This window comes from Acipenser ruthenus, chromosome 2 (genome assembly GCF_902713425.1).
Source record: "Acipenser ruthenus chromosome 2, fAciRut3.2 maternal haplotype, whole genome shotgun sequence".
NCBI lineage: Eukaryota > Metazoa > Chordata > Actinopteri > Acipenseriformes > Acipenseridae > Acipenser > Acipenser ruthenus.
In genome coordinates, this window is record NC_081190.1 from 37,603,188 (window position 1) to 37,727,602 (window position 124,415).

At 36.8% G+C, this 124,415-nt stretch overlaps 5 protein-coding genes across 10 annotated transcripts; 2 read left to right on the forward strand and 3 right to left on the reverse strand.

Moving 5' to 3' along the window:
• Window positions 1–11,900: 11,900 nt before the first annotated feature.
• Window positions 11,901–23,957, reverse strand: LOC117408373 (O-acyltransferase like protein-like). The gene is made up of 15 exons (XM_058995556.1): window positions 23,472–23,957; window positions 22,615–22,748; window positions 22,180–22,258; window positions 21,578–21,719; window positions 21,003–21,247; window positions 20,403–20,579; window positions 19,793–19,895; window positions 19,216–19,317; window positions 17,929–18,094; window positions 17,415–17,494; window positions 16,559–16,669; window positions 16,006–16,129; window positions 15,549–15,735; window positions 14,395–14,537; window positions 11,901–14,103 (listed from the first exon to the last, which is right to left on the reverse strand). The coding sequence occupies exons 1-15, from the start codon at window positions 23,617–23,619 to the stop codon at window positions 13,999–14,001; spliced, it is 2,046 nt and encodes a 681-aa protein (XP_058851539.1). The 5' UTR covers window positions 23,620–23,957; the 3' UTR covers window positions 11,901–13,998.
• A 1,362-nt stretch (window positions 23,958–25,319) lies between these two features.
• On the reverse strand, window positions 25,320–66,883 carry LOC117409528 (zinc finger protein 532-like). 6 transcript variants are annotated; one of them, XM_058995568.1, is made up of 13 exons: window positions 66,494–66,883; window positions 65,529–65,682; window positions 64,475–64,573; window positions 59,601–59,780; window positions 58,852–59,049; window positions 43,622–45,942; window positions 40,288–40,469; window positions 36,127–36,303; window positions 34,161–34,323; window positions 32,828–33,121; window positions 32,447–32,559; window positions 28,440–28,587; window positions 25,320–27,831 (listed from the first exon to the last, which is right to left on the reverse strand). In XM_058995568.1, the coding sequence occupies exons 5-13, from the start codon at window positions 58,976–58,978 to the stop codon at window positions 27,343–27,345; spliced, it is 4,014 nt and encodes a 1,337-aa protein (XP_058851551.1). In that variant the 5' UTR covers window positions 58,979–59,049; window positions 59,601–59,780; window positions 64,475–64,573; window positions 65,529–65,682; window positions 66,494–66,883; the 3' UTR covers window positions 25,320–27,342. The 6 variants fall into 6 exon arrangements, with proteins under 6 accessions (XP_058851551.1, XP_058851567.1, XP_058851561.1 ...); XM_058995584.1 differs by lacking the exon at window positions 66,494–66,883 and adding an exon at window positions 66,244–66,425; XM_058995578.1 differs by lacking the exon at window positions 66,494–66,883 and adding an exon at window positions 65,819–66,121.
• Window positions 63,468–87,844, forward strand: LOC131696925 (signal peptidase complex catalytic subunit SEC11C-like). The gene is given in 8 exon segments (XM_058985410.1): window positions 63,468–63,490; window positions 74,382–74,418; window positions 79,325–79,434; window positions 80,289–80,414; window positions 80,416–80,436; window positions 80,941–81,060; window positions 81,924–81,981; window positions 87,704–87,844. Coding segments are annotated over 8 exon segments (636 nt in total).
• A 2,913-nt stretch (window positions 87,845–90,757) lies between these two features.
• On the forward strand, window positions 90,758–99,497 carry LOC117408374 (gastrin-releasing peptide-like). The gene is made up of 3 exons (XM_034013316.3): window positions 90,758–90,967; window positions 95,340–95,599; window positions 98,875–99,497. Exons 1-3 carry the CDS (start codon window positions 90,811–90,813, stop codon window positions 98,926–98,928), a joined length of 471 nt encoding a protein of 156 aa, XP_033869207.2. The 5' UTR covers window positions 90,758–90,810; the 3' UTR covers window positions 98,929–99,497.
• A 16,468-nt stretch (window positions 99,498–115,965) lies between these two features.
• On the reverse strand, window positions 115,966–119,079 carry LOC117408448 (retinal homeobox protein Rx-B-like). Its single transcript, XM_058995620.1, has 3 exons — window positions 118,400–119,079; window positions 117,582–117,823; window positions 115,966–116,775 (listed from the first exon to the last, which is right to left on the reverse strand). Exons 1-3 carry the CDS (start codon window positions 118,665–118,667, stop codon window positions 116,329–116,331), a joined length of 957 nt encoding a protein of 318 aa, XP_058851603.1. The 5' UTR covers window positions 118,668–119,079; the 3' UTR covers window positions 115,966–116,328.
• Window positions 119,080–124,415: the final 5,336 nt, after the last annotated feature.

A 124,415-nucleotide genomic window follows, 5' to 3' on the forward strand; every position in this document is an offset into this window, starting at 1 on the left:
TGTAGAATACGAGGATCTGGTAGATGGGGCAAGTGCTGATGCCATGTAATCTTGAGCTGAAATAAGAAGTTTATTAATAGTTGGATTTAGTTGAAAATCAGCTGATTGAACTGTGGCGTTGCTGCTGGATATTGCAGAGCTGTAGGCAGCAAACTGTGGAATTTGGAAATCTGTAAACGAGAAAGAGCATCAGCTGCATTATTAAAAATGACCGGTAGGTGGCGAGCTTGTATTAGGAAATTATTAGAGACTGAAATTCATACTAGCCGCCGCAGCAGTTGCATGGAAGGAGGAGAAATTACTAAAAATCGTCCAGCAAGTGGAGCAAAAATGGGACATGATAGACATTAAGAAGAATCCAGCATAATGCTTCCGACAGGGTATGAAATGTCTTCGGGCTGCTGCGGCAGCCGAAAGTCAATTGGGTGGCAAAATAAAACTTCGCTTCCCAGCATATACCAAACAGGTGACGGAGAGAAGGATGGATTGGCATTACTTTAAATGCGTCTGATAGATCTGCTTTTGCTAACCAGGAACCACAACCTGCTAATTTAATTGAATGTATTGCATCTGCAATAGTGATGTAATACAGGGAAAATTGATCTTGGGGAATTGATTAATTAATGCTGCTGGTGCTTGACCCCCGTGGTGCTGATAAATCAATAATGAGACGCTTTTTTCCTGACATTTTCCTTGTGGCAATGCCGATAGAATTAATTCTATATACTGGAAAAGGAGGAGCTAAAAATGGACCGACTATAAATCCTTTTTTAATTTCTTTTTCGATGAGAGACTGTACTGATTGTGGATCTTGAGTCGCTGAATAAAGATTTTTGCTTTTGAACGAGGAAGAAGGAATTTGAGTAAGACCGGTTGAAAAAACTTTTTTTTTTTTTTTTTAATCCGTCGATCAGGTAATTAATTAAATTACTGTCGGGATGATTCTGTAATTTACTTGATAACGCCGGGATGTTTATAGGAGTAATGACTGTGAGCATCAGGGAAAGTCACTTGCGTTTTAAAGGGCAGATTGTATTAGCGTGAGCGTCACCGCAATTGCTGCACGTGTGGATAAAATTGCATTGCCTATTCGAACAGAAGCCAGTATTGAAATTGTTGCAGATTTGTCTTCCTCCTGAAAATCTAATACTGCGCCCGTATTTGTCTTTCCTTGTGGATTGATTAAGGGGAGCTGAAGAATGTATAGGATTAGGTACTGAAGATCTGTATGAATTAGCGGCGAAACCGGGTGCTTTAGAAGTTGATGCAATTGCAGCTTTAGGGCAGAGGGATGTTGAGTGAGCTGTTGAAGCGCAGACCCCACATGCGTTAGCCCTTAGACCACCAAAAATTCTGTTAAATAGATCTGGATCAGGTTTTGCCCAATTGATGATGTGATTATCTTTATGATACTCATAAAACATAGTCCCTCCGTATCTGACAGACAGCTCCACGATGTAGTATTCGTAAGATTCCAATTCAGTTCTGCGGTTAGGATATACCGAGCATAACACATCTCTGAATATGGAGAAAGCAAGGACAAATTCCCCTAATGTAAGATTTTTAAGCAGTCTGGGATCTCTGGATTTTAGAGTTACTGCCAATTCTCCACAATCGACTACTCTATGGTCCAAGAATTCCGAAGTCGTCATTAATAGTGAAACAAGATTAATGTCATTACCTTCAAGAATGATACGTCAGATTTGTGGAGATATAGTGTGACGTCTAGCTGCAGTTGGAGAGGAGGATCCGTATGTAGATGAGGTAGCGAGGTTGTATATTGGAGGATCTGCTTCGCTGGCTGAAATTAGGGCTGGACCGGAAGAAGCTGTAGGCGGCGCTGCAGTATTTGATGCTGGAATTAATGACAGCGCTGTGGATTGTTTTCCTTGTTCCATAATAGACACCCTTTTATCTAGATCCAACAGTTGAGAACTAACCGAAGATAGAGTATCGGAAAAAGGCTGCATAAATGATTTTATCTCGTTAAATATTTGTGAATGTTGGATTTCAATGGCTGGCTGCTGGTTAGCGGTGCTAGTTGTGGGGGTGATTTGATCCGGAATAGACTGCCTGCTGTCTGTTTGATTATGTTTTTTCGGAGGAAAGACTGGTTCTGCTGAGACTGAATTGCAATAGAGAATGAAAAGAGACTCTCTATCACTTCCTGCTGGAATCGCATTGCCGTTTTTAAGGAGGGTTTTTATCAATTTATTCGTGGGCCAGTCCTTCCAAAACAATCGATCCGGAGGGGCATCCTGAGGCCGAAGTCGCTTGGATCGGCGCAGATTCGATGTTTGGGTGGCAGGAACGGAAGGCAACGTTTGAACTGGAACCTGGTCGAGAGCCTGATCGGGAGCCTGATCAGATGTAACTGAAATGCCAGAAGGGGAGAAAAAATGGAGACTGGATGGACCCTGGATTGAAGCTGGAGGAGAATGATCTGGTAATGACAGAAAATCCTGGGAATCCTCTGAATCCGATGACAACTGCTGTAAGTACTCCATTATTGAGGTATACAAAAGTTGATGGGTCTTGAAATCGCTTAGGTTTAAGCCAAAACGAAAAACACAAGACAGCTAGGTAGAGGTGACTAAATGTTTAAATAAGGTAGATTTAATTGATGACGGCAGATGATAGGTTGTTGGTGCCTAGCTCCGTCCCCTGAACCCCACCTATAGGTTAACATCTGTATAAAAGCACACACCTGCAGAGACCTGCAATTGGCTTCAGGGTGGCTGCTGTGGTACACTTCCTGATGCGGCGACACTTGGCTCTTGTTGAGGAGAGTCAGGAGCACGTTTGAAGGAGAAAGGCAAGACGAAGAAGACCCTGCATATTCAATCCCAGGGTCACTTTGTTTGGGATTCGGTGCTAAAGCGTTATTGTCTCACTCCGCAGGTCATCCTAGAGCTAATAGCTGAATTAAGGGATAAGCTATACCCCAGCGTCAATCTGCTGTGTTCTCTGCACTACTTAGCCTCTGGATCATTTCAGATCACAGTTGGAATGTCTGGAGGGATAGCCCAATCCACCTTTTCCAAAGAGCTAGGCAAAAAATCTGGATGTCATGCTCAAAAGGGCAGGCCAATACATATAATTTCCTAAGGATACTAGCATAACTGATGTTGGCTGAGGCTTTTTCAAACAACTCATGCTGAGTGACCTCAGCCGTAAGGACTCTCAGCTCCTTCTCAGAAAATGTTTATTTTCTGTACCATGCGCTAATAGGACTTTGCTGCCCTTACTGTGACACTTTTTTTTGGCTTGTATTTTTGTGCTCCACAAAATGTCTTACAGCCACTACTGCTCTCTGTACTCCTAGCTCTGCTAAATAGACCGATGCGCTCATCGAGACCCTCATTATCATGATTGCAGTTCATTATTTGTGTGTGTTGAGTAATTTGCATTGCTCTTAAGCTTACATAGGCCACAGTGCAAAATAATTGCCTGGCCGCAATGCAATTTGAATTTTGCATCCGCAATTATTTACATCACCCTCATAGTGTTTCTAATAACAAAATATTTCTGACTTAGATCGAAATAAACAAATATGATGGGAGTGGAAGCTGAAATGTTTCAAATAACAGAAATAAAACCTTTTATAATGAAAACTATTAAATTATACTCTTATACAATTATAAGTGATTCTGTCAGTTGTTTTCTTCAGAGCATAATTATATCCCACACTGGGGACATTGCCTCCTATTGAGGGTGAAATACTTCATGGACTCATTATCATGCACCAACTAATAGATTCTTCAGTTTCTGTTTTTTTTAAAAATATATATAAAGGGGCTGTTGGACACCAATTTACTTTATGTAAAATTCATGCTGAAAACTATATTGAAAAAGTAGTACATTTCTTTTTGGATACATTTTAAAACACAGGTCCATTAACTACAGGTTGTTACACTGTAGGTACTATTATTAAACTAATATTAATATTAAACTTATATTTATCAACATGCATTATTCTGTGATTGAGGATGGAATACACTGACAACATGTTTTACAACTGTTTGTTACAGTGTACAGTGTACCTATATTTTGAATTCTATACAAATTTTTTTATTTATTGGGACTTTGCTTAGCAGGTATTTGTTGTGTAATCCTGAATGGTTTTAAATCTAAACTTGTGTTTCGCTTTTCGTTGCTGCTTAATATCCCCTGAGATATCCCTGATATTAAGCAGCAAAAAAAAAAAAAAAGAGAAATGGTTGCTCTTACTCTGAGAATTACAGTACATCTCAAACAGACATATCCTTTAGCTCAACATTTGTGTCACCTCAACTACTAAATACAATCTGGCAACCATATTAGAATCATCTTGCAGTATTTACGGCAACCCAGCATCTGTGAGTGTGAGTTGCCATTATTGTCTAGTTAACCTGATCCAACTTGGCACTGAGGAGGTCAACAGTGGTGCAGGATCAGTATGGGGCTAATATTTAGTTTCAGATCAGTTTAAATGTGGAAACACATTCCACGGAAGATGGCAGATTGGAGCAAAACCGATCACAGAGATTACATTTAGTGCAAAGGAAGGATTCATTTCTCGATTCATAATTGAATGTGAATCTATCAAATAAAATATTAAATCGGTTGATTTTATTTGTTGGAGAAATGTAATTCTCAAATACTGAAACAGCTCAATGATATATAGGTAATTTGCCCATAAGCCTAGAGACACACTGTGGTAAAGTGGTAAGTGGTACGTGCAGGTGCAGGGGTGATGCAGTGCAGTAATGAAACACAGAGAGTTATAATCCAGTTTTTAATTGTATCCAGGTCTGGTGACCAAATAATAATAATAATCCCCAGCAATATATCACAATGTGTAGTGCACGGAGTAAATAACAACAGGGTTTCAGTCCCAAATAATAAACACGAATATCCATCCCACAATATACTAACATGTGCACCAGTCCTGGGTGCGTGCAGTAGTGCTTGTGGTGAGTGATAACAATTAAACAGTGACTGTGGTGTAGTGTTGCTCTGGGTAGTGCTGGCCCAAGGCGACAGCTCCGGAGACGTGTTAGCCGTCTAGTGAATTCACAAAAACAAAAGACAATTACTAACAACAACAAAACAAACAAAACACTCACAAACTCTTTTCAGTTTTTAAAGGGGTTTCTCCCAGTCCTTCCAGTTCCTTGTTTCCTGAACCAAGTGAAGGACAAGATTTGTGATTCTCCATCCCCTTTATGCTATCATGCATGACCCCTTGGTAAACGAGTGCAGCTGTCTCTACTGTCTGCAGCTGCTATGTCGTTTACCTTCTGGGTCAATACGTTCCTGCAACAGAGTCTCGCCTTCTTCCAGACTGACCGACTTCCTGGCCCGGGGAAAGAACTGTCAGGCCAGCCCGTCAAAAGACGTCTCCTTTCGCTGCTTAGCGCCCTCACAGGTCGGGAGGGAGATTTACAATCAAAACTCATTGTATTTCTGTCACACACACTTTTATTCTTTAGAATTCCAAGTTCTTTTGCTAGGAGACAGAAAGTATGAACACCAATACACCAACAATCATCCTTAAACAACTAAGCCAGGTTTCCACCAGCAAGCAAGTGAAAAAAAATGTTGGTTTAAGGACAAGGAATATATTTGTCTCCACTGGACACAAATGAGCTAAGCAATGTACAAACAATGCTGCCACCTATAGAAATTTAAAATGGCTGCACTGGGTCAAAGTATTTTAGAAATAATAATTTTGCACTAGCACCAGCATTCTCTCTAAATTCGGTATGACTTGGTTCTGGATTTGTGCACACCTCTATGTATTCTCCTTGCACTATAGAGCAAAAGAAATGTAACTTATCAAATCCTGCAATAACTTAAGTCAAACTAAATGACTGATTAAAACAAACAAACAAAAGAAAATGAACACACTCACTTGTATATGCCGCCTCCCATACAGTACAATTACTCTATGAAAGATGGTTGTGAATACCACTATCTATTATTACAATATCTTAAAGTTTACTCTTTATTCATGACTTTTACTGTAGATAATATGAAACTTACAGAATTACAGAAAAAACCTTCCTTCAATAACATGCTGCTATTGATAAATGGCAAGTATATGAATCATTACAGCTAACAGTATTACAGATATTTCTAACAGCAGTGACCTTGGCAAGAAGCCCTGTTTATGACGCACTTGTATTGAAGCTACAGCAAATTGATTTTGTGTTTGTTCCTTTAACAAATGTTGATTGGTTTCCCATCCGCCATGCCCAATCACTAACACCTGTTACTTAATATTGTCTGTATGTCAAAAAATAATCCAACCTTTGAAGTTAATCTTCATTAATTAAACCGTGAAAAATAAATGCTGTGTTTCACAGGCACTTTCTTTTGAGGCACTTTCTTTTCAGAAATTTTGCCAAGGGTGTTTTTTTTCCATATTGTAAACCTTCACATCTCTCATTTGTATGTTACCTTTGTAGGTTTTTAGGTTTTCTCTTAAAATGTAAATGCATCACATTTTTGTTTGAGAAAAACATATGGAGAATTGGAGTGGCCCTGTGTGTATCAAGTCATTCCTTTTGTATTTAATGAACATGTATTTGAGGTGCAGTGATCTTGTTTTATTTAAAAGCTGGTTAATTGTAATAACATTATTACAAATGCATCCATAACTATCCACCCTCCTACCAGAGAAAGTGTTTTGGTAAATGCAAATAAGAAATCTAAAGTGACTGAATGCTCAAAGACAAACATATCATACAAGTTAAGAATATTGCAACCCATGTAACATATCTTCCTTTACCCTGTATTCTCTTCAGGATCATTTTCACTGCTTTTTTATCACTGTAGAGTTGAACCTCTGTATCTGAAAGTAACTTGCCACATTTAAGCTTTCTGAACTAAGTCTTTTTTCCGTTAAAATCCACTACATTGTGTTCCATCCTGGATTATCAAAATGTCTAAACACAGAGTTAAATAATTCCCCTGAAAGGGCGATTTCGTGTGTTTTCTCTCCAATGGAGCAGAGTCGCTGATGAACAAATAGCTGCTTTGCCATATTGGTTGGAACCAAAAAATAAATAAATGAGTACATTTCAGTAACAAACACTACAGTGATTTGTTACTTTACTATTTTATATTCTCATGATGGCTGGTGATTTCCATTACATGAGAGAAGATGTTAAAACGTCATGCTGATTTGAATTCGGCTCTCGCCAAGATAAGCACTGACTAAGACATAGCTTTACAGTAAACTAATGTGATCCACCTGGGTCTCCATCCATTTGCGTTTCCATCTGATGATGTAGATATCCTTCTGCCTGGTGTTGATGGCTGAAGTGTAATGCTGGCTCCAGGGATCAGCTTATTTTGCCTCCCCAGCGCATCAGCACACACAACGGCTGCAATGCTGGCTCCGAGGATCAACCACAGTGCAGTCTCCCCAGCACATCAGCATCACAACCGTCTGGATTGAGCTAAGTAGGGTACATCTCTGGGGTCTTCATGTGGGCACCTTCCATCCTCTGTGTTTCGTCGACTAGCCCACAACACCTCAAGAGGGCTCGACAGTGATTCTGGCATCCCAGCATCACCCCCCTCCGTCCCCCACTCAACTCAGCCCAGCTTAGTTACCTGTACATCAGTGTTGCTTTCTTTCTATTGTGCTTGAGATCCCCAGCCAGAATCTTTCCGTCTCAACCACATCCAGTTGCTGCTCCTTTCTACTGCTTCAGATAAGTTCTTCACTGTGCGACGCAACTCTTGACCACTGAACCCAACACCTCTGAGAAACCGGGTACCACTGGGTAAACCCAGACTCTCCATCCTCGCTGTTCCGCTTCAGCAGCTAGTTGAGCATACCGAAGTTTCTTCCTCTCATACGCCTCATCCACAGCATCCTCCCATGGCACTGTTAACTCTACCAGATGAACAAGGCGTGATGATCCAGACCACAAGACAATGTCTGGTCGAAGGTTAGTGGTGGCAATCTATAACATTTGATATATTAATTTATAACTTTTGATATACTTATAAAAATAAGGATACAATAAAAGTTAGTTTTCTAAAACAGAGACAATACAACCCAGACATAGCAAAAATGCAATAACAATATTCCCTCACCAAGAACATACAAACACCAATCACTTTTCTCTTTTCATAGACTTTGCCATGTCTGTTACCTTGGAAGAGGTCATGTGATATTGGAATGGCATTGCTAAGGACCCGGGGCCTTCTCACAAATGCTATCATGAGCATATACCACTGTTTTCTTTTTTCAAATGATTCTAATGATTTAAATGTAACAAAGTATGAACCACAACATATTTAACTCAAACATCATTAGCCTTACAATTTCTATAAAGTCTGCCAATGTTAGGAGGAACTGGCAGTCTTGATTTATTTAAGAAAATAAATATATATATATATATATATATATATATATATATATATATATATATATATATATATATATATATATATGTGTGTGTACTAGAAATATACACATCAAATTAGTAGGTTATATATATATATATATATATATATATATATATATATATATATATATATATATATATATATATATATATATATATATATAGACGTGCTCAGACTTGCTGGTACCCTTAACAGCTCATTGAAATAATGCTTCATTCCTCCTGAAAAGTGATGAAATTAAAAGCTATTTTATCATGTATACTTGCATGCCTGTGAAAAGAGATGAATTATTGCTTATTCTACAAAGATATTCTAAAATGGCCTGGACACATTTGTTGGTACCCCTTAGAAAAGGTAATAAATAATTGGATTATAGTGATATTTCAAACTAATTAGTTTCTTTAATTAGTATCACACATGTCTCCAATCTTGTAATCAGTCATTCAGCCTATTTAAATGGAGAAAAAGTAGTCACTGTGCTGTTTGGTATCATTGTGTGCACCACACTGAACATGGACCAGAGAAAGCAAAGGAGAGAGTTGTCTGAGGAGATCAGAAAGAAAATAATAGACAAGCATGGTAAAGGCTACAAGACCATCTCCAAGCAGCTTGATGCTCCTGTGACAACAGTTGCAAATATTATTAAGAAGTTTAAGGTCCATGGAACTGTAGCCAACCTCCCTGGGCGCGGCCGCAAGAGGAAAATCGACCCCAGAGTGAACAGAAGGATAGTGCGAATGGTAGAAAAAGAACCAAGGATAACTGGCAAAGAGATACAAGCTGAACTCCAAGGTGAAGGTACGTCAGTTTCTGATTGGGGCTGCTTTGCTGCACCTGGCACAGGGTGCCTTGAATCTGTGCAGGGCACAATGAAATCTCAAGACTATCAAGCAGCGAAATGTACTGCCCAGTGTCCGAAAGCTATGTATCAGTCGCAGGTCATGGGTCCTCCAACAGGATAATGACCCAAAACATACAGCTAAAAGCACCCAAGAATGGAAAAGAACAAAACATTGGACTATTCTGAAGTGGCCTTCTATGAGTCCTGATCTGAATCCTATCAAATATCTATGGAAAGAGCTGAAACTTGCAGTCTGGAGAAGGCACCCATCAAACCTGAGACAGCTGGAGCAGTTTGCTCAGGAAGAGTGGGCCAAACTACCTGTTAACAGGTGCAGAAGTCTCATTGAGAGCGACAGAAAACGTTTGATTGCAGTGATTGCCTCTAAAGGTTGTGCAACAAAATATTAGGTTAGCAGTCCCATCATTTTTGTCCATGCCATTTTCATTTGTTTTATTATTTACAATATTATGTTGAATAAAAAATGAAAAGTAAAGTCTGATTTCTATTAAATATGGAATAAACAATGGTGGATGCCAATTACTTTTGTCAGTTTCAAGTTATTTCAGAGAAAATTGTGCATTCTTTGTTTTTTGTGGAGGGGTACCAACAAATTTGAGCACGTCTGTATATATTATCCCAGATAATTTAATTTTTAATATATGCTTTTGCGCAAAATAACATTACAAGAATGTATACTTTTATGGAGCATATTTTTTAAACAAGTGTGTGTTTTTTTAAAGTGCTTTTTTGGGCTTGCTTTGCTTGCATTGAAATGTACAATTGCATTCAATACCTCATGAAAATGATAATTATTCGGCTTTAGATATATTATTATTATTATTATTATTATTATTATTATTATTATTACTTTTTTCAGCTGTCAAACATTGAATGTGTTTAGTTAGCTATCTCCTGGATAATATGACTGGCATTTAATCTAACCAATGAAAACGTGTAAAAGTTGGAAACGGTTCTTTATTGGCTGATCTCTTCAGGCCAGCAAAAAATTATGTGGGTGGTAGGAGGGAGCATGGAGCATGACGGAGGGAGGGGGGAGTTTCAGAGAAGGGAGGAGGGAGTTTCAGAGGAGGGAGGAGGGAGTTACAGAGGAGGGAGGAGGGAGTTTCGGAGGAGGGAGTTTCAGAGGAGGGAGGAGGGAGTTACAGAGGAGGGAGGAGGGAGTTTCAGAGGAGGGAGGAGGGAGTTTCAGAGGAGGGAGGAGGAAGTTACAGAGGAGGGAGGAGGGAGTTTCAGAGGATGGATGGGGGAGTTTCAGAGGAGGGAGGAGGGAGTTTCAGAGGAGGGAGGAGGAAGTTACAGAGGAGGGAGGAGGGAATTTCAGAGGAGGGAGTTTCAGAGGAGGGAGCACATAATGACTCCTTTTTGCCTGATGTACAAAGATATCCTAATATGGACACCGTATACTGCATGTAAAACACATAAACGCTGTTTAGTGAATGAGGTCCATAGTATCTAAAGCCATACTAAAGTAAGCTTCAATCAAGGTAAAGGCAGATTTTGAGAAATATATAATGCATCAATATTAAAGTAAACTAAAATAGTAGGGAAATGTACAAAATATATATAAAAAAGATATTTGAAGCTACTTGGTTTTTAGATCCTGGTATTGTGGTATCATGGTCTAAAGTTTATTAATAATAATAATAATAATAATAATAATAATAATAATAATAATAATAATGCATTTACATTATCCTTTGTCATTGGTCAGAGATACAGGCTCCAGAGCTTATGAACAAGAGGATTAAGCAGATCTATGTGCACCAATTTAGCATCCATCTATTTGGCAGATGATCCTATAACAGTGTCACAGACGTCACTTGCTTGTCTTTTTCAGGTTATTTCAGTTACAGGAGATGTAGCATGTAGTCTAATAAAAACAACAAAGAAGACACCTGCCTGCCTTTCTAATTTGCTGTCAGCATATGAACGGTTTCATGCAAAAGAGGATAAGAGTGAATTATTCTAGGTGGTGATTTTTACCATGGAATCGCCCTATAATTATAAAACAATCAGCTATTTAAACATCTCTTAACTTGTATTGTCTTCATTTACCCTTCAATGACGGTCAGATTTAGAGAGGCTAAACAAGTTGTATTTACTTCTCCCACACACTCTCTGAGTTCAGTTAGCCTGACATTAATAGGTGATCAGTGACATAAACAATGTTTTTCACCACTCAATAGGTGGTGATCCGAGAGGGTTCTTATTGGTGACAGAAGCTGGTGTTTTAATATCAAACAGTAATTACTTACATAAAACACTGAACGCATCCCCTATTCTGCAGGTTATCATCTGTTTGGAGCACATTGCATGTCATTATCTTGGAGATAAAAAGAGGTGTGAATGACAAGACATTCATCATCAGGTGCAGATTCATGGCAGCAGTCCCTCCACCAGTTGTTTGAAAATGTTCACACTACAAATATTACCTGACTGTTTTGTATAAGGTCAGTTTTGATTTAGTATTTTATTATTCATGCAACCAGACTGACGTTGGTTTCAACAGGAAAAAAAAAATCAGTAACATATAATTAGATTGGTAAATAGGATATAGCAAAGAAAACATTTTTACTTCCCATAATCAGACATTCACAACATGTTTGTAAGCAAATATGCATTTGTAAGATGTATTGTATAAAAGGGAAATTTATTTCGATACAGTAAAATGTAATACAGTACATAAAAATACAAAAAGTGCCATCAATATCATTTACAATATGCTACTGATGTGGCCAATTGGTGGCTGCTCTATTGACCTTGATCACAGCCTGGCACACAATAAGTTATTCAATGTGGCATGGGCCAAATTCATACACATACAGTAACAGAGTGCTTCTGTGGATTATTTGTATAATATTTCAATGTGTGTGTGTGTGTATTTAAAGTTTATACAGTGCTTTCATTAAAATGGGGCTAGTAGTGTGCATCAAATTTGTTTAAATTATTTAAAAATGTTACGATAAGAGCACATTTATAGAGGAATTATTGTAAATATGTCATCAAGTATCTGTTGATTTGTAGGTCTGAAATGAACCTTTTTGAAATACATTTGTTAACTCTAGACCATATCCACCCACCAACAAATATAAACAAAAAGTAGCACTAAAGGAACATTAATTAAAATGCAATTTTTAAAGCGTGGTTTATTTTTATTACATGAAGCAATGAACTCTCAAGTTGCTTGTCATGGATGGTGTTTTTTAGCTGTGTGTGTCTCTTTTCAACCATACATTTACCTACATTTAGTATACACTTTTACAATACAACTAACTCATAGTTTTATTAGGTATATTCTATATTAAACTGTTTGCATTTGAAAAGTGGCGCTAGAGAAATACTGCAAACATATTATTCAAGGTTCAAAAGCTTCAAGTATCATATAATTTCCTTTCTTTCCATTAACCCTTTACGATGTTTACAACCATTCTGAGTGGTTCTGACAACTGTTGCTCCAGTACTGAATTCTACACATTTTTCCCTGTATCAGAATCCATCTGTGGAAAGGTCCCTAGAAGATATTTCATTGGAATCAACTAGGATTGTACAGGCATGGAATCACTCAGAATGATTGTCAACATCCAAAATGTGAAAAATACATAAATAATATCCTCAATATACAGGTAGTGGACAAAAACATGGAAACACCAATGTAAAGTCACTTAATAAGGCGCTGTGGAGTTCTCGGTGGACCGTTTTTGATGAAACTGGCTACTCATGCCCCAGGGTGAAATTTGCAGTCAATTGATCTGCAGTTGCTCACCTGTTTTGCCTTGCACTTAGAATTAATGCACGGATATCACAATCCTGGAGTATGCGCTTCCGTCCACTGTTGCCCTTTGCTGATGATGTCTTTCCCTCGGAGTTCCATGCCGACATCACCTTAGACACCGTTGCTCGTGTTGAGCTGTCTTGGTCATTAAAGCTCCTGCCAAACGCGCCCCAACAATCACCCCTCTTTCAAAGTCACTGAGGTCTCCTCTTGCAGCCATGCTAGCCATAATTATAGGCAACCAGGCCTGTCCAGCATTTTTATACATGATCCTAAGCATGCTGGGATGTTATTTGCTTAATTAACGCATGAGCCACACCTGTGTGGAAGCCCTTGCTTTGAATATACTTGGTGTCCCTCATTTACCCAGGTATTTCCATTTTTTTGTCCACTACCTGCATAATAGGGTCTGATCTTCACATCTTGGCACTGTCGTCCTTCAAAATGAACCCTCCCCCCATATATTTTCTATTTGTCTAGTCCTCTGCCAACAGTGCTCATTATTGTGAATGGAATGAAGAACACATGAGAATGGAGGCTGCAGTTCAGTCTATGTATTAACAGGTAAAAAGTGTGAGAATACTAGGACAGCTGGATTCAGGGAAGTGAACCAGGCTTTTTGTAAAAATGTATCTTAGATGTTTACTAGCCAACTGAACAACCCAGTATTCATTTAACTGAGAGGTTTGTGTAAAACAAGCAAATATAAAACCAGAGACTTCAAGATGCTGACAAATTAACAGTTTTTATAAATAAATTGTGGAACATATCATAAAATATACAATTTTGATTTATCACTTTGATGTATTTTTATAGTAAAAAATCAATTCATGGCATCAATTTGCAACTGGTTCTTAAAATCCACAAAATATTCTCTTTTGTTTAAAATTCACATGCTTTTTTATTGCAAGTATAAATCTTGAGTGCCTTCCACAGCTTGCATATTCCATAATTATTTCATGTGGCGCTTTAGAAATAAGTATGGTTTTTCAACCAGCACAGTTAATACATATCCCAGAGCGACTGTCAGAATGATGTGTCCCATGTAAAGGTAGAACTGTAAAAAAAAAAAATATATATATATATATATATAAACATTTGGCACTTGGTTTCTTCTGTGCTATTGCTTATATAGATTTTGTTTTAGTAATCAATTTTAGTCTACATATATTTGAAGATTTGCTTAGTTCCACTTTTGTAAACTAAACTTATATAAAACACTAAAACCACAGTTTATTTATTTATTTATTTATTTATTTATTTAAATCTTAGCAATGACACCTTAATTGGGAACACAATATGTATACTTAAATGGAATTAAATATATTGTAACGATTTTGATACTCACAAAGTTAATGTCTGTATAATGGAACAAAGTTTCCTGAATTCCATTGAATATAATAATAAGAAGAGGGTGTATCATGAAGCATGCAAAACTGATGCTTGAAAATGGGATCCACACATTTAGGGAAAGAAATGTATTTATATATCCTTAAAAAAAGAAATAAAAGTGTTACAAATGCAGAAGAATTCAAATACAGTAATAATAGTATCACAATTGTAATTTAAGTTCAAACTGATGTTTAACTATCAGTATGTATTAAAGGTGACATATATTTAAAAAAATCATATAAAAACGATGGTTAACTGAGTCCCTTCTAACTATCCTCCCATCCTCCCACACACATAAGACTGAGTAATTAGGATATGTGCTTTTAATTATAATTTCTACTTTCTCTTCGCCTTTTTACAATGTTTGAATCAAATCATTTGATTCTTTTTTTGATATACTGTAGTTTGTGCTAAGGTGCTTTGGCTTGAGTTCAAAAGCTGCTGTTAAATTCCAGTTTCCAGATAGACATTTATGTCAGCCAAAGTGTCTATTTTGTGTTAATAAGTGTCAATGCCATCTAATGAACACCTGCTCTGGATTTAGTTTACTTTTGTATTGCTGGCAATACAGAGTATGTGTTTAGTAAATTGATCTGCTTTTACTACTATAAAAAAAAAACCGCACAAGACAATAAGAAATGTAATTTAAAGCTATTTACTCTTTAATATGTGTAAAGCTACTGTAAAGCTAAAAAAAGCTAAAAAAAGGCTTGAGAATTTAACAGCTCTGAAAGTCTGTTAAAGGGCGAAGTATTAATATGTAACATTTTCCTTCAGCTGAAGTAGTATTTTCTGTTAGAAATTCAAGCAATGACCAGAACTGGTCTGTCCTGATCAGAGCTGGTCTTGCTGGTTCAAGCGATTTAATGGTTGTTAAATAAGATAATTTAAAAAAGAAAAACAGTCAATTTTCTGCACTGCAAGTTAAATTAATGGTCTATACTATTAAATTAATCTAGTAAGGTGTCTAGAAAAGTTCAAATGTTCTTATCACTACAACACTACAAACTGGGTCACAATGCAGTTCTGTTGAACTGCAGTAACAGTAAAGATACAGCTTATTGACATTCAGCACAGACAATAAAGTAACACTGTAAATTAACAAAGTACCTCCGAAACCTTCATCACAAGCAAATATTATCCAGGCAACAGCAACAGCCCAGAGAGTCCTGTGCAGCCCCTGGTATATAGCGTGAGGTGCAGACGGATAATTGGGAACCTCATGTAAAACATACGCTAGGGCTACCAACAAAGCCATGGAGGTCAAAGAGGAAATCCAGCCAACTGCAGCCTGCCACTGAACGAGAACCAAGGCTTTTTTTAAGTATTTCATAGGTTATTATGTAGTACAATCTTTGCTCCAATTAATATGTTACCCACTATTACCTGTATTCGGTATTTTCTTGTCATGTGACTTAATCTTTACCCTGTATAATGGTTAGATTTATATAAATAATTAGCATTTACTAAACTAATTTTAGATAACGACCACTGGAAACAAGTGTACCACAGGCATAAAAAGCAATACCAGTGAAAAGTGGAAATAAGAACTATTACATTAAATTACCTGTTTCTTTAAAAGACGCTCTTTCTTGGCGTTCATGAACATGCCCAGAAGGATTCCAATTAAATATGGACCATATCTGGAATACGGCTTATTATAATAATATTCAAAGTATGCCTTGTGAATCCTGAAATAAATGTTTATTGTTAGATACATGATTCCTGATACTGTATACAGTGATATACAATGGGAATATTGTGTTAATGTTTTAAATGCTTAGGTTAGGTGTCATAACTGTTATATTGTGTTATTAAGAAGGTGAAACCTTGGCAGATACTGGGTACGATCATTGAAAATATGTACTGAATAACCTAAATTACAATTAGAAATGCAAACATGTACATATTGCGCCTTGAGGGGCTAATGCACCTTTTTCATAACAAGTTATACTGCAGTTCTGCATAAGCACTTTATAAATCTATGCATTTAAAAAGATATGGGCTTAAATTCATTAATTCATTTATTATACCATTCATTTATTTGCCTTTTTCTTTGCTTTATAATAGGGTTCATCATGATGTTTTATGAAATACAAAAATACAAAACAAATACCTACCATTCACTTGGTAGATACAGTGGTAATTGGAAATAAGCTGTTAGCAAGGCACTGATAAAGCAGGGAATTAAAAGGAAGATGGTTGCTACAGCAATCAGTGTGCATGTATTTCTGTAAAGATAGAAAACAATGTTGTTGTTTTTTTGTTAAATTATAGTGCAATGTACAGTGTGAAGTTGAGAGGCACTTACTGTGAAGGAGTAGTACTACCAATATATTTGATAATTTCCCCCCCAGAATTTCTATGTAGAGTAATAGGCATATTATTTGGTCTATTTATTGGTATTGGAAGGTTCCAGAAAACTGGTAAGCTAATATCTTGTCACATTGTGATGTAGTGCAATGTTAGGAGTAGAGCTTCAGATTTTGAGTAAATTGTACTAGAGTAAGGGATCTAGCAGTGTGGAGTAGTGGTTAGGGCTCTGGACTCTTGACAGGAGGGTTGTGGGTTCAATCCCAGATGGGGGATACTGCTGCTGTACCCTTGAGCAAGGTACCTTACCCAGATTGCTCCAGTAAAAACCCAACTGTATAAATGGGTAATTGTATGTAAAAAAAATAATGTGTAAAAAATAATGTAATTTTATGTAAAAATAATGTGATATCTTGTAACAAGTGTAAGTCACCCTGGATAAGGGCATCTGCAAAGAAATAAATAATAATAATAATAATAATAATGAACAAATTCCCCACCCTACATGGGGTTTTAATACTGAATTTTCTTGAAAAGGTTTACTAAAGTATGTTAAAAGGGAAAAGTTGCAAACACAGATGTTTCTTAAAGCATGGAAAACACAACAACACAATTTAAAGCTTAACTTTATTTATCTTCCAGTACAAGTACTCCTGCACTTACCTTCGGAGCAGAAAAACCAGCAAAGGTGTTGTAAAATAGAACTGGACATCAATAGCCAGATACCATGACCATGGAATGCACTAAAAATAAGAAAACACACATTTATATTGGAAAACAACAGGTAACCAAATATAGCATACAATATGAACTGTTAATATTTAAAAGTCTAGTTTTGAGTTCTAAGTCTAATAAAATGGCAATGAACTGGAGTGGTAGGCCCCAACAAAACAGACATCTTGTAATGATGAATCAGTTCCATTTAAATGCACCACATACACCATATGTATAATGTGCATGACTGAGCTGTTTTGGGTTGAATTGTTTGTATATTTGCATATATGCAGCTAAAAAATGCTCCTCTTTTATGTTACTAAAACATCTTAGGATATTTTATGGAATATTATTACTCAAATGATCATCACCCCTTCTTCAGAAATGTATTGTACATTTAAACCCCTCTCAGTACTACAACGACTACTACTAATAAAAGGAAAAAGAGTGAAATTAAACATACCGAGTTAGGGTAAAAAAACAAATTATTTATAAGCAGCATGTTTGTCCACCAATATTTTTTACAAATATCTATCTGCATTTCTGCAAAACTCCAGAAGGAACCCTTAGGGACAACAGAAAGTAATCCAATAGATAGGCAAACCATGAAAATGTGGAGAGGCTGGATCCTGCAACACACAATAACACAAATCTATTTAGTGCAACACAACTGGGCATGCAGAAAATAATTTATATATATATATTATTATTATTATTATTATTATTATTATTATTATTATTATTATTAATTTCTTAGCAGACGCCCTTATCCAGGGCGACTTACAATTGTTACAAGATATCACATTATACATTATTTCACATTATACAGATATCACATTATTTTACATACAATTACCCATTTATACAGTTGGGTTTTTACTGGAGCAATCTAGGTAAAGTACCTTTCTCAAGGGTACAACAGCAGTGTCCCCCACCTGGGATTGAACCCACAACCCTCCGGTCAAGAGTCCAGAGCCCTAACCACTACTCCACACTGCTGCACTGATATATATATATATATATATATATATATATACTGTGACAACTCTGGATATGTTTGCCATTTGCAGGGCCGTCTTCACTCTTGTGTAAAAAATAGAACCACAGAAATCAAACAAAACAAAAGCGGGTATTCCCCCTCTGGCGGTGGAGGCGGGAGCAGCAGGTAGTCTTCTTCTGTCTCTGGAGACTCTGGCTCCCCCCTCTTGGGCGGTGGATGCTCGGGCTTCCCCCTCTTGGGCGGCAGACGCTCGGGGTCCTGTGCTCGCATCCGGGCAGGCAGCTCCTCCCTCTCTGGCTCTCGGTTTGGAACTTCGGCTCTGGTAGAAACAACTCTGCCTTGGTTTCTGGGAGAAGTTCCCAGTGCTGGTAGACCCAGTCCCCACCAGTTCACCAAAACTGCCATCAGGCCACGAAGGCGCGGTTGCCTCAGCTCAGCTTGCTCATTGTGGGGCAAGCTAAAAAAGTTCAAGAACATCAGCATCTCCGGGAACCTGCTGTGGCTTGAGTCGCTCTTCATTGTTCATTTTTTTCTCTTTTTCTTCTTTTACACAAAGACAATTAAAAAATAAATGTGAAGACTTTATGCCCGCATTCTCCACCATATGTGACGAACCCGGGTAAGTTTGCCACTTGCAGGACCGTCTTCAATGTCTTTTTTGTGTAAAAATAGAACCACAGAAATGAAATCCCTCCCCCCCATTTCTATTTTATTAAATTATTTCAATAAAATAAGGCAATCATATTGTACCTCTTTAATCTGTTAAGCAAAAATGTTCCCACAAGCTGTATGGTCATCTTGTCATCTGCTCTGTGAATCAAGCTGAAAAGTGATTTTACACTTAGGAGACCACTGCAAAACAAAAAGCCACACATAAACAGCAGATCAAATCCCTGCTCTATATTTGTATCTATGAGTTCAAGCTAGAATATCAACAGGACTGGCATAGAGTCGCTTTGGTGTTTGCTAAAACATAATGTGCTCAAATGTGAAACCAGCAAAAAATGATTTCCCCATGGAGGGATAGAGGGAGCTGTTAAAGCCCATATTACACATTTAATTAACCATGAAATACAAAACAGACAGTAAAATTAAAATGTTCCATTTCAGCAGCAGGTTTGTTATATACCAATACCCAATTTCAGGTACTCTTTGTCGGCTAGATAAGGCACAGCAGGTGTGTATATTCCACAGATGACTTCATTATATGTGTGCAAAAGAAAAATAAATCTTCTGATATTCTGAACATCAAAAAAGGTGGGCTTCAGTGGCAGACATATTATCTGTCTATTGTTATAATGGATAAACTGAATTCTATGATGCTTACCCAATAAGCAAGAAGGTATCCACAGCTAAATAGGAGGGTCCACTTAATGCAACAATGTAAACTGGATTGTTTTCTACACTGTCTTTCCATCTTTTAGCATTGTCTGTAAAAACAAAATACAACTGTGAACAAGCATGCTTTATACACATCTGATCACTCGGACAACAATCTTTAAAGCACTTATTCTGCACTTTTTTGGCATGCCAAGGGTGTTAAATACAAGGTCAAAACAGTGAAGAATTAATATAAATATAATTTGCTTGGACAGTCAATTAAATACTTTATTAGACCACTTTTAATTACACCTTAGTGTAGTCTCCTGTAAAAATAGGTAATTGATTATAAACAGAAACTAAGGAAGTGATCATGAAGCAGCATACTATAGCTGATGGCCTACTACGACTGCATTTAATATAAAATGGGAATGAATTTCAATCTATTTAACCATTTAAAAAAAAGTTTTTATCCTTTTTGTACATTCAATAAAAACTGACCTTGTAGATGAAATGAAGAGAGTATTATATTTATGACAAGAATATACAAATACACAACCTTTAGAAACACATTTCCTTCTGGTCTGCTGTAATTTCAGACATTTCCTAGGTAGTACCTAAGTTTTCCCAAGAGCTTAACTGGATATTGTGTCCACAAATGATCCACAGGAGACTCAAAATTCGAATTCCATTCAGTGCAGAATAATGTCCTTTGTCCTTTGTAACCCACAGAGATGAAAAATTATTTTGCAACGAGAATGTTTTCATAAAATTATCCAAAAAGTAAACCAAACCTGAAAAGAAACAGTCATCTGATAAGACAAAAATAAATTGTGTAGCTATTAGATGCCTTTTTGTTGTTGTTTTAAATGAATTTTTGAAAACTGGTTTGTGAACTGCAAACGTGATTTTAATTAATTTTAAATGGGCTTAGAAAACAGTCATTAACAAAAAATAAATCCTTAAAGCAATCTCGTTCCCTTTCTCCTTCTTCCCCGCCAAGACATAATTAAAGGCCTAATTTTGAAGAAATGCAATGGCAGTGCACACATTCCTTGTTTGTGTGGTATTGCGTCTGGTTAAACAAATCAGAGATTCACACACTGTCCAATGACAACACAGGTTGACACGTTCTACTGGCTGCAGCAAACAGAGCTTTATTATAACTGAGCATTGTGGAAGCCCTTGTGTTATGATTGGATTAATTGGATACTTACGATTTTTGTTGTTTTCTTCCACTTCTCTTCCCGATTTGTGTTCTGTTGGTGATTCTACATCTGCACTGAAGCTATTGGCATGTTTCTGGTGCACATCATGTTGAAGAAAGGTACCGTAAAGATTTGGATCTGACTTAAAGTTGGAACCAACAGTGGATAGATTCCATTTTTGTTTTTTCCATTTTATTAAGGCTACATAAATAGTTCCACCTAGGGGAAGTGCCACAATGAAGCTGCAAACAAACCTGCAAGGGGTTATAAAAAAGGAAAACTGTATTATACCATGTAAATAGCCGCGCTGGTCCACATACCAGATGTATAAACACAATTTATTTTATGATTTTCAGTAGAATCAGATAAAATATATATTTAAAAGCAATGTGGATATTAATCTGCTACCCACGGACTGTACCATCCACTTTCGTTAGGGATTAGAACATCAATTTTCTGAGTGAGATTTGTTATATGAACACCAGGTCCTTTCAGCACTGCTTAATGATCCACATTAAACCGTATGACGCTTATTAATTTCTCAAAATGCATACTGGTATTTCAAGGCATACGTAAACACTTACAGGCAAACTATAGCAGATGCATCTGGAGTACCATTTTTTTTCAGACATTTTGTTGTGGATACTGGTATCTGTTGTGTAGAGTTGTGAAGAAGCACAGATGGAATGGGAGGCACTAATGATGTATCCTTATACTTATATACATCTGCCAAAAAAAAGGATGCAATGTAAAACAAAAGAAAAACTCAAAGTTTAGGAAATGAAAACGTATGGTACAGAATGATAATGTATGGCACAGCATGTAAATGGAATAAATGGGTATTATCTTGTTTTATACTTTTCAGATTCCTTTAAATATTTAAAGATTGTGTAATATTGTGTTTCAAAGCAATTGAATCAGTATTGTTCAAGTATTTATGTAGCCCGCTCTTAATTGTTTTTAAATATGGTGCGTGCATAGTTTATTTGAATCTTCTTTTACAGAATAGCTTTAATAGGGATACAAATTACACTAAAGAATGGCTTCCTTTTTTCCCATTTTGGAATCTAGCATTTATCAAATAAAACAACTGAATGACAAGTGCTGACAGATAATGCTGCGTTGGGATTATTCTGCAAGGAGTAGAGGATTTCTTAACATAATATAGTAACAATACAGTACTTACCATTTGCAACTAATATTTCAATTTCAGCCTCGTCACAAGAATCTGGAACACACAAGCCCACCAAGTACCCAGTTTGTTCCTATTGGCAAAACAAATGATTAGAAATTGCATACATATTTTTGTATGCACGTTGGATTTAATATATGGTTAGATACACACCTGGAGAGGGTACGTCAGGGCAATTTGTACTCGAATAAACACCAAAAATGTGTCAACCACACCAGAAATGGTGTACATTGAATATGTAAAAAATGTTCATTTACGTTTATGACACAATATGAAGTGAGAGATGGATGCAGTTGAAAAAAAATGCATTGTGTGCACCCCTTACTGCATTATTTGTACCTTTGCTTCTCAAAATGTTTAATTATATCATGTAATAAATTATGCATGGCTAGCATTTTTTATTATTATTATTATTTTAATAATATTTACCTGTATTAACATGACCTGGCAGTACTGCCCACTGAAATCACCTGCATTGGCTAAAATGCATTCACTGAATGATCCTGGTCTGTTCATGTTTCCACCCACAAAATCGCTGCCCATTTTTCCAAAAGCATCATACACTGTAAACAACAACAAAATAATTACACCCCTCAGTCCTTAACTGGAAGACAATGGCACACAGGGGTGGTTGGCACTCAACAACCCACAGATAGTTATTATGGATTTTATACAGTAAACCGTATTGTATCGGTATTTTGTCAAAAACATAGTTTTTGTTTTCTTTTTTTACATTTTAAAATAGGTTATACAAGTTTTCAGTGACTTTTACTTGAACTGTGTTTATTTCAATATGACTTGTTAAACACACCTACATTTTGCTTTCACGATGGGCAATAGGTGTTATACAGCACAGCTGTTATAACCACTGTTGTCACTTTAAACTCCTTTACTGTTGCCTCATACCTATACCTGCAATAATGCCTGCTACAAAAACACCCTAATAATATTCAAATAAATATATCTAGCTTTTATTCTCATACTTTCATATTATCTCAGGGGATATCTCAGTCTGCAGCCCAAGAGCGAGTCCAGTGAAACAATATGCCTTCTCCTCATCTTTGTTATTATAATTTCAGATAAACCCATTTTGTTGCACAAAAGAATAGACACAACTATTGTAATGATTTCAAATCACCACAAACATTTTAAACCAGGCATCTTGTGGGGATTCTCTGTCTTTAAAAATATCGAAACTTTTGTGTTTTCAATTATTTTATATACCAAAGTTTCACATGAACCAACGACACTCATCCACAAAACATATCAATTATTGTAGTACATACTCAAAGCAGCATACTCTCTTGGGATGTCCTCGTTAAGGTCCTCAATAAATCTCTTGGTGTCTTGCATACATTTTCTTGATACTTTTTCTTTAAATGCCATACAACTTAAAACTGAGAGAAGAACGCTAAAGCATGTAAACCGAGTCATTTTGGGTACCTGGTCTCAATCTTATCCTTGTGGTTTAAATACTGATTGAGGGGCACACGTGGTTTGAAGTATGCAAAATTAATTTCACCCCTGCTCTGTAGCCTAATACCAATGGAAATTGGAGAAATTATAATTTATTGTGTGTGAAAGGTTGTGACTAGATTTTGACCTTAATGCTATGTTGTGTTAGATTTTGACCTTAATACTTTCCATTAGCCCAACTATCCAGATTAGCATGCATGAGTCAGCTGGAACATCATTATTTATTGGGCGTAGGACTGCCTCCTATCCATTTTTTTGAGCAAGATTTATTGCTGGGATGAACATCCAAATATTCTTTCAACATTTAAATAATTATTTTAATAATCCTTCATTTTGAATCAGCTGGAAATCAAAAGCATAATATCTAAAATATCTTGGAAGTAAAATAAACCCAGTATTTAATCAAATTACCAATTAAAGAAAGGAGATTGAGTGTTTTTTTTATTATTTCAGATGTTTTTTATGCACTGGTTTCCTTTCAATGTTTTTTTTTTTTTCTTTAAATTTAGTTGTCGCCAATGGTTTTTACCCTGGTTTTCTCCCCAGTTTGGAATGCCTAATTATTATTTTTATCCTGGTTCACCGCTGCAAACCCCTGGCGACTCGAGAAAAGGAGGCTGAAACACGCGTCCTCCGAAACATGTTCCTGCCAATCCGTCATTTTTCGCACTGCGGATCCACAGCGAAGCCACCAGACCTATAGTGCCGGAGGACAACACAGATCTGAATGGCTCCACTGCAGACCCACAGGCGCACTATAAGCCACAGGGGTCGTTGGTGTGCAGTGAACCGCGGATTGCCTTGCCGACTTAAGCTCTCCCTACCCAGGTGGCGTTCGGCCAATTGTGCGCCGCCCTCCGGGAACCCCCAGTCACGGTCGGCAATGACATAGACTGAATTTTAACCTGCGATCTCCAGGCTATAGAACAAATCTTGCACTCCACGCGGAGCCCCTTTACTGGATGCACCACTCGGGAGCCCTTTCATGATGTTTTTGATACAATTATTCGTTTTATTGAAGTCTAAGTTAGTTTTCTTTCATACTTTAAGTATAACAGATGAATGGACACATCATTACCTCCCCCTGCAGTCCTCGCTATTTCCAAAACCTATTTTCTGATTTTGATGGAACTTAACATGTACCTGTTCTTACACGTTTATGAGTTTCACTACAGATGAGAAAGACAATGCAATTGTTAAACAACTCACTGTGTTGTGTTACTTAATTTAAAATGGTATATTGGGGGTTATGAGCACTTCAGCTAAAATAAGAGAGAATATGTCTGCCTGCAAAAAAAGCCTATGGGGCTGATTTACCAACTGGTGCAAACCGGGGCTATTTAATGAAATTACGCTAATACCCATGTTTGAGATTTACTATTGTAGCATGCGTGTTCTTTAACAGAGGTGCACATTTAGATTCTAGTGCCAGGGTACCGCATATAGCACCAGCAACATTAAATTCTGGCACCGTATACATGTTTAAAAATGGTTCCTTTGCAACCATATATGATGATAGTTTCTCATTGGGTCTGGACCACTCACATGACCCACCCACATTCATCCACAAAACACTAAAAACTCTTGAAGACTGTTGAAACACATCATGCATAACCTAAACACTCAATCATTAAAAAGTATACCTTTTAGAGAGATAATAGATTCTACTGTGGGCAACCTCCACATTTTATTGACATAAACATTTCATACATTGACATCTGACACCTATCTAACAGCAGCAAGACACATTCTAAGACCCAGGTAACAACTGTTACAGCTTCTCATGCAGTTTGTTGTCTATACTAAAATTACTTATTTTAAAAAACAAATATACAAAACATCATATAAAGAAATACATTAATGTATAAAAGCAAAAACTAAACAAAAATACAAAAAAAAATTAAAAAAAACTCTCACAGAGAATTATTTTTGATAGCAAATTTAACCAGACACATTTTCCACGCACAGATTGTTTTGAAGACAATTGTAAACTGCATGTCAGAAAAGCATATGTAAATGTATTCAACCCAATGTTTTGTTATGCATTAACGGTAATGCATTATTCTGAAGTACAAGGGATTGTCAAAATATTCGTGCCACTGGATATACAGGTAGTGAACAAAAAAATGGAAACACCAATGTAAAGTCACTTAATAAAGTCACTTAATAAGGTATTCCGCTCTATGGAGTTCTTGGCGGACTGTTTTTGATGAAACTGGCTGCTCGCACCCCAGGTTGAAATTTGCAGTCAATTGATCTGCAGTTGCTCGCCTGTTTTGCCTTGCACTTCGAATTAATGCATGGATATCACGATCCTGGAGTATGCGCTTCTGCCCACTGTTGCCCTTTGCTAATGATGTCTTTCCCTCGGAGTTCCATGCTGACATCACCTTAGACACAGTTGCTCATGAAACATCAGCAAGTTGAGCTGTCTTGGTCACTGAAGCTCCTGCCAAACGCGCCCCAACAATCACCCCTCTTTCAAAGTCACTGAGGCTTTCAAAGTCACTTGCAGCCATGCTAGCCATAATTATAGGCAACCAGGCCTGTCCAGCATTTTTATACATGATCCTAAGCATGCTGGGATGTTATTTGCTTAATTAACGCATGAGCCACACCTGTGTGGAAGCCCTTGCTTTCAATATACTTGGTGTCCCTCATTTACCCATGTGTTTCCATTTTTTTGTTCACTACCTGTATTTTCATAAAGTATGCTTTTTATCAGTTCACTTTTGCCAGCTCTCCTGTTCCCAATGGAATTGGTAAGGCCCTCATTACCTATTTGATTTACTAATGTGTAGCTTACCCTGAGACAGATACATTTCTGTAGCTCTTTCCTTGTAAGAAATATTTCAAAGTGAACAATATCGGGTAAGGAAGTTGTTCCAGCAGAGGTTTTCAAAACTTTGATACACAACTACCCAAACTGCATTGTGTAAATGGAGGTTCAATAGTGGTTTAGATCATTAAAATAGGGTCTGGCATATTTCTATTCGATGTCACAAACATTTTGACCTCCCATGTATAACACCTATTGTCCATCTTGAACTAGATGGATTAAATAATGTCTAGACTTGTAGTTTTTTGTTCTAAGTATTTGTCTTTGGACATTAGGCAACACTAGAAATATGGAATACTGCAGTTTGTGAGGTTATATAGTAAATCTCAAGCTATAACTTATTTCACAGTATCAAACAATTCCAAATAGTTACAAGAAATTGAAGATTTCTGACACAGAAAACACTGTAAAAGAAAATATCCTATAAAAACATTCAACACCTATATACACACTAAAGTGTACAAAATGTTTTTTGAGATTTTATTTAAATATTCACAAATTGTATTTTAAATACAGAAAAAGGTTTTAAGGGTAATTATGTAGGGGTGTATCGGAGAAAAGAGGTCTAAAGTGAAGTGTATAGCAGCTGAAAATGTACTACAGTGCTGCCCTTTATAAAGCTGTCTTCAGAAGCCCTAGTAAAGAGTAAGTTGTGTTCTGCATTGTGAAATGACATTATAGGGCAAATGGGAGCCATGACCATACCGCCATATAACTGGTTTCAAAGATATAAAGGGCACCCTTATAACGAGGTAACACTGCAAGTGTGAACATTTCACTCTTTGCTGTGAGTGCTTACAAACAGTATTTGGATATTATTCTTTTTTTTCATGAAACATTTCTTACTTCTCTGCTGAGTTCAGTCTTTTTGACTTAATGAAAGCCATGCCATGTGTTCTCATGTGGGTGCTCAAGGCAGCTTCTGTTTCAAAAGTCTTGGCACAAACCTTGCACTTTTTATCCGAGGTACTGTCAGAGACCATGCTCCCTTGGTTTAGTTTGTTCTCCTGCTGGCTGTCCTCCCCAGACCCATTTTGTTTGGATACTGGCTGCGGTTCTTTTAATTTATGAACTATGAAGAGGTGCCTGGAGAGGGAGTTGTGAGAGGTATAGCAAAGGCCACACTCTCTGCACTGGAAGGAGGAGCCATCAGATTTGTGTTGGGGGATGTGCTCATGGAACTTGACAATGTCCTCTGTTGTAAAACTGCATACAGCACACTTGTGGACCTTAAAAACGTTTATTTTAAGCTTTTTCAGGGGCTGCGTTATTGCTCCTTGTGGACGGAATTCCAAAACGGTGTCTTCCAGTTTGCGCTTGGAGCTAGGGGCCTGAAAAAAATTTAAGAGAATAATTTGTATGCAAAAGTATAAAAAATAACTACCTGTTTAGATGATTTGTAATTTTCAAAAAAGTGGCAGCACATCTTTATACCAGTTGCCCTAAACATCTTCCCACCATATTTGTATTAAATTGAGTGATACTAATAAGGGGTCAATAAATAAACTCTTGAGGTGAGGGGGGAGTCAAGCATGGTTAAAATAGAGTAAATAGATCCCCCACGGGATGAAAGGAAAAATGATATTGAGATCTGTGCATGCAGTCTATTTATGCCCTCAGGGGCAAGCATGACTGCGTCACAGGCTCTGACAAGCAGTCTTTGTTATATCTATTCAGGTTACATGGTCTTTAAGGATAAATACCCATGAGGTAATGGTTACTACATTTCATACTTGATAGGGAACACTTTTTTTTGGTAATTATGAATCAACAACTTATAAAGTGAATCAGCCTATTTAAAAGTTCACAGGGTCTATTTAATTTATCTGAACAGTGAAAATCAAAGATCCAACAGTGCATTTCAGTCACTTTAGTTTATGTATGCCTGTCAAAATCTGAAAAACCCTAGTAGGAAGATTCATTACAAATTATATTTTACCTTGTGATCTTCTTTTTCTGGAACCTCCTCAGTGCTGGTGGATCCTGTAATTTTCTTCACATCCGCATCCTTAATGCCATGCATTAGCTGAATGTGCTTCTCCAACATTAACCGTTTGCTAAAAGTGTGATTTGGATCTGGACAGTGTCTAAAAAAATGAATTAAGACAGCTATTATTATATTGTAACGACCCAGGACTCTTTGTCTGTGGTTACATGCATTGTGAGTGAATGGGTCACGTCGTTAGAGTAGGGAAGGAGAACTGTGTGTGTGTGGGGGGGGCTGGGGAGCTCTCGTCTGCTGCTGTCATTCTTCGCCGCTCTCCAGAATTGGCGGGAGCCGGAGGGTTGCGGGGAATGGATCTGACCGGTCGATCCCGGTGGTGGGTGGGGCCCCTCCGAGGCTATATACAGGGGGAACAAGCCTCTGCAGCAGGAGACTGCGCCAAGACTTGAACCTGAAGGAATGCTGAGAGACCGTGAGAGACAGAGAGACAGGCTGAGAACAAGGGGCCTGTACTGTAAAGTGATTGGGAGGATCCTGAGGCGAGTCTGGAGAGTAGGAATGTTGGAGTTGGGGGTAGAGTAAAGCCTGGGGAACACATGAGCTGCGCGGCACCACTTGGTGGACACACAACAGCGTATGCGGTGGCGGTTTCCAAAGTAAATCATGCCCCTACCAATACAGCCAAACTGGCCACAAAATTATAGACTGGAGAGTTCCAGTGATGATGGGATGGAAGAGGGAGAATTTCAAACTAAATTATATGCCATTTAGCAGTATAAGATCAGTATATGCAATTAATTTATTAAAGAAAATATTGTTATTTACGGAGCATGAAAGAAACGGCAGGAAGTTTCCCATCATCTCAACACAACCTTGTCATTCATGAATAGTGAGCTTATTTAAAGGTTACATAATTGAAATGTACATGTATTGCTTCAATCTGTGTTTGAGATTTCTTGTTACATTTTAAATAAACGTGGTGTTAATTTAGTAGGGCAAAACTTCATTATGCTTTTAAAAAAATTGCCTTATGTTTCTGAAAGCTTAATTTTTCCCCTTAACTTTCTGTTGTTACAGAATTAAATATCAATAACTTCATTACCCCTAACAGGCACCAATAAAACCAGGCCAACTTTTTGTTAATTATGTGTGTGATGAAGTAGTATAAAATAAATCACACAAATCATGTTGATGGATATTCTGAAGTTTTTATCCAGATATGACATATTATGCAATCCCACACCACCCATCGGATTGGTTAGAGGTAGAGTTGACACAAGGGAAAATGTCTCAGCTGCAAAATATCGCTCACCTAGCGATATTTTGCCATTTTAAAATTCTGCCGCAGCGATACTTTTCTGCCAAGTTATTTTTTGGTCAATGTGAGTTCAGTCTCATAGAAATAAACGGTGAGCGACATGCCTGGCGAAATGCTGCTTTTTCCGCCCATGTTTGTCCCAGGCTCAAGGGAGGGTGTCTGAGAGAGTGAAACTGATAGACGTTACTTTGAGTTTTATTTTGTCGTGAACCCGGGCCTAAACAGGGATTCGTTGTTTATATCGGTTCAAACAAATAATAAACTGGTATTATTTGCAATCCCACTATGTCTCCCGAGTCCTGCTTCACTCAAACCTGACGAACGCTACAATATCTTCACTCTAGTGGTACACAATATTTTCAGAATCCACCTTGCAGACTGGTCTGATTTATTGTACACCGCTCAAAAAATGAATGGCGCAAACACTATATATGACAAAAATAAAACCATTAACATCCAGTCACCGGCTGCCCGCTTAAGAGCATGTATCCCCATTCAGGCTTCAGATTTGATCATTGGTCAAGTAGCTGCCCAGGTGATAATACTGTTTGTTGTGGCATTAATAACAACATTGTTTTGTTCCTTTTTTGGGGCCAAATTGTGAAATGATATGTATCTAAAAGGAATACAACAGTTAAATGTTAATAAACTAGCAATAAAGACTAAGTTGTTATTTCATTTTCAAAATCAGGTACCATATTCTTTGATATATGGAAAGAAAGAATGCCGTTTACCAGAAATATGACTATACTGAGGATTTAACGTCAGTTTTCATAAAACATTAGTGTTGTGGAAATATTACACAATGATGGATGGATTTGATATCTTAAGCCAGTCTGTACCAGTGAGTGAAATTAAGTGCTCTCTTAAGTCCTTTAATATAATTCTGACAAAACATCATTACCAAAGGCACATTAAAGTTCAGAGACTTTGTAGTGTTATTCTGTCTAGGTATTAGACCAGAGAGAACAAAGTATAATCAAAACCTACATTTACAGGCTCTTGACATTTGCATTAAGCAGATAGCTCAATGAAATTGAATGCACTCAGTCTTTAGAGTTCATATTTCCTCGAAACAAGTTTTCTTTTTACCAATTTATTTTGTAAAGCAGAACATAAATAAATAATTATTAAATGTAACATGTAACAAAGTTTAATTTATATAAACAGAACATTACTTGGTTACATCAGGCAAGCTGTACAATAACCCACACAATTATAATAGTATAAGTCATTTGGTGGCTTGGAAATTGGAATTGGATATAGTATTTGAACTGAGTGCAATTACAGTACACCCTCGTTATAACGAACCTGTTGGGGTCCAAGCCTTTTGTTCTGTATATCGAGGGGTTCATTATAGCAAAAGGACAATCAAAATGAACAATAAACTGTTGGAGTAAGTTAATGAGATGAGATTGTGAATAATTACATGTACCTGTTTGTCTCATGTATGCAGTATTCTGCCTTTGCTTTATCCTTATAAAACACAGTACAAAAAGCAAAAATCGAATTGAAGCTGACCTTTCATTCAAAATCAATCTGACATGAATCGTTTCAAAGTGTACCAAATCTCAATCCAACATGCAAGAATCCCAAACTGACCTTTTATTCCAAATCAACCGACATGAAAAGTTTGACATGAAAAGTTCATCAGATCCTCAAGTTTTCTTTGTTTTTTGTTGTTTTTTCTTCAATCAATTTTGCTTTGCGACATGGTTGCTGAACAAGCTAAAAAAAACTGTCCTTTTGACAACCTATTTTCATGACAGAGATATGCCTGCGTTACTCTTTTTTCAAATGTTTTTATAGTTTCCAGCTTTGTTGCAACATAAAAAGATTTTCATTTCAGAGGCACAGTTACACAGTGCGCGCTTTTTATTAATACAAAAGAGTTGACTTCACTGCAGAGGTGGCACAGACCGGGACATTGACAGTGTGTGTTTATATGAGCTTTTTTTGTTTTTTTTATTTGGGGTCCAGGGGCCAGGTTCATCATAGCCGAAGGTGTACTGTACTTGCATTATTTGAAGCACTGATCACATCTTAAGCAGGATCACATTCATCCTGAATGGTCAAATTATTTATGATACACAAATAGGATGCGCAGAGTATCTAAAATATAAAATAATATCATCTATATGGCAGGAGGTGATAATGCCAAATGGCTGGTTTCACAGATCACCTTACCTAAGGTAACATTAGGTAGTATGATTCGTGCTAAAATCGGGGTCTGTGAAATCAGCTGTTAATGTCCTAAATGTAGACTTCCTATTTATTTGCATGTGTTGCAATACTTCTTTATATTCCACCAGTACACCTCTAAAGCTACAGCTCCTAACATCAGCTATCTAAATCAACCCTACCCTATGAGGGGATTTAGACATCTAAGTACTGCATAAATAGCAAACCAACAGGATTGAAAACTAAAGGATTTACTTATATGGACATCAAATGCCATATTTGTCATCTTTGATTAATGATTTGTGGTGCACATTTTGCTGGGGAGCTCAAATATGTAATCGATAACTTGTGTTAAATGTTTTTGCTTTATATGAATTTAATTAATTCTGTTTAATTAACACTTGAAAATGAATATAACTTGAATTAATAAAACGCATATAAAATAAGGGTGTATGTAAAGCTAAAGCCTGTATATAAAAGCAAAACAAAAACGTGTACTTACGGACATGTGTAGACCTTGCGGATGCCTTTGTGTTTAATGCGGTTATGTCGACAGAGGCTGTGTGAGGAACTGAAGGACTTGTCACACTGACGGCAGGGGTGCTTCTTCATTTGCTGAGTTTTAAGAGAAAGCACAAAACTGAGTACTGTAAACATGCATTACTGCAAGACCAATCATGAATAACTGCTTCTAGAACAGTTGAAAGTACTTTGAAATGTTTAAACCATTTGATCCATCAATTCATTCTGCATTGGCAGTAACTTAATATAATTGTATATATTCCATGTCAAGCGGACTAAAATTAATGAAGTTGGTGGCTATAAAAGGTTAATGCATATAATAAAATACAAAATGAGTGTTGTGCTGTAAAAATGTCCCCACCTTTCCATGCTCTCGCCTCATGTGAGATACGTAGACTTCTCGCTGCGTGAATAACCTGTCGCATTCCCGGCACATCCACCCAGGGTTATTTGCTTTCTTGGGAGAAGTAGGTATAGTTGCAGTTTTCTTTAGAGATGCTGGAGGTTTCTTGTCAGCCTTTTCAGTCCCATTGACAGGACTCACATCCTTGTTGATCTGGCTGGTGGTAACTGGGTTTGTTGGCTTGATGGTTAGGGGCAAGTTTATACCCAAGTTTGGAGGACCCTCAATTGATTTTAGCGTGCCGTGCATAGTCTGTGTTTAAAAGATAAAGACATGAATTGAAAATATTGTATTTATTATAGGTATTAAAGCATTTTTACATTAAGGTACAATGCTTAATATTTTAATAATACTAATAGAAGTTGCAAAAGAACATTACAACAGGCAGTCATTTTGCCTAGACATGTACACTTAGAAATGTGATTCTGGTTAATGCTCAGTAGTTGTGCACTTAGTAATTAAAGGTCATTAAATCACTTGACTGCTACTAAGTCGCATACAATTTTTCAATTTCAATGTCAGTAACTCGTTTGGAATGAAGCTTGTATATAACCCTGCAAATATGAAGTCACTACCTCAAATGGTTCTGAGATACAAGGCTTTGACTCTTTGGTGGCAGCAGCTTTGCAGAAAACATTTTTAAAAAACCCTGTCAGAAAAAACGGTAATTCATGTTTGTTGTACAACACCCACGACTGAACCTGACCTAGAGAATCGCAGAATACACCTGTCTACCTGTATAAAGCTAATATCTCAAAGCATTATGGCTATTCTCCAGAAACCAAAAAGTCACATGGCAGCCATCTTAGATCACAGGTCAAAGTGAAGCAACTACATCTAGATTTTTCAGTTTCCAAAACACTGACAATTTAAAGTTGCCAGTTTAAATGGTTTGTGTGATTTTAGCAGTAGTAGGTGTGTCAGCGGCAGTGGGTTGATGAACTCATACAAGATTCTTAATTATAGTCATCACCATGACATTCATCCACTGTAGGTAAAAATGTAAGTTTAACATATAGACAGATAGGCGGGTGGACACTTGCCCTAAGGAATGTCCAAACCAGGTTTCTTCAAAATTGAACAAGCACTAATATATGTAAATTATAACAATTTAGTGAATACTATCCCAGCATTTTCATGACTATATGCCCTCAACCCACCTTTGTTAATTTTATTCTGTATTAAAGTGTGCAGATTCTCATTATTCTTGTTTCCTCCTTAATTAGGCCCGGAAGGGGGTTGTTGATTCTTTTAAGATGTTTAACTAACATTACAAAATAAAGTATAATACCTTTATATGATCCAGCATAAGCTGCTTCTGTGCATATCGCATTGAACAGTCAGGGCACTTGAAGACAGACACCTTCTGATTAGTTATGTGTTGATCAAAGTGGGAATACAACAAAGCCTGCTGAGTAAACACGGTGTCACACATTGAGCACTTGTATATTAACCTGTAGGCAGAAAAGACAAACACACAGGGGTTATTAATGATGGAAAATAAGGAACACATGAATAAAAAGACTGCTCTACCAAAATACAGATATGTAGAAAACAAGAGCTTTAAGAATTAAATCAGAAACAAAAGGCAAATGCTTCATAGCATGTTCTGCATCAATTAATTACAGAAGAAGTCTTTACTATGAATTGTGGAGCTCCTATGTGCAACATAGTGGTTTCTTGCTAGTTTTTTTTAACAGATGCTAAAATGTTAATGATGTAAAATGTTTCTTAGTCACAAGATAATAGATGACAAAACAAAGAGGATAAAAGGTTCACTCACAGAAAGGAAATTACATTCAATTTAAAGCCTACCAGATAACACAATTAAGACCCTAACAGCCAAAATGTCAATGGAAACTGCACTGTAGAATTAGTTTTCAATGGTTATCCAATTACTTTCATTTAAAACAGATCAAATAGTAAAATCTGCACTGTATTTGAAAAAATACAAGTCACTCACTTTGTTTCTCATTTTACAGTAGTTTAATTTCAGTTTACCAAATTAAAATACAATCAATTCTCATTAAAATGAACTCGGATTAAACAAATGTTCTGATACTACGAATTTTCTGCATGGTCCCGGCCAAATTTAGCAGTCGCTTATTGTAAAATGACTTCTTATAATCCACTTAACACAAATTTCCTGTTTGTGCAAATTATTTTGGAGCCCCACCAGGGAAGAAAAAATCTGAATAAACCTAAATGCCTTAGTTCGAACGGCAGAGTGTAAAGGATATTGGGAAATGTATTAACTAGCATCCAGATTATTGCCTCTGTACTGTATTTTAGGGCTGTTTAGGGGCTACTGATCCTGTGATACATTTTGTGTTGCCATTGTGCATCCATGTCATTTCCAGGAAATAGTGAAAAAAAACTTGCATGATCCTTTAACACCATTGGAGGTGTTAAAAGTGGTGGATAATGCACCAAGAATTCACAAGGAAAAGACAGATGTTGCTACATATTTCAACATTCAAGCTCAACCACTCTGAAAAACCGGTATATAATAATACAGGCCTATGAAACAAGTAATCAGCGTCCGATTTGCTCAATACCCTGATGTTGAGGACTCCTTGCATTGTGGTTTAACAATCCCCTGATCAGAATGGGACATGCAGGTTTCAAGTGCAGTTCATTTGCAATGTACCGGTATACTTTTAAAAATTCACTGATAACCACATTTTCAATAAAATGCATAGTACTTTTAAAAGTATAATACCTTTCAATGTACTGTAATTTAAATCTGATTACAGCATTACTAAAAAAAACTAACAGTATGCATTTGGTTACACTCCTGATAATTACTGATAAGACTAATGTTGTTGCTGGTCCCTTGAAATTCATATTAATGAAAGTTGACTGCATCTACAAAATTAGGTAATATTCAAGACATTGCCAGTTTTAAAACCTATTGCATGTTTGTAATTCCATAGTTTGAGACCTGTTATATGATATTAGTTAAATTTAAAAATTGTACATGTTCCAGTTCTGTAGAAACAGCCAGGGAAGAAATGTATTTTACAAATAACTTCTCCAGGCTGTGCGGTCACTATCAAAACAAATTTTTCTTGACGTTGATTGATTTTTCTACAGTCTGTACACGTACATCTATAGTGGTAAGAATTTTTTCCTGATCCAAAGTTATTCCTTGGCTTGAATTGCATTCATGGCATAAAGTTGTCTGTGCAACTTCAGGATGAACTGGGAGGAAGTTTACATTTTGTTTCCCCAAATTATACAGTTGTATTACTTACTTGGGTTCTCCTATTTTGATTCCAGGGTGTTGTGTGTAGGCATGTGAGTGGGTGCCTGGTGCTGATTTAAATGCCATTGGACAGATAGGACATTTATAGAATATTTCACAGTGAGAGCCCTGGATGTGAGACTTGAGGGCAGACACGTCAGAATAGATGACACTGCAATGTACACAGCTGCAGGAGAAAAACAATAGAAAACGTTTAAGCACTTCTTTCATTATCAGTCAAGGAACACAATCTGCAGTACCATCCCTTAAGTAAAGGAATACAAAAACCAGTAAAATATATACTGTAAAAGTGAAGCTATGTGATTTATTAAATGGTTAAACACATAATATACAGGCTGATGAGTCATATTTAACTTTTGTTAAAATAAATAAATAAATATCACTAGCTTTCAGGATGACATTTTTTTTTAGCCATGCAGTGTTTATTTATTGAGCAATTTATAAAAATTAAGTTTGCTTATTTGTCAAAACCTGGGTGACAGACAGAGGCTGCAAAGGGTCGTGCTATATTGCTAGTTTTCAGTTATGATGGGGCGGATGGTTGTCAATGCAGGGAGAAATATTGAATATGAAAGAGGAGACTCCATATTTGTATTGTATTCCTTTTTTTCTTACTAAAAAGAGTTTAATATTAGTTTGCCAGTGTTCCTTTTGGTGGAGTTAATGAATGTTGGCTATTCCTGAAAGAAAAGAAGGGAAGACATTGGGACCATATGCATAAAAGATGGTGGTTAAAAAAATAAATAAATACTGGGCAGTATTTAACACCGATTTATAAAACTACTGCCGGGTTATTTTACCGGCCAGTAATGGATTTAGATGTGATTTACCGTCACGGATTGTTAGCAAGAGGTGTTATGTAACCATTCAGAGGTATACAAATGAGCTGTGTCCCCTACTTAAGACGTCAAAGACATACACCGTCTGTTTACACCGTCACGTTATGGCTATGGAACATGTCTGGAGACGGGCGGGTTGTGCGAAATATGTCGAAGTCAGGTTTAAAAATAATAATAATTGCACGCACAGCTGCTGGATGCGAGTGCGAGGTTAAGTTAGGGGCAGTGTAAGCTTTTTGATTTAAAAAAATAATAATAATTATATAGCTTATATGCATGCCTTCCTGAAAAAGAACTGTAACCACAAGAAATGTAATTTGTTTTCACAGTTATAAACTTGCATGATCCTTATAGACATTATATTTTACGTTTGTAAAATATAATAAATCTAAGTATATAATATAAAGTAAAGTATATAAATCTAAGTACTAGATTTCTGCTCACGGCAGTGATGAATATACTGTAATATTGAGCGAAACTATCGAAAGAGCGAAAGATCTTGTTCGCAAAACAGCAAACTTTATTGTCATGGGGTCATGACTCGATCACACACCCCCGACCAAACAGGTGCACCTGCTCACATGCACTTAGGACATAGAAAAAACAGCTCTGTCTTCGTGGCGACGTCAGGCCAGGAAGAGAATAGCACACACAGAGACAATACTGCAGGGTATGAAAGCACTATGGCGCATTTTAATTATAAATAAAAAGATTGAACAAAACAGAAACATTTTATAAAACAAAATGGCTCGCTGGTCAAAACAAACAGACAAAATACAAAACAAAGGGAACACTAACTCAAACAAGTATCATGCTGGTTTACAGCCAGCACGAGTAGCAATTATTTACTTTCAGTATCTGTTCTTACTTGTCTCTTTCCTCCTCTGGACAACCCACCCCATTCAGCCAAAGCTGCAGGTTTTTATATTGTGGCAGAAGGATTAACTGGCTATTAATTACCTAGTTTATCCCTCTGCCACATTCGGCACAGGGTTTCTCACATGCATGGTCAACAGCCAGTTTGTCAATAATCACTTGCTGTTAACCACGCATTCTCACGATTTTATCTGGATGGGGCATTTTAACCCCATCTAGGCTGTAAATAATAACAAAATGGTGTGTTTTTCAACACAAACAATACATTTAAATAATAATACAACAAATAATATAATACACACAGGGGCGGCATGTACCCCATCACACTTCTCCCCCCCTGTGCACAGCACACGTGGCCTCAAAGACCACCTCCCCCATTAAAAACCCAAAAGTCTTGGTCAAGGTCCCAGGCCAGGAGTGGAGGCATCACTGGACCCACGGGCGGCAATGTTGTCAGTGTCAATGCTGTCAGTGGAAATGCTGACAGTAGGGCAAGGTCTTCCTCCAGTGGCCCCGCTTGCAGTGGAAAGGCTAACAGCAGGGATGCACACTCCGGCAGCGGAAATGCTGCTAAGGGCAATGACCACAGTAGCAATGCAGACAGCAGAAATGCTGTCATTAGATGTGCTGTCAGTAAGGCTGGCTCCCCCAGCATAGGCGGTCCTGGCAGAGGAAATGCTGAAAATGACAATGCTATCAGCGGCAAGGCTAACAGCGTCCATGCTGACAGCGGCAAGGCTGGCTCCTCCAACACAGGCAGTTGTGGCAGCAGACATGCTGCCAATGGCAACGCTGGTAGCAGCAAACGACCCCCAGGCGGTGACGAACGGGTCTCCCCGGGCGATGGCGGTGGCGGTGGCGCTGACAGCGGTAAGGATGCCCTCAGTGCGGGACACTCCGGCATGCACTCAGAAGCCTGTAGCCTGGTGAGCAAGTCTGAGGGCGAACCTGAGGTTGGCAGGGGAGAGTGTAACATGCATGGGGCTAGGGGGTCAGGGCTGGTAGGTGACGCAATTAAATATGAAGACATAAGCCCAATACCAGCTCTTGCAAGGGAGCCGGCTCTTTTGTACAGCAGTATAGGTGCTATGCTTCAGAGTGGGAGGTCCCAAGTTCGCGTCCCACCTCCTCCTGCTAGAAGCCCCTTCCTGCAGGAACTGCGGTTCGCCACAAACACATTAGTACAGATTGCTACAATACTGTAGGAGCGAAAAATAATTAGTATTTTTTTTTCCTGCAAAACTCGCCAACATCAGAATCCTAAGCATGCACTGAGTTTGTAACTTTCATTAATAGCAGTTTGACGCTGTTAAATTAATACCTGCTACGAATCACATCATCAGAGTAATCCAGAGGGTCTCAGCTGAAATCTTCTCACTCTTCTAGGAGGATAATTTTCCAATATACACTGCTGTGCAAAAGTCTTAGACATGTTGCATTTTTCTACTCTGATGCATTATGAGCATCAACAATTTACTCAAAGCCTCCACTAGTGTTTCTACTATTATAACAGCCTTGACTTGCATAAAGAAGGAAAAAAAAATTAAGTGAAATAGCTTGCTCGATTCTAAAGGTATGGTATCCGAAGCATAATCAACAAGTACAGAGAAACATCTGTAATTGACAAACCCAGGACTGGAAGACCCAAAAAGCTGTCTAACAAGGATAAGCAATACTTGAAGATAATATCCTTAATCATAAGGAGGGTTTACTGTCATTTTATGTTCAGCATCATGACAGTGGCAGTACAGTTAGGCTGTAATGACCACACCCTCTATAGCTGCTGCTCAAGCTGACAGAGCTGATGGTACATAAGCTCTGTATGGGTAACAGAATGTTACTAGCAAAAATACATTGTTAACACTGATATATAATGCCCATATAATTTTGCAACTGGGAAAGGAGCCAGACACTGAACAAATGTCCATAAATAACCAATTTAAAGGGTTTGGTCTATAAGAACTTGAGTGCAACCCTGACGCTTCAAGTTCATGCCTTATCTTGTGTAACCGACCACTGTCACCCCTCCGTGGAAAACAATAAAATAGTCAACCATGTTTGTGGTGTAAGAAAATCTCCCTTCATCAGCAGAACCCACAACTAATTTAATGTTTTATTAATGCATTCCTACTCTCCCTTTTGCAAATCTTAGATCACACCAAGGGAACAACCTCTACTTACAACCATTGCACACTGTATGGGCCAACTCCAACCTCCCACCACAACTGCACCATTGTCATCCCTTCATATCAGTCTAGTCAGATAGCAGTGTTTACTGTGTTAGTTGCAGAACAATAATCATAAGTAACTTGTTAATTTCTCATCATGCACGGCATAAAGATGGTAGAACACAGGATTCCAGGCAGTGACCTCTATTTGTGACCTTCCTCAAGTGTTACACATGGTTATGGTTGTAAAAGGACTACCACACTCACCGGTACCCCACTCTGCGGGTGTAGTGCAGACAGCTCTTGGTTACATGAGTCTGGAAGTGGACAGACCTGCAGATTGCTCCACATTCAGGACAAGTATAGGGAGATTTGTGCTGATGAATTCTCTGGTGTGAAACGAAGCTGCATTGATTTGGAAGCAGCATCTGACAGACATTACAAGTTTTCTGTGGAGAAAATACATTATAAAATCAGTTAAACAACACAAATCAGGGAGACATATAATCACCCAATGTCTGAAGCCTGCTTTCCACCTTGCCATTCTATGTACTATACAGGAAAGCTCCTGTTACCACTTAAAGCAAAATGATGCAACATGATGAAAGTCATCTGCAAGTTTGGACTTACAATAAGGTGGGTTTTACATCTTTGACCTGTGCACTCTTTTGGTTTTGGATAAAAGTGTTTACACTGCCAAAATGAACCCAGTAACTGAACAAAACTAGTATTTCCATTCCCTGACTTCAATTACTCAAGTGAGCTCTTTTGAGCAACATGTCACATTAGATGATGACAGAGCTATCAGTTACTTAAACATGTGTAAGTCAGAAATAGAAAACAGTTGCTGTTTTCCAAACAGGAAAGCTGCTTTCAAAAACAGTTGCGTTAAAGGTTGGCATAAAGTGAATACCAGTAATTTTGTTTGTAAAGTATATACAGAGGTGGCAATTTGCAATTACTAACATCGCTGTGTGTCTGAGGCTGAGTTTACTCACAAACATACACCATTCTCAAAATGAATGAGCCGCCACTGTTCTATTGAGCCTCACCATGCTTAAAGAGTAAGTAGCAAGGCTCTGAAAAATATATCGGTTATACATCCCGTAAGTTGTCAGGATATTAACAATGAAAAGAAAAATGACAGGTATGTTATTTAGACAGTCGTAGTAACACATGGGGATGTATAATGCTGTATTTTTCAGACCCACACTACTTACTCCAAGTTCATTTTTTAAAATGATGCAGTTTTATGGTAATAGAAAATAAAACACAGGAACAAACTATACACTAGAAACAGAAAATGAAATTGTCAACAGTTACCGTGTGAGTCTTTCTTGTCTATTTTATTCTGTGTTATTATTGGGTATTTTAAAACACATTAAGCTGCCATGTGGTATAGGCCTATTTAAGTAAGTGCATGTTCTGCTTGAAGACTCAATTCAGAGTTACAATACTCTGGTTTGTACTAACCCATCACTAAAGCTCTAAACAGGAACTCATTGGTTTCCATTTTCAAAATGTTTATGTAGGTTAATTTTACTTGAACAGTCATACACCCCCACATGACATTTTGCGTAATCCATGCACCTGTAGAGAAAATTAATAATAACCTTAACTTAGATCAAAGGTGCGCCGCTCTTGATTAAGGAAGCAGCAAATGGTAAACAGAGACTCAAAGAGCAATACAAATCTTTGAACTACAGCAGAATTGAAAACACCCTGAAAATACACAGGGGGCTGTAAAAAACATGTTTGTATAATCTGAAGCAACTGAGAGCCAAGGGGATGGCAGTGAAAAGGGTGTAGGTGAAATCTGGTGTATAAATATGGGACATCCCAAACTGCAGTTACAGTCATTCATAACCTCCAGTGCTAACCTAACCTCCAATGGAGAGGTGAATATACTTATCTAACCATTGTTTAAAAGCTAGTTAACTATTTCCATTCACCTAGAATTAGTCTGCAAAGTGTATGTTAATCTGTATTATTTGGAACCAATGAATTCTGTCAGAATATTCTGTCTAAATTCTGTTTAATAAAGTGTATGTCAATCGTAAGTCATTTTAATCATGATTATACTTTATTAATAATTGCTATGTTTAGGAGAATACATATTGCAGGCATAAGATAAAATTAATAAACACAGTCAATTAAACCTTACACAAGCAATATATTTAGAGTCAAATATTGAAGCTTCCTATAATTAATAATAAAAAAAAAACCCTGACAAGGCAAGATTTGGAGGTGTGCATGTCTCAAACACGGGTGATTCTCCAAAGATATTTACTCTCCTACTTGACATGCTTTTTGTATCATGCTATTGTTAAGGAACACATTTGTAAACTGTACTGTATGTAATGCCTGCTAGAAAATGTATTTGCAATATGTTCTTCAGCCACAAAGTGTATTTTAGCAGTCAGATGTAATCAGTCCATCTACCACCTTTTACAGACTCTGAATCCTTACAAATGTTATCTTTATTTGGCCACCTGTGGGTATCTCTTATTTTAATAATGTAGCTATTTCCCCCCAATTTGGACTTGTTTTGTATGATTGTTAGATTCATACGAGTCATGTTAGCATATATCTGGCTTACTAAAAAAAAAAAAAAATAAACAATTCTAACACATAAAGTTACTTGTTTAAAAAAGTGTGCAATATACAAATTTAATAAGGTGGGATGCTTTGGGGACACAAGTTCTTAAAACAATAACAGAGTCAATTACTACTGTGCTCAATCTCTACTCCTGACTTACACATAAAGTAAAATACTGAAAACAGTGCGGTAATGAACAGCTCTTATACAGTAAAGTATATTGCATGTACAATTTACTGTTATAAAACTGTGATTTAGCTACATTCATAAATAACTGTGAAACAACTAGAGAGAATTGCATTACTAAGAAACAACAGTGTATATAAGAGCTTAAGAATAGTAAACAAAGCCCTAGCTTTAAATAAAAAAGCAAACTGAACAGGAAATTCTGCTTGTTTTATGTTTAACCAAACTATAAAGCGTAAGTAGCTGTGCTTCAAATGTCTCTTGTTTTTCTATCTCCTTACATTTTTATGATGCTGCATCATTCTGAGTAGTTCTTATTGCCTTACTCAAATACAATGCTAAGGTGCTTTCACTATGAGATCAGGAGCTGCTCTTCAGTTATATTGCCTGCAATAGACATAGGTAATGTGAAATCAGCCAAAAGTCTTAAGCATCAGCACCAGCACTGTAGCAAAAAAAAAAAAAAAAAAACTGGCAGAAAAAACATCAGGGAGATTTGAGCCAAAGTAGCAGATGACTACAGTATATGATGCTGGCTCTTGCTTCAATAAAGACACTGTGGGTGATCTAGCCTAAGTTACACTGCATGCAACAAGAGAAGACAAGAAAAAGCACCTTAACAATGACAAGGACAAAAAATAAACACACAGTATTTGAGTAATTGTAATAATAATAATAAAAAAACACTCAGAATGGATTGCAAACATCAAAAAGTTAAGGAAACAAAAAAAATTAAACTGCTCTTTAACTTTGTTAAGATTTGCAAACAGTTACCATCAGAATAAACACTGGACAATCTATGCAAGCTGCACATACCTGTCCACTTGATTCTACAGCTTGCTGGTAATGCATTGCGAGCGAGGCTTCGTCTTGGAACACCTCGCTGCATTCTAAACACTTAAGGCTATGTCTGCACAGTTTGGATGGATCCTCATCGAGCGGCATGGCTGGGACCACTGGGGCACTGGAGGGAGCTGATATAACAGTGCTAAGGGCAGCGGCTACAGTTTTTGCCACTGCGTTTACAGTTGTTGTGGGATTATGTATAGCTGTTGTGGCAACGACAGAAGTGGGGAAGGGGGAGGCGATCATCTGGTCAGCTGGTATGGGCTTCAAGATCAAGTGGGAGCACTGCATAACCACACCTTTGTCTTTGTGTCCACGGGCATGAGAAAGAAGGCTGCACTTGTTGTAGAAAACGAGGTTCTTAGCACAGTGGTTGCATGTCACCTCTATGCGGACGCTCCTCCTGTCATAGTGCTGCGTCAGGCTTTTCTCCAAGGCAAAAGAGTCACCACATTCTAAACATTTATAACCACGGAAGGGTATGGCAATACCAGCAGCAGAGGGAGGGCTGAGGTTTGGAACGTAAACGGGGACTGGGTTAATGCTGCTTAGAACCTTGTTGAATGCCTCAACCACTGAGCTCTGGGAGCTTGCCAGCACCTGGACTCTGGACACTTTCTTAGCTGTCGGTGTAGAAATCATGGCTTGCTTTATTGGCTGCTGTGGTTTGGAGAGCACTTGACGGAGTTCTGAGGTGGTTGTAGACGTCTGAGGCAGGAGGTTGAGATTCGCAAGATGGACAGTCTTTGGCACAAGTTTGGCATTGGCGAGGCTGGAGGCAGGTACAACCACCGTTTGCTGCTGGATCGCATTGGCAGCTTTCAAGATGGCGCTGCTGGCACTCTGAACAGAAGTGGCTGGAATCACTGTGGCTTTCACCATAGTATTGTTGGCCAGTTTCAGATTAATCACCTGGGAGCCTGCAGTTTTAACTGCCGAGACAGGAAGAAACGCGGTGGCTACTGGTTTAATGGTCACCTGCTTGGAAGTCATTTCGGTGGTTGAACTGGCAGTGGTGGCCACCACTGTGGTCTGCACAGTTCTAGATGGAGATGAAAAGACAGTTGTGGATGTTGCCGATGACAAAATGGAAGAGACTACAATGGAGGATGCCTGATTAAGGCCCTTTTTACAGACTTCACGGTTCAAGTCTGGCAATACACTTGTGACTGTCCTCTTGATTTGTCCCGAGGATGTTTTTATTGTTTTAATGCGGACTTTAGGGATAGCGGGTGTGGAGCCAGCAAGGGAGGATGGAGAACCTTTACTACTGCCTTCGCTTGAAACACTGCTGGGGCTGTCAGGCTGCTTGGTAAATAGTTTTTTTGATGTCTCAATGGGGCTTTGAGGGTTCATGGGCATGTTGATGACCCTCAGGCTCTCTTTTATTTCCTTTGGTGAGTCACTAGGGCTAGACTGAGGCCGAGGGACAGTATCCAGGGTGGCTTTCTTTGCACTAAGAGCAGCAATAGCAGCGATGCAGGAGGAAAGCTTTGCTGATGATTTGGCTTTAGCCTGTGACGTGCAAGCCACATTTACTCCAGTTTTTTCTACACTTCCCTTCACATCCTGTGGCTTTTGAGCACTCTCTTTGAGCTTCTCTTCAGTCTTGCTTGCCTTCGGTTGTTCATACATGCTTAAATTGACCAAGTTTTTGTTGTTTTCCCTTTTCATCGTTTTTACCTTGTTGTGTTCATTGTTCTGCATTGGTTTGGCCAAGCTGTCCCCTCCTAACCCTTTTGGTCTGTCTTGCTCTTGCTTACTCACAGATCCTGTGAGCGGGTTGGCTCGGTAACAAGGCCTGCTTACCTGCTTGTCTGGTGGATCATCGACTTCGATCTTATCATCATCATCATCATCAAATTCCTCTGCGCTTGAGATGGGGCTGAACTGGTTGAAAGAAGACTCTTTGGTTACCACGCCATGACCCTCCCCCTTTAGGGATTTCCCTGGATCTTTAGTGTAGCGATCAATGGAAGACATGGCCACGAAACCATTATGAAGTCCATTCCCTGTGGAGTGATTTTCCTTTTCCGCACTCACTGGTTCAGTCGCATCGACATTTCTGATGTTTTTGACAATGACACTGACCCCAACGTCAGGCACAGGTGGGACATGGGAATCCTCCTCCAGATGAACACTGTGTTTGATTTGCCCTTCATGGTCATCATGCCCAGACTCAATAGCCGCTTTAGGATCAACCATGTCTGGGATATCAAAGGCTGCAAGCAGGTCATCGAAGTCTGGGGTCTTCATATCCCCCATGATCCTAATCGTAGTATAGCACAAATCTGTATGACAGAGGGGGGAGGGGAGGAAATAAATCAAAAGTGCAATTAGCTTAAAAATCCCTCCTTAGGTGCATTTGATTACAAATTGTATATAGATATTAAAATAACATAAAACTGCAGGTGTCACATGCTTGATAAAACCTCAATCCTCAACACAGACACATTTCAAAGTAATGTTGACACTGCTTAGAGGCTACTCTATACAAAATAAAAGTTTGTTAATACAATAATACAATGGTCTTATTCACCAGTATAATTTAAATGGTTTTATTCAGTGTCAATCCTAAAGCAGTGTTTAAACTAAATCTACTAAGAATCCTCATTGATGGAGAATAAACCCTCACACTTTTTGTTTTGTTTTTTTTACTCCTTGTATAAACCTAAAGACTGAAAACTGAAAAATACTGTGCAGCATTAATTTGAAATTCCACTTGATCAATATGTTACAAAAGTCCTCTTCAGATTGTCAAAGCAGTATAGAGGAAAACGTGCTTGCTGGGACAGTTGCTACAAATGTACAATCTCTAAAGGATGTGCTTTTCATAAGCTTAGAAATGTATACTTTGTATTTCTACGTCAATGAAAAAGTACAATTTGCAACACAATAATACAAATGATTTGGTATGTAGCATTTTGACTGTAGTTTTCTGGAATTAACCATCATTTGACGTCAATGGAAAATTCTCTCTCCTTCACAGCTTTCCCCTGGGAAGAATAGTTCCATAAAATAGACATATCCACAGTATCCACTGTAATGCTGTATATTGTAAATGCATTCCTTTTTGCAAACATCCAGCTTATCTGACTTCTTATCCATATTTTCAAATGTCATACATTTTTTATTAAATTTAACATAATCTTTATTCTACACATTGTAATTTAAATTTTGCCAGATTCTGTTACTTTTATTACAGTGGTAATCTTGTAATTGTAACATATTTAATCTTTTGGGACAATGACATTCACTATGCCTAATTCTGTCTGGAAGCCATCTAAAGTGTCGTCTTAATGCCACATGTTGCATCAAGCTGATGGCCAGGTTTTCAGAAGGATTTTCAGTTTCCACCGGGCAGTGTGAAAATTTAAAAGATCTCTCAAGGACATGGCAAACCCCAAAACATCTAGTGACCCAGATATAAGATGGGTAATCGATCATCCTGTCCCTCACCAACAACACCCACCGACTTTTCCTCCCTCCTCAAATCCCCACCCCCTCCCCAATCGTCCTCCTTTACACCTGTTGACTTTGCCTCCTTCTTCTACTCCAAAGTAGAGGATATTCAGAAGCTATTCTCGAGACGATCTTCCCCTTCCCCCTCCTCACCTGAACACATCCCGCCTAGCCCTCCCACCCCCTCATTCTCACCTCTGTCTGACACAGACATTTGCTCCTTACTCTTGGACTCCAGGCCAACTACTTGCGCCCTGGATCCCCTTCCTATCCAATCCATTGCCTCTCACTCTACACCTGCTCCCATCTCCCCTTTTGGCTTCTCCTACCATATTTACGCGGGTGATGGCCAGATCTTCCTCTCCTTTCCCTGCTTTGACTCCCACATCTCCTCCCGCATCCATCTCAGAATGCCTCTCGGCTATCTCAACTTGGACGCACTCTCACCACCTCAAACTCAAACTCTCTAAATCTGACCTCTATTTTCCTTCTGCTTCCTCTCCCTCCTCTGACCTGTCTATGTCAGTATACCTTGATCTCCTGCAAAAAAAACTAGGTGTTATTCTCGACCCCTCCCTCTCCTTCTCTCAACACATCTCTTCCTTAACACACACTTGACATTCTTTACTAGCAACATCTATCAAATCCATCCTTTTCTCACTACTTATTCCACCCAACTCCTGGTGCAAGCTCTTGAAATAAATTAAATAAAAATAATGCCACAGCTGGCACACTGCCCTTGGAAAAAGAGATGCTCACCGTCTTTTTATCTTGTCTTTTTTTTCAAATGATAACCTGCAGAAAATTTAAAACAGAAAATAATATTTTGTTCTGTTTATTTTTTTAAATCTAAAAACCTTCAGAATTCCAGAGAAATCTATATTACCTAGATTTAAAAGCAGTTCAGTATGTGAATAGTCTACCTATAGTGCTCATATTTAAGTCAAATTTTGGAGATGGGTGTTAACTTTGTCCAGTGTTTTGTAAGCATGCTTTTGCATACAGTGAATCCAATAAATAAAATTATGATGGTGTGTTATTATTCTCAAATATTCTGGGGTCAAAATAACCATTTGAACATCTAAAATAACCATTTGATCAATAAATAAATGGCAGTAAAAATGAAAAATCATAAAATCCTGTACAGTATTACAGACGCTGATCTAGCGTAATTGTTTTTCTTTGCACTAAGAGCAGCAACAGCAGCGATGCAGGAGGATAGCTTTGCTGATGACTTTGCTTTACCCCACATTTACCCCAGTTTTTTCTATACCTCCCTTCACATCCTGTGGCTCTTGAGCACTCTCTCTCGGAGCTTCTCTTCCAGCTTCCTTACATTATCCGTACATGCTTAAACTGACCAAGCTGCTGTTTTCCCTTTTGATTGTTTTGACCTTGTGATGCTCATTGTTCTGCAGTGGCTTGGCCAATCTGTCCCTTCCTAAATGTTTGCGGGTCAGCCCGGTAACAAGGCCTGCTTACCATCGTCATCATCATCAAATTCCTCTGCACTTACGATGGGGCTGAACTGGTTGAAAGAAGAATCTTTGGTTACTGGACCATGATCCTTCACCTTTAAGGACTTCTCTGGATCTTTAGCACAGCAATCAATCTATTTATTGATAACATGTTTCTTTTAGATATTCAAATGATTATTTTAAACCCAGCACATTGTTGAAGATATGCAACTCATACTCATACTCGTTTTCTTACTATTACAGTAGTTCCTCCCTAAACCGGACATCTCGGGAGACAGACAGGTTATTTGAAATAACGAGGTGTCTGGTTTAGAACAATTGATAAATAAATAATAATAACAAATAAATAAATAAATAGCACGCACAGCACTAACAGTGCTCATTATATTTTCAATGTCCAAATCATTGTGCTGAACTAAAGTTAATGCGTTCTCTGTACAGATACATTATATAAAAATATAAATCTGTACGATATGCTTATGCTGTATGCACTACAGTAGTAAAATCACTTTTTTTGTTTTTTACTTTAGCCTATAGGCTACTGGTAACACAAAATAGACCATACTGCTGCATACACATTACTATACAATGCGAAAATAATAAAAGACTATTTTAAATTGAAATTAAATGATTTTAGTGCATTTTCTTTTTTACCACAGGCCACTTAGTACACAACTGACACAAACTAGATCATGGTGCCGCATTCACGCGTTATAATACTATACAGTAGGTTACATATACTGCACATATATATTTTTTAAATGTACGTAGAGCATTGTAGAGTGTGCATATGGCTGCAAGTAAAACCCATCGCTAACCTGCTACGTTTGTTTACTGTTGCTATGAGTAAACAATTAAAGAGTTCAAATTAAGAATTTTAACTATTGTAGTCCACACCTTGCGTTTCGAACCGCTGGAGTCCATCAGTATTTCTGAAAGCTCCTGGCCCTTTTCCAACCAATCAATTGCAATTAGTTTAAACTCTGTAGAGTATGAGCTTATATGCCCTCTTTTAATCATGTACTTAATTTTTGTGATTTAGTAGGCTACTTGTATCTGTTCTTATCTATCTTTGGTGTCAATATAACAACCACTTTTTTTTCAGTGCGTCTCTTTGGATCATGCAATTCACAGTAACCTAGCATCACAACTAATTGGATATTATTGGGGAAAATACATTGTGTCCGGCATATCCGAATGTACAGCATAATTGTGTCTGTATTAGCAAGGGACTACTGTGTTGGTACAATTCAATCTTGCCCAAAGCCAATCTCAGCATGTTTAATGTAAAATTACATGCCACTTTCCGTCTGTTAAAGGGATTATGTTATATAGTCATATACCGGGTCCCTGAAATAACAACTTGACACTACTTGACACTAGAAGATAGGACTGTAAATAACTTTGGTCACCCAAAAGACCAATCTTTTATTATTTAGTTGATAGCACGAAAATCTATCATTCCTTCTTTTGCTGTAATATTTATAGGTCTATATGTGCAACAAACCTAAAATCCTTATTTCTAGCACAGCTAAGCAACAACCCTTTTAAAAATAAAGAAATAAAAAAGCAATCTTTTTGGACAGCCACACAAGATTTATTTTCATATTATTATAATGACAAAAAAAATCTTGCATGGCTCCCAAGTACGATTTTTGTCTTAAATATTTTTGTCTATAGTCCGTCTTTTTATAAAAAGAGACAAATTGACCCCTACACATGACATTATGGTCTTGAACTTTCTGTTCTAAAACAAACAAAAACAGAAAAACATCATGAGAGTTTCTGCATCATAAATCTCCCATTATTTTACTGTGAGTTATGTGGACTCGGCCAGCACCTCTATGAGTACATTTACTTGCATACCAATACCTATCTGAATTCCAATAGCAGGCATGTAATCAGCTATTCAGAACCCAGGAGCTCAATTCTGAACCACTGTTTTCAGAATCCACAGGGTGGAACACACGATCCAACACTGATTCAATACCAAAAGTGAAACACGTGTAAATCTGTAAGTGGTATTAAAATCGTATTCGTGTACTGGGCATTCTTTTATCCTGATTCCCAGCAGCATTCAGGTTGTTTATCAACAACAGGAGCATCATGGAGGCAACAAGAAAGAAGGCTTGAATTGAAAATGGAGTGGACTATCTTCACAAAACTAAAACACCTTCTTTAAGTTTCTCTGCAAGCTCCTTTAAATGCTGAAGCCCACAGTCTGTAAATAAACTCCTTTAAATGGGAACTGCATCCAAAAAGTACTTTTAATACTTAAATTATGTCCAATGCCATTTTTATGTTTTATCAATATAATTATTTATTATGTTCAATTAATGCCTATTTTGTCACAGGTAGGCTTTACATTGTGCCAAGTGACAGTGTTGGTAAATAATAAAAAAGAACAAAAAAATAATCCAATTGATTCAGTTGATTATTCACATATACAGTTGGCCTTTATTTATTTGGTTTGATGATGAGGATGATTTTTTTACACTAGTGGCGAGAGACTGGTGTAAAATAAGGTTGATCATAAAAATGCTGCCCTCAACCTCAAAAATACAAGGCTGTAATGTGATTTATATGTCATCAAAAACCCTCGATAGAATTACACCTTATTATGCACAGTTAGCTGTACATGATTCATCATCATCATCATTATTATTATTATTATTATTATTATTATTATTATTAATAATGATTTGCATATTTACATTCTGTAAATCTCTTTTTAGCTGGTACTTGTACCACAAAGTAGAGTGTAAAGAGCATCAGGCACACATACACAAAAGTGCAACGTTTATAATTAACATAATGCAGTTACCGTTTATCTTCGGTTCCTTCACACAGTAAAATAAAATTTACAACAATACTGTACTGTACAGGCTGACAAAGTTATCTGAATAAACATAAAAACAGATAAATCTGAAAATAATTCCATCTGCAGTAGGAGACTGGGTGTGTATATAAATAACATCGGAGAAAAGCTTAAATCAAAAAAGATAAGGCTGCAGACAGGTAAAAATATGTTAGTTAAACACACAAGTGGTGGATTAAGCCAACCCAGTGCAAATCATGTTTTGTTATTGATTACTTTTATTAATTTTGTTTTAAGTGGAGAAAAAGCCAGCTATCAGTAACAACATACAGACTGAATGTCATCTGCTTGACTGCTCCTTTGTTCCCTACTGTGAACTGGGTAATGAAGTGTTAGCCTTCTTTTAACAACAGTGATGGGTGAAAATGGCACAAATCAAACATTTTAAGGGATGGTACTAGGGGTGTGTACCTTTAGCTTGATGACGATGCGATATGTACCTTGATACATGGGCTGTGATACAACACGAATCACGATACAACTAATAAAGCACAAAAAGTTGCTTATCAGTATAATCAATGTATTATTCAACCTCATTAACTGTGTTCCTGAAACAAGTATAAATAACCATTTTTACAACTCAGAGCAAGGACAGAGCAAACATACTACTCATTCTTCAATAAAGAAATAGGTCCATGCCGAACAGTATCTTCATTTTGACAGTAAGGCATCAAAACAAATAAGAGGCATTACCTTTTTTAAACCAAAAGTTAGTTTTTTTCTGTGTACACATGGAATGCCTACAGCCCTGAAATTTCCAGTGGGACACAATACTCCTTTTTTTTAAAGCACATTTCTTTATGCAATATGGCATTGTGGTCTGCTTTGCAAATGGCAAGAACACCTACAGCAGGGGTGCCCAACTCTGGTCCTCGAGGGCCGTAGCCTAGCAGGTTTTATAGGTCTATTTAAATCAGTGCAGTCTACATCGATACTGTTGCATCTTCTCAAGTTCACTGAAAGATTAGTTGTAGTTCCAGTGTCTTAACTTCTGTCTTGCAAATCGCGTTTGACTTATCAAGCTCGTTTCCCTTTTCATTTAGAAAAAAAAAAAAAATGCTTCCACACTTTGGATTTAAGCTTAGTTGGAGCGTTTTGTATAGCTTTAGGTTTAGGTTTGGGTTTATTCTCTTCTGTCTGTTGTTCTTTTACGTCCGCCATCACGTCAAACAATATTTGACCCAGGAAGTAAAGTAAATAAATGATCACGCACAGTCCTGCGCCGCTTTATTTTTCAGTAAACGATGTTGCATTATCACTGTGTTTACTTAATGAGTTGCAGTGCATTTGTATCGGTATGAATGATTCCTTAACGACTGAACCGAACCTTGAGAGTCTGGAGCGATATATCGTCCATACCGGTGAATCGTTACACAGCTAGATGGTACCTAGTTCATTTTTCTTGATTTTGAAAAGGATCTTGTGTGGCAGACTGCACTTAAACTTACTAATCACATGAAATGGCAATTATTTCTTATAAATACTACTGTTAGCTTGCTGTGTTATTTTCACTTGATGGAAAAATAAAAACACCCTTTTTTTATTATTCTGTTCATATAATAATGTAGTGCTTAAATGCATTATACTGTCAGTCAGTTCTTGTTAATACGAATTTCAAGGGAATAGCAAAAAAATGTATCTTATAAGTAATTATTGAAAATACTGCTGTAAGTGAACGTCTAAAAAGTATACATTGCAAATAAACTGCATTTGAAATCTGCATGTCCCATTCTGATCACAGGCATTTTTAAACCACAAAAGCAAGGCGTCATCAACATCAGGGTATTGAGCAAATCAGAAACACTGATGACTTGCACCCAGTTTGCCTGTATTATGGTATCCCTTTTATTTTGGATTGGTTGACAATGCGTTTGTGGGAATGTTGAAATCTAAAGCAACATCTTTCTTCTTCTTATGCACCTCCCCTTTTGTCTGCAAGGGTAGTGCACATTTTTGCATGAGCACTATGGCAACTCAAAATACATCATAGGATCTGTAGTCCCTAAACAGGACTAAAATAAAGTACAGAGGTGCTAATGTGGATGCAAGTTAATACATTTCCCAATATCCTTTACACTCAAGTGTTCGAACTAGTTTTATTCACATTTTTCTTCCCTGAGAGGGCTCCAAAATAATTTGCACTAACAGGAAATCTGTGTTAAGTGAATTAGTTTATAAGAAGTAATTTACAATAAATGCCTGCTAAATTTTGCCGGGACCTTGCAGAAAATTCGTACTATCAGGAAATGTGTCTAATCTGAGTTTGTTTTAACGAGAATTGGCTAATTTATTTTCTATAATTGATTAAAACGTTGATATAGCAGTTGCAGTGTATGTGCCATGTAAATCTAATCTATGTTTCACAGGGGCCACCTATTTAACCAGGAGACAACTCTGGTCATAACATACCTGTTCCAAAACTATAGCCTTAGAAATACTGGTATTTGATGAGGAGTGTTTGTTGGACTCATTATTAAACTGTAGGAGCAGAAGAAAATAAAAACACAAATACTGATGCATTTGATGAACAGAATAATGAAACACAATATTGAATAATAGACTGTTGTTAGTTTTATTTTTAAGGAATGAGGGAGTCGTATTCTTTTTTCTTGATTAAAGGTTTACCACGGGGAAAATATTTTCAAGTAGTAGAAGGATGCTATGTTATAACAATGTATTTGTAGTGTTACTCATGTAACCATCTAAAATAAATGAAAAACACATTAGAATTTAAAGCCAGTAGTTGCTAGGGCCTGTGGGACTGTTCAAATAATATTTCTATGCCCATGACCTTCTTCAGTATAAAATACTGTTTTAAACAAGCATGCTTTGTTTCTGTTACCATAAAGAAATCTGGTCTACCTCACAACTGTTTTGAGAAAGAGAGGTGTATTCACATAATAAAGGGATCCAAATACATACTTAGAATCATTCAGTTTGAAATGGAAATGATTCGGGTGGTGATGCAGAAATGGTTAAGCAGATCTGCCTTGTACAGTGAAGCCAGGCCTCATGAAAACAGGAAAGACTGTTACGTGCTCTGCAGGTCAAGTAGAGACTTCCCTTCCCCCACTCCCCCGCTGCCTCCATACATCACAGATTCTTCCTTGACGTGGTTAACAAAGGGAAAATGTGTCTCTCCAAAGAACTATCCCTAGCAACTTCTTTTTAATAATGCAGAATTCTTATCCCTTCTGATCTCCACTGATATCTTATATGATGCACAACTAAACACACAGTATAAAGATATTCTCTATTTTTTCAGCTTTAACAGCATTAGGTCTTTAATGTGTTTACAAATCTTTTCAAGTAGACCACAATTAGTTTTTTCTATTCAAGCCAAACAGTATATTACTTTCTGTGCAAACAAGGTTTTATTTTCTTTTTAAAGGAGCTTCAGCACAGTAAAGGCTGAGTAAAAAAAAAAAAAAAAAAGCACCGATTATATAACAGGAATTCTTTATATATTATAATTACTTGTATTGTAACGCTTGAAATGTTTTTGCCTACGATTGTAAGTCGCCCTGGATAAGGGCGTCTGCTAAGAAATAAATAATAATAATAATAATAATAATATAGATAGAACTATGTTCGCACGTTCTTATACCAATACTCTACCTATATTCTAACACACAACTGGTATCGTTCCTCCAAAATTATAAGCTTGTTTTTAAAGACAACTAAAATTATAGATGTACCGGCCATTTGGCTCAATTTCTTCCTGTAATAGGGCACAGATGCAGTCAGGGAGTACGCTTATTGCGAGCAATTTGCTTTTGTTGTTTGGAAGAACTGATGCAAGGTGTTATAAGCTGTTTCTGAAGTCTGGCATGCGGATGTATTGCTTATTAAACCCTTGTGTGAGTGAGATTAATTAAAATGAAACAATGAAAAAGGCCTACCCCAAAAAATTATCATCCCAATTAAACCAGAAGGACTACGTTAGATTTTTTCTCACCCCTAAAATGTACACACATGTGAATACAGAAATGAATACAGAAATTAATAAAATGTGATAAAGGCTAAAGGTATAGCGGGCCATTTGCTGCTGCATTCACTATCAGATTTACACACAAAAGTAACTGGTTACTTTTTATCATTGATGAATGGCTCTAAAATATCATAAGAATATGCTTAACATTTAATTTTCACGGATTGAGTTAAATTAAGAGTTTAAGGGGGGGATTGCAAACATGTCTACTTTGTTTATCTAGATTTGCATATGTAAATGCTCATTTCAATTCTATGGTATATTCACAACACATTTTCATTAAAAAGAAACCACACATATGATGATGTTGTTTTCTTTAAATGTGCATCCTCAAATATAGGGAAACATTTTCTCTCATTCCTTAAATATTTTATTAAATGCAAACTTCACCTGTTTCTATGTTAACAGCAAGCTTTCTTTTCACCATAAATATAAACTTATCAACCAGCTATAAACCTGGTATTTCAGTAGGCCAAGGGGATAGCTGGATATATATATATATATATATATATATATATATATATATATATATACATACATACATACATACACATACATACATACATACATACATACATACACATATATATATATATATATATATATATATATATATATATATATATATATATATATATATATATATATAATAGTCACAGACAAGAGTATTGGCACCCTATGCATATTATATGATAATTTAATAATGTAACAGATTAAGGACAAGCATTTTCTAATACAATTTCTAGTAATTTAACAAATAATATTCATCAAAAGCGCAACTTATTTAAAGTATTCTCCATGACAAAAGTATTGTCACCCCTGCTTTAGTAATTCATGTGTCCTCCCTTTGCTTTTATTATGGTTTTCAGGTGTTTATTATAATTCTTAAATAGTATGTTACATCTTGTTGGTGAAATCTGGGCCCATTCTGTCTTGAATATTTCCTTCAGCTCAGACAGATTGTATACACAGTGTTTGGCTACAACATTTCTATTGGATTGAGATCTGGTGATTGCAAAGGCCATTCCAGAACTTTTATCTTTGTTTTCTTGAATAATTCCAGTGTTGAGAGCTATATGAAGATAAACGGTGCTAATCAGCCTAACAGCAGATGGTATCATTGTACTTTGTAGAATGTTTTGATACACGGCTGCATTCATTCAATTTTCAATCACATGAATGTCTTCAGTCCCTGAAATGCTGAAACACCCCCATATCATGATCGAACCACCTCCATGTTTAACTGTAGGTACAAGGATTTCTTCATTGAAGGTTTTCCCTTTTTTTTCTCTAAACACACTGTGATCCATTTGTGGTGAAAAGTTATATTTAACCTCATTGGACCAGATAATTTTTTTGAAGAATGCTTCAGATTCCTGTTCATGTTTATTTATGAGTTTTCTTTAAAAGTCGTTTGTGGTGAGTTCTGTGTGCACACAACTCTTCTGTGTTGAGGTGCTTTTGTACAGTTCTTTCATGCACTATTATGCATGATGGATCTAAATCTTTTTTTAAGTCCATGGCTGTTAATCTTGGATTTTTCAAGGACAATTATCCTGCCTGCTGCACCTGTAATTTTCTTTGGCGGTCCACTTCTTTCAAGTGTTTCAGTTGATTTTGGTATTGCATATTTCTTTGATACTGTTCTGTAGCCATTTCCTTTGTTGCAGTTTGCTACGAGTGCTTTACTCAAACGGGAATCCAACAGCTTTCTCCTGACCCTCATCTACTGTGTTGCCAACATTTTCTTCTTCTGCCGGTTATTATTATCTCTTTTTCTGGCTATTGACTTTGTAATGCAGCTTAGTTACTGTGTACTGGTTTTATATGTTTTTTAATTAGTTCTATTACATTTTTTACAGACTTTTAATGTAAAGATGTAAATACTTTTGTCATGAACAAAAGTGCTTTTTTTATAAAGACTGTTTATTAAACTACTAGAAATTGTATAATTTGGTCTTTTTACTATTGATTGGTGGCTAATGTTCACTAAATGCTTGTATTTAATATGTTTTCTTGAATTATCTTCTATTAAGTGTAGGGTGCCATTACTTTGTCTGCTACTGTGTGTGTGTGTGTGTGTGTTTATATACAGTAATCAAACACATTCAGTCATATATTTACCAGAAACACGGAATGTGACACAAGTAAAGTTTAATATATAAAATAATTAGCCTAATGTTGGTCTATAAGATGTGGAATTAAATATAGGGCTCCTTTTTGGAAATCACAGTGAATTAGCGGTGCGTAACTATGGGTGCTGATGTTGGATTCAATATTAGGCCTACCACCACCACCAATAATAATAATAATAATAATAATAATAATAATAATAATAATAATAATAATAAAACACTCAACAGCTATCTGGGAATATAACTATCTGCTTGTTTCTTCTAAAAATTCACTGTTTCCTGTGCCATCGGTCATAACACTTTTGCAACACTGCTCATCACAGAACACTAGATGTCAATGGGATTTTCTGTTATATGTTTAGAATTTTACTGTACAGCTTTGCTGTCAGGGTTCAGGTTTTATCTAAACTGTACATATTACTGCTTTGGCAAGTGTAAATTTACCCCAGCCATTTTGTGTGCTGTACTCTGTACCTACATGAGACAGTGACATGGGGCCCCTGGTTTTGCTCAGGAATTCCAGGAATGTGAAATGCAAGCAAAGTACTTCCTAATCACTGAAAACCTTCACTAAAACACAGTCGTAAATGATGAATGACACAACAATAAAAAACCTTACAGACAATGCACGCAGGGTGCATGCCTGCCCAGTTCTTGAGTATATATGGATTCTTAGTCTTCATTGTGAAAGGCTTGCAATATTTTGTAAGTAAGCATTTTAACTATGCATACAAAAACTGGATTCCAGGCCATAATATCTTCACTAAATCACTAAAAAAAAAAATTGTTTTCTTAATTTATCAATCAGCATAGTTTCTATTCAAGGCTACACTAATGCACTAGGTGAGCTAAAAGATCTCGGCGTATGCAGGCCTTGGCATAGATAGATAAGATAGATAGATAGATAGATAGATAGATAGATAGATAGATAGATATGTAGGACTTTTCCAGCATGCTTTTGCTCATTTATAACTGACACGAGTGCAAACACAACACAATTATTTGTGTAACATGCAAATCCACAAATCTGCTGCTCCTCACCATAATGCTCCAGTCCCCCAAGCAAACACCATACCAGTTAACAACCCCCCCCCCCAAAATAATTCCACATCTCAACCAGGTCAGGACAAAAAAGGTCATATCCACGTTGATGTTCTTATTATCCACATCACATAAAAAGCAACTGTCAAATTATTCCATTTCACCTCATATATCCATATTAAAATATGACGTTTATGATTGCATTAGCCACATACCCAAAATGGTGTGCCTAGTGTGCAACCATACTGTTGGAGATGGTACTTTTCTGCAGGCTCCTCTGCTATTTTGGCTGCCATGAAGCAGCCAGCTATCTTTCTGTAGCTCAGAGACTGCATTGTTCATGAGCTTCAATCTGCCTCAAACCAGTTTCAGCCAGTTCTGGTCACCCCACAAAAAGCCAATGGAAACCGGTGCTGAAACACAGACACATACATACACTGCCCACCTTATAAAAAGACTGAGAAAGAGCACCCATCTTGCTAAATATTTTATAAAATTCTCCCCTAAAATTATATCCAAATAGCACTCTGACACGCCTTTGAAAATATAGAATTTCTAGCTTTCTGTTTAGCGATTGTCTGCTTCAACATCACTGCTTACTGTAGGTTCAGTCACAGTGAAACAGAAGGCCTAAACAACCACAATTGAATACTGTTATTTGTTTCAGTACCAAGCTTAGTTCTCCAGTCTGCAAGACAAGGCCTGTTTAGCAGCCTGATAAGCCCAAACACATAAGCAAAGCATTTTGTTTTTAACAATTTAAAAATACAGTGAAATACATACAGGCATCGTGTACGGTTTACAGAATATGAATAAAAAAAACACTTGAATTCACTGCAAGCATGAACACAATGCAGCACATTCATTTAGCAAGTCAAATATAGATTTTGTTGCCTGATCAAAGAAATGAAAAAAAGCCGATTTGAAATGGAATCCTTACAGTATATATAAAATCATGCTCTACCTTCCAGTTTTCTGACTGTGCCACTGTGGTTTGAAACATGCTGGTCTGTTTTATTTTTCAGGGTTGACTCTTCTACACACCTCTTGGTTCTAGAGCCCCTTTTTCCCAGGGAAAGATGTGTCAATTAACATCAGCTGCCACACAACAATCCCCTGGCCCTCAGGCAATTGGGCCTCTTGTCTGTGGCGAATGGAAAAAAAAAAAAAAAAATTGCATCACAAAAAAGGTAGGGGCTGAAGGAAGTTCTACAATACCCACATATTCATTTGTGCAATGCACTAAAAAGATCTTCCATGAAAGCTATATCAGTTTCAACAGTGTCGCACATTCCCTTCTGTGCATCTTCTACTTGCCTGCATTTTTTAAACACTGATCTTGTTTGCCGATGTGATTTCTTTGCAGAGCCTGAATGGTTAATAGAAAAGGGGGCAGTGTTACACTGCAGAATTAGGCCATTGTCTACGTGTGAGCTGAAGGGTGAGATGTCTTTCCTGGCAATGAAGTCACAGCATTTCTGCTGCTAGGCTTAACCAAAAGACAAAAATCAAAAAAGAACATACGAAACTTGAGAAGGGAAGTAACAATAAACTGGGTCGAGGAAAGGAAACCTTGAGACTATTTGCTTATGTCGGGTTTAATGGCTGCCTGTTTACTGAACCAGATCTCCTTTATGGTACTACACAAGCCTGGTATACAGTTGGTAAGACAAATATACTGCAGTTTAAAAGGTGGGGTAACATTATAATTGTTTAAGTATGAGTTGTCAATAGTGTTAAGGTAATGCAGCTTTTTTGTTTAAATTATGGAGGGAGGGGCAACATCTCTTTCAGTTGTGCTTAGGCAGCTTCTACAATACTACACACACACATCAGAAGCATTACATTTATCTATAAAATTATACTAGATAAGTGTACTGGAATACACTTTAGCCTTGTTACATTGTAGTCAGAAAATGCAGTCTGTTTTAATATAGCTAGCAAGGCCATCAAATGGACGAGAAGCATTTGAATTGAAAAATTTCCCCCTGTCTTTTTTGGAAACCCTTTAGGAGTTTTAAAGGTTGTATGACTCAGCCACATGTGCAGTTATACTGTAGGTGTATTAGCTGTGGATTTAAGTACAAAAAACAACAAAGAAAAGTCATTCACATTGGTCTAAAAGAATAATAGGAGATGGGACCTTCTACAGATATGAGAGGTATTATTTCAGCAGCCTCTGGTGATAACTAACTTTATCTAACATTCAGCCCATTGAGATATGTTTGTCCATCTCCTGCATTTCCCCAGTAAAAAAAAAAAAAAAAAGGTTAGTTGATCTTGGAATGCAGCGCCTATCTCCCCTCCAGCCACAGTCCTGAGGTTGTCACACAACAAACAAAGCCAGACTCCCACTGAGCACTGTAGACTCACATCAAGGCTGTCACTGCCACCGCCACCCAGGGATTCACTGTATCAAATCTCTAAATCCAAACAAAAAATCACTACAGTAACCATACAAACAAGACATTTGGTTGGGTACAACATGAATATCCTTCACACACTCAATGCTGCATTCATGTCAAATTCAGACAATTTGCTTTAGACCTAGAAATCAATCTTTAACAAAAAAGCATTTGGCTCATCACCGATGAACTACAGGTTACAGCTACTATCTTTTATGACTTTTGGTCAGTTAAACTTGAACACAAGATTTACTGTCTAAGTTCCCAATTCTGTTTCAAATACCTTAGGACTATCAAGAGTGACTGTTCACAGTTCTATTTGCAGAGAGTTAAGTTATTTTTAGATACTGGCTCTGGCTTTATATCTGTAAGCAACAGAACCCTCAGTAGGGGACATAAGTGTCTGGGAGTTGACTGTGCCCAGAAGGTACAAATGAAACTTCCAGATTGGTGGATGAAAGCTTTCTAAGGATCTTTCACATATTGCAAAAAAAAACCTAGGAAAGTTAACTAAAGAATGTTAAAAAAAAAAGCATAATGGTGTTTATAATACCCACCATTTTTCTTTTAGAAAGACATATGCACATTTAGCAAAAGGCCAAGAAATGTAAAACTATTCCTCAAACCTTACAACTGCATTTTGTCGGCAATACTCCATTAAAAGCCATATCTAGATGCAGGTTTATACAGGTTGATATAAATTGAACAAATTCAGACATTGGCTTGGTTTACTTGCACATGAATATTGACTCTACAGTTATGACTGTGTGACGTTGTCTCGCGAATAGGCTACATCCTGAAACAGCAAAAGGACATCCTTTGGTCAGTGCAACTTTAAGGGCAGGGTCAGTCGCTTTCTCACGATAAAAATAGCTGTAGAAACCCATGCAAACCAGGGCAGCAATTTTGCTTGTGTCTCATGAGACAGCAGTCAAGATCCTGTTTACCTGGCGGAATCTCACATTATTCCTCAGCAAAGCCATACCAAACCACACACACACAAGAAAGAACGCAAAAGACGCTGCAAATGTAAACCTCACGTATAGCCTATTATTAATGTTTGTATAAATGCAAATTGTTAAGCACAACTAACCAAACGTTTAGCCTCATATTATTACTATTATTAGTATTATTATTATTATTATTAGTATTATTATTATTATTATTATTATTATTATTATTATTATCATTAGAAGTAGTAGTAGTAGTATTTTCTTTCTATAATTCTTTTAAGATGTCCCAGGAACAACAGAGCTCCACCTCGTCTTCCACCACACAGAACTGGAATGAATTGTTAGCATCAACTGGCATATTGTGTAATAAGTAATGTAAATAGTTAACAAACAACATAAATGTACTGTATCGTTTTAAATAAAGACTTTTGTTTGAATGTTTATAATATTACAAGACATCCACGTTTCATTATAATGTGTGTGTTAAGCGGATTCTGCGCCTGGCACTTCTACCACAGCTGCAGTGCATGAAGCTGCTCAGGAACCTTGTATGTATTTTTACATATCCCCCTGTTCTCAATCTTATATTCATATAGGCCTAAGGATCATACCGTTTTTTATTGTATTGTAGTGTAACCCCCCCCATGTTCCCACATTTTCCACATACGTTTATAGACTACTTTAATTAAATAAAACCTTTAGATGTTACGCATATCTACTTTTTAAGTAGTAGAAGTTTTATTTTATATACTTTTGTTTGTGTGTGTGTGTGTGTGTGTGTGTGTGTGTGTGTGTTGGAAAGGCAATGAGACACAAACAAGTAATGCTTGATAATTCGGAATGTGCGCAACAACAAGTTAATTTGTTTCTCTTGTTAATTTTTTTTAATCTTCATGTCAACGCATGAAGCTCTCCTCACGATATTCAGAGTCGTTCTTTTCCTAATTACTAGGCAGACACGTACATTTAAATATCCCCTCCCTTAAATTACTATGAATTGAATAATCTGCACTGGTACGGCCGACTTTTTTTTTCCTAAATCAGAACAGCATAGCAACGCATTTCCTGAAAGGTACGGCAAACACGATGTGAGGAAAACTGTCATGACTTGTGCATGTAAACGCCGTCAATGTGAAAGGTATAATACATAGAAAACATTTTACAAAAAGCATGTGCAGCAGCATATTTAAATACACTGGGAATATTTTAAATTCAACCAATGTAGCTTTTAAAGACCCAAGTTTAATAAATTAATTTTGTAAATCAAACCTTGAAGGAGACAAGTATATATTTGGGGGGCGCCATACCATGGCCCTTCAACTATAGCCTGCGTCACTGTGTCACAGTCACAAGATATCACTTTCCATGCATTCCATTATGTGTAATGATACATGCTTGTTTTAAATAAGGAAAATATTATTTTTTGTAAATAAGCAACACTTGTGACATGTTTGAATCCAACACAAGGAGAAAATGAAGGGAAACGCTGCTATTAGGTAAGTGCTGCTGCAAACCCAAAACCTACTGGTGATATGGAACTGCATCACTGTAATACAAAAAAAAAGGCTGGTATATGGTAAAGAATGTATTTCAAGAATCAGGTAATGGAGAAAACAATGAAAGTGAAAGAAGTAATGCAGCACTATAACAATTTGGAGGCATACCAGTATGCAATTTAACACAGTAAACCCAACATTTGGCTTGGAAGGTTGCAATTGCACGTATTTATATTTTCTATAAATCATTCCAGCTGTGCGGACAGATTTAATTGCTTAATTACATTTTCCAAAAAGTTGTATGCTTGTGTCTCTTATGTTAACCCATCCCAAATGAATGGCTGCATCCTAGATGGAGAAATCCATTATAAAAAAAAAAAAGAAATAATTTTGGTGAAAAGAAATACATATTTAAATACGACTTTGCCATAATTTCCATGTGAAGGACCAGTGCCAGTAATAAAGTATTGAGAATGTAGTGCTGAACTCTAGGGCAACAACCAGTCTAGTCACAGAATTTACTTCCATTTCAGTCACTCCAGTGTATAAAGCACAAGAAAATTGAGCTTAATTTGCTAAACCACATAAATTTGTTTTCTGAATCTATAATTACTGTATTACAATAAAATAAGATTGATTATTTTCAGGACTTGTATTATACAGAATTGCCTAATAAAGAAAACATACAGCAGTACACTATTACGAAAATAACAAACAAGTTGTCTCAGTTTAATGTCTTTTTTTTTTTTATTAGCGTCATCTACAAGAATCAAGAGTTCAGAAAAACACGGCCCAACTAAAGATGGGTTTTGTTAACCTTATGAAATCTAACTCAATGACATCTGCAACAACACTTGGTAACCCCCTATGTGTGGATGTTTAATTTTATAAATAAAGTGCATTTTTCTTCAGGGAAAGTAACACGTGGTTTAAATGGATAAAATGAGACACCCTGGGGTACTTTTAAAACAACACTGTACTTACCAGACTCTTTCCATCCACACACAGATTTTCTTAGGTTGGTAACAACACTGATAGTTACCTTGCAGTCCAATCTAGGCACTTACAGGTAAATAAAAAAACCTAAAAATAAAAGTTACATAAACATACCTAAGTACATTTTATTTACAGGGACACTTTGTAATGTCATCAATTGTAATTTCAATTTTCCTAGTTTAAAATAAAAAATAAAAAAGTATAGTTGGTTTAAATATGTATTCATGGCCTGGCTAATGCTGAAATATTAACAGGTATTAATTCTGGAACAAATTAACTAACAAATTAAGTCAACAGTCTACAGCAGTGGTTGGCAATTAAATTTGACGGCAGGCCAAATGTCCCGCCGGCAGCCGCAGAGCGGGCCACTCAAAATCGACGAAGCAACAACTGGAACTAATAGTATATTTGCAGGCATCGTCATTGCTGAAAACTGAATTCATTAACACAGCAAATCTAGAATCATTCTGGTCCACCTATATATGTCCAGAGAACTACCTTTGGCTCTGTTTGTGCTCTCCATGTTTGGATCTACTTACACATGCAAAACGGCTTATTCCACATTGAATGCAATATTAAAAACAGATGCACGAAACACACAGACACAAGAATCTTTGGAGGACTGCCTGCGTATCGCTGTCACGTCTATCGCACATGGTGTTCTAAAGCTGATCGCAGAACTAAAGTGCCATTTTTCTCATTAAATTTGTCATAATACAATGAAGCATTTAAAATAAAAATGTATGCTACTTTTGAATTTTGTTTGATGTTATTCTGCATTCCTGTCTATGTAGGAAAGTGCCATTTATCATTGAATTTGTCATAACGCATTGCAGCATTCAAAAAAATGGATGCTACTTTTGAATTGTGTTTTATGTTATTCTGCGTTCCTGTCTAAAACATTAAAATGAAGTTCCGCTGCGGGCCACATGACATCTGTCCGGTCCACCATTTGCCGACCACTGGTCTACAATGTACTATGGTTTAGCAAGGCCTTACTCCAGGTCATTAGAAAAAAAAAATAAGTTACACAGTTCCAAACCTGACTGATGGAGATGCTACAGCTGAACTGCAGGTGTTGACAGTGCTGATGGCGTCCTCTCCCTGGATGGTGAATTTAGAGGAGCAACACAAAGGCAGCCAAGACCTCAGCACCAGCTTCAGCCATTTATTCATCTGCATATTTCATTCAGTACCTGAATTCAAAAATAAAAATACATTGAAAATTAATTACACTGTTGTATAATATGTAACTATAACCTAATATGAAAAGGTAACAACATACAAACAGTAGCTTTTTCAACACTCTGAATAATAAAATACTGTAACTACCTAGAAGTCAAATACAGCTTACTGCCCACCCACATAAAGATGAATGTGGCAGTCACGTGACATTGTTGCTATGCACTTGCAATTAATGCTGTCACCAAGCTAGCCTTTTCTCTCGCAAACATCAATTTATTTACATTTTGCATTCTACAGTATGGTATATTCCTTATAAGAGACGCATGCCGTCGGTATTTAAATCGCTATATGGTTTCCCTTTTTCCTTAGTGTTCTCTGCTACCCATCAGCCACTTCGTTGTGCTGCCTCAAATGTCAAGCTAGCCATCGTTACACCGTTTTTTACTGTCATATCTAAGGTATTTTTTTTTTTTATTCCCAAATCACTTTCCATATTTTATATTAAACAAATCATATTCCCAATCGTTTTAAGTCATTCAACGTATTTTATATACTAGTACTTATTTTCATACCCATCAGCCACCGCGGTATGCAGACAGCTTCTGCTCTGATACTGTCTGCTGCCCTTTGTGATTTCAAAGTAAAATAAGCTCTTCATTTTACATCCGATCTGGAGATTGGATACCAGCTTGACGTTTTTCAGCTGAATTAAACACACACAGAATAGCTAATACTGTAATCGTTGTGTTTTAATTCAAAATTGTACTACTGCCAGTCTACTGTATTCCGTGGTGTAAATTCTGCTTAATTTAACATGCTTACCCATCAGTCTCCGCGGTCCTAGCTGCAGCCCAATGTTACGCAGGTCTTTTTTTATTATTTCATTCTAACATTGCAGTTTCCCCCTTTTCTGGTACTTTGTTTCATGAAAATGGCTAACAAATATAATTGGACAGGTACGCTGTATTTTAATTAAACCATTGGAAGTGAACTGACTGTATTATGGCGGCACGTGTAGTAATATTCTCACTAGCTTAATCGTCTTGTCTCCATCATATCGGTCTCGGTTTGCTGTGCTGAGTGAGACCAGAGTAGTTTGATGTTACCCATCAGCCTCTGCTCTGGACCTCAGTGGTACCCAACCAAAATAAAGGTAATAAGTAAATAATCAGTGCAGTTATGTATGACAAAAACATTTGTAACGGTTGATCATATTGCTACAACATAAACATCGTCATTCCTTACACCAGTGGAAAGACGTTTTTTAACATTGAGATAACGCTTCAACCCCACCCTTTCATTCACCTAGGAGATATACATACTTAAATACCGAAGCGCCGCTTGTCAGGTTTTAATTAATTAGAAACGAATGGGAGGGACATCTGGTTGTTAAACAAGCAAACAAACAGAAAAAGGATACACTGTTGCTATATTTTTTACCTGTTTCTTTTACTATCAGTTTGAACTGTTGGTTAGGGGTTGCTATTTATACCTCAGGACATTTTTATGTATGTTGTCTGTAAAAGTCTGTCTTACATATATGTTGTTTATCTGTTTGTTTGTTTTTTAAGTTTACAAAATTATTTGGGGACCACCAGGGATCCCTGAACCCCAGTTGAAAACTGATTTGCTGACTAGTAAATATTGGGATTTTTTTTTTCTTGTATATATACAAGAATACAAATCCCAATATTTACTAGTCAGCAATTTTTTCTGAGTTGTTGAACAGATATATAGGTACAATAGTTCTAGTAAAACATTGGTACCCTAGGGCAGTACTGTAATCTAGGCTATTTGTTATAATGTCGCTTGAAAAAAAATGTATAGGTGAAGGCTATTAAGTTATACGCTGGTTTTGTGAAAGAAAAACAATTGTTGGCATTCATCCCCCACCACGGCTGTAAATTCAAAATGTGATATATTAGTAACAGATGCCCTGACATACCCCTCGGTTCTAAAAATCTCAATAGTTTGTGCTATAGTATGGCCAGACCAATCCCATTGAATAAGTGGTTCTTTAGATATTTCTAAATAAATGTGAGTGTGATTTGATATACAGTCTGCTGATACACTCATTAACCTAAAGCAAGTCTGAAGCAAGTTTCACCCTAATTGGATAAGCAGTTCTCTAGATATATGTATACATGTAAATATGTGTCTTATAAGGACATACAGTAATAGCTTTATGGAAATTGCTGGGCTTAAAGTTCTACAAATGCTTTTCCCCAACGTTTCCTTGTTTGTACTGAACAAGTACTGTAGAAATAGTTTGAATCTCGCCTCACCTGCAGGGGTCAGAATTGTAACAGTAGTACCTCACACACTGTAAACCCCAAAGTCATTCTAAATAAATGAAATCAGGATACATTAACTTAAAAGTTCAAATTTTATTCATAACACTCATCCATTTTAAGTTAGTTGAACATTCAAATTTATTTTAGTTGTTCAAACGTAAATGGTTTAAGTAGAATCAGGGTACAAGATTCCCATCAGCCCTTGCAGGACTTGTACAATTTATTTTTAGAATTGTTTGTTGTTCATTGTGTTGTTGTTTTATGTATGTGCGGTTGCACAAGTGTGTTGTGTTTGGTTGTCTCTTGTGCCCCTGACTGCTCCTTTACATGTGTTCTCCTTGTGTTGTGTGTGGCCATCCCTGTTCGGTGGTCAGTCTGCAGATGTGACCTCCCTCCCTTCTCCCCCTGTCTACAGCTCTGCATCTATCTGGTTGCTTTAAATGTATAAGCAGAAGTGCTGCACTGGTAGCTAATGAAATAGCTTATTGATTGCACATTCTGTTGCGTCAGGTAATTTTTTTATTGTTTAAATGAAATAATGTTCAATCTAACTTGACTATTAAAAAGTAAACCTAACTCAAATGGGTTAAGTTAAATGAATATACATGTTATGAGTTTAGTCAGCCCCAGAGAAAGTTGTAACAAAAACTAAATGAGTAGCTAAACTTAATTATATTAAGCAATGAGTTTACTCAATTTTTTGAGTAAACTTGATTTATAAGGGTTTACTGTGCACACACACACACAGACAGCACTGCTCTGTTACATTTACAAACCCAGTTTGTCCCGTTTTCTTTGGAAATTACAGAAATTGGTGTCACAACGCCTGGTAGCCACTAAAATGCAGTACATTGTTGTGCTATGCATGCAAGTTCTCTTTTATGAAAACAGGGAAGGACTAGACTTAGTTAATATTTATGGACCTGTCTCAGTTCTTTTGAGCATACAAACTGTTTCTGGTTCATATTTTCTTTAGCGCAAAATGAAAGCAAAATGAGTTTAGAAAAATGTGGAAGTGAACCAAAAAAAGAGTTCACTTCCAAGTGAGTTGTTTTGCATGTAACTGTGACAGCCTGAACTGGATTCATTTGGAAATGAAGCATGAGTGTAAAGATGCAGATTTTTTATTCTTGCCTAATATTGCTAGTGTCCTGCCAAAAACACCCAAGTGTGCCAAGTCCAAGGCTCCATACGTCTGGTTATACCTTTATCAAAGAATCAAAAAAGAAAGAAAACTACCATGTATTAATGACACCAATTTCTGAAATAAATAAATAAATAAATAAATAATTGAAAATATATATTTTAAAGTTCCAATATTCTCAGATTGGCAGAAGCACAAAATCTAAATATGCCTTATTTTAAAAACATTTAAAACCATTGAAAATAAAAATCAGCTGAACGAAATATAATTACGATCGCAATGCATGTCAGAAGCAAGATTCAACCTCATGCCTTCAGGGGAGAGTGCAACCTAAAGACTGAGCACCAGAATCCGTAGTTCAATACAGTACATGCTGAAAACTTCCAGAAGTTTCTGTATAATAATTACTAATTTAGCTGGAATCATTACCTCGGCTGCAGGCAGTCTTTGCCCCCTAGTGGTCATGTAGACAATTAACAGTAAAAAACATGGACATCTCTGCAAGCATGCAAAATATTACCAGTATATATTTAGCTTTTTCAGAATGAGATGAAGAACAACAACAACAATATTTTTTGATTAACTATTTCCCTTGAGCTATTTGTGATGTTAGCTTGATTAGATATGTATAGAAACATTTCAGATAGTGGTGGCAATACCATCATTTTCATTAGTTCCCCTCTCAATTTCTTTTTAATCGACTGACATCACAACCATGATTCTAGATCAGTGAGCTGGACCTTTTGCTCTCATAATCAACCTAGATGTAAGTGTGAATTGAGCAGTCTAGGCTAGCCCCTTTAGGAGGGTGAGAGAAGTCAGCCATATACTCTCCTGCTAGAGAAGATACAGACGAGAGCCTTTCAGAGAACAGGGAAACATGCTGGGACACAGCAGTGGAAAACAGCAGGAAACAAAAAACGAAATGTAGAACCAGCATCACATGTATAAGTGTAACGCAGCAGGTGTCAATGTGGCTGCCATTTTGTTTTTGTATTTTATTATGCATAATACATCATTCATAATATATAATACATAAGACCTTCGACAAGGTTGTCTGTGAAACCAGAAGATCACCTTATGGCTGAGTGTTTAAAGTTATGGATACAAAAATACAAAATTAAAAAATGTGTATTCTCAACAATCAACGATACATTAACATTACATTCTATTTTTGAGAAGTAATTATTTTTAGAGCGCAAGGCAGTGGATAGCAGTGTTTAATTAGTTAGGTGAATGACACTCACTTCCATACAGGAAGCAGGAGTTTTTGGTGCAAGTACAGATTCTGTTGTGTCATCTTTGACAAACACCCATCATAATTATCCCAAGCTTTAAACTGTGCTGTCAAGGTGTTATTGTTTGACCTTTTCATTAGATTTTTACTTTAGAGTGTGGTGCCACCTGGTGTTTTTTGTCCTGGTGTTAGCGTGGGTTCACCAACCAATTTTATGGAGATATGTTGATGTTTTAATGGAAAGTTGTTCTTGGGTGTACAAATTGCAGATCATTTTAAAGACTACATCTGATAATTATAATTCTTAAGATTGCAATGCTCTTTAAAAAAAAGTGATATTACAACTATAAATGGATGTCTTGAAAAAAAACAAACATCTGTGGTAGTATCTAAGGCCTATGTCATATCAGATAACATTTTTGATAAAAGTTTTGTAAACATGAATATGGTGAATGTGTAAATGGTCACATGTTAAAAGAATGTGGCCACTGAAGCGGTTAATGTTCACTGGACAGCACCCGGACTATATCTGCTGTTCGTCTTGTATCTTCCCAACCTTGCTACTCTCATGCTACCCCTCTGCTTTGCACCCTCCATTGGCTACCTATCTCTGCTCGCATTCAATTCAAGACCCTTGTTCTTGCCTACCGCTCTCTTCACCACACTGCCCCCTCCTACCTCCAATCCCTCTGGTCTCCCTACACCCCCTCTCCCCCTCTCCGCTCCTCCTCTACAGGCCGTCTGGTCATGTCTTACCTCCACTCTCCATCCTGCCGTACCCGCTTCTTCTCTTCCTTAGCCTGTGTGTTGGAACCAGCTACCGGAGAAACAGGACTGCTCCGTCTCTCACTGCCTTCCCCCACCTCCTCAAGACTCGCCTGTTTAGACTGCACTTGTACATCTCTTGATCTACCCCTCCTTCTAAGCACTGGACTTGCCTGACCAAAGCACCACATTAATGGATCCATAGCTAATGCATTATCCTTTCACTAATGCACTACTACTATGTCATTGTAGATATAACTTGTTGTAATCCTAACTTGTTGCATCCTAGTTTATATTGTGTTTTTAGTAGTATTATTTGCATGAGGAGATCAAAGAGAGACATAAAATAAAGATATGCAGGGGTGATCCACAGATGAGATACACAATAAAAGGTTCACGGTCAGCTGAATATGTATATAAATTACAATGGCTTTAAAAAACACAAAGATTTCTTCACTTTCCTTACATGGATGCAAAAGCTTTATATACATATCCTTATAATCCTATTAAATGAGAAAAAAACTGTAAATTAAATAAGGTTCTATATTTTTAACTTAGGCACAACTCAGGTAAATTGTCCTTTCCACTGCTGATGTATTATATGGTGGAATGTGTTGTAAGTTTAAATATCTTAGACTCGCACATTCTTATCATTTCTCCATTGTAGCTCTTTTCAGTTTCTTTGTTCGCAATTCAAAGTATCAGTATTGCACTTAAGCTTGGTTTGCTGACAGCTTACTTCATCTCCAGCTTTACAGGACGACAGTGGCATCCAGGAAAACATCACCAGTCTGTGGGCAAAATGCATTGGCATGTTACCCTGTGGATCTTTGTCATGGCAAATCAATATGTCAAGCCCATTTAGCTACAGAACTTTCTTGCACAGAGCTGACCTTTTCATATTCGGTATATATATATATATATATATATATATATATATATATATATATATATATATATATAGTTCATCACTGCGATATCCTTAAAGCAGTGGGAGAGGCTGCAGGCAATAAAGTCATTCTTTTACAAAGAACTTCAAGTTTACTTGCTTCTATCTTTACTCACATCTCTCTGAACAGTTTCTCACTTTTTAAAGTAGCAAGCATGGAAAGTAACCATTGCTTTAAACTGATATGCTTAATTAAAAATCTGACTATACTGTATACTCTCCATCTCATTTGAATGACATGCTATTTTGAGGAGTATCATTCTAGCTGTGAATGAACTGATGTTTCCATCATTTCATGTAGCTATGAGGTGACCTGGTTGACATTTGTAATATACGTTTTAGAATGTTGAGATTTCCGGGATATGATCACAATACAGCAGTGCATACCCAGAAGTGCATACTGAACCCACTGCAAAAATAGGTGTTCAGGTGGGTATGGATTTACTTTACCTACCTGATTCGTTTAAAAATATTCTCAGATAGTTTTGCAGTTAACATTTATCCTTCCACAACACTAAGTAAAACTGACATACTTGGATTTAAGTCATCATTTACTGTATATGTTGAATGTAGTGGCCCCAGACAGTGAACTGCTGTAGTTGCAGGATAAATGGGCTTCACCTGAGTCCAGGGGAGAGTAGTATCTGCTTTTAATAATGTCTGTTTACCTGTTTAGCTAATGAGAAATAAGAACATATGTTATGCCTTGTTTATAACACATGCAAGTCAAATTTCAATGATTAATAATAATGAACAGGCTTAATTACAGTGTATAAAAGTATTAGCTAAAATGTCTGGCCTTTTTTATAATTTTTTTTTTGTAGTCAGTCAGTCCAGCAAGGCTTATTAGGCCCAATTCATTAAGCATGTACATCAGTAGTGTGTTTCAGTATCATTCTTTTCTGAATGGAGTATAATAATAATAATAATAATAATAATAATAATAATAATAATAATAATAATAATAATAATAATAATAAAAGAACATCTGGTGACTGTAATTGCTGTTCCTCATTTGGAGGAAAACAAGAAAAGCAGGAAGGTGTTTATCCTGTAACATGGAAATTACACATGCAAATTAGCCAATGCAAATTAACTCTAAGGCCTGTAGTTAAAGAATGCCTTGACAAAATGACATGATAAAATTAGTAAAAATATGGTTTGGTTTGTATTTGCGTTTGAATCACACATTCAAAAATTAATTAGAAAAAAAGTATTTCATATCAGTCAAGCAGTGGTCAGGAGGGTTCACTAGAGATTAATGTCTCTGTAAATCTATATTTAAACAAAGAAACATCATTTATTAAGCTTTTTTAACAGTTCACATCCTGCATACCACTGTTTAATGAAAGAAAGAAATAAACAACTTCAACATTGGTATTTTTTTTAAATGTATTATTATTAAATGATGAACATAGGATGAACATAGGAGGCTGTGTGGTCCAGTGGTTAAAGAAAAGGGCTTGTAACCAGGAGGTCCCTGGTTCAAATCCCACCTCAGCCACTGACTCATTGTGTGACCCTGAGCAAGTCACTTAACCTCCTTGTGCTCCGTCTTTCGGGTGAGACGTAATTGTAAGTGACTCTGCAGCTGATGCATAGTTCACACACTCGAGTCTCTGTAAGTCGCCTTGGATAAAGGCGTCTGCTAAATAAACAAATAATAATAATAATAATAACATAAGAAGAAAGTCTTGAAAGTTAATATATTGTATAGGTACAGTAATCAGCTGGTTATATTAAAAGGTATTACCAAAACAGAAAAAACAGTGTTGTACATTTTGATGACCAAAGTTAATAGTATATATTATCACCGACCAGGAGTCATATTGAACATTATTTTTCCACATGAAAATGTTTTTTGAACTGTTTTAGAACTATTGTAGTTTGCTAAATCTAACACTGCACAAGGTACGCTCTATGTATGTTTCTTTTGTGTATTGATGTCCTGTTATTGTTGTACACACAAACTTTAAAAATGTCCATGTACCGATAAACCATAGTGTGGAGTTTATGATAAAGGTGCCATGAAAGAGAATGCAAATGTTACATATAATTGTTCTTTAAACACTAGTATATATATATTTTTTACTTACACCAATACATTTGAGTTGTCTGTTTTTAACCCCCTCTCCAGCAGGAAGACTAAAATGAAATAGCCAGAGGTAAAGTAAAGGCAACGTAGACTTGCAGACATGCAAACTGACACGACTATAGCACTGGTACCTTTTAGAAACCTAACCATTTTCTGTTGGTAAGCTGCTTTGGAACCTTTTATCGATGCGATTCTTCTCGGGGGTCTTGACTGCCAGAACATGAAGATGGATTTGCTGTGTACGGCAAATGAACAAGCATCAGGTAGACCATTCCCACACCACAATCATAATGATTCTGCACTTTATTATAGTACCGTAGTTGATTATTATTATTATTATTATTATTATTATTATTATTATTATTATTATTATTATTATTATTATTAATTGTGAATGATAATTTTCCTAGCCTATAAAGTTTTATGATTCACAGTCAATAAAAATTACTAAAACTGCTAACCTATTTTTTAAATTATTTTTATTGTAAATGGTGAATGATAATTTTCCAGCCCATACAGTTTTATGATACATAGTCAATAAAATCGATTAAAATGGCTAACCTCGATTTTAAAAACAAACTTTGCTACTAGTAGAACACAACAAAACACCATCAACTGCAAAACAAGCCTGGCCTACAGACTTAAAGTTTTATCCTCAGAATAGACGGCAAGAAATTGGTGAATACGCAGAATAACGTACAATAAAGCAATAAGTGACGTACATGTCATTGTCACAAAGACGGCCGGAGTGGGTGGCGTCAGACCAGAAGCAGGAAATAAACAGACAGAGACTTGTGGTTTGGTGGAGCTGAGCGAATGCTTTCGCTCAGCATTTAATAAACAGCACAGAAAATAAAAGGTTTGAAACAAAAACACAGGACACGGCACTATACGCCAAAATAAAAAGACAAACAAAACGTACTACACTTAAACAGACAGACGAACAAACACGGTGAGTGAAAACACTTCTAATTACTTTACTTTCTTATTTTCTCCTTCTCTCTCTCCCGTTCTCCACTCACCGAACACCCAACACTGAGTGAATGAAATGTGCATCTATATATACTGTTGTGCTGGGATTCAATTACTAATTAATTATTCACTTGAATCCCAGCACGTGAATTAATTCTGTGCAACCCCGTGCTCACATATTACATTTAACCAGCACGTGAAGTGATTTGTGCCCTCCTCGTGCCTAAATACAAATCTACCTTTTTAAATACACGTGAAACACAGACCCGTTTATATCCCGTGTACCAATGACTATACACCAACATTAACACACGCACGATACAACACATAACACACAAATGCACACAGGGGCGGGGCACATTGCCACATATACCCCCCCTTGTGCGCAGCTCCTGCTCCTCTGCTCCTGGCGGTGGTGGTGGCGGAGGCAGAGGCAGCTCCTGCTGCTCTGCTCCTGCCGGTGAAGATGGTGGAGGCAGAGGCAGCTCCTGCTGCTCTGCTCCTGGCGGTGGTGGAGGCAGAGGCAGCTCCTGCTCCTCTGCTCCTAGTGAAGGAAGCTGTGGAGGTGGCGGAGGCAGAGGCAGCTCCTGCTGCTCTGCTCCTTGCGGTGGAGGCAGAGGCCATGGGACTGATGCTGGCCACTCAGAGGGAGGCTGTGGCGGTGCTGGCTCCCTCTGCTGTGGCGGCTGGGCTGGCGTGCGCCGTGCTCCCTTCAGCAGCATAACTAGAGGCTGCTGGGGAACACCAGCATCCTGCCCTTCTCCCCCCCAGAAAAATTCAGGGGGTTGAGCCTGCAATTCCTCCCCTTCTGGCTCTTGGGACGGCAGCGATGGCTCCTCCCCCTTTAGCTCTCGGGATGGCAGCAGCAGGTGCACCAACAGGCATGCTTCCTCTGCTGGTGTAGATGGGGACAGCAGGCATTGTTCTTCTGCTGGTGGAGGTGGAACCAGCAGGTATTCTCCCTCTGCTGGCAGCTTGGGTCCTAGGGCTGTGGAAGCCCTGACTTCCCTCTCTTCGGGCTGTGGACGCACCGACTCCTCCCTTTTGGGCTGTGGACGCACCGACTCCTCCCTTTTGGGATGTGGACGCACCGACTCCCCCCTCTTGGGCTGTGGACGTTCGGGCTCCCCCCACTCAGGCGTAGGACGTTCGGGCTCCTCCCACTCAGGCGTAGGACGTTCGGGCTCCTCCCACTCAGGCGTAGGACGTTCGGGCTCCTCCCACTCAGGTGTAGGACGTTCGGGCTCCTCCCACTTGGGCTGTGGACGCTCGGGCTCCTCCCGCTCGGGCTGTGGACGCTCAGGCTCCTCCCGCTCGGGCTGTGGACGCTCAGGCTCCTCCCGCTCGGGCTGTGGAGGCAAAACCAGCAGGCATTCTTCCTCTGCTGGTGGACCTGCTACCTGGGCTGCTGTTCCACTTATAACTGCCTCCAGGTAGCTGAGGACCAACCCCACACCTTCCTCCCAGGTGCTTACGGTCTGTTCCCTCGCATACGCCTCCCATCGCTCTCTGTCCATAAACCGCAGGAACCGGACGGCTACTGGTATAGACTGGGCCTCCAGCCCAGCATTCTCCAGGATCCAGTCCCGCACTTTGATGGCATCTTCTGCCATTTTTTTTTTTTCTTTTTTTTTTTTTTTTTTTATCCAAAAATGCGGTTCCTGCTCTGGCCTGAGTCCTGGCGGCGCTGTAGATCCCACGCAGGACACCACGTGTCACAAAGACGGCCGGAGTGGGTGGCGTCAGACCAGAAGCAGGAAATAAACAGACAGAGACTTGTGGTTTGGTGGAGCTGAGCGAATGCTTTCGCTCAGCATTTAATAAACAGCACAGAAAATAAAAGGTTTGAAACAAAAACACAGGACACGGCACTATACGCCAAAATAAAAAGACAAACAAAACGTACTACACTTAAACAGACAGACGAACAAACACGGTGAGTGAAAACACTTCTAATTACTTTACTTTCTTATTTTCTCCTTCTCTCTCTCCCGTTCTCCACTCACCGAACACCCAACACTGAGTGAATGAAATGTGCATCTATATATACTGTTGTGCTGGGATTCAATTACTAATTAATTATTCACTTGAATCCCAGCACGTGAATTAATTCTGTGCAACCCCGTGCTCACATATTACATTTAACCAGCACGTGAAGTGATTTGTGCCCTCCTCGTGCCTAAATACAAATCTACCTTTTTAAATACACGTGAAACACAGACCCGTTTATATCCCGTGTACCAATGACTATACACCAACATTAACACACGCACGATACAACACATAACACACAAATGCACACAGGGGCGGGGCGCATTGCCACAGTCATTTAGTAAGAAATTACTTCAGTGACACACCCTCCACCCTCCATTAAAACTGTACATAATTATATGGAGGGTGTCTGGTGACATTGATTAATCACTTGAGCTTTGGTGTACATTATTCCTTATATTTAGTAGCAGTAGTCATAGTAGTATTGCTATTTTAATTCATATTAACTAATTAATATACTGTAGCGATATAGGTTAACGCAAGCAAGCGCATCACACCGGGCGAGGCAATCCACACACAGGCGGAGGGTGAGCACCGATACCGCTGTACAATAGAGATGGCTCCATTGCAAGGAGCGTATATGGGGCTCATGTCCCTGTGTGTGATTACGTCACCTACCAGCCCTGCTGCTGCCTCTGTAAAAAAAGAGCCAGCTCCTTTGCAAGGAGTGTATATCAGGCTCATGTCCCTGTGTGTGATTATGTCAACTATCAGCCCTGCAGCTGCCTTACCCCGTGCACGCTACACTCTCCCCTGCCAGCCTCAAGTCCGCCCCGGACTTGCTCACCAGGCTACAGTCTGACAAGTGCGTGCCGTTGTACCTGTATCCCACTTCTAACACCAATGTAGCAATATAGGTTAATGCAGGCAGGCGCGTCACACAGGGCGAGGCAATCCACACACAGGCGGAGGGCAGGCGTGAACCCGGGACCTCTCGCACTAAAGCATAGCGCCGATGCCGCTGCACAAAAGAGCTGGCTACTGCTGTATAATAATAATAATAATAATAATAATAATAATAATAATAATAATATATTAAACATATCAGTATGTTAAAGGGTTAACATATAAAAAAATCTCTTCAGATGATTCTGAAACACATGCAGCTTTTAAAGCAGACTTTCCTGAAACGTTAAGTCAAAAGTATGAGATTTTTGGTTTATGACATAATTATTAAAAAGTAATTTACTACAAAAAATTTCAACAAACACAATTTTGAATAAAAGTTTGTTCATTACAATACTTTACAGCAAATGCCTGTGTGCAGTAATACAGTACAAATATTTCTAATTGCATGCATTTTTCCACATTCAACATTGCAGCCAGGAGAGAAATAACCATTTCCACCACTGCCCTCTAGTGGTTACATTACGATTTTAAAGAAAATTAACACTAAATATAATGTACACTTCTGCAGCCTGTCTGATTCCAGAATATGACCCATTACAACATTTCAAACAATTCCTTAAACGTTTCCTTTTGCATATATTATATACATTGATATACCTGCTTGGAAACCACTGTAGCCTATTGTGTAAACCTATATTTTTGACAGTTGAGGCCATAAGATTAATCCTCATGGGGGAAAAATATAGTGTACTATACAAAAATAAAAAAATAAAAAAACAGCTGCAGTCAAACCAGCTGCTTCCCTCCTTGAAGTGCTTGTCACTCTCATGCTAAAGAGGCATGCCCATGCTGCCAGTACCTGTATGAATGTATTAATGTAACAAGCTGTCTGCAGTGCTTTTCTTATACTGTAAATATTTTACAGGAAACATCTACTCTTATAATACTAACTACAAAATATTAAACAGTTGTAAACTTAGAAATTCTTAAATAAACTTTGTCAATTAAATTATTTAAAATTCTCATTGCATTTAAGTCTCTTTAATACTTCAAATATATCTTTAATATTTATCATTATATAAATCTATAATTCTAGTAAACACACCTGGTAACCATGGTGAGAAACTACTAAATAAATGGTCCCAAGTCCTACTCTTTGCTGGTCACTGGCATCAAACTTGTTACGTCAGTTGGCAACAACAGTTTTGTATGCAGTTAAATCAACAACACCAGAATACTGAAATGGGTATTTGTGTGTGTTAAGGTTAAAAGTTAAAAGTTATCACCATTCCACAGATGTACTTCCAATTTATAAACAGCATGTCTGTCGTTTTCACTGCCTTGATGATTTGGAAGGCCCTTATTGTTGTCACGGAATCTTCATTTCTGGTTGTTAGTGTTCTAAGGTATGCCACAGTTTTGTCTACTTCAGAGTTACACACATATTTAACTGACTTACAATGTACCTGGATGGTAAAATGTAAAAATATGCGAAATGTAAAGTTGTCTTTTGTGCTGGATTCAAAATAATGATATTCTTTTACTCTTATGCATCCATCCTGTACTTCTCAGTGGAGAGGGTATTTACCAGCAGTGCAAACAGACACAGCTACCTCAATACTGTTAGTATGGTATGGCAGCACCATGGGCAGCCAGGACAGCGCTGACCTGATATGAAAAGTCTGCTGTCTTTTTTTTTTTAATTGCACTGTGATTGCTGCCTCTAATTCGTTCTGGGAAGTTGGTTGATGGAAATCTGTAGCAAAGTCAGCTCTTCAAATTGATGCTTAAAAACATCAGTAATTTCTGAAGTCTGGAACAGAAAAGCACCTGCCAAGTGAGTCCCTGCTAGCTGCTAGATCAACTGTCTTACCCTTCGAGTCTGAAACTGACAGTGGAAGAGGGTCAGGCTGCTTTTATATAATGATAAATATCACAGATGCCATTTGCCTAAAATAATCATCATTCATGCGAGGAATCTTCTACCCTCTATACCTTTGGTGTCTGTATCCATTTCAGGAGAAACAATAGGATTAAAGCACCACATCAGGCCCCCATGAATGTATTTACCTATGAATTTTAATGTACCTAACTTTTAGGCTAAGTGATCATATATATTATATTTATATTTAACCAACAACCTTACAAAGCCATCTTTAATGTAATTCTGGCTTATTTACTTTAATACCCACAACATGAATTTGTATTACAAAATGAATTCCAAGAGTTCTTATAACACATTCCTGTTTTTTTTTTGTAGTGGAAGTATGGAGCCAACGTTTTACAGAGGAGAACTACTGTTAATCACCAACTATCCAGACGAACCAATCAGAGCTGGAGACATGCCTGTATTTGAGATTAAAGGCAGACCCTATCCACTTATCCACAGTCATAAAAGTCTATGAAGAGTAAATTAATTGATCTTTCAAAATCCTAATGCAAGTAGTTTTGTTGTAGTATTGTATTATTCCCGCTAAGTGCAGAACTATGTCATGGTGAATTTTTTGATATGCATCAGATTCAACTTTGCTGGTTGTTTACACAAATACATGGTAATTGCAGTATAGTATTTCTTTATACATTTGTGTTTTAACCAAAAAACAGTAGCATTTTGATACAATTATGGAACAAACATACCAATACCCCAGAAGACTGATTTACAGTACGTATGGCATCATTATCAGGGCATAGTGAATATCACAACTTGTACCGCACCCTCCAAGAATCAATTAAGCAATCAGTGGCATACATACAGTAGTTTTTAAATCCATTAAAAAAAAAATCTGTTTGCAACACTTTTTGGGCAGTGTTTAATGTAATTTCAAATTGTTAAATATAATGCATTTAGAAATGCATATTTAATGGAAAATCATTGGCAAATAAGGCTAAAGCTTCTTCGCTTTTTGTTCTAGCAAAAATGGAGAAGTCCAGTTCCTCACAAAAGGAGACAATAACGAAGTGGATGACCGTGGATTGTACAATGAGGACCAGCTCTAGGTTACCAGGAAATATGTATTGGGAAAGGTGAAAGGGTAGGAAATGTCTTATTTTCATCCTGTTTTATTTGATTGCTATTTCTCTAAACCTCGGTTTCTGCACTTTCTGTCTCAACTTTAAAAAAAGGCACTGGACATCTAGGTTTTCAGTCAAGTCCTGAACCTCAGTCATCCCACCTCCTCATAAAGTCTTATATATTTCAGCAGCATTACTGTAGCATGTGTTGCATCAATGTTTTAGGTGTTTCTTACATTAGGTACAATAGTATATATCAGAGCTGTGACAGCTGTCCAACCTTACCAAAAAATAATAGCACAAGAAATATAGTTTACTAAAAACCTGACTAAATAGCATCAACTCCACTCACACATAGCTTCAGCTGCATGTTGAAAACATAGCAGCAGTTTGGCTGCACTTATATGGCACTTTGAAGACTGCATATTACCCTGGCAGTCTTTTGAACCTGTAAAATGGGATACTTCAAAAGAGCCAAATAATGGAGGTCAATGAGCAATAGATCTGTTGGACAGCCTTGTTCTTTAGGGTTCCGAATATTCATCACTGGTGTGATTAGAAAAAATAAAATAAAAACAAGCCAGTACTGTTATTTAGAATAAGAAAAAAAAGTATGATCTCATTTAGAAATGTAGTGGCTGTTTTGTGATGATCCTGACTTTAGCTTTAAATCATTAAATGCCAATTCTCTGTCCCAGGGGTATTACACTGCTGTTTTTATGTTAATAGCATCAGTGGATGGAATGAAAACACCACAATGTGTTGTTTGCAATTTCAGACAATAAAGTGTGACCAGACATATTTTAACATATGACAGATGACAGTTATACAGTATGTGTTTGCACAATGCCTGAGAGTAAACTAGATTTCATTTTCTTAACAGGGTTTCGCCTTATGTAGGAATGGTGTCCATTGTGGTGGAGAGCTACCTCCTGATTAAGGTAAGGGTACAGAATCCTCAATGGATCTTAGAGGTACAAGAGACACATTAAAACACAACAGGCTAAATATACAAAGAACATGAAGGCAGTTTTGGTGTTTGAAACAAAACACATATAACATCTAATGTTTCTTTTAGTTTTAACATAAACATGAGTCACTCTGGCAAACAATAACATTATTTTGATTACCATAAAAAACATTACAATCACATTGTTACCCTTTATTACAAAATACTGTAATGAGCTAAATCTTTGATGCAAATATAAAAAGCCCTATAGAACAAGGTACAAATAAACCCTTTAGTGCCATGAATTTGTATCCCCAGCATAACCTCATGATGAGGATTGTGATTTGTGGATTTCAGTGTCAGCGACATGGTGGTTGTCTTTCTGGGTGACTCAAATGACTTGCACTCCCTGTGGCAAGGATAACTTGATCATGAGGTATCCTGTTGAGCCAGTGCACACTGCAGTCTTTAGCAGCAATCGCTAGGGGTGAACTGGCAACAGAATGATGTTTTAGGAGTCTTACACTGCCATTACATGACACTACTTTCTTGTGCCTCACTCCCACCCAGGGTCAGGGTCATTTCTAATATAAAACAAGGTCAAAATGGAAAAACAATATACATTTTTATGAATGGCTATATTTATTTTTAATATATGCTATTGCTTTGAGAATTCAATTTTTTTTTTAATATCACTGCATACCCAACTACCACTGAGTGTTAAATAGTTATGGATGATATAGTGTATATACAGTAGATGAAGCATTGTTTGACCGGATTGTTGACTACAAAAATGACCCCACCATGATTGCTGCTTTGCTTGCTAAGTTTAGTTACATACTGTAACATACATTTGATTAAACAATAGCCAAAAAAGTAAATCATTTTATTTGATTGATATTTCTCTTTATGAGACATAAAAATGTGATTCTCATTATCTGTCTGATTCTTAAAATCCCATCATGAAATATGTGAACCTCTTTACTTCTGCTAGTCATCTAGTTTCTATAAGCAACAAAGAGCTCAATGTCAGAAGAAGACTTCTAATTGAGTCACTGCTGTCTGCATCATTAGTTACACTGTGTAACACATTTTTTTTTTTTTGGTTCCTGGGTAGTAAGTGTTATTTCCTAATTGCTTATGCCTCAAAAGTATAGAAAATGGCTATTATTCCCCACAAACTTTGCTTTTGTGACCAGGACAGTGATATTTTGAAATTTACCTATTTTCCAGAACATTCCAGATAGATTCAGTGCTGAGTAAACTTGGAGTAACTTCTAGAACTTTCTAGAACTTTCCAGTAATATAAATAGTAGTATAAATACAGGGGCCTTAAGCCCACCAGTTCAGTTTAGTTCCAGCTGCCAAAGTGGATACATATCTGCATTTTTCTGAGATGGCATCAAGGTCATAGGAGACTTCAAAATGGTGGCATTCCTGATGGGTCTCCAAGGTGGTTTTACCAAGTTTCCCAGCTATCTTTGCCTTTGGGACAGCAGGGACACCAAGGCGCACTACCACAGGCGGGACTGGCCACAGCGGACCGAGTTCTCTGTGGGGAGGAACAACGTCAAGTGGGAGCCACTGGTGGACCCCCGGAAGGTGCTGATGCCACCACTGCACATCAAATTGGGCCTTATGAAACAATTTGTCAGAGCTCTAGATAAGGAGTCGGCAGCCTTCAAGTACCTTCAAGACTTCTTCCCTAAGCTGTCTGAGGCAAAGGTCAAAGCCGGTGTCTTCGTCGGACCACAGATAAAGAAGATCCTGGAGTGCAATGAATTCCCTAAGAAGCTCACTAGTAAGGAGAAAGCGGCTTGGAACAGCTTTGTCGCAGTGGTTCGGGGCTTCCTGGGCAATCACAAGGCCGAAAACTATGTGGAGCTGGTTGAGACTCTGGTGAAGAACTACGGCACAATGGGCTGTAGGATGTCCCTCAAAGTCCATATCCTTGATGCTCATCTTGATAAATTCAAGGAGAACATGGGAGCGTACTCGGAGGAGCAAGGCGAGCGCTTCCACCAGGATATACTGGACTTTGAACGCCGCTACCAAGGACAGTATAACGAGAACATGATGGGAGACTACATTTGGGGGCTGATTCGTGAAAGTGATTTACAGTATAATCATAAATCTCGAAAAACTACTCACTTCTAAATCTTTTGTAGTCATTTTTGTATTATACTTTAGTATAAATACATGTTAATTTGGATTCATATGTTGTTTTTTTCTGACTATGTGAACGAAAATACACAAATTCGCCCGTTTTCTCATTGGAAATAGGTAAATTTCAAAATATCACTGTCCTGGTCACAAAAGCAAAGTTTGTGGGGAATAATAGCCATTTTCGATACTTTTGAGGCATAAGCAATTAGGAAATAACACTTACTACCCAGGAACAAAAATTGTGTTACATAGTGTTATCAACACTTATTTTTTTAAAAAGTACTTTTTTCAACAGCTTTCTTTATTGGGAATCATGGCTGTCATCACAATACTGACCAGGGAATAGTGAAAGATATATTGCAGTGTTTGTTACTAATCTAAATAAAAAAAAAATGTTTATAAAAAAAATACTGTGTTATTTTTCTATTATCAATTGCACATCATAACAGTCAATATAGAGGAAAGCACAACCAAGGTATATATTTTAACCTGCTGCTTTCACACCCAGAACGATTTCCAAGGTCATCCCCACTAAAGTAGTATAAAAGTATACCAGGTTCACACAAGGGACACAGCAGCCCCTTTTTTGCATTCTTCTCAATCCAAAGTAAACAAAATATAGATGTAATGTGCCTTGTGCCCAGCAGGTGGCTTGAGGGATATCCCAAGAGGGAAATATCTAGCGAGTTCTTGTGTTCTGATGTTCACAATCCGGCACTAAAGACAGTTTTGTCTGTAGTCATTTCCAACTCTAGGTTGGAAACATACAGTTGGAAATGAGGTTGGAGTAGAAGGCATACTATACAGTACACTGTATATCTGTTCATTGGGTCATTGGTCTGGGATTCAGGAGTTTAACATACATCAGTATGATGAAAATGTTGATAACAATGAGGTATATAAACAACGTGTACAAAGTAGCATATATTATGAAATGGCAATGCAAAGTTTCTTGAAAAGTGATTAATTCCCAAGACAGTTTGACAGATCTATGACTGCAGATTGTGTTTCTCTCAACACCTTAAGCTAAAGAATATGCACACCCAATTTGATCAAAATTAGATAAGCGATTCTCAAGGTACATGAAAAAATGTAAGTGTGAGATACATACGGACGGATGTGCAGACAGAGACACCTGCATACATACCCAAAATATGAGACCCCTAACAACATGCAAACCAATGTGAATTGCCAGAGATGTCATCCCCTGCTGGGGTAATAAAGCACTGCCTGATTGTGTGGGGTTAGTTGCTTGAAGAGCACTTCAGTGCCCTCAGGTTGTCACAATGTATTCTGACATGTTAACTCTTATAAATGTTTAAAAGAATGCAAGTGCACTGTACATGATTTCACTATAACTCAAAGGGCAACTGTGGATTTCAGCTTTGCTGAATATAGATTTTTAAAAGATGAGGTGTGTTAATGACTGCAGACACCTTTTTAAAAAGAAAATTGATCTTTATTCCTGAATATTTCATAGCAAAGTGCGCCACAGCTTGCATCCATTCTGTGGGCGATTGTTGTTCAAGGGATTTGAATGTTTGTTCTTGTTCTTCGCTTTCATTTTATCACCAAAAGAGGCCGAAAATATTTCATACGTGTACTTGTAAATCCACAGAAAAATCATTTAAAATGTATTTCTTTTAATATATTTTTGTGTTCTATGATGAGAAACTGTTACTGTTAGATTATATGAAGGTCTGCAGACAAAAAAAAACAACAACAATTCAACATTTTTGATTTTTTTGTTTTATAATTTGTATATAAAACTACTGTACTAAAATGTATAGTATTTGGCCAATTCAATATAATCAATTTCCACTTTGTTTCTGAGCTAAGGCACCCACCACCCACCATAATACAACCTTCACATCTGATCTTCAGCCACGTTATAAACAGAGCCCTTATAGCCACATGGTGTGTGTAGTCATGGTATAATACTGTTCAGCCATGATACCCCAGGTTATTTTGACATTGTGGGTAAGTGTTCCCTAAACCTCTTACAAACAAGTAGGCTTCTTCTGTTATGTTGTGCTTTTGAAAAACGGCTTAATTCCCAGGGGGCTTTTTAGAGAGATACATTGACAGGTCAACATTCAACATTCAGCATTCAACCTTATCATGACAAAGGTTAACATGCAATATGGCTTCTGGCCGCTGTGTACTAAATTGCTAGTAATTACCCTTTCTCCCTCATTTACTTACTTTCTCTAGTGTGTGATTATATAGTGATTGTTAGTATTACTAGTAATATTGGCAATTCCTCAAATTTAACAAACTATAGAACAGTTGCTAGTATTCTTTCTTTTTCCAATTGAGTTGCATGGAAGCAATTTTCTCCCAAATTATAATAATCATAAAAAGAATGCGCTGGAACCAAACATGTTTATTTCTGGAGGTCAATTTTCTTTGAAAAGCTGTGTGTTATTCTTGGAATTTGTAACATTTTGGGACCTATTCACAAGACTTTAAAGAATGTTTCAAGGAATGTTTTGCGAAGGACTGTTTGATCAATTAAATCAAGTCTGCAGTTCAAAAATCCCTTTTCAGCTGTTTTAGAGAGTGGTAATTAGCTGATTCAAAGCACTGTTTAACCTAAGATGAAGATAACATTCCTTCAAGGTTTGTGAACAGGGCCTAGAAACAAAACACCAAAAGCTTCTAGCAAGAATAATAGTAAAAGTACTTCTTGCTGTTTTCTTCAGTGTCTTGGGGGGGACTAAATAAAAAATATGTGTGTACTCATTATCTAAACAATTTCAGTCACATAATTATGATAAACTTTACTGTTCTCATGACTCGTTTTTCATGGCACGGTTTTTATTTTCTCTTCTGACATTGTTTGGTATTTTTTTTTTAATTATGTAAATTAAAAAAAATACATAGATGTTTTAAGGATAAATGTCCACATTAATATTACACAATGGGAAACAAACAACTAGCGAGTGAAAGACCCTCCTGACATTTTACCAGTTTTTATACAACACTGTTAGATGAATGATTTCCATAACCTTGTTATACAAAGTGCTCCAGATCTGCTGTTGTTTACTTCAGTTGAATTGACATTGAATTAAATCACTTAGTTGTTTGTTTACAATAATGAAATTAAAATAAAATAATAATGCTTTGCAAATATGCTATTTTGTTAAAGACTACAGTGCATTACATATTTGTCTGGTAAGTGTTTTATACATGTTTATGTTGTTAATGTATTTTGTTCCTATAGAAATGTTCATTTAATTCAAATGCAGTGTCAATTTAATTTGTTCAAAAACTAACCTTAAGGCATGAATTCCTACAAAAAGTAATTAAGAACTGCCTGAATGAAGTCCAACACATGTAAGTGTAAGTATTAAACTTACATTTTCATCTGATTAATCAACAAAGCAGAGTTTACCAGTGTCAGCTTACGGCAGACAAAAAGGTTCCCATTCGTTGATTTTTCCCCATCCAAGTTCCTCATGCAAGAGGTTAACCTTTGTGACCTTTTTTTACTATTAATTTTGAGTACTCAATTATTTTACCCCTGATATTCTGGCCCAATTTAGAGTGTCCACTTACATACCCTCAGCAACTCCTCACCACAGCTCAGGAGAACTGAAGATACTACCTCAAAGCTAATTGCCTCTTTACAGTTTGGAATACTGGCCTTTGGAGAACAAAGGGCAGCCCTGCAGATGTACTCTTAAACTCACCAAGCACCTGACCAGTAGGGTCTGCTGTAGCATGATGAGGAGAAATGGTTTTGCCTCCCAAACATGCGATAGTGCCAGAGGCTATTCTACACTCACTGGACTCAAAGACTGACAACTTTGTATAGCCAGGATGCAAAATTACATTATTGCTTAGTCACTAATGAAATAATACATCAATGTTTTAAATACTTTCTGCAGTAAACAAACATGAATATATTGGACTTCATATTTGGATTTTTAGGTATTGCTATCCTAAGAACTTTGCCTATAGTATAGGATTAGTTCTTTAATATTGTATAATACTTATGGAAGTAATTTATATCTGCAAAATCCACCTATAATGCTTCCAGTGTCTTTTCCAATTTAACAATGACCCCTGCCTACCCCTGTTGAATCACTAGCTGGGTTTAAGATTGATGGAGTGTGTGATTGTGAGAAATAACATTGGTGGTTTCAGATCACTACTGCTCTTATATTATTAATGTTGTCCAAGATATCTCTATGAGCCCTTTAATAATATGAGTTCCCTGGGGACAGCATGCCTCCAGTCACTAAAATCCTTTAAATAAGAACAACAATAGAAGGTTATTGATAAAGTTTGACAGGAAGTAGTTCTGACAGACAGTACGTATAGACAGAAAAGCTTTCAGAAAGCAAAGAAAAGGGGCTGGAGTTACCACCTGTAATTTTGATAGTTTTTTTTGGCCAGATACAGCTACATTGAACATTTTATTAAATCTATGTCATACATTATAAAGTATTGCATTTCCCTATAGAATTGTTTCTTTGAATACCTTCTCTTAACGGTAGCCATACTAAGATCCCAATGCAAATATGCTTTTAAATCACACTGTATGCTGAAAATATGTTATACATACAGGTATATGGTTCTGTCCTTAATGTTTGTAAGGGCAATTTATGTTACAGGAAAATATGTTGCAATATATGTATGTAACATTTTAGGTATCTCCTGAGGTAGTACACTGTCCACCTTCAGCTCACTCAGCCCAATGAGAAACCGAGGACAAGGGACTTTCAAGAAAATAGTTATTCAAATGAGAGGTAAATATTATCCCTTTAAAGAAGCACCCAAAAAAGTTTATTCCTCGTCCCGAACTTGCTTACAGAAGTTTAGTTGTCAAATGTGGTGTGCTTACGTTAAGCCTACAAGGGCGTCTGCTAAGAAATAAATAATAATAATAATAATAATACATGTTTCAATAAATTTGCTGTTTTAACACAATATATCGCCAAGACTATTTGGGATATAGCCTGTATAAACACCTTTCAACTTTATATATATTTTATATTGCTGCTATGTGGAATGTGGCTTTGGGATAATCATAGTCCAATAAGCGACCTTTGCCAGTGGTCATGTGACTGGATTTTCATCTTTAGAAATGTAATATACAGCTGTAATTTATAGTTGGAAAGGCCAGCAGCAATGCTTCTCTCTGAAGGAAAGTACCATAAATCCGAATGTTAGCAAAGAGTTACCCATCAAGAAACAATTATGGGGCTGTCAGTGATACATTGAGATGAGGTCTACCACAGATCACTTAATCAATATATAACAATTGAATTCACTTTGTTGACAGTTTGACTAAATTAATGTAAGTTTAATTGGTAAATTACAGTAATTACTTCCCTTCCTGAATGTATGTACAGATTTTGCACTTTTTGTTCAACCGCCTGAATTCAAGATACCATAGCCCATGAAAGATGACTGTTTATACATGAAGATATGAGCATTTTGTAATATCAGACATATAATATTGAAATACTGATTATCCATTTTGAAACACATTATTGGCCTAACGACTGACTTTGTTAATTAGATTGTGATTGGTGAACACAATTCCATTATTATTTTAGGTTTTCTTGTTCTTAAATAATTGTAGGCAAATTGTTACTTAACTGCCCTGCATCCTATACAGCATGAAATTAGAACATAACCGCTATAACCCCAAGAGATAAGCACCCAGACACAAAACTGATATTTCTTATATTTTACTGCCTTAAATAAACATTTGGCACCTCTGTGATCACTGACATACTGTCCCTTGTCAGAAAACGTCAATGTGTTGTAGCTCTTAATAAAATAAACTATTTTTGAATTGTTGTGTCTGATATATTCCAAACATTAAAGATGTATTTTATCACACACGTTATAAATGTTGCAATTACCAACATTTAGATTAAGTATTTTATTACGATAGATTGATATTGTACATTCTGAGCATTGTGCACTGTGGGTGTTTTAACTTGCATGTGGCAATTATAACCCTTGTATGGGTTATTTTATAGCGTGATATGTCAAACGCGTAGGAAAAAAAAAAGATACAGAAGTGTACAATGAATAACCTCCCCATAGTGTTGTCAGTCAGTAAGATTATTAATTACATGATCTAAAACACAATATAAGTGTGGTGGTTTAATAACTGAGAGATTTCCTCGATATAAAAAGCATTAGTAAATATATTGTCCGTGCAAATATTCCCAAAAGTGATTGCTGACGTGTTTCAAATATTGTGCTAAGATTATTAACTCAAATACCGTGCTGCGGTTAATAAACGTAGCAATACAAAGAGCTGTTAACACCTTTAATAATAGCCCAGTGCTTCACTAAACATTGCCATGTTGATGTGAACATGTTGACAGCTTTCAATAACATTTTACAAAAGCACAATGAGCTATACCAATGAAAAATGCGACATCATTGGTTTTTTTTTTTATTTGGTGTCATCGCCAAATTCTAAGGCAGCGAAGCGATGTTCCCAAGAGGTGAGCAACAAATGTACTGTATTGGCACAGCTGTTAACCCCCCCCCCATGTCTTGACACTGTTCAGATTCCGTCACAACTTCTTATAAATTCAAATCATTGTAAGGGAGGTCCAGCGCATACCTTCAGGAGCAACATTAAGCACAAGGCTCATATTACACCTGATACTCAGCAACAATGGGTGCCGAATTTACCGTTTGTAAATATCGTTCTGTGCTTTCTTTGATAGTTTTAGGGGTAGTTATCTGTAGGACCCACTTCGGATCTGCCGTCCCAGTGCAAAACGATGAACATCTTACTAAAATGTACCCCAGAGGCAGCCACTGGGCTGTAGGTAAGTTTGAAGTTACACATTTTCTTCTTTTTTGGGCGGGGGGTAAGGATAGGTGTGTATCATTTCAAAACGGGGATTTATTCAGTATGTAAAATGAGTTTGCCAATAAAAAGGGACAATAATGTTGAACATATGTCTTGATGCTTACAAAAATAATACAATAATAATTATAAAAGCTATAGGAATTATTATTATTATTATTATTATTATTATTATTATTATTATTATTATTATTAATAATAATAATAATAATAATAATAATAATAATAATAATAATGTTAGACTGCTCCTAACATTCTATTTAGCACCACTAAAACGTTATCGACATGGTGCAATATAACAATATAAAACTGTACCACATTTTGTAGCATGTCGCGTCGTTCTTCAATATTGTCACTATGAACTTGGTTAATACTGAAGTTCAAACTAGTCCTGTTATGTGCTGCCTCAATGTTGTAAAACTGCAACAATCTTTACAAATTGTTCAAAAATATGGGCTACATATAAACTGCACATGATTACAAAAGGTGCCTTTTTACAGTATGATACATGTGTTTAACACGTGATATTCGTATTTAAAGCGGTTGAATCGCCAGTTGTATGGTATTAGCTTGTAAGTAATCTATTTATATTCTGTTCATGGTCTTGTGAAGTACACTTACCTGCATATTACAGATGTTCACCACGGGGGATCAAGGTGTAGCGCTTCACTGCCACCCATTCGAGGAACTGAGTGAACGGCATCACATTGTAAACAAAAATTACAGAGCACAAACTGCATTCACTGTGTAGGTGTGGCAATAACGATATACCAGACTGTCTATTTCATATATGGAAATATATTCATGCATGGACTCTGTTTATTAGTATGTATGCACTGTTTATTACTATTTATTTGAATACAATAATTAAAACAAAAGAAATCCACTAAAATTAAGAAACACATAAACAAACAACAATTAAATAAATAAATAAATAGATGCATGGGTTTTTGGATCATATCATTGGCATTGAGGTCCCCATTTTTTTGGTCATTGTGACAATTCAAACACCAAAGCAGGTTAAGAACTGTTAAGAATGGATTTTTTATATATTTTTTATTGGTGAAATACTTTTTTTTGCATGGCAGATTCCCCCAATCAGATTAATTTTAAGAAACATGATTTATTTTAGTTCTCCTGGATTTCATTGTACTGTTGTGATATTAAAACAACATTAAAATGTATTGCAGTTAAACTCTAAGCATACCTGACAAAACATGTTTCGAAAGGAGTCGATTTTCTTATAGACCACATCCATCATTGTAACCCACTAGTCACAGTAAATCAATGCCTAAAAATTGATTAAAGTTAATAGGGTGATAATAGGTTTAGTATTATGTCAAATTATCTTCTTTTACTTCTGTTTATTTCCTTTCATTGATTACAACACTTCTATAGTTATTATTGTGTATTTATTTAACATTATCCTTTGGCATCTACCTGGTTTAAAACTGCTGTGTGTGTTCATTCAATCCCCTTTATTGCTGATGTTGTTTATTATAGTATTAATAAGTATTGACAGCCAAATGTGCAATTCAGATCCATTAAGATTATTGGATAATCATATTATTGGAACAGCTTATTGTCTGACGTAAGTAATAAATTTTTTCTGTTTTTAAATGAGCCACCCTATTCACATTTTGTAGTAAATGTTCAGTTATATTAAACATCTTTTTTGTTCAAGGCTCAAATGACTTCTTCATATTAGGAGTTCACTGCTGTACTCCAAAACACAAATAAAAAAATACAGAAGTCACCCCTGTGACGAGGTACACAGATCCTTACATCCCACAAATCGCTTGCTTTCTAACCACAGTGAAGGACAAGGTAGAGTCCAGCCCTCTCCAAGGTGCTGATCTCTCGGGCACTGTTCAGCACAGAAAGAGAGTTGATTAAATAATCCTCAAACAAGGACACAAAGAGAAGAATCGCAAATGATTTGACTTCGTAGCTACCCGCACAAAAGTCTCTGTGTGTGATTGCTTTCCATAGCAGGGTTCATTTGCCTGATGGCTTTATACCCATTGGTGTATGGCCACATAGAATAAAAGATGGATTTGTATTGTTTCCATTATTGAAAAATGATATAAACAACCTAATTGATATATAAGAAAGATGAATATGGCTTTCTATAACATTTATAGATTTCTGTTGCATGTTAATATGTTAATGACCTGTGTCTTGCACTTTATATTAATGGGAAGTTTAAATGTTGTCTGTTAATGAAAACTCACTCACTAAAGTGGCCTACTGTTCTAATATTATTATTATTATTATTTGTTTATTTAGCAGACGCCTTTATCCAAGGCGACTTACAGAGACTAGGGTGTGTGAACTATGCATCAGCTGCATAGTCACTTACAATGATGTCTCACTCAAAAGACGGAGCACAAGGAGGTTAAGTGACTTGCTCAGGGTCACACAATGAGTCAGTGGCAGAGCCGGGATTTGAACCGGGGACCTTTGGGTTACAAGCCCTTTTAATTAACCACTGGACCACACAGGCTTCTAATACTTGTATTAATGTCTCACAATGATGTTAGTCTGACCATGTATGCTTATATTTATGTAATGGTATCTATGGTACTTTGATAAATATAACCCACAAATGGGATTTCTTTTGACTTGATTACAGAGGTCTTTATCTGTTTATTTCAAATAATTTAAAATCGTTTTAAACAATACCTACTCAATTAGCACAACAATGTTAGCATTTATTGTAAAAATCTAAAATCTAAAATTGCACATTTCAATAAATGAGCTGATAGTGTGTTTGTGAATTTTAAAGTCAATAATAGAATTATCGTCTTTCAGGATAGTGGATTATCATCCTCTTTCTTCACTAGTAGGACTAATACCTAAATAATACATGATCATCACAAGTTGAAAACATGACTGTGAATCAGTGAATGGCAATCACATGTTTTCAACGCATGAATTAAAGGAAATGAAGGGAACGGAAAGGAAAGGTCTGTTAAGTGGAATTAAATGAATTTCATTACAATTTCACAAGTCACCGGACCTAATGTAATAGCAATGTTGTGCAATGCACTGCTGGATTCTGGCCACTGCAGCTGAGATAACGTTACAAGCTCTCTAACTGCACCTTCAAACAAAAACGGTCTCTTTTGTGCAGTGGTTAAGCTGTTAGCTTTGGGAGTGCATGGTCAATAAGATATATCCTGGATTTAGATCTGTTTGACACCTGGCATGTTAGCTGCTGTTTTGTATTCTTTAAGCTGCAATACATTTTAAGATGTGTAATATGTGCTTTCTCTTCTGTATGTGGAACATGTATCTAAAATGTATAATTATAATAATTCCCCAAATGCTTTTCAACAGATTCGCCTTGGAAGCCCCCAAAATGATTCCTGACTAACTGTTGGCAGTTAAGACTGTTTGACATTTAAACAGTGATGCTTTAGCTTAAGTGATCAGCTGAAATACACAAAACAAAACTTTCCAAGCCAGAAAATGAGGTAGACACTCCATCTAGTATCTCAGGGTTGTTTCAACCGCTAAACCAGAAAGGGCAGGAAATGTTAAGGGACATAATTGGAAAGGGAGATAAATATATAACAGTGTCAATCATTTTGAATGGAGTTGCTTCAACTGAAAAGGAAAAAAATAGACTGATTAGGATATATACATCAGGTTTATGGCTTGTTTACAATTATGCTACCGGAATCAGGAAATGTATGCAAATTTGACTATATCACTAAAGATGAGGCTGTCAATGCGTAAACTACATTATGCAAAAAAATAATAAAATACAGTCGATTGTTGACAGATATCTGACGAGAAATATGGTGCAAAATGATCTTGCCAGAAGTGCTTCATCAATAAAAGCAGCCCTGTCTTTGCAAACTAATTACTGGAGTCAGAACTAATCTTTGTCCTAAACTTGAAGCATCTGAAACGGTTCCCTGAGTGTTGGGTTTATTTATGATTTCAATTTACACTTTCAAAGTCTTCATAAAGCCTTTATGGGACAATCAACAACAACTGAATGAAAATTTGCAAGACTGATAGTATCCCATTTAAAACTGCAGTTTAACTTGAATTAAACAATCCTTACCATGGTAAGATAAACCATAAGTAGATTTTTTAGATCATTTTACAGCACTGGAGAATCACCCAGGATTGCATCAACACCCTTTCTGTGATTACCATGAGATACCTCAGAAAAATAAGGGGCTGATGGCCTAATCCAGAAACACTCAACACTTCTATATCCAACTACGGCTTTGATTTGAAATACTTTTTATCTTGCATATCATGATTTATTTACCATAACTGCAATGTGTTTTAATCCAACACTATTCTTCTAGGTCATTTGATGGGGAAGAAGAGCATTGGCTTGCCTTTTGGTTATGAGGATGATGACAAGATGATCTATTCATCTGCACCAGAAGAAGTCAAACAGCTTGAAGGATACTTGCAGTGGTCTGAATTTGTCAAAAACTTGATAAGGTTATTGGATGCGAACGACAGTCGGAATGCCCAGCTTTTAAGAGAAGAGATTCTGTTCAATAGAAAGAAACAGTGGGAGGCAGCAGACACCACCACCAAAAACAACAACTTAAAGGAGGTGGGTGCAGAATTTAAAGTCTGACTACACTGATTTTCTGTTTATATACTGAATCAAATAGTTTTCTGTATAGCTGATACATATGCTACATTTTAAGAAGACTCTCTTTGAGGTACGCTAATACATGTTTTAAATCCACTGACTGGTAAGCCAGAGAGAAAAAGGGAAACAAATAGTGAAAACACTACAATAAAAACACATTGCTTAAATCAGATATATTACCCGAAATGGTTCACCTGTGTGGTGTGCAGGGTGAGTCATAGAGAGGTGAGCACAGATTCGTGCCCTGGGTTTGCGAAGTTGCAGATCTTGGCTGGGGATTCCACAGGGATTGTTGCCTTGGCTCAGGCACTCCCACGGTTTAGTGAGCAAAGTCTGTAGGGACTGTTACCTCACTAACCTTTCTCCTCCATCTGCTATCGAGGTCCTTGGTTTAAAGAGGATGCCCACTAATCTTAATTTCTTGTGAGCTGCTGTGGGGAGTTGCTTTGGTGAGGGAACATAACTTGACATTCTAAATTTAGGAGAAAAACAAGGGGAAAATGATTGGTCACTCTAAAAGATGTCACCATATTATCTTCTTAGCTCAGTGACACGAGTGGTAAGATGTGTAGTCCGGTAGAGGTGACAGGCCCATTGCAATTGGGGTCCCATTTCCCCAGTTAGCAATTCAGTAGTTCGGGCTCAACAGCAATCACAAAATGTTTTAGTACAAATATTTATTGTGGAGAATGCGGAGTATGCGATTTTACAGAGAAGTATGTTGTATATACAGATTAATTTGGCATCAAACCTAACTTGGTTTGAGGGCTCGCTGCCTGGACGACTGGACTAGGCTGAGGCCCCCATTGATAAAACACAGAAATTGTTTTTAAGAAAGGTGGAGATGGGGAGGTGGTGGGTTACGATGAAATCGAAACGCAACTGAGAGGTAAGTGAAGAGGGTATTTATAGTGCTAACAATCTTAATTAGCTAATGTGTAAATTGAATGATTCAATTTGGTGACGCAGAGATTGGTGTCTGACCCTCCCCCCGAACTTTAATTATAAATTTCATTAAGTAGATTTATAATTGTCATTAGCAAATATTTGTTATATCCTTTTCTTCACAACAATGTGTCAATGTGGGACAACTATAACAATAAATGTAAAGTTTGTCCTAGTCTAATTCATAGACCGTTTTATTATTTAAGCACTAATCATGTAAAAACTGAATTATCATCCCTCACTCTGAGAAATCTGATTTTCAATTCATATAGACTGGAAACTTCCATGCTTTAAATTAAGTTTATAACTAAAGGTCGGGGGAGGGTCAGACACCAATCTCCGCGTCACCAAATTGAATCATTCAATTTACACATTAACTAATTAAGATTGTTAGCACTATACATACCCTATTCACCATTTCGATTTCATCATACTTACACGCACGACGGAGAACGTTCTCGATTATTCGATTATTGTTTCATCGGATGATGATCTGTTTGCCGATCTCTTCAACCAATTCAACCAGCTCCTCCCATGCCTGATTTATCAGCTCCAAGACAACTTCGATTGGCGGTGTTTACTACTCCAACCTTCTCTGCTCAGATGTCTGCTTCACAACAACTGTCTTGCTCTCCTGCCCGCTGCAGCTCCTGTAACAACAGCCCTTTCAATTATGCAGCACGTAAGGAGAATTTGTTTAATATTTCTCCACTCCACAGTATCCTTCCCGTCGCAGGCGTTATGACAACAGCACAGACCGTCGCTTTCCATCTCACCCCACACCCACTGAACCAACTCCACAAAACTCTGCGTCTACGCAGAAGGCGGGACCTTCATAGCACCAATCAATCGAAGGCTCATTCGGTAGTTTCTGAGCATTTGGATCCAGAGGCTGTTTCACAGTCAGGAGCTGCTGCTCCCGCGATCCACCCCGGGGTTTCAGTGCCTGCCATTGTTGTCCAACAAGCCCCCCCTGTACCTCCAACTGTAACCTTTCAGGTTACACTTAAAACCTCTGACCCCCGCTTATTCAAAACACACCATTTCCGAGTTAATTTTACCTTTCAGCAATTTCAGGGACATAATTTGCAAGTTCTACCATGACCGCTGGCATGAGCTGGATGATTATTTGTCCATAATTGTAGATCTGTCAGTTAGATTCGGAGGTTCCCATTTTTTTCGAATACCACAAAGCCTTCTCTCCAACAATGGAACCAGAGGATCTACTGGGGCACCCTGGACCAAGACATAGTCTCCCATTTTTTCACAGGTCTCCAGCCCCATGCATGCTCTGTATGTGGTTCCACTGCTCACCCCACCATTTCCTGCTCCCTTATAGACCCTTCACCCCGTACCCTCGTCCCTCCCTCGCAATTATCCTCATTCTTTCATCCCCTTAAGATCAAAAGACAGCCAGGGCCGCAATATTACATTCTCCGGAGGCCGCCAGATTTGTAACAGTTTCAATGAAGGAATCTGCTCCTACTCTGTCTGTAACTTCCTTCACATATGCAGTCATTGCGAGGAAGCCCATTCCCAAATAGTTTGTTCCCTCCAATCGTAACCTTTCAGGTTTACTTCCCAAACTTGGGTTTTGTTTTCCTCTCCTTGTCAAAGGTCGGCTAAACCTTCAAGTGGGCTATATCCAGTACTACTCATGGCATTGAGACCTGCATGTCGGCCAGGCAGCGAGCCCTCAAACCAAATGAATGAGTATATAGAAAATACTTCTGTATATTTTTGCATACTCTGCATTTTTCTCAATAAAATATTTTTACTAAGACATGTTGTGATTGGTGTGTGTCCCGAACTGCTGAACTAGGCAATTAAGGGTGTGACTTTTATAAATGCTTCAGCTTAAGTTCTAGCAAGAATGCTAAGAAAGGTTGCTAGCTGCTGGCTTTCCTCCTGTATTGATTGAGAAAAGGGCAGTACTTTAATTGAATTAACTTCAATTTAACAAGCAAATCCCTGTATATGTTTTGGGGGTCTTTTTGCTAAATTATTAGGGTTAAAAAACAACACGCTATTTTCCTGTTCCGTAGCATTATTCAATAAGACTTGAAACATGCCGCTGTGTAACAAAAATATATATAAGAATTTAACATGTGTTAATATTTAATAAGCCCTTTTTTCTGATGGTCTTGAAATGAGTTTATTCAGTGGTCAAAAAACAAAACAATAAAGTAGAACATGTTGAAACAGCCAAGAAGACTGTATGGTAGAATCTACTGACTAGCTCTTTTCTACCTTCTTATAATGTCCTTCTTTTTATTCTTTTTTTCAAGATGACAGACTACCTGCTGCAGATTCTGAATATGAAAGACAATAACCCGAGCTGAATTGAAGATATATCTACTTATATACACTACCTTTGAGAGACTTGGCTGTTCTACAGGCATTCTATTGTAACTAGTACCAAACAAAACTGCTTTTGTGTTGAACAATGCATTCTTGTATTTCTGCCTTTAACTTGACTCAATTTAACAACATTTTATTCTTTGGGTTTGTGTGGTTTATTTATTTATTTACTTGTATATAAACATTTTGAACGGGGTCTTAATATCTCAATATTATTATAGATTTCTTGAGTAAAATTATAGTATTTTTTAATGCTAACCCCAATGTTTATCACCGTTTGTTGAATCTACATTACATTATTATATTTTCAAATATACAAATATATTAGATGAAAATGTTTTATTTGAAGGCATACATTTGAAATGTGTACCTGTGTTTGTCCCTTATTTACATTACAAATGTAGAACCATTATCATTAAGGGCTCATTTAAACTGGCGGGGTGTGTGTGGCTTTGCATGTTTCAGATTGATCTAGAAGGTTCTTTCCGAATTTAAAGATCATGTAGCTTGTTAGATTTGAATTGTATTCAAATTAAACTTTTTGCAATCATACTGGTTCAGGGTTCTGGGTTCTATGGTTCTAATGCTGATGTTTTCTTCTTCTCAATATCAGCCTTTATGTGGCTTGGCGCTTGTTTATATAGCTGCTTTAAATCAAGGCAACCCCAGTGTGCATCAAATGTAATATAATGCTTTTCTGTTTCTGTGGCCTGTACTGTGAAATGTCACTGAAAACCACACCAAAAAAGTAATTATTAATTGCATTATCTTCAACAGTCTGCAGTAGCTATAGATATCCACAAGATGGCATACTAACCAGTCACCTTCTGATTACACTGCTGAGAGTTATGTTTGTCAATAAACACTGATATTTGTCCATAAACTAGCCTTTACACCCAGAGACACAGAGGGCAGTTTTGAATCCAAGTGAGCACTTCCTGTTTAACCTTATTCAATACAATTTATCTCATTGTCTCATTGCATAATTCAATTTAGTTGTGGCTTCAAATGAATAAATATAGAATTATTCTGGAGCTTTGACAAAGACATGAACTACTGCAATAGCACTCAAAGGGCCAAGTTCACAAACCTTGAACTCACGAATTAAGGCTATATAATGAAATTTAGCTGTATTTTATCTTCTGCTATTGTGATAGAATGCCACTAGGTGGTGCAGTTGGACAAGCTACCAGTCTGAAAAACATTGAATTTAGTTATTAATGTCCTTGAAGATTTCATGGATAGCAGTAATAGTTTATAATAATTTAAAGCTTGCCAGGATAAACAGTTGTTTTCACTATTAATCAGGAGTTTTAACTAATATTGACACCTCAACTAGGAGTTGAGACGTCTAGCCAAAGTTATTTAAATATAATGACTCTCTTGAAAAAAAATATTTTCTTTTGACACAACAGTAAATAGTTATTTGTTTCTTAAGGCTATCAGAAGGAGACAACAGTTACCACTCTTAATATTAAGGGATTTTGCTAAAAGTTTTGACAATGTGAATCACTGATGTGGTTTTGAAAGTCTGTTTATTGAATTTTAATTTCTTAGTAAAAGAAAATAAGATCATTCAAAAAGCAAGATAATAATAATCAAATAATATGGTATTTAAAAGGTGAAAAATATAAATAAATAAAGAGCTTGAGCTGATCAAAATACCAGTGTTTTAGTGGTGCTTAAGATATTGCAAAAGAGCCCTCTTCCACCAAATATGTCAAGGTGGGGCTGCCTGCTTCCAACCAAACAGATTCAGATGTCTAGACAGCAAGGTTGAAAAGGACAGTGTGTCAGACTGTAGTCTGTACAGGAGGGTGTCACTGGAAACCACACCAAAAAGTGCAACAAAATGGGCAGTCAATGAGCTGCAATAGCATTCTAAATTACAGGGATGCATTATCTATATGAATCTGTAGTAGCTGTGGATAGCCACAAGATGGCATACTATACTTGTCTATGAACTAGTCTCCAACTTCACACCCAGCTTCCAGTATTGACACAGGGGGCAGTCTGTTCTGATTCCATTTGTTCACTGCCAGATGGAGTTAATAAATAATGGTGAAGAGAAAACAATCCATGGTATTTAATGAACTACAAAAGCAGGTTGTACCAAATGATGTAATAATAAGGATATACTGAATGTGTTCCAATATTTATATTTAAAAAAGGGTTATTTTGTTTTATTGGTAAATTAAATTTATGTCTTTATGGTATAGCCACACAATGAAGGCAGCCAAATAATATTTGAATGAATCCACTGGGTGCAAGTACTTATAAAGGCATGACTGTACAGTGGCATTCAGTTTGTCAACCAGATACCTGCAGGGCTACAAGCACAGAACCATTTACAGCCAACATCACAATTATTGACTGACAAGTGTGCCAAACCACGTGACCACAAGTTGAGATCACTAAACTCATTTCACATGGGACCAGAGGTTTACTAAGGACAGTTTAGCCAACTTATCCAATTAGAAATGTATTCCCCTTCACATTGCATTGATGAATACAGGGTGATCACTTGCTGAATTGACCACAGTGTGTATCCTATTGGCTTTAACTTACTTTTACAACCTCTAAGCAAATAGTATTGTTTGGGACAAATTGCCACTGCTTTACTGTGACAAATGCCCACAGGACCTGAATAGTGTGGCCATTGCAACACCGGTTTATAGACTGAATAATATCTGACTGATCATCATGGATTACCCCAGTGCTAGTGGGGGAAAATTTGCAGCTCTTAAGTATTAACAATATTGACCAGCAGGACTGAGCTGCAAACTTTCACCTTTCTATCATAAAAATGATCACAATAATGACATATCTTCCATAAATTAAAAACACTGAATCAAAAATATAAAGAAAAACAAAACTAGGAAGTCACATGGACAGTTTCTTTGCCTGTGTACTATTACAAACTTAAAAAAAAACAAATTTAAATAGAAAATTAAACGTGGTTTTATTAATTAACTCAATATCTAACAGGTTCAATAATAAGATGACATGTACAGTGGCTCTCAAAAGTATTCACCCCCCTTGGACTTTTCCACATTTTATTATGTTACAACATGGAATCAAGATTGATTTAATTAGGAGTTTTTGCCACTGTTCAACACCAAAAAAGTCAAAGTGAAAAATAAAATCTACATATTGTTCTAAATTAATTACAAATAGAAAATAGAAAATAATTGATTGCATAAGTATTCACCCCCTTTGCTATGACGCACCTAAATGAGCTCTGGTGCAACCAATTGTCTTGAGAAGTCACATAATTAGTAGAATGGAGTCCACCTGTGTACAATTAAGGTGTTTCACATGATTTCAGGTTAAATACACCTGTCTCTGGGAGGTCCCACAGTTGGTTAGTACATTTTCTAACAAAAACTACATCATGAAGATGAAGGAACATTCAAAGCAAATCCGGAATAAGGTTTTTCAAAAGCACCAATCAGGGGTAGGATATAAGAACATTTCCAAGGCATTGAATATCCCCCGGAGCACAGTAAAGTCCATTATTAAGAAATGGAGAGAATATGGCATAACTGTGAATCTGTCTAGAACAGGCCGCCCTCAAAAACTGAGTATCCGGGAGAGAAGGGCACTAGTCAAGGAGGCCACCAAGAGGCCTATGGCAACTCTAAAGGAGTTACAGTCTTCCACGGCTGAGCTGGGAGACACTGTGCATACGGCAACAATAGCCCAGGTGCTTCACAAAACTGGCCTTTATGGGAGAGTGGCAAAAAGAAAGCCGTGAGACTCTGAGACCAAGTGGAAGAAGATTCTATGGTCTGATGAGACCAAAATAGAGCTTTTTGGCCTCAACGCTAAGCGCTATGTTTGGCGCAAGCCTAACACCTCACATTATCCTGAGAACACCATCCCTACCATGAAGCATGGTGGTGGTAGCATCATGCTATGGTGGTGGTAGCATCATGCTTCTCTGCGTCAGGGCCTGGAAAGCTTGTGAAGATAGAGGGCAAAATGGATGCAGCAAAGTACAGAGAAATCCTGGAGTAAAACCTACTGAAGTCTGCAAGAGACCGGGGACTTGGGAGAAGATTCATCTTCCAGCAGGACAATGACCCCAAACATACAGCAAAAGCCACACTGGAGTGGCTTAAAAACAAAAAGGTCAATGTCCTGGAGTGGCCCAGTCAAAGCCCGGACCTCAATCCAATTGGGAATATGTGGAAAGAGTTGAAAATTGCTGTTCAACAAAGGTCCCCATCCAACTTGACGGAGCTTGAGCAATTTTGCAAAGAAGAATGGACAAAAATTGCAGTGTCCAGATGTGCAAAGCTGGTAGAGACTTATCCAAATAGACTCATCGCTGTAATTGCTGCCAAAGGTGCCTCTACCAAATAATGAGTCAAGGGGGTGAATACTTATGCAATCAATTGTTTTCTGTTTTGTATTTGTAATGAATTTAGAACAATGTGTAGATTTTATATTTCACGTTGACATTATGGACTTTTTTTGTGTTGATCAGTGGCAAAAACTCCTAATTAAATCCATACTTAAACTGTGGTCCATATTAATTTAGTTATTACTGTTCTTGAAGATTTCATGGATAGCAGTAATAGTTTATATAATAGTTTAAAGCTTGCCAGGATAAACAGTTGTTTTCACTATTAATCAGGAGTTTTAACTAATATTGACACCTCAACTAGGAGTTGAGACGTCTGGCCAAAGTTATTTAAATATAATGACTCTCTTGAAAAAATTTTTTTTTCTTTTGACACAACAGTAAATAATTATTTGTTTCTTAAGGCTATCAGAAGGAGACAACAGTTACCACTCTTAATATTAAGGGATTTTGCTAAAAGTTTTGACAATGTGAATCACTGATGTGGTTTTGAAAGTCTGTTTATTGAATTTTAATTTCTTAGTAAAAGAAAATAAGATCATTCAGAAAGCAAGATAATAATAATCAAATAATATGGTATTCAAAAGGTGAAAAATATAAATAAATAAAGAGCTTGAGCTGATCAAAATACCAGTGTTTTAGTGGTGCTTAAGATATTGCGAAAGAGCCCTCTTCCACCAAATATGTCAAGGTGGGGCTGCCTGCTTCCAACCAAACAGATTCAGATGTCTAGACAGCAAGGTTGAAAAGGACAGTGTGTCAGACTGTAGTCTGTACAGGAGGGTGTCACTGGAAACCACACCAAAAAGTGCAACAAAATGGGCAGTCAATGAGCTGCAATAGCATTCTAAATTACAGGGATGCATTATCTATATGAATCTGTAGTAGCTGTGGATAGCCACAAGATGGCATACTATACTTGTCTATGAACTAGTCTCCAACTTCACACCCAGCTTCCAGTATTGACACAGGGGGCAGTCTGTTCTGATTCCATTTGTTCACTGCCAGATGGAGTTAATAAATAATGGTGAAGAGAAAACAATCCATGGTATTTAATTAACTACAAAAGCAGGTTGTACCAAATGATGTAATAATAAGGATATACTGAATGTGTTCCAATATTTATATTTAAAAAAGGGTTATTTTGTTTTATTGGTAAATTAAATTTATGTCTTTATGGTATAGCCACACAATGAAGGCAGCCAAATAATATTTGAATGAATCCACTGGGTGCAAGTACTTATAAAGGCATGACTGTACAGTGGCATTCAGTTTGTCAACCAGATACCTGCAGGGCTACAAGCACAGAACCATTTACAGCCAACATCACAATTATTGACTGACAAGTGTGCCAAACCACGTGACCACAAGTTGAGATCACTAAACTCATTTCACATGGGACCAGAGGTTTACTAAGGACAGTTTAGCCAACTTATCCAATTAGAAATGTATTCCCCTTCACATTGCATTGATGAATACAGGGTGATCACTTGCTGAATTGACCACAGTGTGTATCCTATTGGCTTTAACTTACTTTTACAACCTCTAAGCAAATAGTATTGTTTGGGACAAATTGCCACTGCTTTACTGTGACAAATGCCCACAGGACCTGAATAGTGTGGCCATTGCAACACCGGTTTATAGACTGAATAATATCTGACTGATCATCATGGATTACCCCAGTGCTAGTGGGGGAAAATTTGCAGCTCTTAAGTATTAACAATATTGACCAGCAGGACTGAGCTGCAAACTTTCACCTTTCTATCATAAAAATGATCACAATAATGACATATCTTCCATAAATTAAAAACACTGAATCAAAAATATAAAGAAAAACAAAACTAGGAAGTCACATGGACAGTTTCTTTGCCTGTGTACTATTACAAACTTAAAAAAAAACAAATTTAAATAGAAAATTAAACGTGGTTTTATTAATTAACTCAATATCTAACAGGTTCAATAATAAGATGACATGTACAGTGGCTCTCAAAAGTATTCACCCCCCTTGGACTTTTCCACATTTTATTATGTTACAACATGGAATCAAGATTGATTTAATTAGGAGTTTTTGCCACTGTTCAACACAAAAAAAGTCAAAGTGAAAAATAAAATCTACATATTGTTCTAAATTAATTACAAATAGAAAATAGAAAATAATTGATTGCATAAGTATTCACCCCCTTTGCTATGACGCACCTAAATGAGCTCTGGTGCAACCAATTGTCTTGAGAAGTCACATAATTAGTAGAATGGAGTCCACCTGTGTACAATTAAGGTGTTTCACATGATTTCAGGTTAAATACACCTGTCTCTGGGAGGTCCCACAGTTGGTTAGTACATTTTCTAACAAAAACTACATCATGAAGATGAAGGAACATTCAAAGCAAATCCGGAATAAGGTTTTTCAAAAGCACCAATCAGGGGTAGGATATAAGAACATTTCCAAGGCATTGAATATCCCCCGGAGCACAGTAAAGTCCATTATTAAGAAATGGAGAGAATATGGCATAACTGTGAATCTGTCTAGAACAGGCCGCCCTCAAAAACTGAGTATCCGGGAGAGAAGGGCACTAGTCAAGGAGGCCACCAAGAGGCCTATGGCAACTCTAAAGGAGTTACAGTCTTCCACGGCTGAGCTGGGAGACACTGTGCATACGGCAACAATAGCCCAGGTGCTTCACAAAACTGGCCTTTATGGGAGAGTGGCAAAAAGAAAGCCGTGAGACTCTGAGACCAAGTGGAAGAAGATTCTATGGTCTGATGAGACCAAAATAGAGCTTTTTGGCCTCAACGCTAAGCGCTATGTTTGGCGCAAGCCTAACACCTCACATTATCCTGAGAACACCATCCCTACCATGAAGCATGGTGGTGGTAGCATCATGCTATGGTGGTGGTAGCATCATGCTTCTCTGCGTCAGGGCCTGGAAAGCTTGTGAAGATAGAGGGCAAAATGGATGCAGCAAAGTACAGAGAAATCCTGGAGGAAAACCTACTGAAGTCTGCAAGAGACCGGGGACTTGGGAGAAGATTCATCTTCCAGCAGGACAATGACCCCAAACATAAAGCAAAAGCCACACTGGAGTGGCTTAAAAACAAAAAGGTCAATGTCCTGGAGTGGCCCAGTCAAAGCCCGGACCTCAATCCAATTGGGAATATGTGGAAAGAGTTGAAAATTGCTGTTCAACAAAGGTCCCCATCCAACTTGACGGAGCTTGAGCAATTTTGCAAAGAAGAATGGACAAAAATTGCAGTGTCCAGATGTGCAAAGCTGGTAGAGACTTATCCAAATAGACTCATCGCTGTAATTGCTGCCAAAGGTGCCTCTACCAAATAATGAGTCAAGGGGGTGAATACTTATGCAATCAATTGTTTTCTGTTTTGTATTTGTAATGAATTTAGAACAATGTGTAGATTTTATATTTCACGTTGACATTATGGACTTTTTTTGTGTTGATCAGTGGCAAAAACTCCTAATTAAATCCATACTTAAACTGTGGTCCATATTAATTTAGTTATTACTGTTCTTGAAGATTTCATGGATAGCAGTAATAGTTTATATAATAGTTTAAAGCTTGCCAGGATAAACAGTTGTTTTCACTATTAATCAGGAGTTTTAACTAATATTGACACCTCAACTAGGAGTTGAGACGTCTGGCCAAAGTTATTTAAATATAATGACTCTCTTGAAAAAAAAATTTTTTCTTTTGACACAACAGTAAATAATTATTTGTTTCTTAAGGCTATCAGAAGGAGACAACAGTTACCACTCTTAATATTAAGGGATTTTGCTAAAAGTTTTGACAATGTGAATCACTGATGTGGTTTTGAAAGTCTGTTTATTGAATTTTAATTTCTTAGTAAAAGAAAATAAGATCATTCAGAAAGCAAGATAATAATAATCAAATAATATGGTATTCAAAAGGTGAAAAATATAAATAAATAAAGAGCTTGAGCTGATCAAAATACCAGTGTTTTAGTGGTGCTTAAGATATTGCGAAAGAGCCCTCTTCCACCAAATATGTCAAGGTGGGGCTGCCTGCTTCCAACCAAACAGATTCAGATGTCTAGACAGCAAGGTTGAAAAGGACAGGGTGTCAGACTGTAGTCTGTACAGGAGGGTGTCACTGGAAACCACACCAAAAAGTTGAACAAAATGGGCAGTCAGTGAGCTGCAATAGCATTCTAAATTACAGGGATGCATTATCTATATGAATCTGTAGTAGCTGTGGATAGCCACAAGATGGCATACTATACTTGTCTATGAACTAGTCTCCAACTTCACACCCAGCTTCCAGTATTGACACAGGGGGCAGTCTGTTCTGATTCCATTTGTTCACTGCCAGATGGAGTTAATAAATAATGGTGAAGAGAAAACAATCCATGGTATTTAATGAACTACAAAAGCAGGTTGTACCAAATGATGTAATAATAAGGATATACTGAATGTGTTCCAATATTTATATTTAAAAAAGGGTTATTTTGTTTTATTGGTAAATTAAATTTATGTCTTTATGGTATAGCCACACAATGAAGGCAGCCAAATAATATTTGAATGAATCCACTGGGTGCAAGTACTTATAAAGGCATGACTGTACAGTGGCATTCAGTTTGTCAACCAGATACCTGCAGGGCTACAAGCACAGAACCATTTACAGCCAACATCACAATTATTGACTGACAAGTGTGCCAAACCACGTGACCACAAGTTGAGATCACTAAACTCATTTCACATGGGACCAGAGGTTTACTAAGGACAGTTTAGCCAACTTATCCAATTAGAAATGTATTCCCCTTCACATTGCATTGATGAATACAGGGTGATCACTTGCTGAATTGACCACAGTGTGTATCCTATTGGCTTTAACTTAATTTTACAACCTCTAAGCAAATAGTATTGTTTGGGACAAATTGCCACTGCTTTACTGTGACAAATGCCCACAGGACCTGAATAGTGTGGCCATTGCAACACCGGTTTATAGACTGAATAATATCTGACTGATCATCATGGATTACCCCAGTGCTAGTGGGGGAAACTTTGCAGCTCTTATGTATTAACAATATTGACCAGCAGGACTGAGCTGCAAACTTTCACCTTTCTATCATAAAAATGATCATAATAATGACATATCTTCCATAAATTAAAAACACTGAATCAAAAATATAAAGAAAAACAAAACTAGGAAGTCACATGGACAGTTTCTTTGCCTGTGTACTATTACAAACTTAAAAAAAAACAAATTTAAATAGAAAATTAAACGTGGTTTTATTAATTAACTCAATATCTAACAGGTTCAATAATAAGATGACATGTACAGTGGCTCTCAAAAGTATTCACCCCCCTTGGACTTTTCCACATTTTATTATGTTACAACATGGAATCAAGATTGATTTAATTAGGAGTTTTTGCCACTGTTCAACACAAAAAAAGGCAAAGTGAAAAATAAAATCTACATATTGTTCTAAATTAATTACAAATATAAAATAGAAAATAATTGATTACATAGGTATTCACCCCCTTTGCTATGACACACCTAAATAAGCTCTGGTGCAAAAAATTGTCTTTAGAAGTCACATAATTAGTTGAATGGAGTCCACCTGTGTACAATTAAGGTGTTTCACATGATTTCAGGTTAAATACACCTGTCTCTGGGAGGTCCCACAGTTGGTTAGTACATTTTCTAACAAAAACTACATCATGAAGATGAAGGAACATTCAAAGCAAATCCGGAATAAGGTTTTTCAAAAGCACCAATCAGGGGTAGGATATAAGAACACTTCCAAGGCATTGAATATCCTCCGGAGCACAGTAAAGTCCATTATTAAGAAATGGAGAGAATATGGCATAACTGTGAATCTGTCTAGAACAGGCCGTCCTCAAAAACTGAGTATCCGGGAGAGAAGGGCACTAGTCAAGGAGGCCACCAAGAGGCCTATGGCAACTCTAAAGGAGTTACAGTCTTCCACGGCTGAGCTGGGAGACACTGTGCATACGGCAACAATAGCCCAGGTGCTTCACAAAACTGGCCTTTATGGGAGAGTGGCAAAAAGAAAGCCGTGAGACTCTGAGACCAAGTGGAAGAAGATTCTATGGTCTGATGAGACCAAAATAGAGCTTTTTGGCCTCAATGCTAAGCGCTATGTTTGGCGCAAGCCTAACACCTCACATTATCCTGAGAACACCATCCCTACCGTGAAGCATGGTGGTGGTAGCATCATGCTATGGTGGTGGTAGCATCATGCTTCTCTGCATCAGGGCCTGGAAAGCTCGTGAAGATAGAGGGCATAATGGATGCAGCAAAGTACAGAGAAATCCTGGAGGAAAACCTGCTGAAGTCTGCAAGAGACCGGGGACTTGGGAGAAGATTCATCTTCCAGCAGGACAATGACCCCAAACATAAAGCAAAAGCCACACTGGAGTGGCTTAAAAACAAAAAGGTCAATGTCCTGGAGTGGCCCAGTCAAAGCCCGGACCTCAATCCAATTGGGAATATGTGGAAAGAGTTGAAAATTGCTGTTCACCAAAGGTCCCCATCCAACTTGACAGAGCTTGAGCAATTTTGCAAAGAAGAATGGACAAAAATTGCAGTGTCCAGATGTGCAAAGCTAGTAGAGACTTATCCAAATAGACTCATCACTGTAATTGCTGCCAAAGGTGCCTCTACCAAATAATGACTCAAGGGGGTGAATACTTATGCAATCAATTGTTTTCTGTTTTGTATTTGTAATGAATTTAGAACAATGTGTAGATTTTATTTTTCACGTTGACATTATGGACTTTTTTTGTGTTGATCAGTGGCAAAAACTCCTAATTAAATCCATACTTAATCTGTGGTCCATATTAATTTAATTATTACTGTTCTTGAAGATTTCATGGATAGCAGTAATAGTTTATAATAGTTTAAAGCTTGCCAGGATAAACAGTTTTAACAACTTGTTCCAGAGACATCAGTCACCCAGTTACTATCATCCTAAGGCACAGTCAATGCAAGCAGAGAGGGAGAAAAAAATAATGACTCCTTTAACACTTCACAATGCATTTCAACATTATAAGTGTTGCTATTGCGAAAAAGCATGTATGAATGTATTTACTGTAATCCCCTGTAGTGTTTTTTCTAAATATTTCCTGAAGCTTTCAAAATGTATGACTAGATTAAATAGCACACATTTGAAAACATTCCTAATAGAAGATGTAGAATTATGGATCTAATTCAATTGACAGGGTCTGAAAGTATGTCTCATTCACTTTTTCAACCAAGTCACACAAAAGCACCTGAAAACAATTGTTGGAGTAAACAGATAACAAACAACATTTCATTAAAAACCTGCTTTAAATAATACCCAAGCCTGATTTTCAAGAAGAAAGGCTCAAGTATATTTAAAATGAGCCAAATAAAAATATTTTTAAAACTCCTAAAGAAATGACAACATTTTGTTTTAGTAGTATTTTTTTTAAGTTCATTTTTAATATGAAACCAGGTAAGAAATGATTTTACTTGAGAATATTTTTCTTGACTATTTTCTTCATAATAGACTAAAAATAAGAATTATATTATATTTACAATTCATTTTAAAAAGATCAAGAATAGTATTCTTGAAATATTAACATAAAGGTAATGTATTCCAACTGCTGAACAGTATGTGTACTTTAGCTCTGTAAGAAGAATGGACAGACTTCAGAAAGCTAGTTAAGTGTACACACGCATAGCAAGCACACTGGTACACACAATATGTATAGTATAAACAGTTTCAATGAATGTTTAACTTGTTTGTTTATAAGGCTTCTGATATAATATGGGGATCTTATCATATATTTACAGTATTTCACATAACCATACAAATTGCAGATTTATTCAGTGCTAGTTGCACATTGCTTCCTTATGCAAATCTGCAGACAGTGAAGTGCTCTATTTGATTTGATCCCCCAGAGCCTGTGAATTTTTTACACAGTGCAATTAAATGGTGGTTATTTAATTAGTCACTAATGAGTCATTAATTCTGACTGCCATTGTACAGATAACAAGCTGCTTTGGCATCAGGAAACAGAACTCTTGTTTAAGTGGGGAAGGAAATGAAATATTTATTAAAGTTCTCTGTGTACTGCTATTTAATTAATGTCATTGAAGTATGACTTGAAATGCCAGGAAATACCTAACTGCATGTCTATATCAGAGTGCAGTGCATTGTCAGGTTTTATTAACATAACAATCTATTGCAAATAAAAAAAAAAATCACTGTTTATTCTTCACTAATTCATACCATCTTACTCAGAAGTGTTAATCCATGCATGAATGCAGCCTTATACATGTGATCAACATCACTTGTTACAATGTAATAGTTGCTTCTGTATTATTTTTGTTCAGTAATAACCAAAATGAATGTTGACTTGTGCTTCTTTATCAATGTAAGTTACCAATCTATATGAAAAACGTGATTGCCCAGACTTTTTTTTTTTTTTTTATAACAATCGCGTTTATTAAATTCCAATGGTCTGAAAACTTGCAAGCTGATTTGCTAAACAAATGTCCTTAATCCCTGGTAACCTGCAGGAGAATCCTTCCCCATAAGATGGAAGTAATATTACCCCTGCACACAACAAGACGAACAAAGAAAAACAACAATTATTATTAAAGTAGAAAGTAATCTACCCCCTCCCAGAATGAAAATACAAAAAAATGAAAATAACAAATAATTCACTTGTGTGGTATAATATTGCTTATGAAATTTGTCACCTTGCTAAAGATGTTTTCCCCTTTAATATTATATCCATTTGTGCAATAAACAGAAGGTCAGAAAAGAATGCATAACGTTGTGTGCTGATATTCCAAATAATAGTTAATTGTGGTTTGGAAAGCTAACTATAACAGGAGAGGCCAAATCATGAACAAATAAAGTCACACAGCAAAGCTATCATCCACCATATTAACAATTGTGTTTTTTCCTACTGCTTGTTAAAAGCAAGTTTTATGGTGGGGTGTCCTTGTTCACTGACAATTTTGTACAGTTGAGACTTTTTAAACCCACTGCATTCTGGTACTCATACAATATTTGTGATGCTAGTAAAAAAAAAAAAGGCTGAAGATGATGATGATGATATATATAGCCTATATATTAGCTCAAAGAGCCAGCTGCCCTAACGTTTCGATATGTTGTACATATCTTTCTCAGTGGAGCCTGTGTTTGAATCAAAACATTGGAGGTATTTATAAGTTTTTGACGGCATGACAACTACTTGTTATTGTTTACATTCAAATTTATATTATATTGCTCAATATATATTGCTTTTTGTAAACATGTGCTGTTGCTTTAAACTAAAATCAACATATATGCAGAACTACATTGTTTTGATGGCTTAGTTGGTTGATGAATCTCACGGTTCGGAACTTTATATACGTTAAACAAGGACCCATGGAAATGTAATGTGTGCTGTTTTTCTTATTTATTAATATTTACCATCATTATGTATTAATCCAGCAATTAAATGGTTACCACCACTACTGTTGTAAACATTAGTTTACACCCGTTTTTTGAATTTCAGTTTATTTGATAAAAAACGATATATATAGTTTAAAAGATGCAAGTTACCTTTTGAACAGAGAGTTGAGCGATAGACCAACCATGTCTGGAAGAGGAACAATGATTAATGCCATCTCTCAGTGCCACCCTTTCACAGATTTTCTATGTACATCAGGCTGCATTGTATGTTATTTGGAAAATGTATAAATGTGGTTGATCAAATAAATATCTGTCTCAACCCCATAAACACCTAAAACGTCCTATAATGGTAAGGTGTGGGACTTTTTTGTTGTTGTTTGTTTTACATTTTTCTCTGAACCACTAGACAGCTCTGATTAACACTGTTATTTTGTAAAACGTTTTTTTTTTGTTTGTTTGTTTTTGTTTTGTTTTTATTTAAGTAACACACCGCTTGCTAAGCTGTATGGTTGTACAAGTATTGTCCTCTCAATAGCTGCTGGTCTAAGTGGAAAATAGCCTACTCTATAGATCTTACATCAGTAACAGATTTTTTTTAAAAGCTTTTTTTCCAGGTTAAAAAAAAAGCCCTCCTACAGTGAGTATGAATAATTGTGACCGGCTTGTTTCTGACAGCACCCTAATGGATACGTGCAGATTGTGAAAATATAATTAGGAGCCCGTTTTTGTCTGAGTACAATGAGTGGGAAATTGTGAAAGAAGAAGGTCTCGTTCTCTATTGAACTGTCCGCTGCACACAATGGATGCGCTTGTCAGTCCCTCTCTTTCCCATAATGAGACGTTAATAGGCACAATTTTATTTTGTTAGGAGCATCCTGTTCACACAAACAGGGGCTGATTTTTTTCTTTCACAATTTCATTCTGTTAAAACAGGTAATCGAGATGATGAAAATTTAAAAAAATTATTGAATTAAAAGCTGTAACAGCGGAAAGCGTTGTTAGAGATATAGAACAACATTGCAACCCACATAAGATTGGGACATTGATTCAAAATTCTACAAATATGAACTAGTTCAATGTTCATTTTCCATTAGCAACTGTCCCATATACAAACCAACTGTAACTATTGCGCTATATCTCCAGTAATGTGTTTGTCACCAGGGTCCATGACATGAGTTCAGAATAAATACTTTCAGTGACATAACTGGCCGTCACACGATGTCTTGTTGTGCTCCAATACTTTTTTTTTTTTTTTAAGTGTAGGCCTATATCACATATGTATTTCGTGATACTCATTGTAACAGTTAATTCTTGAAAAATGACCACCGCATGCATGCAAGAATGTCCTCACGCAGCTGAACGAAAATAACTGCTGTGAATGTTTATACGTAAGCCTTCCCTTTAAGGATGCCTGTGCAATAGGATATGGAATTCATATAACTTTACTATGGAAGTCAGACATCAAAGCGCATTAACGCAATATGAAAGTAAGACGTTTTTGCTGTTTTTGAAAGGCGAAAATCACACTTGTAAAAGTATATGTTACGGTAAAATTTCTAATATTGGACAATCTCAATATGTTGCCTACTGGTAATTGTCGACAGTTACCAAGTAAAGCGGTAAATGTCATAAATAAACATGATAACGCTTTACTTCGGACATTTACCGGTAAATCTCAAGAATATCCACGAGCCTTTGACTAATGACCAAATACTCTGAAATAAACATGATAACGCTTCTTTGGACGTTTACCAGTAAATCTCCAGAAAGTAAATGCCTTTACCAATAAGCTTAGTCAGTAAATGTGTGAAAATCTATTTATTTCTTCATAATTCTGAACATTTAACACCTTAGGGTACTTGACAGTTACCAGTAAAATTTAAGATTTACCAGATTCAGTCTTTTACCACCCGTTTAGTTTCCCTGTGTAGCTTTGAACTGGTTAAAGCTTGAAATATTTGCGTTTCCTGAAAATTTATATCGATAGAAGGTAATATTAAAAGGGGCAAATTATATGGGAAGTGGTTAAAAGCTAAAATGAGATTTAATTTTATAATGTTTTTCATAAAACATAACCTTACCATTTTTGGAGTAAAATGATTGCATCATTTATTTCTCATTATGGATTTATCCTGATAAAAGAAAACAATAATGCCATAAACCTTTTAGCTATCGAATGGCCAATTAACTATTGAAGGCACAGTTGTCTTTTTGAACAGTAGTTTCATCAGTGCCTCGTGATGATTTGTCATTGTAGCAGAGCAAGTTCAGCAATTTAAAGGAATTACGGTGAGAATCACAAAGTTGAACGACAGCCTATAATAATGTTTTTGTTTGTTTTTGTTTTTTGTACTTTTATTTTTTTACTCTTGAACATAATTGAGATGAATTAATTTAGTTCAGCTAGGATTTCTTTGACTTTAAAAGCTGAAGATAAGCTAAAAACAATATAAGACTGAAGCACGTTGTTTCCCAAAATATCAAATTAATGAATAGACATTCTAGAAAAAAAGTCTGCAATATACAAGAAATATAAATATATATATTAAGTAACAAGTATTGCACAGGCGTAAGATAATGGCCGCTCAACATATTATTTATGTTGTGTTAGTAAAACCGTTTGTTTGTTTTCTAAATGACAGACCATGTAAGCTAACTAATATTTGTACATTTTGTATATACCTCTTGCAGGCATGTTTAGAAAAATTCGCAAAGCTGTTTTTTTTTTGCTTTTGTAGCTCAGATAACTATACATAACAAAATAATCATGCAGATTTGCCTCTTTGCAACTGACAACCTGTTTCATGCACAATGTAAACTATAGAACAATGGGGATTATTAAATCGATATTTTCGTTCAAGAATTTACAAATATAGACAGATGGCAACGACTCAACTCTTGTACACTACAAAGGGAAACTAATACACATAGTGTAGCTTGCTGGGCCATGTTAATTACCATTAGCTATTTCACATTTAAAAAGACGAGGGATATCTGATATTATCAAATTCACTATCACCATTGTACCACTTTTTTATATTAACTTAAAATGATACACAAATAACGTATTTCATAGTATTGATTTTATATATCAAACATTTGCATGAGGTTTTTCTAAACAGTACAACTTTTTATTGACTCCGCAAACCGACCATTTAAAACTAATTTAAAACCGCGAGCCATTAACAAAAATAAAGAAAGTACAGTAGAATCTGGAAACATTCACGAAGAACGTGTTTAATAAACATGTAGCAATCAAAAGTTACACCAATATTACACGGGGAAAAATGTATAAAAGAAAATATATACAATGAACGAAACATACAATATGGGACTTGGCGAGATACAATTTAATTTCTAAGTGTTTCAAGTTTCATTTTTTTTCATCAGTGATAGCCATAATAAAACGAATGTATAAAATTTAAACAAATAATTTTTTCACGTTAAAAGGGCATGGTCTCAACACCAAGTTCTTCACATTGAACTGTGAAGTATACTGCTGACTAAATTATTAACCGTCAAATGATATCTGGTTGCTGATAATCAAGAGGTCTGTAATAATACACAACCCGTCAGAGCTCTACCAGGTTTTCCCAAAGGACTGAATGTGCTCCTTTGCTTTCATCCTCAGCGATGCAATGCTAGAGTTTCTTGGGTCAGCTTCTTCCAAAGGAAACTTATCAAGGAAGGTGGATCCACCACATTGGTATGGAGGGGGTGGGCCCATTGCACCCATATGCGGAAGGCTGTGCCCCATGGATGACGAGTTTAGAAAGGATGGTGACGTGTAGCTGCTTGGCATGCCCTGTGGAGTGGGCAAGAATCCCGGTAGGCTCTGCAGTGTGGTGGCTGTAGACATCGGTGGCGAAAGCCAGTGCTCCAGCGGCAAATTGCTGCTGATGTTACCCATCGCTGATTGCTGGGGAGATCTGTTAAAAGTCAGCATAGAGGAATCTTGAAGCTTCATTGAGCTCACTTCCAGTTTTTCTTGTCGCCTCCATTTGGCTCGTCTGTTTTGAAACCATACCTGAAAATATATAATGTTTTATTGAGGAAACACATTTTGCAGGCTCCTTTTTAGGTAATTTTAATCAAATTAAATATTTGGATTTGAATATCCTATACTGAAATATCACATCACATACTGTAGGCTATTGTACAAATAAAATCTTACAATAGTTTTAAACTATTTTTTCAATATTTGAGCACAGGGGTGTGAGAAACTGTCCATGGGAACATTTACCTACTAATATAGACATATGCTTGGAAAACACAATTGCTTTAACATATTAAAGAATACAGGTTAACTTTAATTGTCAGTTCACTTTGTTGTTAAATATATTCAATGCGACACGAGTCTCAAAGTTGCTAAACTTTTGTTCCAGTTTTTTTTTAATCAAACATTTTTCAACAAGTGTCAGAATCGTTGATCAAACAGCAAATATGAACAAAGTAAACTTGCTCTTTATATAACTATTCGAAACCATTTATAAGCTATGGGTATGTTCCAACGCCATTTCTAAACTTTTCAGATAAACACATTTGTTTTCGCCACTTGTTCACTGTAAAAACAGGCATTCTTAAAACCAGTGTGTTAACTTATGGGTTGTATTGTCTGAAAAAATATTACGTTTTATACCAAACTCTGACGTTTGAATTCTAATTACTTCATGCAGGCCTACGGTAATACTGATTTTGGTATTTTAAAACGTGATATTAATTAAACACAACACAACACGAGTCTAAAAATAAGAACATATACAACATTTAGTTTGTGTGTTGACCAGGAGTTCTTAAATTCAAGCTGGTGTTTGAATTGTGTGAGACATGTACCTGCACTCTAACTTCTGGCAGGTTTACTTTCATCGCCAGTTCTTCTCTGCTGTAAACATCAGGGTAATGAGATTTTTCAAAGGCTCTTTCCAACTCGTGGAGCTGGAAAGTCGTGAACGTTGTTCGGTTGCGTCTGTGTTTCTTTTTAGGATGATCTTCATCTACAATTTTGTTTTCAGTTTCTCTTCCTTCTGGTAAATCTGGACTTATCGAAGACCCCGAACTGCTTGTGCAATATGCGTCTGTAAAAATACATACATATTATATTTGTCATTATTATAATTAAATACATGTTGTTATTTCAAAAGTGATTTTGCTTGTATATCGTTTAATCAGATTTAACGACGACATGTTAAGGTTACGCTGTAACTGAAGTGTTTAAGAATTAAACATACATCTTGTGTAACAAATTTCAAACACATTTAAGTAGGCATATTTATGTTTTACATTGGGATGTTTTATTGTAACAATTGTCTTTTGAGCATTTAAAAATATAGTCTAAAAATAATAATAATAATAAATAAACACGAAAATGTGTTTATAATCTGTTCCATAAGATGTATGTTCAATTCCTTAATGTTGAGTTTTACAATGTATAAGTTACCTGTACCCTATTTCAAATGCAATTTGTGTCCTATATTTCATAATGTTCCCTCTAAGAATTTTTTTTTGTGTGAATCTTAACTTTAAAAAGTTTATAAAAACGAAAATCTGCATACGAAACACGATTTAACACTGATAAAGAAATACCATGTTTTAATGCATTACCATACTTTATAGATTTGTTCTAAATATAATTATTGCTAATAAACACTTACTATCAAAACTTTGAGAATCATGATCTTCTTTCTTCACAGGTGACATCTTGCTGCAGCAGGTTCTTGAGCTACACCGTTCTGGATCATTGACGTGCCTCGAATTTCCATTTGAGGGAAACGCTGAGTGCAAGATAGCGTCCTCCTTTGTAAATCCCAAAATTGCATCTATACTGTGGATTCTAGACGGATTTCCGGGGCTTCTCACTATGCTTCCTGATAGAGACAAACTTTCGTCCATCATGTTGGCGGAAACACTTAGAAAACGCATGGAACAACAGAATATACCAAATTTGAGCAAATGTTTCAGTATTATTAATGCAATATTCGCTCTCAACTGACCTTTTCAGTCTTATATATGTATATATTTTTTTAAAGATCAAAGCAATGAGGCTGTTTTACACACAGTTAAAACTTTCTTCCGTTGCAGAGTAAACTTTCTTCCAAGGTGCTTGCATGGATTCTTCGATTAGTCAGTGCGCATGATAAAAGTGTCCCACGCTCTTAACTTGGAAAATCCCAATCTTGGTGTTGCATGGTGCTTAGTTCTGCCCGTTCCTTGAATGAAGCAGCCAATGGTAGATATCTTTCAGCTTTTGGTAGGCAGGACTAGTGGAGCAGTCTGGAGGTGGCGGCGTTTTAAAGCAACTCCCTGACACAACCTTTTCTCAGAGTGACAGCCCCGGACGTCAGATTTACTTGGCTCTTGTCTTCTCGGAGTTACAGTCCCAATGTGTTGATGCTTTAAAAACAAAACTCCTCCCAGTTTCTTCCAGATACTACAGGGCAACAATCCCTTATAAACGGTCTTACATAACCCTTAAAACCATCTTTTCCTCTTCCAGATGTCAGATCTATGATGGTCTGAGACAAAAGGGGACGTCTGGGGATTATGGCTCAAGGTAGAGCAAGATAATAATTACACAATCATAATCAGCACAGGTTTTAAGATTTCAAATCAGATTAGCATTTGGGATTGTGATTAATAACTATATGCAGAAAACAATAACCTAAATTCGGTACAAAGATGGTAACATTCAAATGAGCCTTATAGCTCTTAGTTTAGAGAGCTTTTTAAATTATTATTTAGTCATGCAAAGTATTTTTTATGTGGATTTATAACTAACGTCTAAAAGTCAAATATTTAACTTTATAAAAGTAATTTTAGTTTTACAACTTTAAACTTGAACATGTGTAATATAAATAACGTGTGAAAACACTAAGTCGTAGTAAGAACTTGTATAAAAAATCAATAGGCCTAGGCTATTCTGACTATTTAAAGTGCAGCCTGTATATTAAAGTAACAAGAAGCCTACCTACAGCTATGGCCAAAGTTTTGCACCCTCCTATAGAATTAACTAATTTTGGTTCATAAAGTCATATGAAACCTGTTGAATAATATTACGTTAACATTAAGAATTACATACCTCTTTGTAGTTTTCCATATAATTAACGAAAAACTGACAAAAATTGAAAAATGTGACGTTTCAAAATCTAACATGAAATACTGTACTAGTACTATTATGGCTTTCGGTAGACTTTTGCAATATATTATTATTAATATTATTATTATTATTAATAATAATAATAATAATAATAATAATAATAATAATAATAATTATTATTATTATTATTATTATTATTATTATTATTATTATTATTATTATTATTATTATTATTTTGTTTCTTTGATTAGCTGATGTTAAATAAAATATAAAAAATATGTAAATTATATATATCTATAGATAGATAGATAGATAGATAGATAGATAGATAGATAGATAGATAGATAGATAGATAGATAGATAGATAGAGAGGCCTATATACTTTTTTTAAGTAGCCTATTAGAATTCTACCTATTTTTGTCACATGCATGTGCTTCATCATAACTGTCGGTCAACATTTGTGTTAAAATATGATGCAACTTTGACTGAAGGAGCTTACTAAGGAACCTAGTATTTATAATTTTAAAACATTTTTAACTCAGTTTAAAACATTTATAACTCAGTTACATAGTCCTTTTTATATCTATCTTTATTTGTTTATGTGTCGGCTGTGTTGCAGGAATGGGAATTCGTAAGATATCCCTAAACATTATTAAGAATTACCAGGCACTGTAATTAATATAACAGGTGTAATTAATTGGCATCATTTTTCAAGTTCCTAAATATTAAAGAGATATGTGTAATTAGTACTAAACAAAGATTGGTGACAGTTTGTTAATCTCTTGCCCACACGCTGCTTAAGGGGCTTACTACAGTTAATTCATTTAAAACTACTTTACTAGCTTTTCCTAATTACTAGAGGTGATGTTATCCTGTGTTTACAATTTACCACAGAAGTCCTCAGAAAAGGAGCAGAATGCCTTGACAGTTAATAGTTGGTTGTTAAGGGAACAGACTGAGGGCAAGCAAGAAAAGGTTCTAGGGTGTCTTTTGTGTTCACTATAGAAAGTAAATTCGTATTGTAGGGGGGGTTCTTCAAGCAATCAGTCAGTGAGCATTGTCATGTTTTAATCTACATGTATTTGCCATACAGTTCATTCATACGGTTGAATAGGCTTTGCAGTGCCCCAATACTTCCTATTTAGAGTTGTTTGTAATTGGAGTTCACCTAGACAATACAAGGAAATTGCCATGGGGCTACTTTCTTTCCCTCAGGTTTTGGATCTTACACACCTCATATGGTAACAGATAATATGGTGACCTTTAGGTGTACGTTAAAAGACCATTAGTGCAGGAAATGATGGCTACTTACTAGCCAAAGCTTGCATTTTTCTTTTACACAGACTAAAGTAAACCCTTTTCACGTATTGAAGGAAGGGCAGCAAAGTCCTCTTGGCTCATGGAAAATAAAAGAAAAGTTTTCTGAGAAGGAGCTGAGAGTCCTTACGGCTGAGGTCACTCAGCATGAAACTTTCTTTGGAAAAGCCTCAGCCAACATCAGTTATGCTAGTATCCTTAGGAAATTATATGTATTGGCCTGCCCTTTTAAGCATGACATCCAGAAATTTGCCTAGCACTCTGGAATAGGTGGATTGGGCAATCCCTACAGACATTCCAACTGTGGTCTGAAAGGAACCAGAGTAGGGCAGAGAACACAACACTTTCACATGTGCAGGGATAGCGGTCCCTAGATTGACGCTGGGGTCTAGCGCATCCATCAATTCAGCTATTAGTTCTAGGATGACCAGCGGAGTGAGACGATAACGCTTTAGCACCGCATCCTCCAGCATCCCAAACAAAGTGACCCTGGGATTGAATATGCAGGGTTTTCTTTGTCTTGTCCTTCTCCTCCAAATGTGTTCCTGTCTCTCTTCAACAAGAGCCAAGTTTTGCCGCATCAGGAAGTGTACCACAGCAGCCATCCTGAAGCCAATGACAGGTCTCTTCAGGTGTGTGCTTTTATAAAGCTCTTAGTTACTCACTTCTACATTGGGTTGCACCTTGTAAGAAGAGGCGTAAAGTTTTTGGAGGGTCAGCAATTGCCTAAGTGCAAGGCAAAATCCTTACATCACATTATAATGTTTGCACCCGCTTAGTATCCAGATCCCGCCCAATTCCATGCTCTTTTCTTCATTTGCATGCATTTCAATATAATTTGATTGGATTCATGATGGCAAAGTGCAAATCTGATAGCAGGTGCAGAATGCCAGATGAACACAATTCTTTAAAATCAGACTTTACAGCTGCTAAACATGATTTACGGCAGCATTATGGGGGTGTATCACCCCCTAAATGTTTTGTTTAAAAATCCATTACATAATAACTATAGAACCTTAAATATCAGATTACAATCTGGTAGTTTGCTGCACTGGGAAGGTAAGAGCTGCCTCCTCCCAAGGTAATCAGGGTTTTATTGTGATTAGAAACTAGTAACCAATACCTTTAGTGATATTTAAAATATTTAACTGTGCATAATGAAGCTGTAATTCTATCTCTTTCTGGTGATATCGATAAATCATGTGATTTATATGTCACCAGAAACCCTTGAAAGAATTACAGCCTTATTACCCACAGTTAGGTGTACATTATTATTACTATAATACATGGTGAACAGTAATTTTCCTATAAACTTCAGTGTTTTACAGTCTCATTATACACAGTGGTGGTGCGAGAGCTGTGCATAATAAGATTAGGAGGTGGTGCGAGACCTGTCGATAATAAGATTGCCCATGTATAATAAGGTTGATGATTAAAACGGCTAACCTCAATTTTTTAAAACAAACCAGTATATGAACACAGCCAACCACCATCAATTGCAAAACAAACAACAATGGCCTGCATATTTAAAGTTTTATCTGCTGAAGACTGGGAGGAATAATAAGTGACATAAATTGAGAAAGAAATTACCTGAGTCACATGCCTGTCTGTGGGATGTTAGGCAGTATAGACTGGTGGCCCTCAGAAAGCAGAAGCTTATGAGTGACTAGGAAATCATCCAGCACCACACTCCAAAAAAGCTAATTTTCTCTCTCTGATTCTTAGTTATAATAAATGTAGTTTTCCCATGCCCGCCCCTGAACAAAAAATATGAATCCATTAAAAAGATACTGAAGTTTAAATTGATTTGTTAAAAAATAAACTTGTTTTATTTATTTTTTTTAATTCTGTTTTCCAGTTGTTACTCTCAATGCTTCTAAACACTGTTATTTCTACAATTTCTTTCTGTTATGTCACCATGTATTATAACAAATAATATAAACCAACTCTGTGCATATAAAGCTAATGGTCTCGTGATTTATATGTCACTAGAAACCCTTGATAGAATTACAGTCTTATTAGGCACAGTTGGATTTTTATTATTATTATTATTATTATTATTATTATTATTATTATTATTATTATTAGTAGTAGTAGTAGTAGTAGTAGTAGTAGTAGTAGTAGTAGTAGTAGTACCATCTTATTGTTAACTGTTTTTATAAGTGTAATAAAGCTAGATATCTACAAGCATAACAACAAGCTGTACAATGATGTAGCAGAAGTTATCTTTGTGCTAATTAAATGGAATTGCATGAAGCAAAGCTACATTAATGCAATCCTTCTCTTGTTTTCCAATTAGCCTAATTGAATCCAAATTACTTAAGAGTGCCTGCCAGAGATGTTTAACTTGAAGGGATGACAACCTTATCTTAAGTGATCCTATTAGCTGTTAATCTTTTAAACTTTAAATCCTGGGCATCTTAAACACCAACTCACATGAAAAAAAGAAAAAAAACCCCATCAAATCAGGATTTCTCTGAAGCACTAACCATGATAACATCCAGGGGCTCATGGAAAGGTTATCCTGGGACAGATTTTCAAGAGTCCATTTTTGTATGAATGACTGAGTCCACCCTGTAACAATATTAAATAAAAATAAAAAACAACATTTCCAGAAGTAGCATGGAGTGTCTCGAAAGTCAAGGGTGAATTAATTTCTAAAGAGTTTAGTCTAAGTGAACTCCTATTTTCGAAAGGAGAAAACCACAATTGCCCCCTGTAATAATAATAATAATAATAATAATAATAATAATAATAATAATAATAATAATAATAATAATAATAATTGTGTTAAAAATCTAATGAAAATATTAACTTTTTCTTGGGTTGAAACTGTTGAATATGCTCCACCAGGCAAAAAAGCAATACTGGCAGTACAGCATCCATCTTTACTCCTACTTCCCCCTCCTCGCCATTTAACAGAAGTACTTTCCACTCACCCCCGCACTGAACAACTGACACGGACAAGTCAGTGTAGTGCCCAGCACTTCCACACTGTGTCACCAGGTGCCACAAGCACAGCAACATGACAGATATCTATACACTATTAATAATTCTGGGATTTGGGTTTGTGGCAAAGTGGTTAACAGTGTTCAGGTGCAAGTGATCATTTAACAGACAGACAATTATAATCCAGGTGCAAAGTTGTTTAATGAGGTTGTATATTCAGTGCCTGACAGCAAAACAAACAGTAAATAACAAATTATGCAGCGGCATGTATTATTTATATTGTAATCCCCGGGTTTGTCACGAAATAA

Bases quoted from the DNA above. Each gene is read 5' to 3' on its own strand.
- LOC117409528 (XM_058995568.1), bottom strand. From the start codon at position 58,978: ATGAACAATGCAGTCTCTGAGCTACAGAAAGATAGCTGGCTGCTTCAT. The intron at 34,324-36,126 runs GTAAGTAATACA...TTCTGCCTACAG, and splicing joins ATCAAAATAGGAGAACCCAA to GTTAATATACAAGTGCTCAA. The intron at 27,832-28,439 runs GTAAAATATAAT...AATTTTTTTCAG, and splicing joins CAGAAAAAGAAGATCACAAG to GCCCCTAGCTCCAAGCGCAA.
- LOC117408374 (XM_034013316.3), top strand. From the start codon at position 90,811: ATGGGTGCCGAATTTACCGTTTGTAAATATCGTTCTGTGCTTTCTTTG. The intron at 90,968-95,339 runs GTAAGTTTGAAG...CTATTCTTCTAG, and splicing joins AGGCAGCCACTGGGCTGTAG to GTCATTTGATGGGGAAGAAG. The intron at 95,600-98,874 runs GTGGGTGCAGAA...CTTTTTTTCAAG, and splicing joins AAAACAACAACTTAAAGGAG to ATGACAGACTACCTGCTGCA.
- LOC117408448 (XM_058995620.1), bottom strand. From the start codon at position 118,667: ATGCGTTTTCTAAGTGTTTCCGCCAACATGATGGACGAAAGTTTGTCT. The intron at 117,824-118,399 runs GTAAGTGTTTAT...GTATTTTTACAG, and splicing joins TGATTCTCAAAGTTTTGATA to ACGCATATTGCACAAGCAGT. The intron at 116,776-117,581 runs GTACATGTCTCA...ATATATTTTCAG, and splicing joins TGCCAGAAGTTAGAGTGCAG to GTATGGTTTCAAAACAGACG.
- LOC117408373 (XM_058995556.1), bottom strand. From the start codon at position 23,619: ATGACTCGGTTTACATGCTTTAGCGTTCTTCTCTCAGTTTTAAGTTGT. The intron at 22,749-23,471 runs GTATGTACTACA...TGTTGTTTACAG, and splicing joins AAGAGAGTATGCTGCTTTGA to TGTATGATGCTTTTGGAAAA. The intron at 14,104-14,394 runs GTGAGTATCAAA...TTTTTTTTACAG, and splicing joins ATTATACAGACATTAACTTT to TTCTACCTTTACATGGGACA.